Raw genomic sequence first — 144,179 nt, forward strand, 5'->3', positions numbered from 1 at the left:
GTGCACGGGCTTTCTCTAGTTGCGGCGAGCGGGGCCAACTCTTCTTGCGGTGTGTGGGCTTCTCATTGTGGTGGCTTCTCTTGCTTAAGAGTTCGGGCTCTCGGTGCGCGGGCTTCAGTAGTTGTGGCTCGCGGGTTCTAGAATGCAGGCTCAGTAGTGTGGCGCACGGGCTTAGTTGCCCCGCGGCATGTGGGATCTTCCCGGACCAGGGCTCGAACCCCTGTCCCCTGCATTAGCAGGCGGATTCTTAAACACTGGGCCACCAGAAAAGTCCCCAGACTGTAGCTTTTCTAACTGGCTACTGTGTTGTGTGTTTCTCTTTGCTAGAGGCTGCATGTTTTGTTCAGCGACTTGGTGACAAAATTAATGAGTGCCTCTTTGTGTCTCAAAGAGGAATTAGGGGTTAGCTGATGATTCTTCCTTGATCCCTTCTTCCCTCAGAGCTTGTTTTTATTACCAGCAAAGGGGCTGGTAGACTGCAAAATAGGAGATCAGAAGAGCACGTAAAATATCTTTCCTTGTTCGTTTCAAAATGGTGGAGGCGGGGGAGGGAATGCTGGGTGTAGACGAAATAGGTGAAACGGATTAGCTGCTGTGGCTGATTGTTGGAGTGGGGTGTCAGGAACATGGGGGTTCTTTACACTATCCTGTCTCCTTTTTAGGTTGGAAATTTTCCTTAAGAAATCCCTGACCTCGTGGAGCTTATATTGGCTTGTTTTACTCTCTGCTCCATCCTTTGGTGGCTGATGCCCTTCTCTGCAGGGGCTCCCTGGCAGGGGTCTGCCTGCACCTCTCTGCAGAACTCTTGCCAGTCTGAGGAGCAGCCTCTCCCAGTAGCTCTCTTCTCCCTGACATGGGGAGCGGAGGAGGAGGAGAGGGGCAGGGAAAAGGGCAGGGGGAGGGGGAGGGGGAGGGAAGACCAGGACCCCTAGGTTCTCACCTACAGGATCAGCCCTCCCCCACCCCCCGCCAGTGAGCAACTAAGACCAATTCTGAGATGAGAGCTACTACTCCTCACTAGACTAATGCCTGAGAACCAGAATCCAAAGTGAAACTTAAAAATACAGACTTGAAGGCACCACCTCCGGTCACCTTGGGGTTGGGGAGGCAGGAATATGTCATTTTAAAAGCTCCCCTGTGACTCTGCATCGCCAGATGTGGGAACCCGTGCACCAGGCCAGCACTTAGCGTCGTTGGTGAGGCTGCCAGTGTGACCCAGAAGATGATAGCTCTAAAAGTTTGATTCGACCTGCTGTTGCACTGTGGACCGCTCTGTTGCCCTACTGTTTGCCCTGATGGTACCTGGAGATCTCAGTACCCCCTTAACCACGCTGTTTGCTCATTCGTTTTCACTGTCTTTTAGCAGTCTTTTCCCAGTGGGCAGCTCTGGTTCTGCCTGGCGGCCCTTTCCTGATGTAAATAACTAACAATCCAAATTCAAGCTGGAACACCAGTGACCATCTCACGAGGTGTCCTGTAGGTTCCTCAAACTCAACATAAATGGGGACTTCCCTGGTGGCGCAGTGGTTAAGACTCTGCACTCCAAATGCAGGGGGCCCGGATTTGATCCCTGGTCAGGGAACTAGATCCCCCATGCATGCCACAACCAAGAGTTTGCATGCCACAACTAAGGAGCTGGCGAGCTGCAACTAAGGAGCCACTTGCCGCAACTAAGACCTGGCACAACCAAATAAATAAATGAATGTGTTTTTCAAAAACAATGTAAATGAATTCACTGGGTTCTCTTTTCTCAACCATCTCCCTCTCCTGGCTTCTGGTTTCTCTCTAGGCTTAGAACCATAATTCTTCTTGTCTCCCAGACTCAAAATCCACACTACGACTAACTTCTTTCCATCCCTCCCCATCCTCCATACTCTCTCTAATCAGTCACCAAGTCCCATTACTCTATTCAAAAATTTACATTCATCATCTCTTCCTTGAGGGCACATGGCCTCTGTCCCAACTCAGCCCTCTACCTCTCACTTGGAACACTGAATGCCTTACAGGTTAACTTTCCCCCTCTAGTTGGTCCCAATGCTCTCCCTCACCTCCACCACTTCCAGTCTCATGTCCTTCCTTTAAGGTGTTCACAAGAAAATCCGACCACTCTTCATAAAGACTGTGTTGCTCTCCAGATCAAAAACCTCCACCAGTTTCTTTTGCTTACTGAATAGCCTAGACATTTTTTCAGTGATTTGGCCCAACTCCACCCTTATCCGACCACATGTTTCTTATGCTCCCACAAAATGTTACCACTCATGGATCCTTCAAAATCACTCCCATTCCTAACCTCTGAGCCTCTGCCCTTGCCATTTCCTCTATCTGGGCTTCCACCCACTTCTTACTCATGTATTGAAATGTTACCCATCCTTCAAGGCCTGAACTCAGAAGTCACCTTCTCCACGAAGACTTCCATGATCACCAGCCAGATGCAACATCATGCTCCTGACTCCCAAGACGAGTACACTTTCCTTAGGACAGTTTTCATGCACTGTTCTTACTGAGCTTACTTGATTATTGCCATAGCTTTCTTAGGAGACCATGTGTTTCTTTGGGGTACGTTTCTTCACTCTTTTTAATCTCCTCCCCTGTGTCTAACCTAATACTTTGCACAAAAAAGCTGCTCAAAAACTCTAAGTATTGACAGACTGAACAAATGAAGAAATTAATAACATTACATCGGAGCAAAGAAGGCATATTCAGGTGGTACACTCATTATTACACGTGCAGTATTAAATGTTGCAATGTTTCCATTCTGGCTGGTGAGTTTAAGTGAGTTTAAGCTCTGGGCCCCTAGTTGCCCCCCAACTGCCCTGAATCCTCCTCCAAGAGTCTCTAAACCCGCTGTATGACTCAGCAACTAAAGAAGGGACACGACACAGCAGAAGGTCTCCAGAGTTAGTTGATGCCTCCACAGTAATTTTGAATATCACCCAGGGAGGTGGAGCAACAGTGTAATCTAACGGGGTTAACGAAATTGACTTTCGGACAGGATACTGTTCTCATCTGGGCACAGAAAGAACTAGAAACACAGACACGGTTTCTGCACACCTTAGAGTAGTAATGTTCTGTAGTGGATAGAGGGCATGTTAATGTGTGTGTGATGACTAGTGAAGCGCAGGTGGCTATTACTATCAGTAATAACAACCACCAGATTCAGCAAAACACTTTTACTAACCTAATTTAATTTTCACCAGAACTCCTGGAAGCAACTGGTATTACCTCATTCTACCAGTGGACAGATAGTCCCAGAGGACCAGAGAGATAGCAGCGTGCCTATGTTCCTGTAGTGAGAATACGTGCCGTCGGAGTGCACGGAGCTTCTGCACTGTTTCATGCTGCTTCAGCGTCAGGCACCAATGATCCTACGCCCTTGAGAGAGAGAAATAGAAAAAGAGAGAGAGAGGAAGGAAAGAAAGGAAGAAAGAAAGAAAGGGAGAAAGAGGGAAGGAGAGCGGAGGGAAAAAAGGAAGGAAGACAGGAGGAAGGGGGGAGAGAGATGAAGGAGAGAGGGAGAGAAGAAGAAAGAAGGAAAGAGGAAAGAAAAAGAGGGAGAGAGACAAACTGAGAAGCAGAAACATTTGGGGGCCTTCCCAGGCCTTTTGGCCCCACACCGCACCAGATTAAGCATATTAAAATATACTCAAACTCTAACTTTTTAAACTATGAAAATATCGCAATATTTTTTTATAATTTTACTTTTGAAATTTGGCCTAGCAATGATTTCTTGGCGATCACTGCACATAATCAGGAATTCTGCCAATGACGAAAAACTAGCCAGCAAGTTATTTTCAAATAGGTAAAAATCTTATGATAATAAATGTAAGGAAGAAAATGGCATCACAGCATCTTTATAGATTTAGTGAGGTGCCTAATAGCTTCATTTTCGCTGTTTTCTTTTTGTGTTGTGAAGCTGACTACATTTGTTAGATCTTCAACATTTGTTAGATCTTCAACATTTTTAGGTCTCCAGCGCTAGCATTGGGATAAACAGCCCTGACTGAAGGGGTCAGCAGAGGTCAACTGTGAACTTAACAGGGACACTTGAAGTACTACGGAAGTGCCAACAGTCGTCCTCTCCCCAAGGCATCTACATACATCTTCACAGGCTGCAGACTTTTGCTTCCATGGTGGAGTTCATTCCATTTCCCAGGGGCCTCCCCTCTTCTGGAAACTCCCTCCCCACTTTGGACCTGGCAGCGCCAACGGGACACCAGCAGGAAGCTCTGCAGCCAAAGGGCTTGAGGTTGGCGAGCTCCCTGCCTCGCCCATCCCTGGACCCAGAGAGAGAGGCACAGAGTGGTTAGCAGTGAACACTGTTTACTCGGGCCAACCTGAGTGATTTCCCAGCCCGGCCTGCAGTCAAAGATGACGCTGAACAGTCCTCCTTTACTTTGGGGGTTACTATGACAGCCAGGAATTTGCAAACCAGACCAGACCTAAAGAAGAATTCTGTCCTTGGCCCAAAGAGCTAGTGGTTCCACGTGGTTCTGCTTGTGGTTCCTGCTGTCCCCTTTGACACCTACCAGATGGAAGGATCTCTAAACCGGGAATTTGGAAATGTCCTAACGGAAAGGCTATTTCCAACCTGGCCAAAGCTGTTGTTGGAAGGAATTTAGGTCTGATTGAAGAAACTTCTTGGCAAGAAAAGTTGGAAAATATTACAATAGGTCCCAGAGAAAACCTCATTACTCTCTCAAAAAATCTTTTGTTATTTGTTTAGTGTTCTGTGGTTTGCTAAGCACGTTCACATAAATTATCTCATTGCGTCTTCACATCTACCCAGCGAAGGAGTCAAAGCTGATGTTATTATATTTGACCAAAGACAAGGAAATTGAGGCTCAGTAAGTATAAGGTCAAACAGCTAACAAGCAGCAGAATTGAGATTTGAATCTAAGTTTTCTGATTCGAGATGTAGCTCTTTGAATTAGACCACGATGACCTCCAGAAGATAAACTAGGTCACGTTTGAGCTGGACAGCTTAGGACCAGATTTATTTTTAAGTAAGTGATGTTGTAGATGAATGATTTTTTTAATTGTGGTAAAATACACACAACATGAAATTTATCAACTTAACCATTTTGAAGTGTACAGTTCAGTGGCGTTAAGTACATTCACATTGTTGTACAACCATCACCTCCATCCATCTCTAGAACTCTTTTCATCTCGCAAAACAAACTCTGTATCCATGAAACACCAACTCCTCATTCCCCCTTGCCCCCAGAAATCACCATTCTGTTACTTTTAGTCTCTGTGACTTTGACGTCTGTATATACTTCATGCAAGTGTAATCAAACCGTATTTATCCCTTTGTGATTGGTTTATGTCACTCAGCATAACGTCTTCAAGGTTTATCCATGTTGTAACACGTGTCAGAATTTCCTTCCATCTTAAGGCCAAATAATATTCCATGTAAGTGTATGTCATATTTTGTTTATTTATTCATCTGTGGATGGACATTTGTGTTGTTTCCACCTTTTGGCTATTGTAAATGATGCTGGGTGTGCAGATATCCCTTTGAGTCCCTGCCTTCAGTTCCTTTGGGTATATACCTAGAAGTGGAATTGCTGGGTCATATGGCAATTCCATGTTTAATTTTTTGAGGAGTCGTCATATTGTTTTCCATAGTGGCTGTACCATTTTACATTCTCAGCAATAGTGCACAAGGGTTTTTCTCTCTCCACGTCTTTACCAACACTTGGTATTTTCTGGGTTTTTTGATATTAGTCATCTTAATGAGTGTGTAGATGGATAATTTTTAAACATGTGGCTGTCAGGGCAGTTTATTCAGAGGAGTTAAAGAATGGTCCTAGTGAAACCAGGCTAGCTTCCACTTGACATGCCAGCCCCGAGCCCAGCCAGGGGCATTCACAGAAGCATTGATTCCACTGGACACCAGGGAAAGCGCTTGAATAACGAGCACATCCATGCTCTTAAGGGTAATGAACTGAAATACTGACCCTCCTCATAGAGATTTCCTATATCTTCACTATGAGTGAGAATTTTTTCTATGATGCACATAAGACAAAGGCACCTCCCTGCATAACTAGAGGATGTGTGTGTGCGCACATAGGCAAGGGTGTGCCTCTACATGGATGAAAGTGAAGGTGCAGAGTTCCCAGAAGGATGGGATGGCCAAAGGGATTGGCAGGCTCTCTTCCCAAACAACTCTAGAATCTTAGGATGTCACTTCATGTCTGTGAGCTTCCTTCTTTATTCTTTATCCACCCCTGCCCATGTCAGAGGGATGAGTTAGATTGTATCTTTAAAGGACTTTAGAGGAAACGCTCTGTGTATACAAGATGCAGTTATATCTGATCATGTCCAGAGTTATAATTACCTCACCTAGAAGGAACTGTTGGCTTCCCTGTAACATGGCTCAGGATGGTGGGGAAGCTCAGGGCTGGTGAGGTTGGGACTGGGGTCTATTTCTCAATGTCCCGTCCTCGTGTTGTTCAAGCCCTGCCCGCCTCAAGTGCCACCTTCTCCATGAAGCAGTCCCCGATCGCTGTATTAGGAAGGGATATTTTAAATTCAATAGCACTTCACCTGTGCCTTTCTTAGGCCAATGGCTATGCTTTATCTTAGGTTTATGGTTACTTACCATAAATGTAAGATATGTAAGAGCAAATTACATATCCCTCTTTAAACTAGATGCCCCTTAGGGGGAAAATCCAGTTCTGGGTTGCACATCGTATAAAGCAAATGTTTACCAAAAGCTCCCCAGCAAACTTCTCTTATGCCTGACTCATTGGCTAGACCTGTGTCACCTGGCCTTCCTTGGGGCAAGGGGCGCTGGGCAGGTGCTTTAATATTTTAGCCTCCTCGGTGGAGGTGTGTAGGGAATGGGCTGGGCAGCCAGTGAACGGGGGCTGCCAGCCCTGTCTTTGAGTTTAACACATCTTCTGGGAAGTCAGAGGGGAGGGCCCCACCCTGAGTCCTATGCCCGGTCTGTTTCTTCTGCATGCTGTGCTGTGTCTACCATGGGTACACACTATAAACACTCCTAGATTCATAGATTCTCTATTCCAACTGAGAAACGGGGGAACAGAAAAGAATGACCAGCTCTAATCAGGTTGTGTCAATTCCTGCAATTTATACTCCTAACAATACTTCCCTCACATTCAGAAAGAGCTTAAAAATTTACAATGTTGTAGCATCCCTATTTTCTTCAGATGAAAAACTGAGACTCAGAGACATTAAATCATTTGTTCAAGATAACTCAGGAAATGACAGTGCCAGGAAGTGCTCAGTCCTGGTCTCCTGATGTCACATTTCGTGCTCTGTCCACCACTCTCCACTGCCTCTCAGACAGTGGTTTCAGGCCATAGCTGTCTTGTACCTCACCCCGCCTCCTGGTGACAGTGTAGTCAGGGGAGATGCAAGACAACACAAGACAGTGGTCCGAGTTTGTGTCACGCAGTTGTGCAAGTATTGTGGTCGGGAAGGTGGGGGATGGTTCTTGTCCCCTGCCAGCTCCTCAGCCTGCCCACTGCAGACACCAGCCTTGTCACTGAGCAGCTGCAAGCAGCTGTTGACAGCTCCCCGTATCTCAGCCTACAAAAATATGAGCTCCTCACAGGACACCAGTGGCATGTTCAGGCTTTGGATATATTGTCTTCAGTTTTATTCAATGGCTTGACGGCCTCAACCATTAGTAGGAAAAAAAAAAAAAAATCCCAGCTCTTCCTGGGGCCCTGTCACACCTGTTTCTGCCAGCAGACACCATGTAGTTTTCTGTTCTCATTCTTAACCTTTTAGGAAGAGGGAGAGCCACTCTCTGTGATAATCGTCCACCCTGCTGGAAAGAGAATGGGCTGGCCTCTAGGCAACTGGTCTCAAGCTTGGCTCTGCCTCTAACTTGAGTGTGGCCCTGAGATAGCTCTTCCCTGGCTGGGTCTCAGTCAACAAAGTGAGGAAGTTCGACCAAAAGGAACTCTTAAGACCCATCCAGCTTGATAGTGGAGACAGCAGCTGCACAGAGGTGAAACTAATGCGGGGCTCATGGCTGGAACACTTCGTTAAGGCTGAATGAATGGAAAGCACAGGAGAACTCATGCAGCTGGGGACAGCAAGTGGCCGATCCCAAGCTGGGAAGATAGGAATGATTTCTGTCTTCTGGTTTGGCCGTTTGTGTTCTCTGCCATGTGCTTATGTGTTACAGAGGAGAACATGCTGCTGGATTCTCAGGAAAATCACTTAGGTCTGTCCGGCTGCAGAATGAAGCCAGACGTGGGTCTGCTCACCTGCCTAGCTGGTGATCAGAGCAGGCCCGTAGGAGGTGGTGGCAAGAGCACTGAACTAGGCATCAGACTAAGGCTCTGATCAGTTCTGTGCCACCAGCTGGCTGTGTGGCTTTAGGCAAGTCGTTGCTCCTCTCTGAGCTTGAGTTGTTTTCAGTGAAATAAGGATGTTAGATGCCTCTGATAGTCTTTTCAATCAAATGATCTGAAATTTAGTGCTTCATCTTCTTCCTCTCTCACAGGCTTCCTTAGGACAGCTTGTCTTGTGGGCATTCTGAGTATTATTAGCCAAGGAAAAGCCTTCTGATTTTCATCTTAACTTAGAGATGGGGAATGAGAAAGGGAGATGGCACAGGGATACTTTCGCTAGTCCTTTTGCTGTGTGTTTCTAAGGAAGTCACCAGACTTCAATTCACCCTTAGAGGAAGGAGATGCTATCTCTCCCCTTCTCTGAGAGGTGAAAGCACCCTCTGCAGACCTGGTTACAAGGTATCCTGGAGGCATGCACTGTTGCATTAGTTAAGGGGGAACAGAGGGAGCTGCTGTGTGCTGAGTAGCAGGGGGCCTGTGCTAGGTGCTTTCTCTATATAGTTTCAGGTAATCGTCTCAAAAACCCATGAGAACTCTTAGAGATGACCGGAAGTAACGGAGGCTGAGGGAGCCCAAGTTAGACACGGCAAGGAGAGCCACGCGAATTCAAAATCAGCCTGTCTTTCTCCAAAGCTTGAACTATGTCTCTGAGGGCATCACTTTAGCAGGAATTGAAAGTAGGATGTGGGGAGGAGCTGGGAAACCCCAGACCTAGCTGACCTCGGGGAAGAAGGTGGTGTGTAGAGCAGAAACTCAGACTGTAACTTAGGCTCAGCAGCTCCATAAACCTTCTCTGTTTTTCATCTCGCCTCTTGACTCTCCCACTGGCACCTGAAAAGCGGACTGGGGTCGAAGGACAGACCTATGCATCCTGCGTCCTGGCAGGCAGAGGGAAGCATAGGTCCCTTCTTCACTGACAAATGTCCTACAGGAAACCTGAGCCCCACCAAATCCCTGGCTCCTCAGCTGACCACACAGATCAAAGCTGGGGACTGTCATCTCGCAGTTTGGGGTAGAGCAGGGCCAGCCGGTCTCACCTCTGCCCCACCCACCCCCCAGGCCGTCGGTGGGGAGAACAGCTGCTTCCTCGTCCTCGGTGAGAACCCCTCATTCCTTAGCCTCCATCAACACACAGGGCTCCTCAGACACAGCCTCAGGAAGGGTTGTCCAGTCAAGACCTCGATAGCCGGCTGGAGCCTCTTACTGTCCAGCCATGCACAGAACCAGCGCGCTGAACAGCCAAGGCGAGAAGTGACGTCCTTGTGGGACATGAGAGAATATGTAAAGATAACCTTGTTTTAATAGAAAAAGGAAATGAGACAGAAGTTGGCTCTTTTTTTACTGCAGGGAAGTAGTCCTGTGGACTTAAGTTTTAGTTGGAACAAGTATTTACTGAGTCCTCCTCCTATATGTTACACGCTGTGCTAGGCACCTTCACCAGAATCTCATTTCTGCCTCATAACAGCGTCAGGAAAAGAGGAAAAGGCCCCGTGACGTCAAGTGACCTATTCAAAGCCACTCAGAACCCAGACTGTCTGCCTCGCAGCCCACAGCTCCTTCCATTATCCCACAGCTTCTTGTCCTGAATGCCCTCAGGAATGTGTCTTCCTCTGAGAATGGAGCACAGGTGGATACCGGAATGCAAAGAGATGAAAAGAAGTGGGCCGTGGTTCCCAGGTGTCCTGTAAGATGAGACATCTCCTTCCCCTCCTGCTCAGGGCAGCTTCCTTGACGTCCCCTGCGCTGAGTACAGGGTCCTGCCGTCAGCTCCGTAGCACTCTGCACTTTCCCTTACGGACTATTTCTCACTCTGCTTTGTGATTGCTTCTTTGCTGTCCATCTTCCTTAACCCACCATACGCTTCTAGAGAGCAAGGACAACTTTTGCTTTGTTCATCATTGACTTCCAGTGCTGGGCACCTCATAGGTACTTAACCAAGATTTACTGAATTATTGATTCAAACTAAAAATAAAAAAGTGAATGGATGGATGGATGGAGAATGGATAGATGTGGTTTATCATCGTCTCTGAGTTACCGTGTCTCAAATGAAATTGATCTTTCCCTTCCTGACAAGTTAACTTACTTGACTTCCTAGGAAGCATTACTGTCAAAAGACAGTGAGGGCTTTCAATCTTCTAACTTTAAATCTTGGCTCAATCACTTACTAACCATGGAATGATACGCAATTTATTTACTCTCTGGACCTTAGTGTCCTCATTGTAATGTCGTATAGTGAGGCTTGTTGATGACACTTATAATCCCTGGAATATACTAGAAGGTCTATAAATTGTAGCTTTAATCTTAGCATATATAACAATAGATTAGATCACTTATCCTTATCTTTGGTGCCGCTTGTCTTCCACTCCCTCTTCCGCTCACAATGACCACTGGATGTTTAACCTGGTTTAACTTTCTCCCAGATATCTTCTGTGTTTGATTTACCGCCCGCACCTCATCTCCCCATTTAACACAGTAGGTTCTAGCCAGTTTCTCTGCTTCAGGTTTTTCTTCCCATGCTTCACGCATACCCCGTGGTGGCTCTGGAATTCCTATAGAGAAGAGGTTTAGGGTGGCTCTCTGACTCCACACAGAGTGGGGAGGATCAGGGACTTGTCTCGAAGCTGCATATTCATATCACTTTACAAAATGTTGAGGAAATGTAATTGTTTCTATTAAAGCATGGGGCCGGGGAGCTTGATGGATAAGAAAGTGTACTAAAGCTCTCCACCCTTGGCCAGCCCTTGCAGTCACCTCTGGGCACTGCCAATTTATATCTCTTAAAGTATGGTTCTCATCAAGGTCCATTTTGCGAAAATTTTTTCAGTGGGTCTGCAGAAGGTGTGGAACAAGTTCCAGAATCCTTTGCCTCACATTCAGGACTCTCCACAATTTTGCTGCAGGCTAACTGTTACAAGGCATTTTGCACCAACACCAATTTTTCATTTCATGGATTTCATTCCATTCAACACCCCCTGTATACACCACAGCTACTGCTAACTCCATGTCTTTGTCCGGGAGTGCCCCCCTCCAGTGGTCCTCCCCAGGTCCTCCCATCTAGTGAAGTTCTCTCCATTCCCCAAAGCCTGGCTCAAGAAGTGTTCTCCCAAAGAACCTCCACAGCCGCGCCAGCCTACAGTTCTCCCTCCCCTCCTGGAATTCCCAGTGTTTCTTACTGTCAGGATAACTTATTCTGTCACTTAATTACGTAACTTTTCATGTTTGTTGTGGAAAGATTTCGAATGTTGATGTTTTCTCTCTCACTGGACTGCGAGGTCCATTTAGGGTAAAGACTGCCGGTACCTTTTTGGATCCCAGCCCAATCAGTGTGGGACACAGCGTAGGTAGGCGATGTGTTTCTGAGTTGTGAGCCATCCCCAGGGGCTCTGGGGCATTCTTCTGGCTCACAGATGCCTAGTAACAGAAAGGGGGCTTCAGATTCAGGGACAGTCATCTCCAGAGACCCAAGGACTCTCCCCAAGGAGTCTATGCCCAATATATACTGGCTATAAGACTTCAGACCTGGGGAAACTGAGTGTTTATGACCCAATCTCAGCAAAAATCATATGAAATCGGCATTTCCTATGCTGGTGACTGACTAACAACTTGGAGCTGAAGCTATCTTGTTATCTTCAGCCTGAGCAACGTGGGTTTAAACACATGTCTGTTTACACCTGCATACATCTGTCTTCATGTGCACACCAGCCCTCACTCAATACATGGTGTCACCAGGTTCATGAGAAAGGCCACCAGCGATGGAGGAGTAGAGATGGGGCTTTAAAACGTTTACAGAAATATCTCTTTTAGAAAGAAATAAAAAGTAGAAATCTGGGGTGAAGTGTATACAAGGATTTTTTGTACTATTTTTGCAACTTTTCTCTAAGTCTGAAAATATATCAATATTAAATAAAATTTTAAGACAGAAATGACAAAAAGTCACTTTCTCTGTAGTTTCCCTCCTACCTTCCTCAGCCTAAGAGAATTGACATTTTTTCAGCACATTCATATGTGAATTATAGTTATGAATATTTCTATTTCTCCTATTACACAAGAAGTATAAAATGGAAAAAAGTAGTCAGACTTTTAAAATGTTTTATTTTTAATATTAATACGAATACATTAGAATATTAATATTGGAATAGAAGAGTTTTAATATTTTGTGATCTGGGGCATGATATTTAACCTCTCTAGGTTATAGTTTCCTCATCTTTAAAATGGAATCAAAACTGCCTATCCCTTAGCATTATCATAAGAATTAATAAAACGATAAATATTAAATAATTAATACACTTCCTGGTCCATAGGTGATGCCAAGATATCCTAGTTCCAAATGTTTAAGAAATGTCAGTAACCAAGTTCTACTCACTTTGTGTCCTCAACACCTACAAAAGCATCTGGCACAGAGTAGATGCATAATAAACAGCTATTGAAAAAGGGGTGGGGGGCGAGGAGAGAGGGGAAAAATGCCCGAATTCTACTCAAGCGACTCTCACAGCTGATCCCAAAGCCCCAAGAGCAGCCCTTGCTTTTGTTACCCTTCTGAAGGACCTGGTGAGAGCGCCGTCACCTCTCCAGGCCTGTGCTTTCCTCACTTATGAGATGGGGTTGGTTTCATTCCACCGGAAAAGACTAGCTAATTAGAAAGGACCGTACAGCTCCGGCATCTAAGGCCCCTGGAGCGAGGACTGGGCAAACGGGCTTGAAAGTGTGATAGAGCAGCCTGCCCCGCCGCTGAAGGCTGGCCCCAGCTCCCCTCGCGGGCACGGGTCAGGTCGTGCCTCCGTCTGGCTGAAGCAGCAGCCCCCGCTCCAGGGACGTCCAGAGCCCGGGCACCAGAGAGTGCAGGTCCAGGCTTTCTCGGAGCCTCAGGACAGTTGAGACCTGAGCGTGGCCGTCGCTGCCCTTTCCTTCTCTAGTCCCCTCCCGCCACCGCCGAGCAGCAGGGTCCTGGTAGACACAACCCCAGGCGCCGGCCCGGGAGCTCGCGGGCAGCCCTCCGCGGGCCTCCTGGGCGGGGTCCCTCGCACGGAGGAGGGAATCCGTGCCCTCTGCCTTCTTTTCTGAAAGGAGGTGATGCCTGTTTTGTCCAGGGCCACGTGCAGGGAGGTCAGCTCCAGGGCTTCCTAACGGACTCCTTTCCACAGAGTTGTGAACCTCACTCCCCCCGGGGGGATGGCTCGCTTAGCTCGGCCGGATCCGAGCGGGGGCTGCTGTGATTACCGCCGAGGGAGAAACAGCGAGGGCGAAAGGCCTACGGAAAGGCTGTGGAGCCCAAACAGGCCGTGGAGTCAGGAGCGCCCGACCAGACCCGTTGCTTGACAGTCCACTGTCACTTTCAGGCTGGGCTGTCTGCACGGTGGGTCTGGAGTTTCACCCCGACTAAACGTGGCAGAGAGGGAGGAGGAGAGGAGAAAAGAGGAATGAGGAAGGAAAGGAGAGGAGGGAGGAGGTGAGAGAGGAGAGGCAAGGAGAATGCAAACGCGAGAGAAATGGAGAGAGGAGATGGAAGAGGAGAAAGCGCAGATTTGTGCGGAAGCAGAGTGTGTGTGAGCGAGAAAAGGATGCGAGAGAGAAGTGGAGAGAAGGACGCAGGGAGGACGGAGACCGAGGAGGCTGACAAGGCCTCATCCTCGCTCGTGGCCAAGTGTCCCCGGCTCTCTCCTACAGGGTCGACCCCACACCGAGCGCCGGGCGCGACCACCGGCCTCCGAGCGGCCGCATCCCCTCTCCTCCCTCCCGCCGCCGGCGGAGCCCCGCGGGCCCGACCCCCGCGGCTGCCCGGCCGGCGCCCTGCGCGCCCCGAGCGCTGGGAGGGAGGGAGCAGCGAGCGAGCGAGCGAGCAAGGGAGGGAGGGAGGGGCTGCCGGTGGGAGGCAACCATGTGGTTCCAGCTCACTCTATTTTCCCCCCCATCTCTTTCTTCACTCCTTTTTCTTTCCAAACAGGGAAAAGTGTTCCACGAAGCGGTAGGGTCTTTCTGCCTCGCCTTTTCCTCGCTGACCCGGGTCCCCGCTCCCGTCCGAGTGCCAGCTGGCAGGGCGAGCGCTGGAAGCCCTTCTGCGCCCGTTGCGGGGATCCCGGAGAGGGGCGCGAGGCGTGGGGCCGCTCCCGCGCCGGCACATGGCTGCAGCCGCCCCGCGCGCACCCCGAGGCGCCGCGCCCAGCTCGCCCGAGGTCCGTCGGCTGAGCCCGCCCGCCCCGGAGCCAAGCAGCGACTGAGCGGGGAGGAGCCCGCGCCGGGGCATCGGGATGATCCTCCTCGTCCTGCTCGGGCTAGGTGAGTGCCTGGGGAGGGCGGGTGGCCCCGGGCACACACTGTCCCGCACCCGGGCCGCGATACGGGCTCCGAACGGTTGTCCCCGCGGCCCCCGGAGTGAGCCGGACGCCAGTGTCCCTGCCTCCCGGCCAGGGAGGAACACATCTGGCAGCGGAGGGCCGCCCAGTCGGCCATCGAAAACGTCTCGCACATCTGGGCCCTGGAGCAGCCTTGGGCGTTGGGGTGTTTCCTGGTTAAGTTTGGCCGAGAACCGCATGGTGTGGCGGGTGCTTTTGGGGGTGGTGTTTAGTTTCAGGAGTATCTGGGGAAACTGGAGAATTGGGAGAGGGAAGGTATTATTCAGGAATTTTTGTGCCAGGTTCCTGAGGGTGGGGGGAGCTTTTTCGTTTCAAACAGGCGCCTGGAGGGCGCAGATTAGAAACAGATGTGTTGGAGGGTAAGCGAAAGGGAGTGGGAGAAGAGAGGGGGAGAGGAAAGCAGGAGAGGGGAAAGGGCAGAGCCCCAGGAGGACCAGGAAGGTGCGGACAGACTGGGAGGGACGAAGAGGGGAAGGGAAAGGGCTGGGAGGGAGAGAGGAAAGAGGAGGAGGGATGTGAGGCAGAACAGCAAGCCTGAGAGAGACTGATCAAGACAGAGAAAAATGGAGCGGAGGAGAGAATAGAGGGAAACAGGCTCTGGGGCCAAGAGAAGTGCTGCCCCGCGTGTCCCTTCTGGGGACTTCTGAGGCCTCAGAGGCCCTAAGGCATAGACTCACCCGGGCTGGAAGCAGGCAAGTTTACAGGACAGGGCAGGACAGTGCCCATCAAGGATGTGTGGGCAAGAGCTGACAGGAGGGAGATGCACCAGGTCAGGGAAGGCTGACTGGGGAGCTGAAGGAAAGTCATGATAGGAACCAGGGAAACGAGGGCTACACCTAGAGCCAGGACCAAATGTGAGCCTGAGTTCAGAAAACCAAAGAGCCAGCAGGCGTGGTAAAGTGAGCGCTGCCCTGGAGACCAGACCAGGTGAGAACTGGTCCCAGTTTCGAACTGACTCGCTGGGTGACCTTGGACCACTTACCCACTACCAGGCCTTCAGCTCCCTTCGCTCCCAAACAAGCAAAGGAGATGGTTCCTAAGTCCCTTCTGGCTCTGACAGCCTTAAACACCAGGAGTTTGTCAGGGACCTAATGGATGGAAAAGTCCCCAAACAAAAGTGAAGAGGCACTAAAAACTCCCTCTGAATTAGATGTCTAGAGCTCTCTGTCTCTTTTTGAAACCTTACAAACCAACTAGGCCGTATGCATGCCTGCCTAGGCCAGCCTCAGGCCAACAATAACTCTTCACCCAGGTTAGAGGAATAAAAGAGGTGGATTAACCTAAACTATTGCTCAGGTAGGGCAGGTGAGGAGCCACGATTTTCTAGGCTCTTGTAAATACCAGCCAAGTATGGCAGCGCCGCTCCTGAGCACATGGCGTATCTGGATGGTACTTCTGCTGGCCTTACCCCTAAGCCACCAACCACCCGATGTCAGTAGGCTCGAACGGCAGAGCAGCCTTATTAAAAGCAGCTGGAACTCACTGAGTACTTACTATGCTGAGCATGTTATGTGGGTTATCTTGTTGACTCATTTATTCTTCACGCCAACCCTATTGGCCACCCGCTATTATTACCCCGATTTTACAGGTGAAGAAAACAAGATGTAAAGAGGTCAGGTAACTCGCTCAAAGCCGTAGGCTCCTCGTTGGCAGAGATAGGATTTGAATGCACGTTGTTTGCTTGCTAAACCGCCATGTTATAGGCTTCCGGCACCACAGAAGGACTCTTAAAGATGTTCTCTGCATTGAGATCCAGTTCAGTCCTATTCACGGAGCAGGAGACATCAGCGAGATCCTGCCCCATGGGAGGAGCCTGGGAAAGGGAAAAAAGCTAAGAGTGTTTGAGCACCTGCTCTACACCAGCCCCATTTGGGCACAGTTTCTGGTGGAAAGTGACTTTGGCCCGCATGGTCAGTTGAAATCAGCTGCCTTTGATGATGGTCAACGTCTTAGTTCATGAGAAAGAGGAACAGACCAAGGCATGGATCAAAAGATGTCATTGGTTCCTTAGCCATTTTTTATTGAGCGCCTACTATGTGTATCATTCCTCTGGTGAGAGTATCATCTGTTGGGTTGATGTCTTTCTCATAGAAATTGTCTCTCATGCTATGTTTTTTGGGAGGGTTCTGTCTTTATAAACTTGTTACAAACCAAATGCCATGCAGAAGAGAAACAGTGGGCCACTGACTTAGAAATTCTTCACAACTGCATGCTCATCTACTGTTCACCTACTAATAGGGTGTTCACCTACTATTAAGCCTTTGCCACATCAGTGCCCTCGTCATGACATATGACATCCCAGCTCTGAATTGAATAAACTGTTCAAGTAAGAAGTCACAGAGGAGATGAGTTGAAGGGTCAGGACAAGGGACAGGGCAGAAAACCTGAGATGAGGTTGGAGAGCCAGAGACCAGCGTTTGAGGGGAGCAACACTGAAGGAACTGAAATCCCTGCATGGGTCAGCAGCCCCTGGGGAACCACTCTTGTGGGCTGGATTAGGCTTATTTGCAAAGTGGTTTTGAGCCCTGGGATGCCTGGACGGGCACTCTTTAGGAAAGCCAGAAAGAAAGCCCTCAGTGTTGCCTGAATCCTAAAATCATCTCCTGCTCCCTGAAAGGAACAGATCCCGCGTGGCTTCTGGCCACTGCTAGCGTGACTTCTGGCCTCTTTTTTTCTAGAGAAAGCACAGTATTGAAGGGGAGTCAGGAGGGCTAAGAGTTCTGGACCCACCAGTGAGTGAAATCAAATGTCCTGCCTTTCTGATGTGAATGAAAAGGAATGCTCTGAGCCCCACGGAGGGGAAACAAGGGGGACTTCATGGGTTCCCCCAGCAGCTCCTCTGACCACCACCTCTCCCCTTCCCCTGTTGCTCAGGTCTCATTATCCTACCTGAACTTCTTCCTGGACTTCTGTAATAGCTGCCACGTGGTCTCCTGCCCAAGCTCTCTCTTCCCTTCCTACATACTGCTACCCTAGTAACCTCGTGAAACAGCTGGTATAAGGCAAAGAATTTGGATTAGGAATCTGGCAAGCTCTCTGGGTTCCTTGACTGCAGAATGGGGGTGGAGGGATTTTGAATTCGCATTCTCTCTGATTCCATGATCTTACTCTGCTCTTCCATAAACTTTTAGTAGTCTCCATTGCCTATAATGTCAAGTATATACACTTCATTCTCATATTAAAGATTTTACACAATATCATTCACAACTCACCGCCCAACAACTCTCCAAGAAACCTGGATTACTTCCTGTACTCAAACCATGCCCCATGCTTCTTTCTGGCTCTATGTTTTTGTTTATGATAATCCCTCCACCAAAAATGCCCTCTTACTCTCCACCCTTACAGATCGTTGACCCTCCAGATCAAAATCATGTTCACTCTCCAAGTCTCACTTCAAATACCACTTCCTCCATACACCTGTCCATGATCTCACCAGCAGAATATACGTTTTTCCTTCCTTTGAATCCCAGTAGCCGTTCTATTATGCTACTTTGTATTACAGCGATCTGAATACTTACCTAACACTCCAGTTAGAGTGTAAGGTCCATGCCTCATTCATCTGGGTACCACTTTTAGTACCTAGCAGAAACTAAAAGCTTGTGAAGTATCTGTTAAAATAATTGGATATTTGAAACATTTAAGGTCAAGAGAGGTGAAAGATCTGGAGTATTATTACTCTTTGACTGTGGAACAACGCAATTGCGAGGAGCCCAGTTTTAACTGTTTGCTTTTGTGCTGCCTTGTCCATTAATGCAAACACAATGAGTACTGTTTTCAAAATAATTATACATAGAACATTACATGGACAAGGACCAGATAATACATTTGTTATACAGACTTAATATATCAAGTACGTTAGTACCAGACATTAACAATAGAATTCATGGAAACTTTTGCCAGGATGGGGAAGGAGCTTTGTTTCCAAAAAAATGAGTTTGAGGAGTGCTTGAATGCTTGGTCCACTGGCCTGTGGTTTAATGACGGGTCTCCCTCGTCTTCCCACATTAACGGTGATGGTTATAATATAGATACATTCCCGGTAGGCTCATATCTTGTCTCATTCAATTTTTATCTTTTGCTCAGCTGGGCAAAGTACACATGAGTATATTTCATAAATGTACCTAATGATGATGAACTAGACAGACATTTTTAAAAGGTAGAATCAAAGATTAGCAGACATGGGGAAAGGCTAAGACACTATCTAAATCAGTGGTTCTTAAAATTTTGAATCCCAGACCCCTCTGAGAATCCAGTGAAAACCCTGAATCCACTTCTTAGAAAAAGACACATATACATCAGATTTTCCTATAACTTCTAGGGGTTCATTGACCTCCTGATACCGTTCCTTGGAACCCAAGTAAATCCTTGACCTAAACCTACCCCTTCTTTTATGATGAAGAAAGAACCAAAGTTCAGAGAGATTTGGCTAAAGTTAAACAGGTAGCTTAGTAGAAGGGCCAAGACAAGACCCCCTAACTCCATAGTCTGTCCTGTCACACCTTCTCGAAGTGGAAAATCTCTCTCCCTCCTTTTCAGCTCATGTAGTTAAGCTCTTCAGATGCTTCAGTTAAATGTAGTCAGTGCTGAATAATTGCCATTGGTTTTATGTTGAGAAATTGTCTGAAAAATAGGGCCGATGTCATAACATTTCAGTTTAGCCATCATAACTAGAAATCCTGGAAACTTCTGCAGTGCCTTGTATAATGTCTGGTATATTCAGGAAAAAGGGATTATACGCAAAGTCCTAAAGATGCAGGTGTGCCTACAAGGAATAGAAAGGGAAATCAACAGCTCTAGCTTCTTCACAATTTTGCTGGGTTATTCTCGGCAAGTCATTACTATTCTGAGCCTCAGTTTCTTTCTCTGTGAAACGAGATTGCTAGACTCAGGTGATCTCTGTGTTTCCTTATACCATTAACATTCTCTGTTTTTTTTATAATTTTGAGAATTTTCCGGCTGGTCCTGCCTGATGTGGCTGTGATCAGAACACATGGGTGTTACCACGCTCATCTGATTTTTTTCAGGCACGGAGCCCTCATGGCAATAGGTAGCATATGATTATGAATTCAGAACGGCTGGCTGCCTAATGTGAAGAGAGCAGTAGTGACTCCATCCTGGGTCTGCACTGGGGCACTGTTAGCCAGGCAGCATCATTCAAGGTCAGGGTAGATGGCCAGAGACCTCTGCCCTAGAAGTTTAGTACCTGAAATACTCACCAAAAGGACCTCATCCTGAGCAGAGTTACCTACAGAACAACCCCAAGCATGGGCACCCAGGGTAGACTTCTGAGTAGAGGGTCTGTTGCATGAAACTGTTTGCAGGCATTAGCATTTCCTTCAGTTTTTAAAATTAAGGCATAATTTACATACAATAAAGTGCACCCACTAAGTATGTAGCTTAATGATTTCCCTGCATGGATTTGAACTTGTGGTTGGGTTTTGAAATATGAATTGTGTATTATGAGCTCACTCGTAGTACCTGAGAGAGAACGATGTGGGTAGGATTATGACGGCAGTAGAATTTATTGCTAACGTTTGTACAAAGTTTCACAGTTTACAAAATATATTAACACACCTTATCTCGTTCTCAAATCACTCTTTGAGAGTAAATGTCATCATTATGCCACTTTACAGGTAAATAAACTGAGGCCTAGAGAAATAAAGTGAGTTTCTCAAGATGACCCTCTCAGTACATAGCTGAGCCAGGACACCGACCCAACATTTTGGATTCCAAAAACTGTTTGCTTTCCAATTATCAGGAGGCACATAGTTATTCTGAAATCAAGGCTTCTGTGTTACCAAGGAGAGAGGATCAGGCTGAAGCAAGGCTTCATTTACAGGATTCCAAACGATAAATCCCACAGTGGAAAGTTCGGTTAGAACATTTATCACCCCCTCCCCCCCACTCCATTGAAATTGTTAAGAAATGGTTCGTTTGGGTTAATGTCTATTGTTTATAACCCAGAATTACTATGGATGTCGTACATGGGTTACTAGTTCCTTCTAACGAATCGGAAGACTCTCGTAGTTGTGGAGACCTCGCCTTGCTTTGGGGTTGGTTGCGTGAACTCCTTATTTGTCCTGAGGCTATGGGTGGCGAGTGTATTGGCTACAACTCACCCTATATGTTGCCTTTTGTAGTTAAATTCCTCTTTTCAGCAGTTTTGACTTCTTCCCAAAGAAGAATGCATTCGGTACCAAAAAAAAAAAAAAAAAAAAAATCTGGTTATCTGAGCTTCCTAACTGTCTAGAGTCTGGGAAAATAAGTTTATTTCCTTTGGCAACACATAGACCAGAATGGGGAAGAATGCTGAAGTCCGACAACCTTTATTTTGTTAGTGACAGTGGTTGGATCACTGTGTGTGGAGCCTCGGCCAGAGTCTGCTGGTGATAAGACTGAAGGCTACTTTGTTTCCACGGGACACAGGGGAGAAAGCCGCTGCCTTTGTGCCCACACTGAGAAGGGAACATGGGCAGCTGTCTTCCGAGATCGGTGTGGAATATGGGAGGTTTTTCTGAAGCGAGGCAGCAAGGGGATCTGGAGAGTTGAGGTCACGAAAGGCGACGGGGGAGAAGAAAGAGGAGAGGGAGGAAGAGAGGAAGACACAGAAACAGAGAGCGAGGACGCAAAAGCTGAAAGCTCGGCCCTGCTGGCATTTACAGAGCAGCTTCTCTGAGCTCTTTCTGTTTCACGGAGAGTGGCAGCAGCTTTCAGGAGCTTCCAGGGACTCTCATGTGTGTCCCATAACATTTTCGACATCATTCATGCACCCTCACTCACAAAACAACTAGAGGAGGGGGGGGCTCCTTCTGTAGTTCAGGCCCTGTGCTAGGCTCTCAGGTGCCACTGATATGGAACACAGTTTCCACCATCTAAGAACTCAGCCCAGTGGGGCGACATAGTCATAAACAGGGAATTGCAGATATATGAGAGCGCTGTCATCAAGGCAAGTACCAGGGCTTTTAGGAGTCCTGGGGGGGTAGCAACTCAATTCTGTGCCGTCTTACGGAGATGGGCTGTGTCTTCCCACGTGCGTCTTCAGGACGGTGGCTGATGTTCCCCTGTCATCCACAGCACTTGCACATTAGTGGGGCCGGTGCTAAATAAACAGCTGGTGGCTTGATGGATCCCCCCCGTCATCATCAGAAGGGACGGATGCAGTGCTGTGTGTCCTGGCGTTCAGCCAGGTGCTTTCTGGAAGGATCGGACCTCCCGACATCCTTGCCTGTTGAAAGTTATGGTTCGTTCTCCCTCACAACTTGCCAGTTACATAGCTGCCTCTGGTTCCTCGTCCCTCATGGGATGTTTAAAAAAAGAAAAGAAAAGAAAAAGAGGAAGAAATACATTAGTGAATTTGGATCTCTTAATTAAGAACGGTGGTCTGGTCACCTGAGGTTTTCGTAATATTTGTCCATGTGGAAAGTGAATAGGATCAAGCCGAAAAGGAATTTTTTGCTCCAGAAGAAATCTGGTGTATTGAACAGACTCAGCCCCTGACATAACCTTACTTCTTCTCTTGTTGGGAGGGTTGGGGGTGAGAGGGTGTCAACTCCTGGAGAGGGAAAGTGCTTTGCGACTTCACTGTTTAAATTTAGGCTTGGGTTTGTGGAGATCATTTTGACTTGGAGCAATGAGCCTTCCAACCCAGCCTCTGTCACTTCTCATTACTTCCAGTGACAGTTCCACTTATTTCCAATCACTCTTCAAGGGAAGAGTGGGGGAAGGCACATAGGCGGCCATGTGGATGTGCCGCGTAGCCACTTCTGTAAGAGCTCAGCCCCGGGCTCCTGGCTGGGCCACTTTATAACCGTGTGACCTTGGGCACTTCACCTTCCTGACCTTAGTTTTCTCACCAGTACTCACATCTATTAACAATTCACAGGTTTGTTGTGAGAATTAAATGAGGCAATGCATACAAAGAATTTTAGCATCCTGCTTGGTACATAATAAGCTAATAAATGGCTGTCCTGATTCCCGTGACTGTCCTTGCTGGGAGAGGCTCAGCCCAGAGGTATTTGGAGGGTCTGCTTGAAGCCAGCAGATACCAGGCCAGGAGGGCCAGCCTTCGGGGCTCCGGTCACCACTGCCCCTCCATCCTGCAGATGAGTTCCCATATGTCCTTCGGGGAATGTCACCCTGCTCCAGGATCCCAAGAGGTGCATAAACCCTGTCTGTGCCCCAGTTGTCTGTAACTGCTCTAGGAGAGTAACTTTTTGTGTTATTCAGCTCCAGGCAAGAGGCGCCCTTCCTTATGCTGCCCTGCATACTGTCTGCAGTTTGCTGAAGCTGAATCACAGGGGGCCAGACTTATGTTCCCCACTCTGCCCTCTCCATCACACGCTCCCCAAGGCCTGTGCCCGCTTGGGCTGTCCAGCCTGGGCAAACACAGGCTGGTTAATTTCTGCCTTCGCTGTCAGGTAATGTTTTATTGAGCACCTGTTATGTAGCAGGCGTCATCCTAGGGACTTTCATACCAGAAATTTCTGGTATCCTCACAACAATCTGTGAGGCCGGTATTATTTTTTTTTTAATATTTATTTTATTTATTTGGTTGCACTGGTCTTAGTTGCGGCTCTTTAGTTGTGGCTCGCCGGCTCCCCAGTTGTGGCATGCAAACTCTTAGTTGTGGCATGCATATGGGATCTAGTTACCTGACCAGGGATCGAACCCGGGCCCCCTGCATTGGGAACGTGGAGTCTTAACCACTGCGCCACCAGGGAAGTCCACTGCAAGGCCAGTATTATTGTCATCCCTATTTTGGGTCAGAAAAGTCAGGCTGAAGAGGTCAGGTGTTCTGTCGTAGGCTGTACAGCTGTACAGACTGGAGCTGAGTTTGCTTTCTGCTTCAGTAATGATCTGGGGAAGACAGGAGTGGAGAGACAGATGGATGACGTACCTATGGGGACACGTGGATGGGAGGCCACCATGTGGTCTTTGAGGATTTGGCCCAAGATGGAGCTGCAAGGCTCTGCATCCCCTACTTCTGTCCTGACCAAAATTAGATCCAGTGAGCCCAGTACCCACATTCGAGACATGTTGAATTGTATTTCCTGTTTCAATTTGGGAGGAAAGGCAAACCTCAAGGTGGGAAGAAAAATGTCTGATTTTTTCCACTGACCTGAACAACAAAGAGTGTGGGCTAAACTGGGTGTCCCAGATTTCCGCAGACCTAGAATTCCCACTTAGAATGGATTCCTGGCCCAGGCGGGTAGAGTCTGGGTTTCTAGCTGAGGCCTGGTCTCCATCTGCTTTCCTTGGCTGGAGGTCCATCCCCCATCCCTCCAGCCAATAGCAAAGTTCAGGCTCCCGCCTTGCGGCCTCTCCATCCTCAAAGGAGGTGAGCCGGAAATGGGGCCACCTCTCCGTAGCCACCGTCTCTGCTCCACTGCCTCTCCCTCCCTGTTCCCGGAGTCCTGTAGCTTCCCAAGCCCTGAGGAATCCAGGTGACCGTCCTCACATGCCTGGCACCTGAGCCTGACCTTCCCCTTGTTCTTCCCCTCTCTCTCTCTGGACCCAGTGTGGCTGCTCTCGGATCTGGTACTTAATGAGAGAGAGACAGAGAAGCAGAGAGAGAGAGAGAGATAAGAGAGCAAGACAGAGAGAGACAGAAAAAACAGAGAAAGAGACAGAAAGAGACAAAGACAGAGAAACAGACATGCACACACAGAGACAAAGACACACAAAGAGATAGAGACAGAGAGAGAGAGAAACAGAGAGAGAGGGACAGAGTGAGACACACACACACACACATACGTGCAGCACAGGCAAGTGTGAACTCTGTACACCTCGTCTTTCCTGTGTTGCCCGGCACGTGGAGTCAAAGGTCCTCTTCCTCCCTCTTTCTCCTTTGTCTTGGTGGATTCACCCTGCACATCACTAACTCCACTAGGGTATCCGAGGTAGGGCAAACGGAGGAAACACAAGTCAATGATTACAGGAAGTGTTGGTGGGATTCAAAAAATATTATTTCCCAGCTCAGTGCTTATGTGTATGTTAGCGCATTTAATCTTCACGACAGCTTTGTGAGACAGGTATTGTCAGCCTCCATTTTATCGAAAAGGATCAGAGAGGTTAAGACATTTTCCTGGTGTTATACAGCTAATTACTAGCAGAATCAAAAGGAGAAGTCAGGTCTCCTGGCTCCCAAACCATTGCTCATCCCCTTCCTCTACTGGACCATGAGCCTCCCTATGCATGGCAGCAACACCCCACAGCAGGACGCCTCACTGGCTCTCATCCTGCAGTGTCTCATTACCAGCTCATGGAGGGGGCAATGCATAAGCTTTGTCGCCAGATATGGCTGCCTTCAACTCTGGGAAAGCTTGAGATTTGTCTCGAGTGATCAACCATTCTGATCTGCCCAGGACTGGGAGGTTTCTCAGGACGTGGAACACAGGACTTGCAATGATAAAACAAGGACAGTCCTGAGAAAACCATCTGGTTGGTCGCCCAAGCAGTAGACCACTCAAAGTGTGATCCTCAGATGAGTGGCAGGGGTAGCTCAGGGAGCTTGCTAGAAATGTAGCATCTCGGGTCCCACCCAGACCCACTGAACCAGGATCTGCAAGCTCCCTGCAGAACATAAGAAACATCTGAGAAGCTCCAGAGCAGGACCTCGGGCACCTTTGGCAGGAGTTGGGGAAATGGAAGATGTGCACCTGAGTTCCCTGACCTGGGACCATCACCTGCTGTAACCTCAGGTGATGTCCATTGACACTCAAGACTTAGGCTTATAGGCTGAGAGGAAAAGAGTTAAAGGTCCCAGGGTTGAGCACATGGGGGTGAGAAGGCTGGAGGGTGTCTTGGTGCTGTGTGGGCATGAGTGATGCGTGGTTAAGCTTTTCTGTCTGTCCTTGGAATGATGACGTTATAAAGGTTCTGAAGTTTCCTGGATTCTCCTTTCCTTTTACTGGGGCGAGGCTGGAGCGGGCAGTGGCCGACAGCAAATTACCCAGGGTCTGCCTGGGGCCAGCAGCGGCCTATGCCCCTGGGGCCTGGAGACACGGGAAATGAGAGCACAGAGGGCAAAGCACCTAATTGAGCCGTGCTCGCCGAAGAGCAGACTCTCCAAGTTAGTTATGGAAGGAATAGTAGGCTATTCAAGCAGCGCTCCACACCTACAGGATTTCCTGTGTGACGCCTGGCTCCTCGTCACAGGATCCTAACCTAGCTTTGCAAGCAAGCCGGCAGCGGTTACCTGGCCCTTCCTTCCCCACGGCGAGCACTTCACTGGGACGTAAATAGAAGTTATCACTGAACCTGTGCTCCAGCGAGGAGGTGGTTGGCCAGCTCCTCACACGCTTCACAGGCTCCTCTAGGCCTTGGCTCATCTTAGAGTAAACCTGGGTCAAAGCAGGTGTTCGTCCTTCGAGTGATGGTGGTGGTGTGTCATCTTCTGTTAGTTTCTTTGCTCTCAAACCTGACTGTCACATGTGAAAACCACAGGTACCAGGCAAGGTAGGAAAAGACATTTGTAAGGCTGGGGTGGCGGAGCAGCCTCATACTAAATGAAGCATAACCCACATTGGTCCGCTTTCTCTCTGTTCCAAGTCACATGCTCAGTAGGGACTCTGAAAGAAGGGCAGCTCAAGGGAGGGGACGACAGGCAGGCCTGGAGATGGATGTGTTCATCTGCTCAGTTAGAGCCGTTTCAGACAAAGCCTATTTCTGCTGTGATTTTTTTTTTTTTTTTTTTTTTTGCGGTACACGGGCCTCTCACTGTTGTGGCCTCTCCCGTTGCGGAGCACAGGCTCCGGACGCGCAGGCTCAGCGGCCATGGCTCACGGGACCAGCCGCTCCGCGGCATGTGGGATCTTGCCGGACCGGGGCACGAACCCGCGTCCCCTGCATCGGCAGGCGGACTCTCAACCACTGCGTCACCAGGGAAGCCCTCTGCTGTGATTTTAATCCCACCCTGACACCGAGAAATCAAACCATCGCTTTTCTCATAATAGGGAGAGATGCCTCTGACATAGGTTGGTTTTGTAACAGTTTCGTCTGTGCATGTTGTTTTCCCTGGGAGCTCCAAGGGCTTGGCTGTGGGTGGATTTTATCAGAAGATACAGATTTCCATTGTGAAGCAACTCCTGTGTGGTGTGCTGGATACTTGCTCATCCAAGTCCTATCAGGGGACCAGACTGACAGAGGAAAAAGGAAATGGTGAACGATGTCAGACGGAATGTAGTTAAAGGCCAGAATGTTTGGTACAGACACGAAGTGAAATGCGGGATTTGGAAAAGCAGAGTCATTAAGGTGTAAGATCTTCAGCAAACAGTGGAGCAAGAGTACGTGTCATGTGAGATGAAGATATTGCGTCAGGGGGTGGGTGAGGGGTCAGGAGCCTGGAGACGCGCAGCTGGGGGCATAGAGGGGGCAGGGAGGACACGGCGGGGGGTGGGGAGTAGTTGTGAAACAGTTATTCAGCCTCACTCTGGAAATAACACACAGTCATAGTTTACAGGCCAGTTTGGGGACCTACCTCAGGCAGTGTGGAGAAGGACCTTGGGCAACTCCCTCTCTGGGTCTCAGTTGTCACCGTGCACCAGGAGAGATCGGAGGGGAGAATTTCTAGGTCCTTCCCACTCTGCAGCAGGAGGACTCAGCTGTACTCCTTAGCGGGAGGCTTCAGGCCCCAACGATCCCTCGCCATCCTCCCCATGCAGGCATTGTGAACTGATGCTTCACCTGTGCCCCCACCAGGTCTCCCTGCTCCCCCAGCTCCCTGGCTCTGCCCCCAGTGCTTTCGCTGGCACTAGAATAGACCCACATACAGTCTGACCTGCCCAGGCGTCTGCCTCTGGAAATGCTCGCATCCCAGGGCTTCTGCACATCTGTCCCTCGCCTGGAGCGCTCTCTTCCTGGTCTTTGCAAGGCTGACTCTTACCTTACAGGTTTCAGTGCAAATATTTCCTCCGTGAGACCCTCCCTGAGCTCCACTCAGCCTCCCCTCTAACCAGAGCCTTGGCCTGATCACCTCACATTACCCTGCTCTATTTTCCCCCTAACATTTATCACAGTCTGAAGTCTTCTTTTTACCTCTGCTCATGCACTTGTCTCTTGTCTCTTTCTACAAGAGTCTGGACTTTGTATCACTGACTTCTGTATCCCCACAGTGCTTGACACAGAGATAAGTAGTCAGTAAAGAGACGACAAATAAACATCTGCTTTTTTTCTCTATGGTGTGCCTAGCAACCGAGACATTTTATAAATGAAAAAAGTTATTTAATGAGGCCTTCTTTGTGCAGAGCTCTTTGTATATGTTATCTCATTTAATCCTCATAACTCTACCATGTAGGTACTATTAGGATCCCCTTTTACAGAGGAGGTGAAGTCCTTGCCAGAGTTACACAGCTAGTGAGCTGTGAAGTCTGGGTTTGAACCCAGGCAGTCTGACTGCAGAGCTGGTGCCGTAAGTTCATGTGCTATTCAGGTCACCTAAGCCAGCGCTTTTCAGACTTTAAGGTGCTTATGAATCAGCTGGGGACCTTCTTAAAATGCGAGATCTGATTTAGAAGGTCTGGGGTGGAGCCTGAGATTCCATGTTTCCAACAAGTTTCCAGCTATGGCTGCTGGTCCATGGAAAATACCTCTCAGGAGGGAAGGGAGAGACAGAGGGAGAGAAACTGGCCTCAGACAGGCCAGGTGGCTTTCCTTAGATCATGTAGCTAGTTCATGGCCAGCCTGGTGTCCTGGCTCCTAGCCTAAAGCTCTTTCAATGGCTCAGCAGCCCCAAGGATTTTAAAGCATGTACACATCTTCAGAGACCGTTTGCAGGAATACAGCCACCTGAATTGGAGATTGCAAAGGGGCCCAAGATGCTGGCCCGTGCCCCCTGCTCATCATGACCAGGATACCTGGTTGCTGCTGGGCTTCTTTCCGTCCCCGAGGCAGAGGGCATGGGAGGGGGTACGCGGAGATCACACACGTTGGCGGCTGAGTGTGTGTGCTTGGAGGAGGTCTGGAAATTCTGGGGAACCATTCATGTCTCTCAAAACAAAAGCTGTCATGCCCAGGACAGAACGTGCCATTATCTCCAGTTTACCAAGCTCCCACTGGCTGCTCTAAGGTTTGCGCATATGTCAATAGTATTTATTACAGGGAGCATCAGCTCATTTGAGCCGCCTCCACCCTTCCCCAGCCTTCCCAGTTCCTGCCTTCCTGACACAGACGATTCAATTTCTGAACACTTTTACACATCGGTCTGTTCCCCCTCCCACCCAGCAGAAGTCCCTCTGGAAGATGACCGTCCATCCTCCAGTGGAACACACTGCAGGGTACTCAGAAACTGCAGAGCCCCATCCGCTCCAGGACAGCTCTTAACCCTGGGAGGGACTTTCCGCTCTCAGTTGGAGATGCTTGAAACTGCCACCTCCCAAGGCTACAAAGATTAGGACTGCCATAATCTTACAAGTAAAGGGCCCTCCAATTTGTAAAGTGATGTTTTAAGAGCGTTTATCTGTGATGGGTACTGTGCCAGACATTTTCATATACACGTCACCTCATGTAATACTACAAGCACACCCTGAAGTATGTAGTGATCAATCCCCCTTTGACATATGGACGCTGAGGGAGGGATTCAGTGACTCGTCTCAAGACAGACGGCCGATGTCATTTCTACTGCATCATAGCTGCCCATCCTCCTTATAAATAGTTGAAGAACGTTCTTTCATGTTTGTCTCCTATCCTGCTCTCTCCTTTTACAAACTAAACCCTCCTATTTCCTTTAACCTTTCTCCCCAGTTACTACAACCATCATTAACTGAAGCCATGCTATGAGCCAGGGACCCAGTATGTAGACTGAATCTATCTCCACAAGAACCTTAAGACATCTCCATTTTGTAGATGAGCAAAGTGCTGAAACTCAGAAAAGTAATTTGTCCAATGTCACTTAATTAATAAGTGACAGACAGCGAGGATTTGAGCCTGGGCCTCGTAGGCTGTGAAAATGAGAAGAATGCTGGGTGAAGGGATGGAATGAGGACAGTGGGATTCGGGTGAGAAATGATGCAAACTTGGACATTCTCCCATCGTAACTATCTTTATTGTGTTGGCAGGCATGGCCTCCCTTACACAACAACCACGTACTAAATTGGGCCTTCAGGGGAGCCGCATCTGTGCAGGTTGAGAGTTATTGAGGGCTTTGTTATTGAGAAGGTTACTTCACACCCATTCTAAGTACTTCAAAAAAAACCCAACAGCTTTATTGAGATGTACAATAAACTGCATATATTTAAGGTATATAATTTGTTAGGTTTTGGCATATATATATATATACACCCATGAAGCCATCACCACCATCAAGATATTTTAAATATATGTCATAAATCCAGAAGGATGACATGCCTACTTATGAATTTGGGGGGTTCTGATCTTCATGGAGGGTCTAGTATAAGGACCCAGGAAGGACGCAAACCATCTCCAATCCCTGGAAAGCCTTGTGGAAGGTTTAGACCTGAGGTCAGCGGTAGTCCAGATCTGCAGGAGCCTCCAGCTCCCTTTGCTTCTAGATGTTCATACTACTTTGCAGTCTTCCAACTTATTTTGACCTTGAGGCCAGAGCCCACATCTCCAGCCCTGTTTGGCTTCTCTGGATTCCCGTGAACCTTTCAGGAATAAGTTAACTATCAAGTTCTTGGGGTTGAAAAATTGAGTAAAATGGAACCCAATGGGGCTGGTCCTCCAGTTCAGGGGCCCGTCTTTTCAGGGTTCTGGATTCAGTAATGATGAGATGGCCCATCCGAGTCTCCAGGAGATAGGAGGCACCGGGTCAATGTCCAATTCCTATCTCCCTGCTGCCCCTCTTACCTCACCCTTGCCTCCTGAAACCCCGTCCCCAAATACACACTGCATTAAAGGGAGCAAAGACACCATAAGTCCTTCCAGGGAAGGACTCTGAATGCAAAGACAGAGGCTTGCTCTGGGATAGCTCAATGGCCTAAATACCCTCTTCCCTCTAAGGCCGTCCTCATTTCCCTCAGTTGAAGTAATCTTTGTCTGCTCTGAACTCCCAAAACTATCATTGTGTCACCAATCACCTTTTACCCTTAGAATATAATTATTCACTTTCTGGACTGTACGCTTTCTCAGGCATGATCCTGGTTTGATCCGTCTTTGCATCCCCTGCAGTGTCTAACACATAGTACACATGCTACTCGTTGAACAAAGGAATGAATGACCCACCTTGTCCTAAACCTCAGGGAAGAGCCGTGTCGCTTTGCTTAGGCAGGACTCAGAGCTGAGCCTAGCATTATCCCAGTGTCTCGCACATCAGATGTCACACATGGAGTAGGGGTATATTACACCCAAAATGTGATTCTCACTCGGGTGACATAAACAGAGCCAGAAAGATGCATACACCTTTGCACACAAAATGTGATTCTCACTCGGGTGACATAAACAGAGCCAGAAAGATTCATCCACCATCTTCGCACACACTGTTAATTCTCAGCAAAGGTGAGGCTTAGCTTGCTAGGCTTGGCTCACGGAAGGAAATGGGCTGCTGATAACTGGTCAGCCTGCCGTTGCTGGTGAGGCTGTCTCCGAGGGAGACGTGGCTCCCGCCTCCAGTGCTTCCAGCTGATACTGATGAGCCAGGGGAAGGCAGGTGGTTGAAGCGGGAGAGAGTAGTTCTGAGCAAGGTGGGGTGGGGGGCTCAGCAGCTAGGGTCCCGTTTGGAAAGAAGTCTACAGCTTCCTGGTACCTGTGGGCTGCCAGTCCAATTCCCTGTCCAGAGACAGCCATTCCTTGTGGACAGACGGGGCAAGGCCCAAGTGATCAGATGCCTTAGGTCGCTGGGAAAGGAATCCATTCGTGTTTTAGACAAAATTTGATTCGAAGTATAGGTGCGCCTAGATTACCGTTTCTCAGACTTTTAGATTTCAGAGACCAGTGAAAGTTCAAAAATAAATTTGGATACGAAATCAGGTGCCCACTTTTTAAATATTGCTGACTATTGACATTAGACAAAAATGTAAACTACCATCCTGTTACAATTATTCCTAAAAAGAAATGGCATTTCAACAACAAAAACAATAATAGAAACAAAAAGGCAGTTGACAGCCGTACACAGACAGCTGTCTGTCTCCGCTAACATTTACTGAGTGCTAACAGTATGCGAGGCGCCATTCTAAATATTTTACTTTTATCATCTTACTCCATACATATTATATCATCTACATTTTTCCTTCCCTGTGAAACCATGAAAATATCATCATGGACCAATGGTACCAGTTTATACCCGAGAGTTAGGGAATCACTAGCTGAGAGAATTTTTAGAGGTAACTCACAGCCCTAGGAATCAAACTCCCATGAACCTTAAAGTTTCCGCCTGATGCAGAGGCCAGGACATGACCCTTCAGGGCGAGCGCTTGATGCGGGATCCAGATGACAAAGATCTTCCTCTGAAGTTTTCTTTGAGATGTGGGACCAGCGAGTTCCGTTCCCAGTTGCAACGGAGACTCTCAAGCTTGCAGCTTTTATCTACAAATGCAATGACCCAAGTAAATCACAATCCAGCCAAAGATAAAATGCTTCCAACTACATTTTTGGGTCATGAGAGATGGAGGAAAAGCTACCACTTTTGCAAGACAGAGCCTTTTTCCCCTTTCCTTGCCTGTACTTTGAAAAACTTAATATCCCGCTATCATGTTTCGCAGTGAATACAAACCAGATGGCTAAAGCCAAGGGAAAGAAGGCTAGGTTGAGTAACAGGGTATGAGTTAAATAACCCTTAAACAACCATGTAAAAAAAATTCCGAAGTGTTTCCTAATTTCTGGACTAAGGAAATTCATGGAGGCCTGAAATAGAAAGAGAATACAAAGGCCCTTAAGGTGCTGCCTCTAGACTTAAGGGCCTTCTTCAGAAGATGGGCAGGCCAGCAAGGTCATCCATTGCTAAGTCTCCCCGGAGACCAGACACACCTTCAAAAGGAGGAAGCAAGTGGGAGGCACTGTTATTTTTTTTTCCAGTGCTTCACAAATCAGCTCAAGGAGACCCAGTGTCAGACCTAGATGTGAAATATTACATTTCCGGAGACAGTGCTTTAATATCCAGATGGAAAGGGAGCCAGGTTCAGGATAGAAAGTGGTTTAAGTCCAGATGATCTTTGCTTGTTTCATCCCTTCCCCTTAACCATCTTGCTTCCCAATAAGAAAGAAAGACACAGTTGGAACTTCCTATTATAGATAGAACGCAACAAAAAATTTTCAAACTGCTTCTTATTCCCGAAGAACTAGATTTGGAGGGAAACGTGAGGAAGCATAATGTAGTAGAAAAAGGACATTTAAGTAAGTGTAAGAAGAACTTAATCTGAAGGGCGAGTCCTCGCCGCCATGTCACGGAAGTTTAGACTCATAGGGCTGGAATTTTTAAAATCTGGTGGGAGCTGGGGATAGCCCTGGATAGTGATAGCTCCATTTTCTATCAGCTCTGTGACCTTAGGTAAGTCACTTACCCCTGAGCCTCAGTTTCCTTATCTACAGAATGAGGATACGCATTCCCATCTCACAAAGGAGGAAGGTAAGGACCTTAGAGATTCATAAACTTGGCCAGAGTCACAGCCCAGTAGGTATCTTATTGCGAAACCTGTGCTCTTTTCCCTAACCACACCAAGATGAGATCATAGGCACTGAAATGTTTGCAGTGCGCCAGGTACTGTGCAATCATCCCTGGTGGCTATTAGGCACAGACTTCCACCTGGCATGTGCAAACAGACATGTCAGCCCACTTCTACATGTGTCCATGAAGACATTCATGTCAGACTGTACTTTACAAACAGAAGCAATTTTGTGCTCTGACCAGCATGAGTATACTTTAAGAATAAATGGACAAACCCAGGGACTGTCCCAGAAATCCAGGCTTGGCGGTGGCTCCAGCCACAGGAAAAGCAATCCTGGGTCACAGACGATTGCTCGCGCTCTAATGCCAGTTCTGATCTTCCCAGCATGAGTGACACTCCCCTTGCTCTGGGATGAGCCTCGTCCCACCTCAGAAATGAGCTCTTTCTAAGAGGTTAAAGCAAACACCGTATCTGCTCTGACTGATCGCTCTTCTGGGGAAGTCTGGGAAAAAGAGTGTGGACTTTGAGGAAATGATAAAGAGGGAGTGAACTCCTGGTCTGCACCCAAGGGTGCAATGCTCATGCATAATTAGTGGGGTGCTAATAACACAAACCATTTTAAAGAGCAGTTTAAAAGTCTGCTTCAGGAATTTTAAAGCCATTCATAGCCTTGGACCAATACTTCCATTGTTAGGAACCTATGCTAAAGAGATAATTGAATAGAATGTGCAAAAATTTATGTATTAAAATGTTTCCTGCAGTAAAAACACTGGCACAAACTAAATGTCCCAGAATAGGAAAGTGACTAAGTAAATTACAATTCATGAATCCATACAATTGAATATAATGCTGTTAGTGAAACAGGTAACAAAGAACTTTCATGACTTGTATAAATGTTCATGACATAAAAAGCAATAAAAAGACGTCAGAACTATGTATATAGTAAAATCTGTAGTGTGTGTGTGTGTGTGTGTGTGTGTGTGTGTGTGTTTGTATGTATGTACGCATAGAAAAAAGACTGGAAGGAAATTTTATAGGTGTTTGTTATTTTCTGTGTTATTTTTGTCCCTGTTTTCCAGTTTTTTTATAATAAGTACACATAACTTCTGTTTTTTTAAATGTTATTTTTAGAATTGCTGAAATCTCTAAGTGCTGTCCTTAAGTGGCTTTCTCTTTTGCTTGAATAAGTACGGCAGCCTCCCAACTGCCACCCCTTCCTCCCATCCTACCCGCTTCCCAGCCCAGCCTGTACTGTCTCCAGGGTCGTCTTCTGTGACTCCAAGCTGATCAGGTTTAATACCGTTGGTCTAATACAGACTCTGACTACCTGTTGCCTTTAGACTAGAAGGTAGGGTTCAAACTCCTTTGTATGATTTGCTGTTCAACCACACAGACCAGACTCTCAGATCTTCTGGCCTCATGCATGGTCTCCCCTCTACTTAGAACACCCTTTTCCTTCCTTCTCCACCTGGGAAAGCCTTACTTGCCACGAAGGCCAAGCTCAGAGGTGAGCCCCTCTATGAAATCTTACCCATCAGTCCCAAGCAGAGCTGGTTGCTATTGGCTCTGTCCCCAAAGACTTTGCCTATAGCTCTGTGTTATTAAATATAATTTATCATAATAAATGTATTTTAATATATTCTGCTCCCCCTCAACTTCCTCCCTACGTAAGACCATATGATTGTGAGGGTCAATTTTGAGACTCATTCATCTTGGTGTGCCCGGTGACTGGCACAGAGTCCAGGGATGGATAGGTAAGAAAACCGGTGACTGAGCTGGACCAGAGGAGGCAGCAGGGGGTTCTAAAGCCAAGGAGGTCATCTGTGTAATATGGCGGTGAACTGACCTTCATTCCACTGCAGCCAAACAGATTTAAGTTAGCCAAAAAAGTTGCACAGTTTGCCATCACTGGAATAGATGAATGTTTGGGGTAAGGAGATGCCTTCAGAAGAGGGTAGAAACCTCCCTGTGTAAGAGGGGTTGTGATTGCAAGGTGGACATGGGGACTTCAGCCAGACCCAGGCTTCAGTGAATTGTCCAAAGAAGCTGGGTGGGAGGCTCCCCGCTTCTCTCCAGCCCGCTGTGATTCTGCTCTAAGCCCCGGGCAGGTTTCCATGTCAGCTGTACTTCCAAACCCAGATCTGCAATTTGAACCTAAAGGCCCGCAGACAAAGAAGACTGCTAAGAGTGAAGCCAGTTGCTCACAGAGCCCAGCAGGGCCCTTGGCTCCACACCATTCATTAGCATCTTAAGTTCACATAAATATATATGAGGCCTGTGGATTCACCCAGGAGTCCCAGAGGCCCTCACAGCCAAAGTAACATCTCTCCTGCTTTGCACCTCCTCCTGGGCTTTCTGAGCCCAGTTGCCTCCGGGGAGCCCAGTGTTGTGCGGCTATTCCCTGGCCCAGGGGCCCAACAGCTCATTTTCGGGGTGCAAAAATAGACACTTGGCCCTTTGGGAGACCAGCTCTGTTCTGCCCCACCCCCCTCGTGGTGGTCCAAGGTCTCTGAAGACCAGGGGTTTCCCTGCTGTCCCTCTCACAGCCCAGATCCTGGACACTAGAAGGCAGAGTGAACCCACAGCATGGATGCAGCACAGCCCCGGGCAGAGCCCGGACTGGATGCTGTAAAATGCAGAGCTGAGGGAGTAAGGACACTCTGGGCTTTTTGTGCTTAAACAGCCCCCAGTCTAATGGAATATACAAAACAGAGAAGGAAAATCAAAAAGTGGAAACCTGAGGCATAGTACCAGCCGCCGGGAGATGTAAATGAGAAGGTAATCAGCAGTGTGTGACGCCTGTAAACTCCCAGGAGGGGGCAGGGCAGGAAGGAAGTCTGGCTCCATCCAACCTCAGAGCTTCTTGGAGGAGGTGAATTTTGACAGGAAAAGGATGGAGTTGGGAAGGGTACTGACTACTGGGCAGGGACAGCTGATCGGCTGCCCTTCACCCACCCAGGAGTGCGGAAGGGCAATCGGCAGAGAGACAGCAGCTCCGGAGGTTCGCAGACTCCCAAAAACAGCCCCGTCTCATTCCAAAGTAACTAGCCCAACTACCTCAAATGTTTCCAAGTCTGGAAGGAAAGAAGGGCTTGCAGAGAAAAGCCATGAAATGAAGCCAGTGGAATCCCGACATGTATGGGAGAGCCCGGAGTGGGTGCCTCGGTGTTTTCCGGCCCCAGCTGTGGGATGTGGTGTCCCAGCTCTGCCCTGGCCAGATACATGACTCTCCCTCTACAGCTTGCTCTGCAAAGAAAACACATGTATCCCTTAGAGGACTAGAAGAGGGCAGTGGATGAAGTGGAAGGAGGAAATTATGGTGGCAGATTTCCAACCTCTGACAGCATTTTTAGCTCAGATTCTTTGGACAAGGTTTCTCCAGTCCCACTTCCTTTGCTGACCTGATGTCCCTCAGTGAGGCTAAGAACAAGCATCCTGCTTTCTGAAGCATCCTTCACCCTAGTTTCCTCTCCATCTTTCTTCCTTGGGCCTAAAAGAGCCCAGGCTCTGCATCTGCTTCTCATGGACCGCAGTCATCCTTCCCATCACTGCAGCCTCTCTTGGATGGGGAAGGAGACAGACTTCTCAGCTAGGGAGGAGTTCCCCTGCCCCTGAGATCTTCAACTTGAAGTCACAGCAGGTAACACGGGAAGGATCCTTAGGGGTCATTAATTTCAACTCATACGTCCAGCCCAGAGTGAGGAGGTGACTTCTCCAGAGCTGGAGTATAATACGTGGTCGTCTTGTCCCCACGGTGAGAAGTGACACAGAACAGAGGCTACAGTACCATGTCTGGCTTTACACCCTGACGTGAATGCGATGAAACCAGGAATAAGTTATTGAACGTCTCTGAGGGTCTGTTTCCTCAGCTGCCAAAAAACAAAAGAGAAAACAAAGAAAAAAGGGTAATAATGAATAACAATACGTCTTCGTAGGATGATCTATAAGATTATTGATTATTGATAGTAAGAGCTCTCACTTACTGACTACTTACTGTATACCATATGTGCCATGCTGAGCACTGGACAGGCATCACCACAGCCCTGCCCCACCCCGCCCTGAGCCCGGCGCCGTAACTGTTACCACACGCAGACCCCAGCCATCGGCACTGGTCACGGACATGCCTCACCTTTGATTCTGAGATGATGGAGTTCCTATGGTCTCCAGTTTATACGAGTCAGAGGACCTAAAGGCAGGAGAGCAGTTCGCCTTAAAGTCTGAGCCCTGACTCGCTGACCTGCCCTCTGGTGCTGGGGGAAGGTCCCTGGTGTTCTGGTCCAGACACAGCCTGCTCTCATCTTGTTTAAATAAAGCCAGGGAGGCAGGCAGGAGGCCTGTGGCTGGGGAGGAAGAAACAAGGGCTGTTTGGGATTCCATGTAGACTCTGGGCTTTTGAAGCTGTCAGGCTGATACATAAGTTCTGTCAGGCTTGTAGCTCTTGGCATACTGGCCGCTTCCCCCTGATGACCATTTATAGTCAATCCCTCTGAAGCGAATGTGGCCCTGGGCTTGGGCGAAAATGATGAAGCTGGAGGAGAGGCACCTGGCCGTGGGGAGGCTGGGGGTCACTACAAACACCTCCCTACCTCCACATGCTACACGTTTCCCAGAACCCGTGCTCTGCTGTTCCTTCTTCAGGCCTAAGATGTAAGAGCAGGCCAGTGCCGAAGGGAGGTCGGACGGTGGAAGGGACCGAAGGAGCGTGGCCACACGAGTTTTAATGCAGGACAAGCCCGTATGGTTTTGTGGCAGGGAATCCAGTCCCTGTGCCCCTTGAAGTTTTCTTTGATTTTTCCCTTAAATGTAATTCAAGACCCTTTTACTGGAAGTAGCACACCTTTAACGAAGCTTGGGAAAGGGAAAGACGGCTTGACGGCATCCACAGTTCAGTCTGGACAGTGAGCTGTGGTTGCTATTACTGTGATTTCTGTGGCATCAGCTTCGGGGACAGCACTAGATTACATGGGTCCTAGGTAGACCCTGCGCTCTCTTCGTGCCTATGACGATGAAAGATGAAGAGGTGCGTTTAGAAACAGTCCTGCGGAGTCAGGGTTGGGTAAAAAGGACACTGTCCTCAAAGCCAGCTGGGTGAATTACTAGCAAGACGGGAAACTCCAGGTAATGGTGATAAAAGGGGAAGGCTTACTGGGGGCTGAGGCCACAGGAAAACAGTACTTTGAGGTGGTCACCACGGGCCTGCGTGCATGTGTAGGAATGCAAAATAGTAATAATGTCCTTGTTCACCATGATAGGGATATGGGGGGAGCAGGAGTGAGGGATGGGCAGAGGCAGGGGATGGACAGGAGCATTGATATTATTGTCCTAGGTACCAGATACTGGGTTGGGCGCTTTACATACACTATTTTTTAATGTTCATTATCTTGAGAGGTCAGTTTCAATCTATTTTACAGATGAAGAAACTAAGTCTCATAGAGGCCAAGTAAATTGCTCAAGGTTTCAGACTTAGCCTGTGATGGAGCTGGGATTCCAACTTCTTTCTACTCTGTCAGGCCTTTTCAGCAGCTGAAGGTTAGTTACTTGTTCAGGACACTCCCTTAGGGGGAGTGGGAGTTACACGTGCTCGGGAGGCCAGAGGACAGACCAGAAGTTGCTGTAGTGGATACGAGGATCCTTCCATCAGGCTGAAGGAGCTGAGACACTGTCTCCAGTCTGAAGAGGTGTCTGTTTTTATCAGAACAGTCTGTCCCCTGCACAGTGTGGAATGACACTGTCACAATCTCATTTTTCTGGTTCATTTTTCTAGAACTTTGTAAAGATCATGACCTTTCTCTGATGACATCCTTTCTTCCTTGGCTAAATGAAAACCTACTTGGTTATGTTACAACATTCTTTGGTTAGTTTCAAATCCGAGGATTCTGAGGTCCTGTTTTTGTTAACTTTAGGGGTTTGTTGTCACATGTTAAAAACCTTTTAGTGCAAACTACAAATTCATTCATTCATCCAAATTTATCGAGTACTTGCTATGTGCCTGACAGTGGTTCAGTACTGGGAACGGGAGAATGACTAAGTTTGTCTCTTCCTGTATGAGGCAGATGCATTATCAAGTGCAATGTAATGTGTGACTAAACATCAAGATGTTTAAAGCATCGTACACATAGCTAGTCTCACTCGACTGGTTTTTCATTCATTAAAAAACCCCAGTGAGTTCACTGTAAGGCGCTATATTAAGTACTAGAAAAACTAAGAAGAGTTGAATGGGGGAGACAGATGAATAAATAGATAAATTATATGGAGCAAAGGAGGTAAAAATCTATAACAATCAAGGGCAACATTTGGTAGACATATTACTATTGATTTGCAAAGTAGTAAATGATTTAGTATTTTCCCTGGAACAGAGCAAGCACTTAATAAATGGTAGTATATGTTGCTGTTATTATCATTACTATTATTGTTGTTAGCAAACATTTGGCGAATTAATGTGGATCTTTTCCTACATAATTTATAGAAGCTGGACGATATTGTTATTTCTCCATTTTACAGAGAAAATTTTACAAAATATGATTCAAGTGACTCCACCATACAATGATTTGGAGTAAACAAATTAAGCAAATACTCTGGCTCCCGACACATGCCTCCAGCTACAGGCCCTTGAACCCAGAGCCGGTCAGTAGTCTGGTCCTCTCAGCCTCAAGTCAAACTTACTCTGACTCGACCCCCAACCCCTTATGGTCCAGTCCTCAAAACATCTGATGGGGCTTCCCTGGTGGCGCAGTGGTTGAGAGTCCGCCTGCCGATGCAGGGGACACGGGTTCGTGCCCCGGTTCTGGAAGATCCCACATGCCACGGAGTGGCTGGGCCCGTGAGCCATGGCCGCTGAGCCTGTGCGTCCGGAGCCTGTGCTCCGCAACGGGAGAGGCCACAACAGTGAGAGGCCCGCGTACTGCAAAAAGGAAAAAAAATCTGATGATATCTTCGAATCTTCTCCTTCCCCTACTCCCTGCATTGAGAAGCTTGCCTGGTCCTGGTAACCCTTGCTTCTCTAATATTGCTATGCATACGGATCACCTGGGGCTCTTGTTAAAATGCAGATTCTGACTCAGTAGAGGTCGGGCGAGAGGCCTAAGGTCGCATTTTTAACAAGCTCCCTGGTGATGCTGGTACTGCAAGTCCCAGGAGTAGCGAGCTGTCCATTATAACTCCAAAGCCTCTCTTTCAACGACCTGCCTTTCTCTTGCTGCTGCCACCCCCAGCTCAGGCCATCCTCCCTCCTCTAGGTTAGACCCAGCCTCCTCAGTGGTCTCCCCACCTATACATTCTACTTCCACTCCATCCTACATAAGTGCCCCCAGGTTGCTCCCCTCTAAAACACCCTCCGCGACTCCCCACTAACTAGGACACGGGACACAGATTCCTCCGGCTGCAGTTAAGACCTTCTCGAATTTAGCCTCAGCCTCTGTAGTGTGAGAAATCTCATGATCCCCATTGATCTACCCTGTTCTTTCTCTCCAGCACTTCTTTGCCTCAGGGACTTCGTGGATTCTCTTCCTCCCACTGATGCCCCTTCCCGCTTCCAACTGTGGCCCTAATCTCAGCACCCAAATCCTCTCCCTCCTTCAAGGCACGGACACCCACTTCCCCAGCTCAGAATGATCTCGAAAGTGCCACAGCTCTTGGCTAAAATATGGTCATTTATGTGCACTTTCATCTTCCCTGGTGGGGTCCTTCATCTCTCTCAGCAAACCCCATAGCACCTCTCACAGGCCTTTGCTCCCAGCCAGCCCTCGATTAATACATCCTAGTGCCTGAAAGATCTGTTTCCCAGTTCCTTTTAATGGGACTCTGTTCCGTTTGCATTTATTTATGATCCTGTGTTAGATGTGTTTTAACATTGTAAACCACCTCAAATCCTGTTTGGAAATTGGCGAGCTAGAGATCGTAAATAATCAGCCGTAAGAGTAGACATTCAGGAAATGTTTGTAAAATGAATAAATGGATGCTTGCTTCAGGGCCGAGTAAAGAGCAGGTTGCTGTCTGCCCTTCCCACTCCTTCCTGCCTCGGGACCTTTTGCTCATCTGTCCCTCTAAAAGGTCCCCCTGCAGCTCTTTGGAATCCTGTTCAACTTTAACGTGCAGTGTGAGCTCCAGCTCCTCCAGGAATTCCCCCCGACCCAAGGTGGAGCTGTTCCGTGGCCTCCAGTAGCATCTAGTTTAATACCGTCCACTGAACTGTGAGCTCCTTCACATCAGGGGCCGTGCTCTCAGCATCCCTGTGTCTCTCATATCACCAGCCCAGTGGTTCCCAATCCTGGCCTCACATCAGTATCTCTGTGCAGCTTTGGAAATATTCAGGAGCCCAGAGCCCCCCACCCCACACCAAGCCTGTTGAATCAGATGGTTCTCAGATGTGTGTGTGTGTGTGTGTGTGTGTGTGTGTGTGTGTCATAAGCACCTGGAGGGCTTGTTAAAACGGCGATGGCTGGGCCCTACCCTGGAGACTGTGGGATGGGACCAAGAATTTGCATTTGTAACAAGTCCCCAGATGACTGATGCTGCTCTGAAAATGACTCTTGGACCACTGCTCTGGGGGTGAGGCCCAGCCATTCTGTATCTAAAGAAAAGAAACCACAGGGACTTCCCTGGTGGTCCAGAGGTTTAGATGCACTTCCACTGCAGGGGGTGCAGGTTCGATCCCTGGTCAGGGAGCTAAGATCCTGCAAAAGAAAAAAAAAAAAAAGAAAGAAAAGAAGCCACAGAGCTTTTCATGGGCTGACTGTGACGGGCTTACCACATGGTAGGGACTTCATAACTATTTAGTGGATCAAATTCTTCGCTCCATCTACCTTAGTCCTCCCTCCCCAAATAGATTATATAAGTAACTTGCAGTTAGAGACCAAGTCTTCAACTACTTCTCTTGCAAATTCCATCAGGCAGAGCCCAGGGCTAGGCCCCAAGTTTGCACTCAATACATACCTCTGAATGAATAGCGGCCTTTCCTGTTCCTTTTCAGTATTGCTGTCACAGGAAAGCCAAGGAAACCTCAAATTCCCCATTTCAATCAATGAATAGGAGGAGGGCAAGTTCCTTGTCAACTTCTTTGAAGCGCCCATGCCTCAGATGTTTACAGGGGAGGAGGTTTCTAAACAAGAGAACTATAGCAGGCCCACACATTCTCTGCGTCTGAGGAAATCAGCACATCAGAGACATATCTCTAACCCAAACCATCCCGACTAATTCAGCACGATTCAGCCCCTCTTCCAATGGTTGTGGTGCTGCATATCTGCTTTCTGAGTTTCCTTAAAATAAACAGTGTTCATGTGAGCCAGCATTTAGGAAATCATTAAAACACGTAGAGAAGCCACTCAGGAAAACATGCTTCTAAGGACTGTCCTTCCTAAAATGTCAGTATTTATTTACCTCCTCAGGAAAAAAATTAAGTTCATGAGGGTATACCTGGATTGTTGAGATAAATTCTTATCACCAGGGTCTGTTTTGTGGTTCTCAGAACATTTAATAACTTGTTATAAAATCACCATCATCACCATTAGGCAGGAGGTGTTAATAACAAACAAACGTGGCAAATTTAAGCAAAAAATGGATGAATTCCTCATTTTTTCCCTTTAGGGCTAGAAATTTAAAATAATTTTTTAGAACAGCAATTCGTAATCCAGAGGATTTGCGGAGAATTATGGGTACACCTCCTCGGAGACTCGGGGCAGGCCTCCCAGCCGTCCTCTGGGGTCCGCACGCTGTGACCCCCTACCTTGTGCCCCCAGCACAGCCCAGCCTCTTGCCACCATGATAGCACTTACCTCACTGCCTCGTCATGTCAGCTGACCAGCCCCTATTCTGTTATGCTTGAGACAGTTATCTCAAGATTGAAGCAGTAGAGAAGCTAATGTAGATTAAAATTGAAGCAGCCCACAGATTTTCAGCATCTGTTTCAGCATCCAGCATGCTCCACGTTCTCATGTTCTCATCCAGATGCAACACACACTCAGGTGATCCCCATATCATCTGTTGCCTGCGGAGTGGGGACCCAAAGGAGACACCAGGGACACCATTCACCCGTCTCACCACTGGGTCTTGGTGTCTCGCTGCGCCTCCCTCCCCTGCCCAGGCTCGCCCCATGGGGGGCTACGCAGCTCTGTTTGCACAGTGGCCCATGGGGAATCTGATAGGTGCACTTTCTGGAAGGTTCATAGCCTGATACTTATCTTCTCATTCAAAATAGGGGTTAAATGGTTCCCTGGAGAGACTGGGTTTTTGCTGGGCTTTCCAGACACTGTTGTAACCATTTGTTTAAATAACACACACCCATCCATATTTAAGCACATTCATTTTTTTAATGCTTCGACAGATCTTTGGGCTTTCCACATTTTCCAAATGTCTTAGAACCAGGCACGCAAGGCAGCTACTTCATGAACTTCTTGAGGGAACGACTGTCTTTTTTATTTGAATCCCCAGTGATTAGTATAATCCCTGGCACATAAAGGAGCTCAGAGAATTAGGCACAGAAGAGCAAGCGTCATAGCTAAAGCTCACTGAGCATTTTCTTCGTGCCGCACTGTGAAGACCTTTATGTGATGATCTTAGTGTGACCCTCACAACCACCCGGTGGGCTGTGGATTACTAGCCCCACACGTGGTAGAAGGAAACAGCATGGGGCTCAGAGAGGGGAAGTAACTTGCCCAAGTCCAACAGCCAGGAAGTGGTAAAGCCAATTTTGAATCCACGTCTGTCTATTTCCAAAGCCCGTGTGTTTGATACCGTACCACATGAGGACTAGAGTTGAACTGACTCTGATTTTAGGGACTGAAATATGCAACTACGCTACTGGTTTTGTGATTTATTGCAAAACTAGAATCATATACGCGACGGCATAACATGTATGAAAAAATAACGAGCAGTGCCTTTTCAAGGGGGAGACGATGAGGCCCAGCTAGGTGCCCGGGTCTGTCCAAAGCAGGCAGGCTGAGGCAGCACTGTCCCTGGGTTCCCCGAGGCTGATTTCTAGCAGCTTGCACAATGTCTGAATTCTCCACCTTTGTTCTCTCTCTTAGTCTTCTCCAGGAGAGAGGCATTTCATCAAGACTGCAGCATTCCATTATGTAGGCACACTGAGAGCTAGCTAGCTCATTAAAAAGGATGGCTGTCTCTGACTGATGGGGCGGCGGGCTATAATTGGAAGGGCACTTCAAGGCTGAGAAGCAGTACGTGACTTGCCTAAGATTCCAGGGCCGATCTTTGGTGGCCGATCGATATTGGAGCCCCAGTCCCTCACCCTGCCGTCCGGGGCACGTTCCCTTCCCCCTACCTTCCTACCTGACAAAGGCTTGCTGGCTATCAGAGTTCTAGCAAAGCAGCAGAGGGTACTTTCAGGTAGGCTGAGTGATCTATGTGTGGAAACCTGCGAGAGCAGACCTGGGGGGGTTGTGCAGAAGGGATCACGCAGGAAGGAGCAGGAAAAAAATTATCTAATGAGGAAATGGCTGCAGGGAGGGAAGTGGTCAAGATCCCCCTTAGAAGAAGCAGTGGTTTGGCGCTCTCCTCCCAACCCTGGGACAGAACAGCCTGCACTAAAATCCAAAGGCCAGAGCTCCAGGCTCTGCTCCATTATTTACACGCACATCACGTACGCTTGGGCAAGTGACTCAGCTGCTGGGCCTTCATTTCTCCTTTATCGTGAAATAGAGAGCTTATCTTGGGTGATTTTTAAGATATTTTAGCTCTGAAATTCTCAGATTCTCCTGAACTGGGATGATTTAAGGTTAGGCCTGATATCCTAAACCTTCTCAGAATATTCCGCCACTGTGACCTCCTCTCCCAGTTCCTCTGAATTTTATTTTGGAATACAGAGCCAGCTGCTAATTTGTTCCCAGGTATTTACCATCCATGATTCCAGTGTTCTCCTGGAAGTACTGTAACTGTATCCCTCAGTGTATCTGCTCCTAAAACTCTTAAACATTAATTTGGTCATAAGCTTCAGCATTCAATAGAAATATTAACCAAAATAATTTATTAGCAAAATAAAAGACAGTGTCCAGGAAAGCAAGTGTCCAAGTAGTGACATTTGGGGAGATTTTTCCCTGGAGCTGTATGCACTGCTGCTGGGTATGCTTAGCAAATATTTCTGAGAGGAAGGAAGCATCATTTGGGAGATGTTATTTGTGGGGTGGTGCATAGCTGACCATCTCTCTCCCACATCTCTCCACCGCTTTGCATAGCCACAGGAGGAAGCATCGTCTGAGACTTTGCCTGTGGGACAAAGCATAGCTGGGCTCTGTCCCACAGGTAAAGTCTCACAAATGATGCTTCCTTCCTTGGCTATGCAAAATGCCCTACGGGTACTGCCTTGCCGTCAACAGCCCTCTCCCTCACTTTTGCGTCAGTTGTCTATTGCTGCGTACAAAATTATCCTGCCCTCCAGTTAAGTGGCTTAAGACAAGAAGCATTTATTATTTCACAGTTTCTGTGGGTTAGGAATTCCGAAGCGGCTTGGCCAGGTGGTTCTGGCCTGGGATCCTGAGTTTGCAGTCATGTTGGGGCTACCGTCATCCAAAGGCTTGGCTGAGACCGAAGGATCTGTTTCTTTGGTATTAGCGTGCTCAGGCTAATGTGATAGCAAAGTGTCACAGACTGGGTGGCTTAAGAAACAGACATATATTTTTTCGCAGTTCTGGAGGCTGGAAATTCATGATCAAGGTGCCGGCAAATTGATTGCTTCTGAGGGCTCTGTTCCTGGCTTGCAGGTGGACCTCCTTACTGTGACCTCATGGGTACAGGGAGAGGGAGGGAGGGAGAGGGAGAGAGAGGGAGAGAGAGATGGTGTGAGTGCTCTGGTGCCTCTTCTATAAGGACACTGCTTGTGTCAGATCAGGGCCCTGCCTGTATGACCTCACTTAACCTTAGGTTTCATCTCCAAGTACAGCCAGCAGACCTGGAGCCGAAGTCAAAGCCCAGCTCCACCACTTGAGGGCTATGCTAACACTAAAGCTCTCTGAGCCTGTTTCTCCACCATAGGCTAATGATACCTTTCCTCGTAGGATGGTTGTCTTAAGGGAGAGAATAGATGTGCTGAGTCACAAACTGTGGTTATCAAGTAAATACTCTTTCCCTCCCCAGCCTTCTCTCGTCTCTCACCACCTTGTCTTCCCACTTCCAGCGCTTGCCCAGGCTTCACATACTTTTCCTGTACAATGGCAACACAGACAAGAATTCTAGATTGTCAGAGTTAGAAGGACTTCTGTATAATCTAGTCTAATAATCTCAATTTTTTTAACTGCCAAGGTTGTATTTTTTTTTCTCCCAGTGAGACCCATAGTTTGAAATACTTTTGATCCCCAAATTACATTAACTACCCATTTCATTTCCCATTAAATTCATCAAAGGCATATGTAACTGCCCATCAGAACTTCTGATCATTGAGAGACCGTCAGTGTTTCCACACTGAGTTGTGATAAAATTTCAGTGAAAAGCAAAGCAATTTATCATCTTAGAGGCCCAGAGAGATGAAAGGTCATTTGTATTAGTTAATGATATAACTAGGACTCAAACCTGGACCTCCTAATTCCAAACCAATGATCGTCCCCTAATTCTAAATTGTCACCTTATTTATTTGATGTGCTGTGCTATAGTTCATTATATCTGACATGATAAGAGATCTATGGTGTTTTTCAGTCTAACATAAAAATCCAGGATAAAAAATCCTTCTCGGGGCTCAGGTTGAATGAATAGCACAAATGAACAAGACCTCCAAACCTACCATTGTGGGCCCGTAAATACCCCAGAACAGGCTACTGCCTGTGTGGCCTCCATGGAAGGCTGCCTCACTAGCCAATATACCTGTAAGTTCTCAGGCTATTTAATCAGAGCTTTTGGATAGGGAGCTAGTTTTGTGTCTTCAAGTTTTCTGATACGCTCCAATCACAAAGAGAAACTAGCTTCTCCCTGACAAATAGAAGTCAAGTCAGGGGGACTCTCCTGGTGGTCCAATGGTAAAGAATCCTCCTTCCAATGCAGGGGACGCGGGTTCGATTCCCTGGTAGGGGAACTAAGATCCCACATGCTGTGGGGCACCTAAGCCTGTGCGCCTCAACTAGAAAGCCTGCGTGCTGCAAGCTATAGAGCCCACGTGCTCTGGAGCCCACGCACCACAACTAGAGAGAGAAAACCTGCCCACCACAACTAGAGAGAAGCCCACGCGCCACAGCGAAGAGCCCACGCGCCGCAACTAAGACCCCGCGCAGCCAAATATAATAAAAAATAAATAAAATATTTTTTAAAAAGAAGTCAGGATGGGGCAATGACGTCATCCCTTACAATACCTGCATGGAGGAGGTGGTGGGAGGGCGCGGTTCTGCATGCCCTCTGTCTTGCTGTGGAGAATGAGAGCTGAGAAGTGGAGGGTTCTGCATTCATCTGGGGTGGGCCTGCGACCCACTACAACACCATGCGGCTTTCAGGATCTTAATTCCCTGACCAGGGATGGAACCCGGACCCTCGGCAGTGGAAGCGTGGAGTTGTAACCACTGGACTGCCAGGGAATTCCTGCGACCCACTTTTTGACCAGCAGGTCAGTATATGACAACTGTTTAATTCCAGTACCTTCTCTGAAAGGGAAAAGAAAAGAACCAAAGGAAGAAAAGCCAAAGAATTACAGAGGAGTTTCCTCAGCCTAGAGGTGGAAAGAATAATGCCTATGAGCATGTTAAGTGGGCCAATTGTTTAAAAACAAATACTTCATAAATGTTGATGCTCATATGCACACGTATGTTGTTGCATGTATGTATTACATATAAACACATATGTTCACTCCCCTGTTAGTTCACAGTAAAGTTCCTTTTGAATGTTCCTGCCTGCCTGCGCTTTATTAGTGGACATGAAGAGAGAAGATGTTCTATTTTCCATACTTGGGCCAAAATTTTAAGCGGGAGAGGTAAATCTCTGGGGACAGATGTGGTCATGGCAATAGGACTCAAAGGAGAAAAGCTGGCAGGAGAAAAAAGGAACTTCAGAGAAAAAGATCAGATAAAAGTTTTCAGTTGTGCCTTCCTCCATAAAGAGAAAATAGCTGAAGCTCTTATTTGCTCAAACCCTGGAGGCTGCTCTGTGCCTGGGGAGAGGAGAGGAGTTCAGTGTTCCAGACGATGGGCAAGCTTGAATGTCAGTGCTTCCTGCAACACGAGCCCTGAAACCTTGGGAGCCCCATCAACAGCGGTCCAGGGAGATGCTTTAATGTCAATTACGGTTAATGTCATTGCTCTGGACTCTCTCAGCCAGATGCGTTTCAAGGCAAGAGATTTCGTTTCCTAGAGAAAACCTTTGAAAAAAGAACAAATGTCCTCAATCAACTTCCTTTGAGGGCAGTCTGTATCAGCCCAGCGGTGAAATACTTTTAACATGCTTCCCCTTCAGGCATTTCTTACAAAACCTGTGTGCTCCAAGTCCCTTATTGGGCCCTACTGAGTATGTACAATAAAAGACGTGGCCCCGCGCTTTCGGAATGTACAGTCTGGTTGGGACATACATGGTACACAACACGCAAGGATACAGAGGCAAAGATGGAGTCAAAGGAAGATGACAAGGTACTTGGCAAATGTTTCCCTAATTTGAGCTTTGGAGAAAAGCAAAAGTGGCTGCCCTTCAGGGGCTCCTTCATGGGAGTACTAGTGTGCTAGGGCTGTCGTAACAAAGTACCACAGACTGGGTGATGGAAACAACAGGAATTGATTTTCTCACAGTTCTGGATAACTAGAAGCCCAGGATTCAGGTGTCAGCAGGGTTGGTTTCTTCTGAAGCATCTCTCCTTAACTTACAGATGGCTGTCTTCTCCCTATGTCCTCACATGGTCCTCCCTCTGTGCCTGTCTAGGTCCTGACCTCCTCTTCTTGTAAAAACATCAGTCATATTGGATTAAGGCCCATCCTAATGACCTCATTTTAACTCAGTTACCTCTGTAAAGACCCTCTCTCCAAATACCTTCACATTCTGAGGTACTGAGGGTTAGGGCCTCAACATATGAATTGGGTGGGACAGAATTCAGTCCATAACAAGGGAGGTTTAGGTTAGAGGAGGAAACAACTCATAACCATGTGAAAAGTTATGTTAATCTATCAATTAGGCGGCTGTGCTACCTGCCAGGTGTGTGCTACTACGAAGGAGCTCAGGAGATGGAGGAATTGCCATGAGCCTGAGTCGTTCGAGGAGGCCTTCATTTTTATTTTTTTTAACTTTTTATTTTATACTGGAGCATAGGTGATTAACAATGTTGCATTAGTTTCAGGTGTACAGTAAAGTGATTCAGTTATACATATACATGTAGCTATTCTTTTTCAAATTCTTTTCCCATTTAGGTTGTTACATAACATTGAGCAGAGTTCCCTGTGCTATACAGTAGGTCCTTGTTGGTTATCCATTTTAAACATTTAAACATAGCAGTGTGTGCATGTCAATCCCAACCTCCCTAACTATCCCTCCCCCCAACCCGTCCCCCACCCCTGCCCCGGTAACCATAAGTTTGTTCTCTATGTGAGTCTGCTTCTGTTTTGTGAATAAGTTCATTTGTATCATTTTTTTTAGATTCCTCATATAAGCAATATCATATGGTATTTAACTTCACTCAGCATGGCAATCTCTAGGTCCATCCATGTTGCTGCAAATGGCATTATTTCATCCTTTTTAATGGCTGAGTAATATTCCATTGTGTGTGTGTGTGTATGTGTGTGTGTGTGTGTGTGTGTGTGCCACATCTTTTTTATCCATTCATGTGTCGATGGGACTGAACTAGCTAGAGAGGAAAGTAAGGCTTGGATGAGAGTGGAGGAAGGGAGTTGGATGGAGGAGAGCGCATTCCAGGTGGAATAGCATGGGAAATGGTCCAGGTGGGGCTCTAAGAAGACGTGCTCAGAGGATGTTGACTACACTGGTCCTGTAAGATTGGAGCATCCATTTTATAGGAAAGGAGAGGAGAAGAGCTTGAGGACATAAGCTGAAAGTCAAGCGTGGAGGGCTAGGCTGCAGAGAGACTGTTTCCCACTGAGGGCTTTTAAACTGGTAGTAAAACGAGAACAATAATAACACATGTGAACAGCCTCTTACAATTATTAAGATTTTTCATATACATTATCCCATTTCCTCACCACAGATATTTAACGAAATCAGCAGGGCATCTTTATAACCATCCTATAAATGAGGAGATTGAGGTGGCGGGAGTTTAAATTGCTTGACCAGCAGATGTAAGGGCTATGATCAGAACTGTGCTGTCGGCAAATTAATCTGACAGGCTGTGAAGAAGGCTTTGGGGTGTGAAGAGGCAGGGGCAGGGAGCTGTTAGAAATCAGAACAGGAGTGAAGTGATGAAAGCCTGAATTAGGGGAATTCTGGTACCAGAAGTGGGATAATTTAAACAGACATACTATGTTGGTTCTGATTAATAAACAAGCTAAGAACGAAGCTGCTACGAGATTAGCAAAAATGCCCCTGGGAAGGGTAACGCATTTGGTTTTCATCAGGCTTCTGTTTCCCAGCATGAATTAGTTGATCAGATTCCTCCCTGACTGGTGAGCAGGGGCAGGGAGGACGCCAGTGCAGCTGTGCTCCTGTGTGTCTCTTACAGGCACTTAGTATATTGCACTGTAATTATATTCATATGTCTGCTCCCTCACCGGCCCGTGAGTTCCGCTAGGAAAGTGACAGTATTTTATTCATCTTTGCATACCCAGTACCTAGTAAAACATTTCCGTAGTTAGAAGCTCAATAAACACTTTTTGAATGAATGAATGAGAGTGAGCAGGTGGACACCGACACAGAGGAGGGAAAGAGCATAAAAAGCAGAGGCAGAGGACCTTGAGGGCAAGTGTCAGTAACTTCACAGGGGTCCCCAGGACAGCCTCCTCTGCAGTCAGGTAATGGACCTAACAGACATCTCTGTTAAGACCGAGAAACTTCAAGGAAGTGGTTTTGCCCACCAGCTCACTGCAGGCAGCAGACTTTTTCACATATGGACTTTATTGTACAGAATTGCTAGGGAGATGGCACCAATGACGTGAAATAACTTATTTCAAAGAACAGATTTATGGGCAGAAGCCAGTGGTTTCCTCTCCATGGCCTCAGCCCGTCAGTGCTCCAGGGTCCTTCCCCGCAAGCTCCTGGCTGACCTCCTGTCCTCCCTGCTGCTGCCACCCCTGCTGCGTATCAGCGGGGCCCCCAAAACACCTGCTGAATGAACAAGTCCACCTGTAAAAGAAAGGTGGTGAGAGGTACAAACCTTCATTTACATAATAAATAAGCCACAGGGATGTAATATGCAGTGTAAGGAATAGGTTCAATAATATTGTAATAACGTTGTGTGGGGACAGATGGTTACTAGACTTGTGATCATTTCATAAGGCATGCAAATGTCAAATCACTATGTAGCAAACTGACACTAATAATATTGTATGTCAACTACATTTCAGTAAAAAAAAAAAAAGAAGGATAAAAAGAAAAAGGTGGGGCGATAAGAGGGAAGGAACCAAATACATCAGCGTGACTTTTTCTCCTTTCAGCGTCTATCGAGAGGTCCCAGGTGGGTTGGAATCACATGACCTTCCTTCTTATATTCCCCTGGGGTATAACTGTAATCTAAATCAAGAGTGGAATTGCTGGATCATGTGGCAGCTCTATTTTTAGTTTTTTGAGGAGCCTCCGTACTGTTTTCCACAGTGGCTGCACCAGTTTACATTCCCACCAGGTACATTGTCTTCATTTATTTCTTCAGCAGCCACTTCCTGAGCGCCATCTCTGTCCAGCTCTGCACAAGGTGTTGAAGATGCAGTGAGGAAGGATACAGCCTTGACCCTCCAGGCACTGACAGTCTAGAGGGGGAGATGTCATAACTCAGCGGGCTGGGTCAGAGGTGTGCAGACAGCACTAGGGGAACACAGAGGAGGAGCAATCAAGAGAGGAAGATGTGACCCCCTAAGTCTCAAGGGACCAGTGGAGGGTAGACCACGAGGCCACAGGCAGGATAGAAGGGTAGGGAAGGCCCTCTAGATGGAGGAAGCAGTGACAAAGGTGTAACAAAGACCAAGGTATAACAGTTCACGTGCAGAATAGGAAGCAGTTCGCTGTGGCTGGAACGTCGCATGGGGGTGGACCGGTTACAAGGGAGGATGTTGGAGAGCAAAGTCAGATCTCCAAGGGTCTTTTACTGTACTGAATTTGAGGTTGAACCTGAGAGAAAAAATAGCATTTCAGAAAACAATAATGAATGAATTGGAAAGTATAAAACTGCAAGCAAGGGGTTCATTTTGGAGGTAACTCAGTGAAGATCCTGGGCAGCTGCACTACAGCAGGGCAGCGAGGATGGAGAGGGGTCAGAGTCAAAGGTGTCAGGAGGCAGAATCCACAGGACGGGCGTGGGGTGAACGCCAAGTAAAGGAGGAGCGAGGGGTCAGCGTGACTCCCGGTTCTGGCTCTGGAAGTAAGGGGCCATTCGATCAAATAAGGAAAATGGGAGGCACAGCGCTGAGTTTGGGACCCTCCCTCTGAGTTTGGGACCCTCCCTCTGAGTTCAAGGAGCCTGTGAGACATGCAAGGAGAGCTCTTTTCCCTGCATCTGCAGGCCCTGGGGAAGAGGTCTGGGTGGTAGGGCTGGATAGGAAGTTAAGTCATCAGCACTTAGGTGCGTGGAAGCCCCTGAAGACCAGGGGAGCGCACAGGGAGAGACGAAAGAGAGCTGAAGGAGGGGCCTTGGGGCAGCGCCTGCATTCATGGGACATCCCCAAGAGGAAGACCCAATGATGGGACAAGGAAGGAGGAAACCCAGAGACGGCGTGTCACACAAGCTAAAGGCAGAGTTCTAGAAATGAGCACACGTCACCCACGAGGGGTGGGCCGACTTCTTATTTACACATCACCTACCCACCAAGGCTGTGACCTGAGGACAGGGTTGGGCCTGATTCATCTCTGTTTCCCCAAAATAGCAAGCACTTAATACACGAGGAGTAAGGAAGTGAGAAGAGCCAGCGCTTGCTGTGTACACATGTGCCAAGCACTAAACACTTTGCGTGGGTAATCTGATTTAATCCTCACATCTGTGCTGTTAGGTACATGCTCTTCTCCCTCCCTCTCTCTCTCTCTCTCTCTCTCTCTCTCTCTCTCTCTCTCACTATGGGCTATTATTCAGCCTTAAAAAAGGAAGGAAATTCTGCAATGTGAGACAACATGGACAAACCTTGAGGACATTATACTAAGTGAAATAAGCCAGTCACTGAAGGACAAACACTGCATGATTCCACTTCCATGAGGATCTCAAATGGTCGGATTCCTAGAATCCAAGAGTGCGATGGTGCTTGCCAGGGACTGGGGGTGGGGGAGATGGGAGTTGCCAATCAACAGTCATCATTTCAGTCATGCAAGATGAATAAATCCTGGTGACCTGCTGTACAACGTTGCGCCAATTGTTGAGGACTTTATTGTACGTTTTATTTTATTTTAATTGAAGCATAGTTGATTTACAACATTGTGTTAGTTTCTGGTGTACAGCAAAGTGATTCACGTATATATATGTATACATATATATAACTGAATATATATATGTAACTGAATATATTCTTTTTCATTATGATCTGTTACAGGATAACGAATATAGTTCCCTGTGCTATACAGTAGGACCTTGTTTTTTAACATTTTAAAATTTAAAAGGGTAGATCTCATGTTAAGTGTTCTTACCACAATAAAAAAAAAAGGTACATTACCTTCTTATCTGCATTTATAGGTGAGAAAAGTGAAGCACAGAGAAGTTAAGAAACATGTTCAAAGTCACACAGCTATTAAGCAGTGGGGCTTGATTTCAAGCCCAGGCAGTCTAACTCCAGTGTCCCTGCTTTTAACCACTATGTGATGCTGCCCATCGACAAAAGCTGAACCCATTACCCCTCCCAGGGGAAAAGAAATCTTTAAACCTTTAAGAATGGCTAGAATTATAAGCCTCACTATTAGAACTGAGAGGAAATAATGCTGGGGTTTTGCCCGAGAGCCTCCCCTAGGCGTGGTGAGCGTGCATTTAACAAGTGGGAGAAACTAAGGCAGCTGGGAGCTCCCTGCGCTTGGCCCAGAACCGGGCTTGCTGGGACCGTGAATCTTCTCCCCCTGGGAGGGCTATAGGTGTGAGTTGACGGGCAGGAGCGGATATGCCGAGTAACGATGGCGATGCAGTAGCTGCTGCTTCTCAGTGCATTCATCAGGCTCACTAGGGCTCGGAGGCGGAAATGCTGTGTCGTCCCTGCATTACCCGGTCAGGAGCACAGCTCATTCAGCACATTCACACCATTAGCAAAGCTGAACCCACTCCCGGAGCAGCGCGAGGTGCACAAGGGAAAGGGTGTCCTCTAACTTGGGTTTCCCTGGCCCAGACCTAAGACAGCCCTTACCTTGGGCAGCAGCTCTCCACCAGCCAGTCTAGATCAGAGCACAAAGTTAACCTTTAGTGTTACCCTAGAGCAGCGGTGCCCAACCTTTTTGGCACCAGGGACCGGTTTCGCAGAAGACAATTTTTCCATGGATGGGGCGGCAGTGGGGGGGATGGTTTGGGGATGATTCAAGCGCATTACATTTATTGTGCACTGTATTTCTATTATTATTACATTGTAATATATAATGAAATAATTGTACAACTCACCATAATACTGACAGGAGGCGGAGCTCAGGTGGTAACCTGAGGCTGTAAATACAGATGAAGCTTCCCGTGCTGGCCCGCCTCTCACCTCCTGCTGTGCAGCCCAGTTCCTAACAGGCCATGGACCACTTCTGGGCCATGGCCCTGGGGTTGGGGACCCCTGCTCTAGAGCAACGCTGCCCAATAAAAAATTCAGAAATAAAACGCAAACCCACTTGTAATTTAACATTTTCTAGTAGTCACGTCAAAAAGAAGCAATGAGAAATAGGTGAAATTAATTTTAATAATATATTCTATTTAGCCCTAAATATATAGAATATGATTATTTCAGCTTGTGATCAATATAAAAAATTACTAGCAGGATATTTTACACTCTTTTTATTTGCACTAAGTTTTCAAAATCTGTGTGTATTTTATACAAAGGTGCCTCTCAATTCCAATTAGCCACATTTCAAGCGCCCAGTGTGGTTGGGTGGCTGGCATAGCTCTAGAGCCTTTGTAAGTGTGAGGGGCTGGGGCAGCAGAGACGGTCAGGGTCCCTCCAGGCTCCAGTCAGGCAGTGGAATGGGGACAGACCCCACACAGCCAGAGAGATGGGGTCGAGGGGGACCCACCAGCTGGTAACCTCAGGGCCATGTGCAATCAGCCCATAAATCTGCAAGGTGGAGGACTCCCTGCCCTGAAAAAAACTCAGTCTGTTGCTCTGTACGCCTTCTTTTCTGTCATGATGCTCACCTTGGTTTCCATTTTAATGTCATCATGCACAAGTAGTTACTGTGAGTACAGTGTGCCTGAAACTTGCTAGATATTGGATCCAGTAAAGCCTTATGCACGTACAGTGCCCAGCAGATTACAGAGCTCTTCACACACAAACCAAAGGGAGAGGTGTATTTATTATCTATTGCTATGTAACAAATTAGCCTAAACTTAGCTGCTCACAGGAACACACATTTATTATCTCACAATTTCTGCAGGTCAGGAGGCCAGACACATCCTAGCTGGACCCTCTGCTTAGTTTCTCAAGGCTGCAGTCAAGGTGTCAACCAGGGCTAGGTTTTCATCTGAAGGCTCACCTGGGGAAGGATGTTTGTACCTGTTCACATGGTTGTTGGCAGCATGCAGTTTATTGGTGGTTGGAAGACTGAGAGTTTCCATTTTTTACTGGCTATGGGTCAGAGACCACCCCCAGGTCCCTATCATGGGCCGTTCTCCATAGGCAGCTTACGACATGGCAGCTTGTTCTTCAAGGCCAGCAGGAGTGCTTCTAACTCCAGTCCACTAGGAGGGAGTTCTTTGTAATTGAACATAATCATGAGTGACAGCCCATCATCACCTTGGCCATGTTTATTGCTTAGAAGCAAGTCACAGGTCTCACTTACACTCAAGGGCTGGTGATTACACAAAAACATGAACACCAGGAGGTGGGGGCATGCGGGCCACCTTCAGCTCTGTCACTACAGGGGAATTATCCCCATTTCACAGAGGTGGGCAGTGAGGGTTGGGGAGAATGACTAGGTTGTAGGGAACTAAGGTCCATGTGTTCTGATTCCATGGCCAGTATCCCTTCTTCCACATAGGTACAGTGTTACTGGAAGGGGGATCCCTTCCAGGATCCAAGAGTGGGCTCTTGTCTAACACTCAGAAATGAATTGTCCGAGGAGATACATACTGACAAAGCAAAAGACTTTATTGGGAAGGGATGCCCGGGTGGAGAACAGCATGGTAAGGGAACCCAGAAGAACTCCTCAGCTGTGTGGCTCTCAGTCTCAGGTTTTATGGTAATGGGGTTAGCTTTCTGGGTTGTCTCTGGCCAGTCATCTTGCCTGTGCCCATATTTGGTCTGATTCCTGGTGGCGTGCGCATCTCTCAGTCAAGATGGTTTCCATCGTAAGGGTTTCTGGGAGGTTGGCAGGGCATATTATGGGCTGGCATCTCCTGCCTCCTTTTGGCCCCTCCCGAATTCTTCCGGCTTGTCAGGGACCTCCTGTTGTGAGATAACTCATGCAAGTGGTAACTATATTATCCTGCCTGGCCATGGCAGGCAGTTTCAGTCAATGGTTCCCTAACATTTAGGCAGCTTGCAAAAAAATTGGGGAGTAGGAGCTAGAAATAAGACCACCTAGAACTCAGCCGTGCTCCCACACAGGAAATAGGTTGCCAGGAGCCTCTACTGGCTTCTTGACATGCCCCTTCCTGGATCTGTGGAGACCCCAAAGGTGAAATGTGGGACTTCAACCTGGAAAGAAGAAATCTAGAATATTCATAAAATTAGTAATATATATATATTTTTGCCTGCGCCGCATGGCATGCAGGATCTTAGTTCTTAGTTCCCCAACCAGGCCTCAAACCTGCTGTGCCCCCTGCAGTGGAAGCATGGAGCCTTAACCACGGGACCGCCAGGGAATTCCCAAAGTAATAGCTTTTATGAATTACCTGGGGGAGAGGAGGAGGATTAAAAAGAATGGGTCGGGGGAAGCCTTGAAGTGTTTCCTTTTTTTTTTTTTTTTATAGTGAGACTACAGTTATGTATTAGTCTTAGAACTTCATAAAGTTTTAAACTTTAAAAAGGTTATTGTGGGAGAGGCCACAACAGTGAGAGGCCCACACACCGCAAAAAAAAAAAAAAAGGTTATTGTGTATCTTATGCTATTTTGATAAATATGCCTCACCACCCCCTCCCACACCAACAACAGAAACAAAACTCCACCCCTCCTTGCTGGTTTCTGCCAGGGAATTGAGGTCTCCTGTAGGTAGGGAAATCTAGGAGAGTGCTTCGAGGCAGAGGCCCGTGGGCCCCTGGGGGTTTCTAGTCATTTGGGGGTGGGGAAGGGGGTGGAATTACATTACCTTCATTACATTGAAAAAAAAAAAAGAAAAAGAGGAAGCAACTTACTGCTCTTTCTGCTGGGATACTGGGGGTCTAGAGCCCTTAGAGCATCTGACTGTGGAAACAGAGAGAAGGAGGCCGCAGGCTCCCCGGCATGTGGGCCGGGGCGCGAAAACCTGCAGCCCACGTGGCTTCAATCACAGAGCAGAAGCCCGGCAGCTCCAGCTCCCGGCGCCCATCTGACTTCTTTGTTTGCTAGGAGCTGGACCCCGCGAGGGTGGCTGCCCTCAGAGCCGTCTTGGGGCTCGGCCTTCCCCCTTCTGTAAAATTCCGGAAATCGCAGGGCAGCCTCAGGCAACAGGCTGCAGGCTCGGGCAGCTGCTCAGGGAGCCGGGCTGCTAGGTTGGGGCCACTCGGGATCTCTGGGGACCACTAACCCTGAGACCTCTTGGCCGGCTCTGTCCAAAGCAAACAGCCAGCAGATGTCCCCAGCGCAGCCTCTGGTGAAACAGTTTATTCTTAGGAGATGGCCATCTCCCCTCTGGGACCCTGCGGGCTCGGCCAGCCTTCCTCCTCTCTCACTTCCTCCCCCTCCCTCCCTCTGAGATGCTTTCCTTTGAATTTGATACCACTGGGTGAACTTTAAAACAGAGGACTGCAAGGAAAATTCCAACATGGGAAGTTAATTTGGTTCTCTAGTAAAGAAGAGTGGCTGGAAATTTCTCTGGGGCTCAGGCAACTGAGCACCGGAGGTCTACTTACCCAATTTGGAATGAGGATAAACCCTGTCAGTCTGTGTTGGCAGCCTGTAACACCTAAAACCAGAGGCTGTTAGCCAGCCCATAAGTAAGATTCCACTTATGGCAAGTTATTAAAGTTACATTTCGGGCCTACATTTCAGATGTATTGTTTAAAAGTAATAAGCTAGGTTCCAGCCATGAACTGTTACACTGGAAATGAAAACCTATGGGTAATCATCTTGCTTCAAACAATTCAATACCCATCCCACATTCCTGAAAAATATCTATGACAGACACCTCATTCAGGTTTTTTTTTTTTTTTTTCACTGTTCTTCCCTCTTGGGACATTAACTTTCAGTCCTTAGCCTTGACCTTAACATGCATGTAGTTTACAGATATTATAAGTCAGGATTGCCATTTTCATAGAAATACTTTACTCTGGAGACTGTCAGTACAAGCATTACAAGGATGTTTGACAAGTTTCTCAGGTATTCTGTTGTCCTCAAGGCGGATAAGGAGAAAGGAGAATTTTCACAAGGTCAAAAGCTGTTAATTTATTTATTGCTGCTCATGGATTTATAGCACCCAGCCTCCATGAAGCAAGCCCTCCCCGTGCAGGGTCCATTTGTCACACAGGTAAACAGAGTTCTCATGCTAGAGTATAAATTTAGCATGAAACACTCCTGCTTAAAAACTCTTATGGCTTCCCATTACCTATGCATCAAGGATAAACTCCAGTCCTCTTAGTATGTCAGGCAAAGTTTTCCTGGCCTGGCCCTATCCTGCTTTTGCAGCTCATATCCAGTCATTAGGTCCTGTCAACTCTATGCTGAAGTTCCTGGAAATTTCTCATCTTACCCTGAACATATTTCCAGGTCATCCCAACAACTCTGGAATTCCTTAGTCCGCAATTATAACCTGAGAGCCCACAGAGAAATAGGAAATATTGGAGAAGCTGTTATTTAGGAAATAGCCTTCTCCACAGCAACGCTCCAAAAAGCTTTCCCTATCCCACAAATAAGTGGGATCCTGATGTATTTGTCTTCGACAGTTCCCCAGAGTAATCATTCCTTTGCTGAGTCCCTTAATAAGAGCTGCTGCCCACTCACCAGCCATGTGCCCTGGCATCAGAACAAATCAGCCCAGAGAAAGATATAAATCGTCTTTCTGCCATTTGCTCAAAAAAGGTGCTGTTTGTCCTAGCAGAGGCCCTGCCTCAGTACCTAGGGTCAATTTTGCTCCTTCCTCAGAAGTTTCTTACATATATGTCCTCCCTCTCCCTAGAATGACTACTTTCTTTCCACTTTTGTACTATTTATAATAGCAGCGAAGACGTATTTCATATTTCATATTTTAAAGCATTCATGTGCTTTAAAACAAGCGTTCCTTTGTTTAATCCTTACAAAAGCCCTGTGGAAAAGGGACTACTACTATATAATTTACAGATAATAAAATCAGGTCTAGACAAGTTTAAGGATCTTAAGGCCATAGTATTGGCCAGTGAAAGGCAGGATCAGGACTCAGCCTGACCCAAGCCCGCTTGGGTGACCACTCTCCACGCTGTGTTTAAAATTACTATTTTAAGACTTTGGAGGAAGTAAGTGGGGGCTTGTTTTATTGTTACTGTCCTTTGTTTGTTTTGTTTTGCTTCTAATCTTAAATACATAAAATTAAGAGAAGTTAAGAATTCCCTCCAAGACTCAAAATATTCTCTTCCATATTTATTTTCTAACCTCTGTGGCTACCAGGAAATATTTCTTAATGCAACTGATGGGCAAGTGAAATTTCTATCCCTTTATGTTTTTTTAAAGTGATATTTTATTTATTTATTTTATTTATTTATTTTTGGCCGTGTTGGGTCTTCATTTCTTTGTGCGGGCTTTCTCTAGTTGCGACGAGCAGGGGCTTCTCTTGTTGCGGAGTATGGGGCTCTAGGCACGTGGGCTCAGTAGTTGTGGCTCGTGGGCCCTAGAGCGCAGGCTCAGTAGTTGTGGCGCACGGACTCAGTTGCTCCACAGCATGTGGGATCTTCCCAGACCAGGGCTCGAACCCGTATCCCCTGCATTAGCAGACGGATTCTTAACCACTGCGCCACCAGGGAAGCCCCTCTTCCTTTGCATTTGAGGAAGGAGAACAAGGAACAAAAACTAAATGATCAAACCATTTTGGGGGAAGGAAGAACAATCTCGTACATCCATCCTACTTTGGAATGATGTACATTAGTTTTGAAATCCACCTGGGGAAGAATAACAAAGATTTTGCAGATCTTAGGCACACTTTTTCTGCTCTGAGTGAAGATCATATGCACATGTGTACCATGATGTGTTTAGAAACAACTTTCAACCAAGTTTTAGATTTGTGAATATTTTCTGACTCCTGAACTACTTTTTTTTTCTGCAACCATTTTCTTTTCTTTTTTTCAATATTAACAGCATTCAATACTAAAAAATCATACAATAAAGAAAATGTAATCAGAATTAATTGCGTGGGTCAGTTGTGAGTATTATTTGCACAGTCACAATAATATATATGCTGAATACACATATTGAAATGTGATATAACTCCATTGTGATCATTGCTGGAGGGGAAGTGTGTATTTGAGAGGCAAGGAGTGGGAAGGAAAAAAGAGTATAAACTTTCATCTTCCGTAGGAGAAAGTCAGCAGATAATATCTAACTTTTTTTTTTTAATAAAGGGATATGACAGAGAAATAGCTAGAATAATTCAGAGTGATTGCCCATGGGGAACAAAAATTGGGAAGTAAAGTGTGGAGATCACTGTTATATTTATGAGCATTGTAGATGCACTATTATTTTGTTAAAAAATAAAAAGTATTTTAACAAAAGTAAAAATAAAATTCCTGACGAATTCGGTGGTTGTCTCTGGATGATATAAGAAATGGGTGGTTTTTACTTCCTTCATTCTAATTTCCTCTATATTGAAAATATGCTATAATTTGGAAAGAAATCTGCAACCATTTTCAACAGCTCAGCGCTCATCATTCAAAATGCTTGCTCCACATTCCTCTATGTAGTGCAGGACACAGGAATGATGCCGGTCACGATGGGTGGTGCCAGACAGGGAAGGTGGGCTCCTTTCTGTCCAGATGAGAGCATCATTTAGGGAACTTCAGCCCATCTAAAAGGAAGGATGCTGACATTGTTCTTCTCCCTCCTGACCTGCTTCAACACCATCCAGCCCATACCATTTCTCTTCTTAATTCACATTTCTTGAATTGCAAAGAATTTTTCCTTTCTTTTTATCTTTGCCAAACCTTTCCAGAGGGCAGAGCAAAGCTCCAGAGCCTTGATGCCCTTGGGACCACTTCCCAGCACCTCTCAGATGGTTCTAAGGAGTCCTGGGGGCTGTGAGTAGGAAGATGGGAACTGATCTTTGTCACAGAAGGGCCAGTTTGAGGTCTCCTGGGGCACTTACACAGTCCGCATTCCTCTGTTCTTGGGGCAGGGGTGGGGGGCAGAGTCTCAAATCTCTGAGAGATGAAAACCATGAGCATTCTCTACCCTCACCCCTAACTTTCTTTACCTCCTTTTCCCTTTAATACATTTCCTTTCTCACCATCTGCATTCCTATGAAGGGAGGATTCCACTCGATCCTGCTTTAAGTTGCTCTTTTCTGACCGTGGGCAGAGTCTTCTATGTGGCTTAGTGGTTTTGAATGCTAAACAAAGCAGGAGATGAAATGCAATTCTTGGCTCTCTAAATTATATTTATTTCTCTAGTATTTTGGGCCTGGAGTTTCCAAGGAGGAATAACGTGTGTTTTGTTGAAAAGGAAGGAGTGGGAGGATTAGATGTGAAAGTAACACATAGTGCCCCTGGAGTCAGAAGGCCTGGGTTCTAGTCCTAAATTTGCCAGTAACCTGCATCAGTGTGACCCAACACTCAGTTGCTTAGTTTATAAGGTAAAGTGGCTAAATGAGTGCTGACCACGAATGCCAAATGACAGACCCATGGTTCAAATACTGGCTGTGCCATTTACTAGTTGCATTTCCTTAGGCACTTTATTTGATTTCTCCAAGCCTCAGTTTCATCATCTATAAAATGGGAATAAAAATTGAAACTATTTTATAGAGTGGTTTTAAGGATTAAATAAGATAATGTTCGTAGGGTTCTTAGGAAGTGATCAATAAAATGAGTTATTAGTGGGAACTCCCTGGGGGTCCAGTGGCTAGGACTCTGCGCTTTCACTCCTGAGGGTTCAATCCCTGGTCAGGGGGGAAAAAAAAAGAGCTATTAGCATAGAAGTCCCACAAGGCTCCTCTCACCTCTACATTTTATGACTCAATTTGCAAAAAAGGTCATTGATGATTAAATTTTTAAGTAATGTTCACTTTTTTACTTGTAGTTCTATTTTTTAAAAAAACAACCGAAATTTATTTCTAACAATTCTGAAGGCTGAAAGTCTGATATCAGGGTGCCAGCATGGTCAGGTGAGGACCCTCTTTCGGGCTGCAGACTTCCCACTGTAGTTCTATTTTTGTTTTGTTTTTTTGTTTTTTAAGAAGTTCCTCTTTTCCTGGTTTGCCAATAATTTCTTTTATCATAAGTGGGTGTCGAACTTGTTAAATTCTTTTTCTTCATCTACTGAAATGACATTTCTTTTCTCCTTTTCTATAAATATGGGAGATTACTATGATTGATTTTTTTTTTTTCTTTTTTGAGGTACGTGGGCCTGTCACTGTTGTAGCCTCTCCCATTGCAGAGCACAGGCTCCGGACGCGCAGGCTCAGCGGCCATGGCTCACGGGCCCAGTAAAAAAGTAAAACATTTTTTACTTTTACAGATTTTATTTAATTCTATTTAATTGATCACATTTAATATAACTTAATACTTACGATTAAGTATTTTTCTTTTATTCCTGTGAGTCTTTATCACACAAATATAAGCTTCATGAGGGAAGAGACTAATTCTGTTTTCCTTACTATTATCTTCATAAACCTGGCTCAGTTGTAGAAAGCTGGCAAGTATTTAATGAATGAATGGAGAGATGATGAATAAATTAATGCTTTCAGATGAGCTTCCCAGAGAATTTGCATGTCCCTCTGAAAAATTAGCTCCGTTTCACTGAAGGCCTATTTTGTAACAAGCATTGTATAACTACAAAGATGGGTACAAAACTGTCCCTGCCTGGGAAGCTTAATGTCTAGTGGGAGAAAAGACGAACAAATATTCAGGCACAACAAATTATAAAGACTCTAATAGGTGTCTGTTGAGTACTATGGGAAAGGGGATAAGAGAAAGCCATGTTGTTTAGGGAAAGCCACCTACCTGGGCTGTTTCCATGAGAGAGGGAGAGAGATTTTCCAGGCAGGGAAGGTGAGGCAATAGAGAGTGAGCAACTTCTTGCGGGTCATGGCAAGGGGTGGGTTTTGTCATGTTCAGACCCCCAGCTATCCTAAAAACGATATGGGCAGATGCCTGCTAGACTATTTCAGAGGCACGATCCAGAAAAGTGGGGATGGGACACTTCAGGCCTCTGCTGCCAGATAGGCCTGTGGTGCTGAATGAAATATATCTAAATTCCTTTTTATCTCAATTTACTCACCTGTGACACTACAGCCCAGCAAAAGCCTGGAGATTTAAGACGGGTTCACGGGGTGGAGAGCGGGCGAAATTAAGTCTCCATCTGCTTCTGGATTAACCTCAGAGAACAGTAAACCAGGTCAGGCGGGAAACTGTTGATAAAACCTGAGACCACTGTTAAACTAAAAACAATCAAAAGAAAAATTAGAGCTGTGCTCTGCGGGCCAGTTTAAGTAGTATTTCTCTAGAAGCTTCCGTATCCTGAATCTCGCCGCAAATGACTTGCGCCCTCCTCTTCTCTTTCCCTTGCAACCCAACTTTGAGTGATCATGTCACTCCCACCCAAACATCCAGCACTACTCTACTCCCAACTCTCTACCTGGCAAAGTTCCCCTCTACCTGTCACCCGTCCTACCTACTGAAATGCTGCGATCCTTCAGACCACAGGGGTTACTTCCTCTACTGATTGTCACCATCCCTGGGTTACGATTTCCTCTGAGCTCCTGAGACTTTACAGGATTTGCCCATTTGGGGGGTTTTGTTTGCTTGTTTGTTTCGTTTTTTGGTTTTTCTTTTTGGCCTCGCCGCACGGCTTGTGGGATCCTAGTTCCCCAACCAGGGATTGAACCTGGGCCCTCAGCAATGAGAATGTGGAGTCCTAACCACTGGACTGCCAGGGAATTCCCAGGATTTGCCCATTTTGTACTGTCTCATGGCATTCTGATTCTTGCACACCACTTACAACTATATTGGACGCTCCTTGAGAGCAGGAATCAGGAATCCTGTGTTAATCCTACTCTCGTATCTCTCACAAAATCCCTGTGCACAGTGGGGACATAATACACGCTCATGCTGTTGGTTCCCTGGTTGACACAGGAGCTAGTGGTCAAGGAAGTCTGCTTGCATGTCCCAAGCAGCTCCTTGCAGGGCTTGCCACCAATTTCTCCTGAACAAAAATCTTCAGGTCTCTGCTAGAGTTCTGTAGAGTTCATGCCCCTAGAAAGGTCACAGATGGAGACCAGTGTGATATGCCCAGAAAAGCTGATTCCGGGACTAAGAACCACAGTGGCTTTTAACCACAGAGAAAATGAGAACTTTAAACAAATATTTTTCCTAGGAGGGCCTCGGCCTCTCATAGGGTTTCTAAGCTGCAAACGCAGCAAAAGAGGTGAGGGCAGAGGAAGGAGGGTGCTGGGCAGAACAGGGCTGCTTTTATGTTGGGCAGGATGGCTTTATCCCCAGGGTTTCTGAACTGCTTCAATGCGTTCTGAAAACCTTGATTCATTTTTCCCCACTCTGAACCAAAATAGTTGAAATACAACATGCCTGGTGAACAGGAAGGAGGGAAGGAAGGTAAGAAGGGAGGAAGAGAGGGAGGGAGGGAGGAAAGAAAAAACAAGATAAGACTTGCTTTCACATTGTTCTGGTACCCTGCTCTTCAGGCAAGGTCCAACGGAGAAGACAGAAGCGTCCTTTCTCCTTTCCTATCAGGCTGAACAAAGGAGGTTGCAGCAGAAATACTTTCCAGCAGGGGTGTGACCATCCTGTCGCCAACACCAACGTGAGCGGCCTGAGGAAAAGGACACGCAGCTCTGTTCCCAAAGGACGGTCCCATCGGGCACAGGGTTAGATATCAGTGTCACAGTCGAGGGACACACCCTGCAAAGATGACCATCTGTTGAACAGGAGAAGTGGGAGGATAAAAAGCCACAGGTGTTATCAAGTTGTTAGTTGGTCTCAGACATGGAGCAGAGAAAATGTCTCGGGCAAGACAACGCTTGCTCCCCGCTCCCAATCCCCTATTGGGTTAAACACAGGTGTTTTTCTCTGTTTCCTCCCCAAATCCCATTAAGATGAAAGTAAAGGAGTAAAACGGCTGTAAATCCACCAAGGGCAAGAGAATAGGGGAAAGAGAAATGTCGGCAAACATTTGGATGAAGGGAAGAACTGACTCACCAGGTCCCCGTGGCTGAAACCTGCTGCTTGTAGAGGGCAGCCGGCTCGTGGAGCAAAAAGATGAGCTGAGGCATGTTCTTAACGCTGGGGGATCAGGTGACAGTCTGTTTAAAAAGATCTAAGTTTCTCCTTCCGCACCCTCCACAGAGAAGCCCCAACTCCTCCCCCACCCTACAGGAGAAGGGAGTTTGGAGAAACAGAGACATCAGACACAGCAAAGAGCAAAGGGCCAAACTGTAAACATGGGGCTTCCCAAAGTCAAGGTCTGGAGGCCTTTTCTTTGAGGCTGTTGGATTTGCATTCTGAACAGGACTGTCCCTCCGACCCCCTGGCCACCCAGCTCAGAGATCACTGGCAGCCATTACTCACCTCCCACTGACAGATGGGTGACTTGAGAATTCTCTGGAGAAAGAGAACAGCTTCAGAGAAAAAGCCTCCGGATGCTGACATTTGGGAATCCCGCAGTGAAAAAGCCTACAGAGAAATCCGTGGCACAAAAAGCCCTGTTGGCTCACGGCACTTCCAAAGAGCTTTTTGGTGTCTCTCTCCCTAACATGAGACATTTGAGAAAAGTAAGAGGAAAACAAATAGAAACAGAGACTGTGCAAGGAGCCCTATGATCAATATCCTAAGGGACATAAGAGAAGAAATTGTAGAATGTTATGCAAAAGGAACAGATTAATAATAATAATAACAGTATTTATTGAACATTTACTATGTACCAGGCATGTATTTAAACTAACTTAAACCTCATTACATGCTTTAATCCTCATTTTTTTAATTTAAAATTTAAAAAAATTTTTATACAATTTTAAAGGTTACTTTTCATTTACAGTTATTACAAAATAATGGCTATATTCCCCATGTGGTACAGTACATCCTTGAGCCTATCTTCTACCCAACAGTTTGTACCTCCCACTCCCCCACCTCTATAATGCCCTTCCCCCGCCACTGGTAACCACTGATTTGTTCTCCATATCTGTCAGTCTGCTTCTTTTATGTTATATTCACTAGTTTGTTGTATTTTTTAGATTCCATTTATGAGCAGTATCATATAGTATTTATCTTTCTCTGTCTGATTTATTTCACATAGCATAATGCTCTCCAAGTCCATCCATGTTGCTGCAGATGGCAAAATTTCATTCTTTTCTATGGTTTTTTTTAATAGTTAGGGAGTACTATTCCATTGTGTATATATATATACCACATCTTTTTAAAAAAAATTTATTGGAGTGTAGTTGATTTACAATGTTGTGTTACTTTCGGGTGTACAGCAAAGTGAATCAGTTATACATATACATATATCTATTCTTCTTAGATTCTTTTCCCATGTAGGCCATTACAGAATATTGAGTGGAGTTCCCTGTGCTATACAGTAGGTTCTTATTAGTTATCTATCTTATATATAGTAGTGTGTATAAATCAACAATCCTCATTAAATGCCCATGAGTTGGGTACAATTATTTCCCCCATTTTATAGATGAGAAAACTGAGGCACAGAGAAGGTAAGGAACTTGTCAGAGGTTATATAACCAGAAAGGAGTATGTACTAAATGTATTTGAGTTGCTGATTTTAATGACCTCTAAGAGATCCTTTGAAAAGAACTCTCGGAACAACTCAAACAACATGAGAAAAAGGTAAGAAAATGAGAGGATCAACCCAGGAGGTCCAACATCTAACACATATGTATACAAAGAGGAATAAGTGAAAATGGAAGGAATTATTTTTAAATAGTATAATAACATTGCCTTACATTTAAATGAGCTTTCAGATTACTAACAATAAATGAATGGGAAAAAAAAAAAAAAGACGTACAATCCAAAACCCATCTTAGCAAAATTTGACAACTCCAAGGATGAAGATAAAACCCTAAAAACTTTCAGAGAGAAAAAAGAAAGATTGGAATTAAAACTGGCATCAGACTTCTTAACAGTGACTCTGGAAGCCAGAAGTGAATGGAGCAATGCCTTCCGGAATTGAGAAAACTGTATCCAACCTAATATTCCATAGCAACCAAGCCAGGAGTCAAGTGTGAGACACTGAATGCACAGGAACTGGTAACAAGTGTCACCTGTAGGAGGGAAACTGAGGGCTAGGTGTGGGTAACAGACTTACCTTTCACTGTGGACCATTTTGTTCTGTTTGAATGTTTACCATATGCTTATCACATTATTCCAAAAAGTTTAGAATCAAGAAATCACTTTTAAGTGATGCCAATAGTTAATTAAATTTGGAAGCCACCAAAAGCCCTTGGATGATTACCAGTTCTCCACTCCTCTCCTGTAAGCATGGAGTAGGCAGGGAGAAAGGGAGGTCAGCCAGAACCTGTTTGCTGCACTGGTGAAAATGCAAAGATCTTCTGGAAGTCAATCCTCTGGCGAGCCAAAGCCAAGACTCATCATTAGGTCATTTGAATAAATACAGGAGTGAATGAAAGGATAAATGAGCATGAAGCAGCCATTTGAGTCATTTGGGTGTGGGTGAGTGAGAGGAAGGAAGTAAAGCTAGGGGAAATTGTTTGGCACTGTAAACCCTCCCCTGCTGAGACCTGACATTTTCTGCAGGGATGTATATTGGGTGTAGGGAGCCAGACTGCAATGCTAGGTCTCTTCTTGCCACCTCAACATGAGAAGCTGAAGTCTGGGTTAGCCCATTTAGCTGTATACCATCATTACGTAGCACACAGATCAAGGTCCAGATTTTTAATTGCCGTTCTCTGTCTCTGGGAGAAGAGAAGCTCTGAGATGTTTCTTGTGAAGCATGAGCTAAGCCTGATTATAGTTCTGCTCACATACTTGATGTAGGAAGCATATGAAAGCTTATTGCAGTCCTTAAGAACTTATCTAATTCAGTACTGATTTATAAGCCCTTTTAAAAGAGTCTGTGTTACACATGTAGGGAATGGACTTGAGGACACGGGGAGGGGGAAGGGTAAGCTGGGACAAAGTGAGAGAGTGGCATGGACTTATATATATACTACCAAATGTAAAATAGATAGCTAGTGGGAAGCAGCCGCATAGCACAGGGAGATCAGCTCGGTGCTTTGTGACCACCTAGAGGGGTGGGATAGGGAGGGTGGGAGGCAAACACAAGAGGGAGGAGATATGGGGATATATGTATATGTATAGCTGATTCACTTTGTTATAAAGCAGAAACTAACACACCATTGTAAAGCAATTATATGCCAATAAAGATGTTAAAAAAAAAATAACACTAAGCCACGTAAGAAAAAAAAAAGAATCTGTGTTAAATGGTAATGAATGGTCACCTTTTCATGAGCATATTAGTAAGAATATATTCCAGCACTTTAGCCAAATGATAATAGGTCAGTAGCATCAGCCTCTTGGAGAAAGACCATATCCTTTTTTTTTAAATTAATTAATTTTATTTTTGGCTGCGTTGGGTCTTTGTTGCTGCGCTCGGGTTTTTCTCTAGTTGTGGCGAGCAGAGGCTACTCTTTGTTGCGGTGCATGGGCTTCTCATTGTGGTGGCTTCTCTTGTTGTGAAGCATGGGCCTTAGGCACGTGGGCTCAGTAGTTGTGGTGCATGGGCTCAGTAGATGTGACACACGGGTTTAGTTGCTCTGCAGCACGCAGGCTTTTCCCGGTTCAGGGATCAGCCCATGTCCCCTGCATTGGCAGGAGGATTATATTCTTGAATCTTGGATACAAAGGCCATTTGGGGGAATTACTGTCTTCCACATTCTACCTGCCGTAACCTTTGAAGATGATTTCTTTTTGCCCCCATGATACTAGGATGGCACAGCTTCTGTAAACATCTCCCCATGACATAGTCCAGGAAAATGTGTTACCGGAATGACGTGAAGAGTATAGTTTATATCATGTGTAGAGCATGGGAGGTCTGAAGTCAGACTGAGTTGAAATTATTAACTTTGAGATCTTAGCAAATTACTTAACCTCTCTGAGTCTTAGGTTTTGCTTTGTAAGATGAGGTAAACTGTGCTTCATAGGGTTAAGTGATTAAATGAATTTATATATATAAAATGTATATATATGTATGTATTCCTCAGCATACGGTAACTGGCATATAGTAAGCACTCAATGAATGTTAGATATTGTTAATATTATAAAGCATTTTTATGATTGCAGAGTACTTTCAGATAAACTAACACTAAACTACAATTCCCACCTACTCTGCATAACAACACTCAAAATATATATGGGAAAGAACTGTGAAATCTAAAAAGTGCTATGCAGACATAAAAGTGGTAATATCAAGCTTATCATTACATTTTTATAAAACAGAATGAAGAATTCATGTCATAACCTACTCCTAGGGCTGTTGTGGTTACCAAAAAACTTGTGAATAGTTAAAGCATTTTTAATTCTATGAGACGGTGATTATCATTGTCAATGGGGAGGTAGAGGAAGCTAATGCATAATTTATTAAACATTTATTAAAGGATGTGGTAGACAGCCTCTAAGATTGTCTCCAGAATTCCTCCCTCCTAGTATTCCTTCTGCCTGATTGTGGGCAGGAATAATGTAATCACTTATAACAAATATCAAAAGAATATGGCAACAGGTGTCTCCTCTGTGTTTCCATCTTCGACACTTTCTTGTGCTTTCTTTTGGGTCACTTACCCTGGGAGAAGCCAGCTGCCATGGGATGAGGCAGCCCTTTGGAGAGGCCCATGTAGTGAGGGATTGAGACCTTCCAACAGCCACGTGCGTAAGCTTAGAAATGGAGTCTCCCTACCTCAGTCAAACCTTCAGATGAGACCACAGCCCCAGCCAACAGTTTTACTGCACCTCATGGGAGACCCTAAGCCAAAGCTACCCAGCCGAGCTGTGCCCAGATTCCTGACCCACAGAAACTATGAAATATGTTTGTTGTTTTAAGCTGCTAAATTTTGGAATGAGTTTGAAACTCTAACTGCTAAGTTTTGGAATAAGTTCGATTTGTTATGCAGAAAGAGGTAAAATTAGTAAAGAAGTATAAGATACATACCTAAGATGCACAATCATAAGTGTACAGTTTGATGAATTTCACAAATGAACACTCCTGAGTTAACAAGCACCCAAATCTAGAAATAGAACTTAGTCAGCCCCTTGGATGCCTCCCCATGTTCCCATCAACCCATTCCTCCTTCTTCAAAGGGTAACCACCATCTGGACTTCTAACAGAATAGATGAATTTTCTGTTCCTGTACCTTGTATAAACAGAAGCACGTAGCATGTACTCTTTTGTGTCTACCTTCTTTGGGTCAGCAGTACATTCCTCTTGTCTAGTTTTTAAAGGCCTGCTCTAAAATGCCATTGTTTAATTACAGTATTTAATCTATTCCAAATAGTAGTAAAGAAGAGTGTGAGTTGATATATATGTAAAAATGGGAGCATAATAGAGAAAGATTGAGAAGCATCTCTGTATATGACCAAGAGTAGAAAAGAAGATGATGAGAAGGTCTGCAGGAATTCACAAGAATCGCAGCAGAACTCTAGAGCAATAAAATGTTGGTTAAATATATATATACTGACAGGCAGTATAATACGCTGTTAAGAGTATGGGTGTTACAGATAACATGCCTGGATTAGAATCATGGCTCTACTCCTTACTAACTGTGTGATCTGGGCAAATTAATCTCTCTGTGCCTCAGCATCTTTGTCTATAGAATGAGAATAATACTAGTGCTTACCTCACAGGATTGTTGAGAAGTTTAAAAATGGAAATAAATATAAATTGAGGGCTTCCCTGGTGGCGCAGTGGTTAAGAATCCGCCTGCCAATGTAGGGAACATGGGTTCAAGCCCTGGTCCAGGAAGATCCCACATGCCACGGAGCAACTAAGCCCGTGCACCACAGCTACTGAGCCTGCACTCTAGAGCCCATGAGCCACAACTACCGAGCCCACGTGCCACAACTACTGAAGCCCGTGCACCTAGAGCCTGTGCTCCACAACAAGGGAAGCCACCGCAATGAGAAGCCCGTGCCGTGCACTGCAACGAAGAGAAGCCCCCGCTCACTGCAAATAGAGAAGGCCCGCGCACAGCAATGAAGACTCAACGGAGCCAAAAATTTTTTTAAATTAAAAATAAAAAAATAAATAAATATAAATAGAGTAGTGCTATGCTTTGCACAAAATGAGCATTCAAAAATTGTTAGCTATTATTGATAAATGTTTCCATAGGGAGTTTTTTGGGTTTTTTGTTTGTTTGTTTGTTTTGCGGTACGCGGGCCTCTCACTGCTGTGGCCTCTCCCGTTGCGGAGCACAGGCTCTGGACACGCAGGCTCAGCGGCCATGGCTCACGGGCCCAGCCGCTCCGCGGCACGTGGGATCCTCCCGGACCGGGGCACGAACCCGTGTCCCCTGCATTGGCAGGCGGACTTTCAACCACTGTGCCACCAGGGAAGCCCTCCATCGGGAGTTTTTAAAACATATATTGGGTGACCAATTTGTACTGTCATTTTGTTTCTTGGCTCTTCTGTCTGTCCCTAGAGTGGGTGATGGAGAGGGAAACAGATGAAGTTCAGACTGGGCATCTTCTCTTTGTAATTAGCTTTGATGGGAAGGTGGAGGAGGAAGGATAAAGTTAAAGGCTGAAATGAGGCTTTAACTTATCAATAGATTTTAATTATAAGCATAATCTCAAGTCTCCATTGCTGTGAATCCCTAAAAATTGACTACTGCTTTCTCAGTAGCCAGTCTGTGTCTATTTTTAATTTCCTCCCTCTGGTCAAATCTCTGCTGAGGTAATAAAAGATTTAGATTTAGAAAGCGACTTAGCATTTGGAATGAGATAGAGGCTATAAATAGGCATGTCAATGAAACAGGTTAGCTCTTGGAATCTCAGCATCAAAGGCATACATTCTTGTCTGATCTGCATACTGACATGGGCATGCTTGTGGGGTCTCTAGATAGGTGTGTGTGTGTGTGTGTGTGTGTGTGGTGCTGCATATGTGGACATGAATATAGGCACAGAACATGTACAATCATACTACTGCGAACAGAATTCTGAGGGGTAACTGGTATATTTTTTAGTAGCAGAGTGATCCCTGTAGACTAGATTGGTAGCCTTACCCTGACAATTAGTACTGGAGAAATCAGGGTACACCATTACTCCCAGATGGCCAACCCCCAGGTGTAGGACAGTAGTAGGTAGAGCTTACATGCTGATTTTGTAATACTGCAGACCAGTCTGTGAGACCTCACCAGGATCGAGGGTCCACAGTGATGTTCTAATCTGCCAAACCCTGAGGTCAGCTTGACAACTCATTTCCTAAGCAGTCAGGCCGCCATTCCCAGTCTTTGGAATGTCATCACCTATGAATTAGAGCTGCTAAAAGTCCAACCTATTCTTCAGGCCCAGGTTAAATACTTCCTTTTGTATGAAGCCATCCCTGATCGCCTTGGTGATCTTCCTCTTCTAAATCCTTGAGCATGTTCTGACCCTCACATTCATATTTATCACACACACTGCCTTGAACTGGATTTGTTGGGTGCCTCTTTTGTTACTCTATTATTGGGACGTCTTCATAGACAAAAGACAATGTCGTTCATCTCTGTAGCCCGGCACCATCTAGGGTGGTAACAGGAGTGCTACTCATATTGCTTGAACAACTGTGCACTCCTGGTTACCCAGCTCTGGCTGCCAACTGTTTTGTCAATGTTCCCGTTAGTTTGTGGCACCCAGAATCTGAAGCATGGTGGATAAGATGTTTAAGGAAATGCAATAGAAATCAGTATTCCTGAACATCTTATGATATACAATAATAAACAATTTGATACTAACAGACCTGTCAAGAACTTATAAAAGTTTTCCTATGATTTCAGATTCTCAGTGATAATGAGAGACTAGGAACAACTTCATATGTTTTAGCAGATTAGTTTTAAATGTGAAATTGACCTGAAGGCAGGATAATGACCAAGATGACCTTCGGGGCCTTCCCAAGTTCTAGGTTACAGAGAACCAGAGCATTCTAGGATTTTGTAATTCAGTAAATTACCAACCTAAAACAAAGGCTAAACATCAAGATGTAAAGGACCCTGAGGGTTCTTCTGCTGATTTCTCCCCTCTAAGCCACCTGGGATGGATTTTTGTTCCTTCCCTCACCAACTCTCTGAAGATGATACTTCACAGTACCTGAGTAATTGATTTGTTTCATAAAAGTTCTGCAATGCAAATAAGTTTTTTTGGTCTTAGACAAAGTAAACACCTATTTCAGTTGGAAAAAGTTAAACCAGTGACCTTAAGTTATTTTTTTAGTGTGTGTTTCTATTTCTTTAATGACGTTATTCTCAGATGCCTGATCATATTTTCTAAGATTTCCATTTTTTCCATGGCCCTTGGAAACTAAATGCATACAGTTTGAAATTTAGCATATAACCACAAATGGCAACAAAGTGCTTTTCAAGCTTAAATCCAAGGTCGTCTATAATTCTTTGTCAGTTTTAATCCTTTTTACTATTATAAAAACATAAGGTGAGGCTCGGCTAATCTCGCTAAGCAAATTCTGCCCCCTTGTGGATTAAAATATCCACAGCTGGGAAAGAAATGCTACAGTTGCATGGGGCCAGTTCCTTTTAGTTCTATCAAAGACCCCGTCAGTGATCTTGAAAAGTAATGTCACAATGGAACAAAACTAGACTATTTGTATAAATTGTGTAAGAGCTGATAGGTGATGACAAAATACATTGACAGCTAATAGTATACATCTGTATCTCACACTTTGTATGCGAGGACCATGCCTTGACTGTATCAAGCGTTGGAAAAATATTTCATAGAATGTTAGGAAGGACATGAAATATTGAGTTTAACATCCACACATAAGGATCCCTTTCACAGCCCCTGACATACCCACACTTGAGTGACTCCAGGAATGGAAAATTCACTAAATGATTCAGTGCATTCTCCGATCAGGCAGGGACTAACTGTTAGGAAGTCTATCGACATATTAAGCCCAGATGTGGATAAACAACAAGGTCCTACTGTATAGCACAGGGCACTATATTCAATATCCTGTGATAAACCATAATGGAAAAGAATTTGAAAAAGAATATATATATGTATAACTGAGTCGCTTTGCTGTACAGCAATAATTAACACAACATTGTAATTCAACTATAATTCAGTTAAAAAAGATATTAAGCCCAAATGGAATAGATCCTTTGTAAGAGAATCATATCATTTCAGAACTGGAAAGAGGTGTTGGAGATCTCCCAGTTTATCCTTTTATGATTGAATCTATTATACCATCTGGACCTAATTCTACTCTCTGGAACAACACTCAATAGGCCTATTACTTGTTTTGTAGGCTTTTAAATGTTGGAAAGGAACTACCATGTTGCCCCTTAGTCTTCCGTCTTGCTACCTTTTCACCAATAATTGTGTCAACTATTCATCGTATGACATGTTTTTAGATCCCATCATCTCCCAGTTACAACCCTGGATACCAACTTTTTTGTCAATGTCCCTCTCATGTGCAGCTTCTAGAACTGACCACAGATGTTCTGGGTGTGCTCATTTGTCTAGGATAGAGGACAATGAAGCAGTTATTCCTCAAAGCGGTTTTGCAACCCAAACTCCATGCGCTTTTTCAGCAGTTATATCATACTACTGGTCAGTGTAAATCTTGTAGCCCCCCAGGTCCTCCAGGTCTTTCCCACCCTGTACTTGTGCCTAGCTATAACTTCTAACAATTGTCTCTGTTAAATTTCATCTAGCCTTTGGCTCAGAATCCCAGCTAGCAAGATAATTATATATCTTAAATGTGTTCACTCAGATTAGCTCAGCTACCTAGCTCTGTGCCACCCATATTTAATAAACATGACCTCCGTGTTTCCAACGAATTTCAAGGCAAAGGCAATGACCTCTGGTGTGGGAAAGAGATTAGAATAAACACTGGAGGTGGGCCCATGTCCCCACAGTCCCAGCCATCAGCCGTGTGGCCTCAGCTGTGTGGTCCTCTGTTTTCTTTTCTCTGAAACAGAGGTGATAACATGAGCTCATCGTATGCTCATAGGGCCACGTGAGATGATGCATTTGAATAGGCTGAGTTAATTGTTAATTGCTAAATAAATGTATAGTATTATTAATCATTAGCTTTCAAATGGTTTGAGGAGGGAGGAGAAACTGTTATCTTGTGTGTTCCCTTTATACCTGATAGGTGAAGAGCTCCGTACAATTTTTTAATGTGGATAAATACACACAAAGTACATATTGAGACAGGTTTTCACAGAGGGGAAGGAAGGAGAGTTGATAATTTTTTAAAATTAATTTATTTATTTGTGGCTGCGTTAGGTCTTTGTTGCTGTGTGTGGGCTTTCTCTAGCTGCAGTGAGCGGAGGCTACTCTTTGTTGCAGTGCGCCGGCTTCTCATTGCAGTGGCTTCTCTTGTTGCGGAGCACGGGCTCTAGGCGCATGGGCTTCAGTAGTTGTGGCACGTGGGCTCAGTAGTTGTGGCGCACGGGCTTAGTTGCTCCGCGGCATGTGGGATCCTCCTGGATCAGGGCTCGAACCCGTGTCCCCTGCATTGGCAGGCGGATTCTTAACCACTGTGCCACCAGGGAAGCCCATGAGTTGATAATTTTTAATCAGCCTGTGTTTAGTCTGGAAACTTCTTCAACTATCTTCTATCAGCATAAGGCTCTCCCTTTTCCCCTCTCCTCTCCCCCCTACATCTAGCCCTGCTCCTTCCCTCCCTCCCTCCTCCTTTATTCCATCTTCCTCCCCACTTCCTTCTGCCTTCCTTCTCCTCCTCTGAAACCAACCCCCAGGCTGGGAAGCCAGAGGAAGCTCTATACACTCCCACCTCCCACCCCGCCACTGAAGCCCAAGGCTGCCATCTTGGTCCTTGCACCCACATTAATTTTAGGATTACAGGAACAAATGCTCACCTCCTGGGGGAAAAAAACAAGGCACCACACTGATTCCCAGATGCCTGAAATTCCACTGATAACCACAGATGCGTTCCTTCAGCTCCAGGCTTTCTCTAAATATCAATTATACGTTTGTCTCTGAGAAGACATTGAGATGAATCTAGCAGCTCAGAGTGAATTGGTTTTCCTTTTCCGAACACCTCATAAAGGCAGCTGGCTGGAGAGATGCTGGGTTTGGACTGGGAAAGCAAAATAGAGAGAAGAGAAACTTGCCTGGTTCACAGCAAGGGCGCCTGAGAGGCTGACGAGAGGAGAGAGGCTGCCTCTGCTCAAGCTGCTTCTCCACCAGGAATGTTCTCTGCCTTCCCTGGGGTCTGTGCAGGAAAAGCCTGTCGTCTCCAGAACCAGCTTAATCCCACTTACTCTTTGGCGTCTTCCTTAACCACTCTTGTCGGAAATGATTGATCTTCCATACAATATGATCACTTTTCCTAGGTGTGATCAAGATGTTGAAACATAGCAGCAAAAATATGCAGCAAAATATACATGTATACATACATATATGTATGTATATATACATATACATATGCATACATATATATACAGATACATACATATATATGGAGAGAGAGAGCAAATATGGCCAAATATTAAGAGTTATCTAGCAAAATGACTTTCAGACTCCTCACAATTCTTCTTCACTTCCTCAGCATGTTTTTCTGGTTTTCCTTGTCTTTCAAAGCATGGCGTGTACAACTATTAATAATAACAGTGAACACATGGTGAGTATGTACTATATACCATGTGCCAGTGCCAGACACTTTACATACATCAAATGTAACCCTTAAAATCACCTTTCATGGTTGATGTTTTTATGCTCATTTTACAGAGAAGGAAAAAAGAGCAGTCAGGGAATTAATTGGTCTTAGAGCCAATTAAGTCCACATCTGTCTGACTCCAAACTCATGCTCTTTCTATTGCATCCTGCTGTAACTTGAATTGCATACAGTGTTCCATACAGTCTGGAAGGTACACGCCTTCACACACACACACACACACACACCCCTACAGAATTTATATATATATATAATATATATATATTAGTCTTAGAAATCAGGAGGAATTTGGGTGAGTCACTTCTCTCTGAGCCTCGATTTCTTGATCTATAAATTAAGAGAAGTCTATTTTTAAATTTCCAAAATCTTTTAATTTTGCTAAATGACGTTCGATGATTTTGATTTTCTTGAGGCTTTCTCAAATATTCCATGTAAAGCAAAACACAAGAAAATTCTCCTCCTCTTCAGGTAAGAGAACAGGTCCATTGAAACGAGTGTAATCACCGAGTGGAAGCGGGTGCTTGCACCCCTCCATAGCCTGTTAGCAGGTGCCCTGCTGTACACTAAATAGTGTGCATGACCTGTGTTGATGAGGGCAGCATAGAGGATCCATTCTTTGGAGAGAGTAGCAAGCAGACCCTGGGCAACTGGTACCCCGTAGGCATTCAGTAAGTATTTGAGAAGTAGAAAATTTCTCTGTTAGGGAAGGAAAAGAGAAATAGATATTTTATATGCAGCATCCTGGTTTCTATTAAAATTTACCCCTGTTCATTTGTCTTTTTGCATCCGTGAAAGCAAGATGGGTCACTGGCAGCCCTAGGAGAGCCATGTGAGAAAATTCAGCCAGGGTTCTCACTCCTGCCACATCTCTCGAACCCATACAGTCTGATCCAGAAATAGGGCCTCAGTATATGAGGGAAACAATGTTTTTGTCAGGGCTTGAAGACTATAGGCTTCACTTACTTGGCCTAAGTGAGCTTCCTTGAAAGGGTTGTCCAAGGCGTCTACCTGACCACTGAAACAATGCCAGCTCTTCATATATAACATTTTTAGAAAGGCGATTTGAGAGTGAATGTTTTATGTGAGTAGGATAGTCAACTATGAGTGTTTTAATGTGAATAGTCAATTGGTTATAGAAATCGCCTTTTAAAAACTGACCCATCGGGCTTCCCTGGTGGCGCAGTGGTTGAGAGTCTGCCTGCTAATGCAGGGGACACGAGTTCGAGCCCTGGTCTGGGAGGATCCCACATGCCGCGGAGCAACTGGGCCCGTGAGCCACAAGTACTGAGCCTGCGCATCTGGAGCCTGTGCTCCCCAACAAGAGAGGCCGCAATAGTAAGAGGCCCGCGCACCGCGATGAAGACGAGCCCCCACTTGCCACAACTAGAGAAAGCCCTCGCACAGAAACGAAGACCCAACACAGCAAAAATAAATGAATTAATTAATAAAAACTGACTCATCTCCTCAGTGGATTCATCTTCAAGATATGTGGCTTATTTTCCCTCAGTTATGTACAGGTATTCATGTTGAAAAAATAAAGTTACCCCTGCCCCTTCTCTTTGAAGGAGGTCTTGAAGGTTCAAGAGAATCTTTAATAAATGTAAATGCCCTTTAGAGAATAAACCCTTAAACTAACCTTAACGAAGGTAGGCAGCCGTCATCTGAGGAGAAGCTCCTTTCTGTACTAGAGAAGAACATTTTAGGGGGAGACCCCTATGTGCCATCACCAGGTGCTTTACCTCAGCGTCCAGCTTAATTCCCATTTTGCAGATGAGAACACTAAGGCTCAGAGAGGGTAATTCTCCCAAGCTCACAGGGGTCCTTTGTTAAGTGCTGGAGCTGTAGGCAAAGGCTTCAGCTTAGGGAGCGGCCGCAGCATCCATGACTGCATTTGCACATGGAGGGGGTCCTTACCACTGCCGCCTTCCAGCACCTGTCCCCACTGTCAAACGCCACAAGTCCCAGTCACACGATAGAGAGAATTCCCTTACTTGCAGTTCTGCCACCAACCAGCTTTGTGACTTGACGCTTCAGTTCTCCAAGCTGCAGTTAACTTTTGATGATCCCTAAGGTCTTTCTCAATGAAGACAAACCGTTCAGTGTCCAGGGAACCCAAGGATGGCCCCGGGGTGTTGGGATTGCTCCTTCCTGCTCACCGGCCAGGCGGCAGACGTGCTCAGCATCCCCCATGAGCACTGCCGAGCCTGGGGGTGGTAATCAGAGCCCAGGCCCCTGTCCGTGTAGACTGCAGAACATGAGTGTGGGTTAAAAAGCACAGAAGGACCTGAGAAATCTCCAGGGGTCCTGGGGAACTGAGGTTCAGGGAAGACTGAAGGTGCGTGCACCCTGATCTTGAGGCCCCCTGCCTTGGTAAAGCCATTTGTATTCACTGAGCGGCCAGTCCCTGCGCTGCTGTGTTTAATTCTGGGTGTGGTATGAATAGAACTTGGGGCTCTGGCAAAGCACGCCGCCCACCACTACGTTCCTTTCCTTGTGGGACAGCAACCAAATCTGAGCCTTTGATTCCCTCTAGTGGCTAAAATCGGCAACTCACATAGCTGATTCTTTGCAATTTATTCAGTGTATAGAGTGCCTGCTGTATGCACCAGATTGGTACTGGGTTCTCTGGCTTTGCCAGGAGTGCTTCATTTGAACATTGTCGTGTCCAGTGGAATGATCAGGGATGGAAGCCAGAGCTCTTTCTTACAAGCTTAGCTTAGTACAGTGCAAACCGCCTCTGCTTTGTGGGGACTGAGGGAGGATGGGTTTTCTATGGGTTATTTCTGCCACTAAATGAGTTGTAGTGTTGCAGGAAGGGGGACCCCTTCCAGGTCCCGAGAGTGGGCTGTTGTCTAACACTAGGAAATGAATTGTCTGAGGAGACACACGTGCTGACTAAAGCAAGAGACTTTATGGGGAAGGGGTCCCCGGGGGGAGAGCAGCAGGGTAAGGGAACCCAGGAGAAAGGCGCTGCCACGTGGCTCACAGTCTCAGGTTTTAGTTTCCGGGTTGTCTCTGGCCAGTCATTCTGACTCAGGGTCCTTCCTGGTGACATGTGCATCGCTCAGCCAAGATGGATTCCAGCGAGGATTCTGGGAGGTTGGTAGGACATGGGAACTGGCATCTCCTCTCTCCTTTTGACCTTTCCTGAATTCTTCCGACTGGTGGTAGCTTGTCAGTTCCGAGTTCCTTACCAGGACCTCCTGTTGTAAGATAACTCATGCAAGTGGTTACTGTCGTGCCTGACCAGGAAGGGCACTTTTGGTCAGTGGTTCCCCTAACAGTAGGACCTTGGGCCGACTCCTTTATTCCCAGACCTCAGGTTGCTCATTGGTAAAATCATTGTGTGGGTTAGATTCAAATCCGTCCAACACATATTTATTGAGCACCTGCAGCGTGTGAGACCCAGGCTCAGTGCTCTGGGCATGCAGTGGTGAACAGAACTTGATCTCAAGGAGCTTAGAGGCTAACGGGAGAACCAGACATCCAGGAAGCCACATAAAACAAAGGGCACGAGATCACACTGTTGCTACAACATGGCAGAGGTAACTGAGAAACCACAGGAGCCTAACTCGGATTCAGAGATCAACTCCAGGACTATGAAAGTGAGAAGGTACGGAAGATAGTCGTGAAGGTAAGATCAGCCCTTTGGCAGAGTGTGGAAAAATGTAAGAAAGGGAAGAAGTCAATGATACTAGTCTTCTACCACCAGCAGAATAAAAAAAAAGAATGAAAATCAGACAGAGGAGGATGAAGAAGCCCTGGAGAGTTCTTTCCCCAGTTCATCAAGTACTGCCCTGTGTCTGCCAGGTAACTGAGACCTTGCTGTCTCTGTCGTCTCTCCAGAAAAAGCACTGGAGAAATGGTCATTTGTGTAGAGATCAAACACAAATGGTCACCTGTGTAGAGACCCAATAAAGCACTCAGATGTTGAAGATTAAAATACCAACAAACTGTAAAAAAAAAATAAATAAAAAGCAAGGGCATGTGCAGCATAGCATGGTTGTCAGTGTGAGCTTCGCAGTGAGACAGATCTGGGTGGAGCCAGCACTGCCACACTGCGCTAGCTGTATGATATTGGGCAAGGTGCTAACCCCCTCTTTACATTTCCACAGTGATTTTGGATAATAACCCTTTCTTTATAGAGCGGCTGCTCAGTGCAGAGCCACACCATTGGAAGTGCTCACTACATGGCGGCCACGCCCACTGCAGTGTCAAGTTCTAAACAGATAACGGAAAGCTTCTTGAGAATGTCCGTTAGACCCCACGAGGGGCTTGTCTTTTCGTTCTGAGGCCCCTCCTTATGCTCAGCAGATTTCTCTAGTCTCCTTTCTTGGCCATGGAGCTTGGGAATCCACCTGCTGCTTCTCTTGGGGTCTACCTCCGAGGGCCCCTGCATTTCAGCCCGTCAGTCCCCCGAGCGAGAACCAGTCTCCTCTGCTCCCTTCTTCCTTGTTTCACTTCCCTGCAGGCAAGAAGACAGGCCCTTCTCCTTCCTACAGATTTGCTGCTAATCAATTTGGGGAAATGAACAGGGAATAAGAGAGGTAGTTTATATGCTTCTGTTGGTCACGACTCTTGGTCTTTAGTGCTTAACACCCTTCTAAAGTGACAAAGTGAGTTCTCTGCCAGCGAGAGGGCTTCACACAAGCCCTGGCACTTGGGGCTGTTCCATCTTAGAGGCTGTGTGATTCTGTTCCATTGTGAATGGCTTGAAAGAGGTCATTTTTGACACTGAGCTTCTTTATCACTGTGTAAGGAGATAAAGGAGGATCAGAGCTAAAGCACACCTTGACTGCCAGACACATACCTAGAATCAGGTGAGGTTTCATCATATCAATTTATCGGTCATCAATACTGTAGACTTAATAGTCATGTACTAAGAGAGACATCCCTGGAGGTCCCGCGGTTAAGACTCCGAGCTTCCACTGCAGGGGGGCGCAGGTTCGATCCCTGGTTGGGGAGCTAAGATCCCACATGCCATGTGGTGCAGCCAAAAAGTTAAAGAAAAGAAAAAGAAAAACTCAGGTACTAAGAGATGAATAGGAAGGAGAGGAGGTGAACTTGGGCTGTAAAGTTGCTGACACCATACCATTCCTGGAAAAAGAGGACAGTTAAAGAAAGCAAAAGTGGAACTGAATTCCTATTGGCCAGAGGAATATTGGATGGATGAAGGGACAGGATCCAAATGTGGTAACTTGGAATTCTGCTTTGGATAGAAAATGCTGCTTGATATTTTGAAGCCCTATGATACGAAACTACAGAGAAAATAAAAGGGTAGGGGACTAAGAGGTATAAAGCATCATGTATAAAATAAACTACAAGGACATACTGTACAACGTGGGGAATATAGCCAATATTTTATAATAACTATAAATGAAGTATAACATTTAAAAATTGTGAATCACTATATTGAACACCTGTAACTTATGTAGAATATTATAACTCAATTTAAAAAAAGGAAAGAAACTACAGAGAATGAAAGAGAGAAGTTGGCGGGGGTGGCAAGGTAGGAGAATGTGTGTCCATAAAGGAAGCAGGGACTGCCTGTAAGAGCCCACTTGTTCCCAGAGGCAATGCTGCACTTACTCAGAGTTCTGTGAGGGCAGCCTGACCTTAAGAAGATTCTCAGGAGTGAACCGGTATCTGGAGCCTGTTCTGGGAGGAGGCCAACCCTGCCTTCCCTTTTAAGTTCCGTTCTTTTGGAGGCCTTTGCTAGTAGAGGAGAGAAAGGTCAAAAGACAAAGCTGTTGTTGACCTGAGTTATTTCATTGTTCCTAAAAACCCAGTAAGGTAGGAAAGGTGGGCATTAGTTGGACTGTAATTTGGGGGGTTAAGGAAGATATGATGAATTCAATTAATATGGAGGAGCCAGTGTGAGACCCGGGACTTCCATTACTTCTGGTCCAGGATTCTTCCAACACTTTGACTCGCCCCTTGCCCACAGAAACATCCAATAACTATTAGTTGTAATATTTGCTTCCTGCACGTTGCCATCCAGTTTCTGCGTGATTCATCAGAGGTTTTCCTCTTCCAGTTTCCTACTATGTTGGAACCTTGGGGACTCACACTGAGATCAAGAGAGTGGCAGAGGAAAAGGTCACTTTGCCCTGTCACCATCAACTGGGGCTCCCAGAAAAAGACACCCTGGATATCGAATGGCTGCTCACCGATCATGAAGGGAACCAAAAAGTGGTGAGTGTGCGCCGGCTAGAGCCCCGCCTCCTCTCCCCCATCCTCCCTGGCCTTTCTCCTTGTGTCAGAAAGGGCTAGAACTGCTTTTCTAGCTAGAAAAAGGCTAGAGTCTTCCAGATGCAAAACTATAAACAAGAAAGGGTACTGGGTTGTGAGGATAAGAGATTCTATGTTTCCTGGGCAAGCAAGAACTACGAGAAAGCCATCTATCATTTGCCGAAGGAGGGAATCTGCCCCAGTAGGGTCTTTCCTATGAAGGGGGCTAGGATGAAGTAGCTTGATTGCCTGGTTGATGGGCCAGAGCCACACCTGCACTGGGAATCTTGCTCCTCTTTCTCCTCTGAAACCGTCCCCACCTGCCGATGCCTAAGCTTTGCGCACTCATGCCTTCTGAACTCTAAGATTGTGTAATATGATAAACAATATAGGATACAGAGGAACAAGTACAGGACATAAATGGAAATGTTTAACACATGTATAACTGGTTAGCAAAAGAACTGATACTGGTTCTAGAGTTGGAAAACAAAGGAGCTGGCCCTGGGTCTGCAGTGCTCAGGTTCTGTAGGACCACCAGGGTGGTCCATTGGTTTCTACAAACTTCTGGTGGTGTGAACAGAACTTGTCACTCTCTGCTCCTGGTGACCCCCTGGTCTGGTCTTCATTAGAGAATGAGAAGTAGGTACCCTGTTGTTACCATCCTTTCTGCCTTGGCTGCACTCAGCCACTGTACCTTGCCTCAACCTAGGTTTTCTAGCATAACTATTCTTACTCCCTTTACCCATTGACTTATTTTTAAAAATCTTTTTGTTGAAAGTCTTGTGATTTTAAAAAAACAAACAGGCGAACAAAAAACTATAACCTAGGAAGCTGACTTTAGACTTTGCTTCGTTTTCAGAACTTTACTTCTTTCCCTACAAAAAGTGCAAAGTTGTCCTTTCCTCTCCTCTGTCTATACTACTAATTTCATAAGGTGGTTTATGCAGGGAGAAGCAAAGGTTTTCGCTGAAAAGAAAATCCAGGATCACGGTTGGAGTTTAACTTGCTTACAGAGCTGCCTACATCACCTTGTTATTTTGATACTGCTTGTCATTTTGTTCTCACAGTACATCATCCCAAGACTCACTCTGTTCTCTCGAGAGCAAGGTCACCTTAACCTGTGCATGTTTATTCCAACAATTTCATAATCAACCCTAGACATGATACTCTCAGTTCTGAAGGAAGTAAATAAGAGGCCATGTTCCTCTAATAAAAATCCAAGAATGACACCACTCATCTAACTTTCACCCAAGGGGTTTCATTTAAACTAAAGAAAAAAAGAGTTGCTTGGTTATGTAGCCAAGTGAACATAAGGGTTGATTAAGGAAGGCCACTGATACGGCTTCTGTTATCACTCTGATAAGCAGGCACAGTTCCCTACTTATCTTCAGTGAATGCTCTGAAGTAAGGATTGCCATTTATTCAGTCATTCACATGGCATGAATTTATTTTGCACTTACTGTGTGCTACGGTAGGCACTGGGGTACAATAGTGAAGAAGATAGCAGCATCCCTGCCTTCTTGGAGCTTAAAGCGAAATGTCATTCAATAATTTAAAAAAAAAATTTTTTATTTTATTTTTTTATACAGCAGGTTCTTATTAGTTATCTATTTTATACATATTAGTGCATATATGTCAATCCCAATCTCCCCCAAGAAATTTTTTTAAAGACCGAGCAATAAATATTAGCTACATGCCAGGCACAGATCTGTTTAGCACATACTATCTCACTTAACTTAATCCTCATAACCAGGATTATTGGTGCCATTTCACAAATGAGGAGCTAAGGCATGTGCATATACACATACAAGGTGAGAAAATTGCTTAAAGTCACCATTTTTGAAATTGGGCACGCTGACATCGGTGGTACCTGGGCTATTAACCACTAGCTATGTCACCTTCATAAATAATTTGAAATTAGAAAATGTGCTGCTATATAGGAAATAAGGAGAATATGGGGAGAAAATTATTCCAGACAGAATTAATTATGCAGAGACTCTGTTGCTGGAAAAAGCTGAGCACTACTGGAAGTTCTGAAATATCAAAAATCAGTTTAGTTAAATATAAATATTGGATTCCCACTAAACACACATACCCTCTCTCATAAAGGAGCTACTTCAAGAGATACATATCATGATAGAGATAAGCAGAGTGTTCTAGAGGAAAACAAAGGAGGAGCCGCTGGCTGAGAGCCTTTGAAGGAGGGGAGAGGTCAAGGTGTGCTTCTCAAGGAGTGCAAGTGTGAGCCTGTGGGGTTGCAGGACCAGAAACTGAAAGGTCTTGTCTCTCATACCAGGGAGCTGAGAATTTTCCCTACAAGGTCATGGCGTTCTTGAAGGCTTTTAAGAGTGAAAAGGGCATCTTTGCATTTTAGAGTATGCATTCTGGCTCTGTGAGGCTGATCTAAGCGGGACTCCAGTAGAAACAAGGTCAGTTGAACAGTTTCCAGCTATACGATAAGGGCTTAAACTACAGTCATGGGGAGTTGGGATACCAAGCAGTGGGTGCCGTTGCCAGAGCTGGTTAATTGCCAGGGGGTTGGGAGTAAGAGTAAGGGGGACCAAGGAAGAAAATAAAATACAGGAAGGGTTGGAACAGACGCAGTGCTTCTTTTTCTTTTTCTTTTTTTTTTTCTTTGACCGCGCTGCACGGCTTGCAGGATCTTAGTTCCCAAACCAGGGATTGAACCGGTGCTCCCTGCAGTGGAAGTTCAGAGACCTAACCACTGGACCACCAGGGAATTCCCGGATGTGAGGCTAACCAATGACCTGTATCCCAAGCTTAGCTTTGCCTTTCAATCTGAGCAGAAACACTTTCATCCCTCTTGTCTAGGATGCTCAGATGTGCAGGGAACATTTAGGAATATTTGAATTTCAACCTAGAGAGCGTGGCCACTAGAAACCTGGAGCTTTCCTCCTGGTTCTAGGATGGAAACACGGTAGAATTTCCAAAGTAAGAGTGCTCACCTCCCCCAAGGTCAGTCAGGAACTCACAACATTTCCCCTCTATTTTTCAGTTGGAGAAATCAGGACAGAAGTGTTCCAATTCCCATGCCAACCCTCTTGGCCACTCTTTCACCCTTTCCCCTTTCTCTTTGGCTTTAAGCAAGAAAAATCCTGATCTAAAACATAGAGAGAGGTCTACGTCCATCTCCTTCAAGGCAGTTTCACAACTACTACATAGGGCCTGGCACAGCAGAGCAACTGCCAGAAAGTTGCGCTGTTCCACTCGAGTCCTAACAAATTGTCCTGCCTTCTTTCCCTAAAAATGCATCCAGAGCAGGTCCATCAGGAATGTCATAAGACAAACAGCCCTACAGCAGCTGCGATTCATATATTTAATTTGTTTGTTTGCAGAAGGATTAAATTTATTCACTGTTCCCCCATCACACCCCTATTGATCCATGGCTTAGTCTCAGCATTACATTCCCTAGAATTAAAAAACAAAATAAAACGGAGAGGCACACAAGCATCTGAGATTCAGTGTGTGTCTGAACAAAAAAAAAGAGTCAAATTGCAAGGCTGTAACTGAGCCCCAACCCATGTCAGAAGTGTTGTGAAATTCTCATATTAAATAAGGGTTATTTAATTATATTAAGATTATTTTTTTATAAATTTATTTATTTTTGGCTGCGTTGGGTCTTCCTTGCTGCACGTGGGCTTTCTCTGGCTGCAGCGAGTGGGCGCTACGCTTCGTTGCGGTGCGTGGGCTTCTCATTGCTGTGGCTTCTCTTATTGCAGAGCACGGGCTCTAGGCACGCGGGCTTCCGTAGTTGTGGCACACGGGCTTGGCACACGGGCTTACTAGTTGTGACTCGCGGGCTTTAGAACACAGGCTCAGTAGTTGTGGCTCATGGGTTTAGTTGCTCTGTGGCATGTGGGATCTTCCCGGACCAGGCAGGCATTGGCAGGCAGATTCTTAACCACTGAGCCACCGGGGATGTCCCTATTAATATTATTTTGGGGGAATTCCCTGGCTGTCCAGTGGTTAAGACTCCGCGCTTTCACTGCTGAGGAAACGGTTTGATCCCTGATCTGGGAACTAAGAGCCTGCAAGCTGGGTGGCGTGGCCAAAAAAAAAAAATTATTTTGAAGTTGCATAATCTCTGCTTCCCAAAGATGTTAAAAACTTACCTGTAGTTATTTCTTTTTTCTTCATTTAATATTAGGACAGGATTTGGGGGAAAGGGAGGGAAAAGCAATATACTGGGAAAGCCTGTATACAAGAAGGTGACCCTCAGCTTGATCCTGAGACCTGTGTAGGTGTTGTTTAGGTAAAAATAAAAGGAGAGGCATTTCAGAAGGAGAAGACTGTATGCTTCAAGACAAAGACACAACAGAGGACGTTGTTCGGAATCAAGGGACTCAAGTTTGGGGACTAGGCTATTCAGAGATGTGAGGGCAGGAATCAAAGCTGAGGTGTGGTCCAGGCTGCACTAGCCTTAGGGGCCACATTCAGAGGGTCAAACCGTAGACCACAGCATGCACAGGTGATGGGAAACAATGGAGGCTTTTAGCCAGGAGAGCTTCACTATAGAAATGAATGGAATGAATGGGCTGAACAGTTTGGAAACCTTAGGGGCTTCCTTGAACCCAGAATCTGCCTCATAAAAGTGATCATGAACGCTTACTATCTCATCCCACAAAAGTCCTATGAAGTAGCTTGTCCCTGTGTGACAGTTGAGGACCTTAAGGTTTAGAGAAGTTCATTAGTTGAGCCCAGGCACACAGCTGTAGGTGGAGGAACTCTCATTTGAATAGAGGACTACCGACTTCCCAGCCAGTAGCGTTTCTCAAAATTAGGACTCAGTAGTGGATCCTAAGCAACAAGACATTCTGTTTTAACACAGACTAGAAAGTATCAGGACATGTGGCACGTACACTGTTTCATGAAACTTATGTTTCAGGTATATGTGTGTACGCTCTGTGTGTGCTGGGTCAGGAAGAAACATGTATTTCTTAGTGTGCGCCTGTTCAGAACGTTACAAAGCTCCTACGGTAGTGAACTTCTGACAGTCCAAAGCAGTCAAATTCAACTCTGGACCACACCTCCTAAGGCTCTCCGAAGTCAAAAGTACCTTTTGAGACAAATGTATCTCCTGATATTAGTCCAGATACTAAAATGAACAAGGAAGAAATTCCCTAGACCACAAAGGGGTCACCAACCTCCCACAGCCCACAAAACCCAAAAGTCCCTAAAAATCACCCAGCTCTGTACTAATTTCTAGGTTTAGAGTCTCTTTGTTCTTCTTAGGAAGCACATAGGTGATGTGCACCTACATAAATGTACACAAATATGAAAAAGTCAAAAAGAGAGAAAATAACATCGCGTGCCTAGTAAGTGTTCCACGCTTACTTGTTCTATCTCCAAACATCAGCCCCCGCTACTCCCTCTTAGAGAAGAGGTGAGCGCTAAAGCTTCCACTTTTTTCCTGTTGCTAATGTGTTTCATCCTCTCCCCATTGTCCCACTGGTTTGGCATGTCTATGGCAGCTCCTCTACCCTGTAAGAAACCTATTCTTCCCATGGAGTGCAACAGGAGGTGGGGCAAGAAAACCCTGCAAACATTTAAAACGAACAAGTACAATATCGGGAGGATTGGTCCTAGCTCCTCCTGGCCTGGGTCTAAGGCACAGGGCTTTAAGTTGAACACCAGGAACCCTAAGGAATTATCTGCAAAATAAGATGTCATGTACATTTTTCTGGGTCAGAGTTCATAGGTTTTATCTGATTGGGAGAAAAACAAAAAGTAGTGAGGTGGGATGAAGAAATTATTCAGAAATGTTGCTGGCCACCTCCTGGCACATGAGGCTGGTTGCCTTTTAAGGGATAAGAATAGGAGAGAAACCTCTCCTGGGTCCTAAGAACTCCTCCCTGGGATGCCCAGCCTCAGTGGGAAATGCAGCTATTAATTAGCAACTACAGGAGGGCCCAAAAGAACTACCCCATTCTAGCAGGATTCAACTGCAGGGCCCCAGTTTCGGGTTAAAGATATATGTACCCACCCCATGGAAGGCACTCTACAGATATTTATTAAACAAAAGAAAGGCGTTAAATCTAAGCAGTGTACGGGAGCGCCTACTTCCTTAATCTCCTTCATCTTGTCTTAAACTTTTCACTGTATCATGCTGCCTTTTTTTTTTTTTTCTTGAATGCAAGGAGTTAATATTTGTTAAGTGTTTAGAACAGTGCCCAGCACAAAATAAATACCACATACGTGTTTGTTAAATAAAAACAAAGAACCCTGAGTGGGTGTATTGTATTGTGTTGGTGGATGTTCATGTCTACATCTAATTCACATGCTTGATCTCAGAGCCAAGCACTGTGCTGGCAGAGGAGTTGCTAAATGGTTATCAAGGGAAGGAATTGTGCCCATTCTCAAACGTCATCTCTTAAACTTTTTTTTTTTTTTTTTTGTCCACACCACATGGCTTGCGGGATCTCAGTTCCCCGACTAGGGATTGAACCTGGGCCATGGCAGTGAAAGCCCAGAATCCTAACCACTCGGCCACCAGGGAACTCCCATCTTAAATTTAATTCTTCCTATAAGCCTGTGAAGTCGGTAGGGTAAGGATTGTTACAGTAGTTTTCTTTTAATATGTGAGGAACATGAGACCTTACTTCATCTCCAGAAAACTTGGACTCTAAACCTTTCGGACTTGCAAACATGAAGGACTTGCCCGATAGATTTCAGGGCTCGGATCTGAACCCAAGATTCCTAGAGTTAAAGCCCTCTGCCCCTCCCCATGCATTTCCTGTACTTTCTGGAATGTTCCTCAGCTTGAAGACGGTGTTCAGGAGGCACCTCCCTAGAGGGTAAGTTGTGCAGGTGGCAGTTTTCAGGCTGGAGTAGGGAGAGAGCCTCTACTGGTATGACAATGAGGAGAATTAGCTCTCCAGTTGGCTGTTTCCCCGCCCCCATGCCTCCAAGGCCTCCTCCTGGTCTGTGGTCTCACTGAGACTTCACCAGTGACTCAGAGAGCCTCTAGGAAGAGAGGGTGGGAGGAAGATGAGCTGTCATCCAGAGGTGAGGCGGGACTTGTATATTAAGCAATCCAAGATGACAGTCATTTGTTTTACTCTGAGGTTGTTGGTATTTTACTGGAGTTCTCGTTCTTGTGTTTCCATATCCACTATATGAATAGCCTCATTCTCCCTTCTGTGTTCCTGGTCTCTTATTCATGCTTTCAGCGATCCTACCCAGTCTCCTGGCTTTAAACACCAACCACATGCTTGTCATTCCTAAATGCCTATTTCCAGTCCAGGCCTCACCCCGGCACAGAAGACTCACAAGTATGCAGCTGCTTCCTCCACACCTCCTTTGGGTGTCCAGCAGGTACCTCAAATGGAGTAAGTCCAAAACTAAACTCCTGACCCCTCCCCAGTCCTCATGCTCTGACCCCAGACCTGCTCTGTGCAGTCTTCCCTCTCTTGGTCGAGGGCAGTTCTCTCCCTGCATGGACTCATGCCAAAAACCTGGGAGTAGTCCTGGACTCCTCTTTCTCTTGTCGATGAAAAATTAATCAGTCAATCTAAGAAAGAATTGGAAAAGTTTATTTGAGCCCAGTTTGAGGATTGTAACCCGGGAAGAGCATCTCAGAAAGCTCTGAGAACTGTTCTGCCCCTTAGAAGTCAAGACACATTTTATAATGTTTTTTATGTATTTATTTATTTTATTTTTATTTATTTTTTGTCTGCTTTGGGTCTTCGTTGCTGCACACGGGATTCCTCTAGTCGCGGCGAGCGGAGGCTACTCTTCCTTGTGGTGCACGGGCTTCTCATTGCGCTGGCTTCTCTTGTTGTGGAGCACGGGCTCTAGACACGCGGGCTTCAGTAGTTGTGGCACACGGGCTCAGTAGTTGTGGCTCGCGGGCTCTAGAGCACAGGCTCAGTAGTTGTGGTGCACGGGCTTAGTTGCTCCGCAGCATGTGGGATCCTCCCGGACCAGGGCTCGAACCCGCGTCCCCTGCATTGGCAGGCGGATTCTTAACCACTATGCCACCAGGGAAGCCCTATATACGTTTTTTGAGCCAGAGGGCTGTACATTAAATGACATATGATCGACAGGTTACATAATTCAGATTTAAGCACCATCGTGGTGGGTCATGTGACCCTTTATAAGATCAAGAAGGAATATTATCTCTAAGGAGCTGTCTTGCTGAGGCTAGGAGAATTGCTCTTTACAGCTGAGCAGGCATTCCTGCTGATGGGGGGTGTGGTCAATGCAAAATGCAGACACACGATGCGGAGCGGGGTGTGGGGTGGGGGCAAAGGGCAAAGAAGAATCTTTATGTTTAAATCGTTCTTGTCTTGCCATAAATACGAATTTTAGTTCACACTCTCATGCCACAAACATTTCAATAAGTTGCTCAGTCAGTCTATTGGGAAATCTAGTAGGTTCTATCTCAAAGTCCATTCAGAATCTGATGACTTATCACTTCCATTGCTTCCCTTCCAGGCAGCGTATCTCTTGCCTGGATCTTCACTACAATAGCCTCCTGACTGGTTTTCCTGTATCCACCCTTGGCCTCCTACAGCCTATTCTCAAAACATTAATCGGTCTTGATACTGCTCTGCTCAGAGCCCTCTAGTGGCCCCCCATTTCCCTCAGAGTAAAAGCCATCTTTACAGTGGCCCATGAGGCCCTACATGATGAGGCCCCAGTGCCTGACTCCATCTACTGTCCTCCAGCTACCTGGCCTCCCTGCTGTTCCTCAAACATGCCAGGCACCCTCCCACCTGAGGGCCTTTGCACTGGCTCTTTCCTCTGCCTAGGCCTCTCTGCCCCGAGATAACTCCAAGGCTAAGTCTGTGTCTTCTTCAACTGTGTGCTCTAATTTCACCTTCCAGTGAGGTCTACCTTGATGACCTTATTTAAATTGCAGTCTGTCTTCCTGGCCCACAACCCCCCTCCCCTGCTCTGTATTTTCATAGTATTTCACGCTGTCGGGTCTCCCATGTAATGTTCTTCTATGTCTGTTTTCCATCACTAGAATATATGCTTCTCAAGGGCTGGATTTTTACATGTTGAGTTCCCTGATATTTCCCCAGTGCCTAAAAAGGTGCTGGCACAGTGGAGGCTCAAAATGTGTTGAATGAATGACTGTCATCTTGGATCTCTTCAGCTTAAGATTCAAGTCCAGCCTTTGGTCACATGTCCAGCCTTACCTATGGATGACTCTCCCTCCTACCCTCTCTTCGCTCTCCTAAATATTCTCTAACTGGCCATGCTTGCCAATTTGTTTTATTTTTTTGGCCGTGCCACGTGGCACGTGGGATCTTAGTTCCCTGTCCAGGGATCAAACCCGTGCCCCCTGCAGTGAAGCACAGAGTCCTAACCACTGGACCACGTGGTTAGGGGACTCCCCCAATTTGCTTTAAGATGTCTTTGAAGAGTTCAACTTAGTCTTAGGGAGCAGCCTGATGGTGCTGTCCTAGCGAAGCTGCCCCAATTCCCCCTCCACCCTCATCCCAGTAAGAAGGAGACACCCCCATAGTGCTGTTCCCAGTAACCTTTCAGGTTCTCTAATGTAAAGACTCAGCGAGTTGAACCTGGAGACCACACCCTAAGGGAGGCAGCTGTAGGGGAGCGGGAACGCAGGGGAAACAGCCTTCAAGGGATCTAATTCCCCTCATTGTCATACCAAAGTGGCTTTCTCCATACCCGAGCCTGAAGACTTGGCCCTTCCCTGCAATACACCATAGGGAGGTGCCGCCTGAACATCAGCTTTATGCTTAGAGTCCAAGTTTTCTGGAGATGAATTAGGGTCTAATTTTCCTCACGTATTAACTTCTGCAGAAATGGAAGTTAACTTGGGGAATGCTGATGGTGATGCCAAGCTTCCTATCCATAGGATGGAAATGGTTCCTGTTCATAGAGATGCAAATGAATTTTTGTCCAAAGGAGAATATAAACTCTTTAGTCCAATTCTCCTGTGAACCTGTTGTAACAGCTTTCTGGTTCCATCATTAATTAACGAGTTAAGTAAAATCTTTGATACGTGTTTATTTTCTACGTATATGAGAGTCGCGATTTCACCTTTTTTTTAAAAAAAGTTGTTCTTTAAAACTGTAAGGGAGGAAAAAAATATATTTTTTTCCTCTACCCTCCTAGGTGTTCAGGCTGGGGCACTGTCAGTTAGATTGACAAAAGACAGGTTAATAAGAAAAAAAGCAAACATTTTATTAACCCATGCATTGTGTAAGTAACACCTGGGAGTACCCAGCAATGAGTAACTCAAAGAGGTGGTTAGAGTATACCTAATTTAGTGTGGGAAGGGAGGGGTGGAAAGGGCACCTATGGTAAAGCAAATGACCTTTTGGAAAGATAAATGGGCCCTTAGAAGGATAGATGGGAGATGTGGTAGTTTGTGACAATGTCTGGGTGTGATGCCCACCTCTGATCTCCCAGAAGGGAAGGTTAGAGTTGCCCTGGGAAAGGGGATTTATGGACACAAATTCTTTGGGGAGGCTCTGCTTTTGGGCAGAGAAGGGATTTCAGGAGCTCAAGGGACTTCCGCTGAAATTTATCCTTATGCATATGCAAAGTGGCATGTTTGGGGGTGGCATGTCCTGGTCCCTGACAACACTTATAAAATTCATTTCCCTGTATTGTTATCATCTCTAGAACAGTGCCAAGTGTAAAGTATGTTTTCAATTAGTGTTTATTAAATAAACGATTGCCGGGTTGCAAAATTGCCTAGCCAAAGACAGTCGAGGGCAACAGACATACATAAAATCACAGTGGCCTGAAGGATCTCCCAGACAATGCCCAGAATTATAGAAAGAGGATCCAGCAACCTGTTTGCCCAATGTCTTGTCTTTCACACTTTCTCCTCACATAAAAATGCTGCCAAGGGGGCTTCCCTGGTGGCGCAGTGGTTGAGAGTCCGCCTGCCGATGCAGGGGACGCGCGTTCGTGCCCCGGTCCGGGAGGATCCCACATGCCGCGGAGCGGCTGGGCCCCTGAGCCATGGCCGCTGGGCCTGCGCATCCGGAGCCTGTGCTCCGCAACGGGAGAGGCCACAACAGTGAGAGGTCCGCATACCGCAAAAAAAAAAAAAAAAAAAAAAAAAAGTGCCAAGACATGCTATGGATGACAGCATTCTTAGTCTGAGTGTCCTATCAGGGAAGGTTTCATAAGGAATTAACATTGATTTGGGGTTTAAAAGAATGAATAGGGATTCTTTATGTGGAGAGATGGAGAAAGGGGAGTTTCTAAGTGGAAAAATGCAGTGGGCAAAGGCATGTGAGCATAAAGAAAGCGCACCTCACATGAAAGCAAGGGAAATGTACCGTGACTACACTCAAGAATGTGAGGGGGACTAAATAGGAAACGAGGTTGGGAAGGTAATGCAGAGATCATTTTGATGGCCCTGGTCTGAATCTGGTCATCATTCAGAGGTGGCGCGGAGCCATGAAAGGCTTTTGATCTGGGAAAGAGCTAGCATGAGTTTTACATTCATATTAACTTGGCATTAACTTACATTATTATGTAAGGTAGACTGGAGAAGACAGACATCTGTAGGGTCCAGGTAGCTGGAAATATAAAACTGGAGCTCAAAAATATGTTGGCGATAGTGACAAAGATGTCAGAATTATCACAACTGTGGTGTTGGTTGAAGTGAGGGGACAAAATTGCATACTGAAAACGTTTTAAGTGTATTATCGATTACAGTGTTTACCTTAATTTTCTTACTTGCTGCTCCCCCATTTTTTTCCCCCACAAAACTGTGAGGCCCCAGGGTAGGAACTGTGTCTTATTCCTGCTTGTTTTCCAGTGCCCAGCAAAGCACCTGGCAGATGCGTTCAATAAACATTTGCTGAAGAAAAAGAACATGCAGAAAAAGGAGAAAGCACTTTTTTTCAGAGAGGTGTAAGGGCAAAATGGATGATACTGAAAAGTTTTGATACAATGGTGAGAGCATTTATGGCCATTTTATTGGATGGCTTCGTATCTTTTCAGGAAAGCATTTCCTGTGCTGCACAGCATCACGTGATTGACAGTAGGGTTAAGGGCTTAAAGTAGAGTGAAACAATTTGGAACAGCTGCAGCCAGAAATGTGCTTGGGGGATTCCCATATGCTTGCGGCCTTTTTTTAGTGCTGGTCTGTGTATCTGGCATGCCCCCTCCAGCAGGCTTCTCCCTGCCTCTCTAATCTCTTATTTAGTCTACTCATCTTTCAAAGCCTAACTCAAATGCCACCAACTCTTCTGGGACATTGTCTCTTGATACTCTTTCAAGTTGGTCATTCCTTTTTCTATGTTTACATTTCTCTCCTTGTTAATCCTGCTAGATTATAAATTACTTGATGATAAGAAAGGGGTTTTACTTCATCTGTATAGCCTCCTCCTGACCTGATGGGGAGCAGTCATTCCATAAATGTTTGCTGATGTTTAAATCAAGTAATTTTAGGAATATGATTGCTAAGTGGCGGGGAGGACAGAACTGAAGTTATATGGCTTGAGGTCTTGGTAGACAAGATCAGCATGGTTTTCGTGATTACCAGGAGGTGATGGACTAAGAGAACCAGGAAAAGGTTCAAGAACTAGAGGTGGTGTTGCAGGCAGATGAAAATCCAGCAAAAATCATGATTGTTTTTTCCTGTTGGGGAAATCTGAAGTGTGGTCTCCCTACCAGGGAGAACGAAGACATGAAGCTCACGTGTATTTTATGGAAGGAAAGGACACAATGTTTGCCCACCTAACTTACTACTTCACAGCGAAGCCAGACAAAGAAGGAAAGCCAACGATGAATCCCTCAGTATCAAACCTAGATTTTACCCATAAACTTCTACTCCTTAACTTCAGCTGGGCTCGAAACTTTTGTAAAAACAAAACACATTTTTTCATTTCACATTTTCTCCTTCATTTCCAAACTTTCTGGAACAGCAGTTTCTGAGCAGCGAAATGAGTGCAGGTGGGACAAGGAGAGGTAACTGTGGTAAGCAAAACAATGAACTGGATGGCTTTAGACTGCCGTGTTCAAATCCTGGTTCTGCTATGTGCCTGTGAAATGGGGATAGATAACGCCTACTTGGAAAAACTGTGAGAAATAAACTAGATGTAAAAGCACTTAACACAAGGAGTGTATGTCCTCTGACCAGATCATGTGCAAGTGGTAGGAAATGCAAAAGTGAGGAAGGTATGCAGGGGAAAGGTAAGTCTTCTCCCCTCCTTAGCCTCCATTCTCTCAATTCCCCTCAGAGTCAACTCTGGGGACCGTTCTGTGCATTTACTTCTTTCCTGGACTCAGCTGTGAGAACTTGAGTCTGTAACTCAAATTTAAAATTCCTTATAACACAGGGAACTATACTCTATTTTGTAATAACCTATAAGGCAAGAGAATCTGAAAAAGATTTTATATATATATGTATATATATATGGATGTATATGTGTGTATATATGTGTATGTATATGTGTGTATGTGTATATATGTATGTGTATGTATGTGTGTATATATGTGTATGTATATATGTATTATGTATATATCTATATGTGTATATATGCGTATATGTATATATGCATATATGTATATGTGCATGTATGTATGTATTATGTATGTGTGTATATATGTGTATATGTATATATGCATATGTGTATATATGTATATGTGTATGTATACACACATATATGTATGTATGTGTATATATATGTGTATATATATGTGTATATACACACACACACACACACACACAAATATATATATATCACTGAATTGCTGTGCTGTGCACCTGAAACTAACATGATATTCTAAATCAACTATACTTCAATTAAAAAATACACATATAAAAAATTTTTAAATAAAAATAAAATTCCTTACCTGTAAAATAGAAAAGTTCTGAGCATTTAATGCAACAATTACTACTTTATGGTTAAAATGCTACACAAATATGAGGTGTTCGTATTCTTAGAAAAAGGAAGGCCTAGACAAACATAGTGTATTTAGGTTTGTTTAGAACAGAGATCTCTTGGACTCTTAGAATCACCCCCAGGCTTGACTGCTTTGTTCCATTTCCTTTCCTCGTCTTTTTTTTTTTTTTTGGCCGCACCGCGTGCCTGCATGCAGGATCTTAGTTCCCCAATGAACCCGGGCCCCCTGCAGTGGAAGCACAGAGCCCCAACCACTGGACCACCAGGAATTCCCATCCTTTCTTCACCTTGACCTCAGCTAGAGGGCAAGGCTGAGAGCCACACAACTTGAGTCTGCCTCCGTCTGTCCCACAGGTGATCACTTACTCCAGTCGTCATGTTTACAATAACTTGACTGAGGAGCAGAAGGGCCGAGTGGCCTTTGCTTCCAATTTCCTGGCAGGAGATGCTTCCCTGCAGATTGAGCCTCTGAAGCCCAGCGATGAGGGCCGGTACACCTGCAAGGTGAAGAATTCAGGGCGCTATGTGTGGAGCCACGTCATCTTAAAAGTCTTAGGTAAGACAGAGTGCCCTCGTAAATGCCTACATCTTATTAATAAGGTCTTGGTGACGGATAGGCAAATGTGTCACACTGGTACAAAACTTCTTGTTCAATCCTTCGTATTATACAGACGTCACCTAGTCCAGTTCCCTGGGAAGAAGTGTATATGTTTTGTATTTTAGTCGTAATGAAGAAGAAAAAATAATCACAGTTTTCCACGGTAGCCCATTACAAAATTTAAATATCCTCTAATGTTTAAGTAGTATCCTCATACTTAACAAATCTCTTAGATCTGCTTCAAGTCCATTTCTCTGTTTTGTGATAGCAAGAACTACTAAGTTCTTAATTGCTTACAAGTTAATGAACTTCTGTCCCTGTTTCAGTATTAGTAAAATCACACTCAACTTTCCTAAAATTTCCAATTATAAAAGTTTCTCTTCTTTGAGAAGTGATGAGAGAGTTTCTGAGGCAGCCTCTAAAAGTTACAACAGCACCACTGGAAACAGCTGGAGTTGGGTGTATACGTGTGCAGGGGATGCAAGTGGGTGTATTTTGGAGAGTGGTGTAAAGCATGGCGAGGTAACAAAGTACTATTGAATCCACACTCAGAAGTTGACCATGTGGGTGGAAAAACAAGTCAACAGGATGTAGTTCTTCCACTGAATCGGGTGTTTGGGGATCTTTTTTTTTTTTTTTGCCAGTGAGACCATCAAAACCCAAGTGTGAATTGGAAGGAGAGCTGACAGAAGGAAGTGACCTGACTTTACAGTGTGAGTCATCCTCTGGCACAAAGCCCATTGTGTATTACTGGCAGCGAATCCGGGAGAAGGAGGGAGAGGATGAACGTTTGCCTCCCAAATCTAGGATTGGTAAGTCATCTTTCTACCGGTCTATTGAGATAGCAGCACAGTACTCTCTCCATGAATTCTAAATCTGGTTTTGTCAGCAACTCACAAGGTGACTTTGAACACACTGCTGGACCTCTTTGAACTTCCATTTTTCATCCCTAAACGGGGACAGAAAAATCTGTCTTTTCTTTCCTCAAATGGCAAAAATAAAAGTGGTAAGGAGATTAGGAATAAATGTACTCTATAAATTCATTATATCTAATTATTGTGTTTAGTATCCCTTAAATGTTCAGAATTTTTTGTAACTTTTGAGGATGCACTGCAGTTTAAAGGAATGTTCACCTTTCTTCCCACATTCCAAAAAGGGATCGATTCTCTCACCTCATCCTTACCAAACCGTATTATATTGATAGAATCTTAGGTCAGTGACACAATAAACGATAAATATAGACCTTGTCACTAGGGGATTACAGTCACCTTTCTGCTTGTGTAGACTACAACCACCCTGGACGCGTCCTGCTGCAGAATCTCACCATGTCCTCCTCTGGGCTCTACCAGTGCACAGCGGGCAATGAGGCCGGGAAGGAGAGCTGTGTGGTGCGAGTGACTGTTCAGTGTAAGTACGCAAAGGGTTGGTTTGGTTTTGTCTCTGCAGTGGTTCAGCGTAAAATGTTTTTAATCACAAGTAAGAGTAAGGTCAACATCTTTATCTGCAGAAGAACATGGCTATCACTGAAATAAATTCAGTAGTTACCAAGGACTGTTCAACAGTTGTAGCTAACTCTGTATTTACAGTATGTGTGAATTTTCCAGCCCCCTAAAGAAATTTATTATATCCAGGAGGGGACCAAAACCAAATGGAGGTTTCCTTTATAGATATACCCTTACAAAGGGTAACTTCTACTCTGTTTTCAGAGCTTCTCTTGTGTCTGCTGTTTCTCAAAAATAATCAGCTAAAAATAATCCTAATGTCAACGAGGCATATTTTGGGGTGTCGTATTCTGCTCCCCTTCAATATCAAGAGGGACAGTCATACACCAAGAAAGGGTATATGGGGAACTCAGGAAGATAGATACAAAGATCTGGAAATACTCATCTTGTCCAGAGCTTATGTTTTTTAAGTCTATGTGTTGCTTAGCTTATGTTTGGTTTTACTTTTGCTTTTGTTTCTGAGAAAACAGATGTACAAAGCATCGGCATGATTGCAGGAGCGGTGACAGGTATGGTGGCTGGAGCCCTGCTGATTTTCCTCCTGGTGTGGCTGCTAATCCGACGGAAAGACAAAGAGAGATACGAGGAGGAAGAGAGACCGAATGAAATCCGGTAAACCTCCCGCAAAATCCCCTTCCTCACCTAGGCTGCCTTTCTACCGCCAGCTCCCCAGCTCCCTAGTGACAACAAAAATGTCCCATTTCCTCTTAACCTTAAATCTGTTAAAAGGATTATTCTGGTGGGTAAGGAGCTCCAGCCTAGGGGCAGGAGGACTGGTTTACCTTGGCTTTCTTGTGAAACTATCCGCAACAGGGATGCAACAGGGACGTAATAGCTACACTCTGCGTTCCTTCTCATTGCCTTCCACTTGTAAAGGCCATGCAATAGAGAATGGGCCTAGCCTACGGGCCATGAAAGGGCTTCTGCAGACAAACTCCCAGTCAAGGGGACTGCTGTCTAGACATCCAGTAGGGAGTGCCCATTCCCCCAGAGTAACAGGGTGGACCTCCCGGCCAAGGGGCCGCACACCCGCCCAAGCCCGCCGGAAGGGCGCAGGACGCAGGGGGAGTCCCTGTTTCCCTACGTGGTAGCTCGAGGTTTCCGCCTTGAGGAGCTGATCGGGCAACCTCAGAAAGCAGCAGCGCAGCGGAAGCTTTCGCAGTCCTGTGGCCCTAAAATCTATCTTTGCTCTTTTTCCTCTTCAGAGAAGATGCCGAAGCCCCGAAAGCCCGCCTCGTGAAACCCAGCTCCTCCTCCTCGGGCTCTCGGAGCTCACGCTCGGGCTCCTCCTCCACGCGCTCCACGGCTAACAGCGGCTCCCGCAGCCAGCGGACACCGTCCTCGGAAGCGGCGCCCCGGCCAGGGCTGGCTACCCACACCTACGGTCCCGTGGGGCCGGAGGCAAGAGGGTCTGAACCAAAGAAAGTCCACCACGCTACCCTGACCAAAGCAGAGAGCACTCCTGGCACGATCCCCAGCCAGAGCAGAGCCTTCCAAACTGTCTGAGTTCGAGCGGACTTGACTCCCATCCTTTCGCAGGAGTCAGGACTCTTCTCGTCATTGACGCCCAGTCACCAGCCACACAACCGCCTCGGACCAAACGAGAGGTCATTTAAGTAGCAGTGACCATTGCATGGGAGAGATTCAAATGAACACTTTCCTCATATGACAGCAAACAAGGAAAAGGATGTAAGCTGATGGTCTCCAAAAAGGCATCTCACTGTGCCTTTAGACCAGAGCGGGGGCCAAATCTGTGCATTTGGGGACCAGGACCTGTGGTGAGAAAGGCTGGGGAGAGGGGAAGTGAACACACTTAGAATTCCTCACTTGGGCTGTTTTGTGTCAACACTTTGACTCACCACTGTTAAGAAATGAGGTGTTGTTCATAAATTTTCTATGCATTTCTGCAAACCTACTGGATTGCTATGATTATTCAGAGTCAAGCAGAACCCACAGCCTTATATCACACCTATCTGCACCATGAAAAACTCCAAAAAAGGAAACAAGTCTCTTCCATCCTGACCTGACTTTATTTACCAGAAAGTTTGGATATTAATTTCAAGAGGAGTTGAGAAATAGTGGGAGATGGAGAATGACTGAGATTTTCCCACTCTGTTCACTACTAATCTTCCTACTTATATTGAACTAAAAAAAAAGGGAGTCCAAAATGTGTAACAAGGGACTGTGAAAAGCTTTCCATCTTGATGTTGAGGGCCACTGACAAATATCAGAAATATAATGCTGGAATAATTGTGGATTTTCCCTCAAATTGGATGTCTCTAAGGACTTCTCTGCTGGATATCTCTGGAGCAAGAAAACAATCATTAGGTGTCGTTTAACAATCTCCTTAGAAAGAAGTCTTCTAGAGAAAGAGATCTTTTCAGAATGCTGGAATATCATCCAACCACAGTCTCTTCTTTCAGTGAACATATGAAATCAGGATTTCAAGACTGACTAGACTAAAAAGGGAGATTAGGTCAGCTTTCTCTTAATATGTCAAGGAGTGTCATCAGAAGTTCAGCATTGCACCAAACTTGGAGCTTCCTCCATTGCTTTCATTTTCGGAGAAAGATGTGAACCTGGGACTTTTGTTGATTCTAGGCCTTAAATTATCGAAAAGTTCAGGGACTGACCGCCTTTCCTGATGGCACTGCATGGACATCATACCATTCCCTCCTGAGAGGTGGAGACAGAGAGAAATTCAGTATTTTCCCAGTTTAGCCTCTCAGGAAGCCTAGCTCTGGGCTGGAAGGATAGGATATTAACATTTAGGGAAGAGATGGTGAGGATAACTAGTGGGTGGCAGGAGGGATCTAGGTTAGTGCCTGTTAAATACTGTTGGCATCTTGGAAAGAATTAGCAGAAATGATTTACCAGGATAGCTCTCAGAAGAGCTGACACATGGGAGAAGACAGGTGTCTGAGAAATTAAAAGAAAGCAGCCTCCAATACAACTTGCCTTTTTAATAGTTTTCATGACTCTGCTAGTCAAATTCATCCTATGGCAAGAATGCTAAACCTGAAATAGCCCTTCAAAGACTCTGAAGCAAGTGTCAACAGATCACCAGTGGTAGAGCAAAATATTTTTTATTATTAAAAGGACATGGAATTCCCTGGCAGGCCAGTGGTTAGGACTCTGCGCTTTCACTGCCGAGGGTGAGGGTTCAAGCCCTGGTCAGGGAACTAAGGCCCTGCAAAAGTAAAAATAAACAAATAAATAGACAAATAAAAATAAAATAAAGTCTTTAAAAAAAAAGGCAGCAGGCTATAGGAAAGAAAAAGTAGTGCTGAATGTGGTGATAAAAGCCCTGTTCCTAAAATGGGAATCAGGCGCTTAAAGGGAAAAAGTTGATCTGGGATTTTGTCCTATTTCTGATTTTCATTTTTACATCTAATTCTCACATAGTACAAATGCATTTCCTTCCAAAATCCTTTAAGAAATAGGGTTTTATCCTTGAGTGAAAGTTTCATCTTGAGTTTTGTCTTCCTCTAAAAAAAATTGGGGGTAATTCCCTGTTAGTCCAGTGGTTAGGACATCATGCTTTCCCTGCTGAGGGCATGGGTTCAATCTCTGGTCATGAAACTAAGATCCCGCAAGCCACGCGGCATGGCCCCCGGCCCCCCACCCCCCCCCCCAAAAAAAAGTTGGGACATAAGAGACATTGAGGAAGTAATGTAAAAAATGCCTGCCATTAGTTTAAGAGGGCTAGCACATTTGGAATGCTTCTTATACTAACACTGCCTCATTGTAAGACATAAACTCCTTACTCCACTTCCTTATTCTTCTGGTAGTGTGGTGTCCAGGCAACATAACACATCTGCTCTGTAATTCTGAGAATTCTCATTCCTAGAGTACTTAAGCCAAATGAGTATGCTGTGGCAGCTGCAGCTCTACCATCACTAGGAATTTGCTCTTATCATTATTTATTACCTTTGAACCTAAGGTCTCCTGTCTATGCCTCTGCAAGCAGGAATCAGTCCCCTTTGCGTGAAAAGGTTTTGATTATTTAAACAGGTTAGTTATTAGAAGACTAAAATACCAGTTGAATATCCATATTATTTTGGAAGTCCATTCATACTGGATATCTACAAAAAATGTCACAAAACAAATTATTACCTGAAATCTGAGAAAGTCCAAGAATTGAAGATTCTGAGAGATAAGGTGCTGAAGTCTTAGTGATAGTGTGCTTCTCTTTCAGTCAGGCTTTTGGGTTCAGATATGACAGGCTCTGGGTTTAAGATAAAGTTTGAGCCACTACTGGTTTCAAACCATATTCCATTAACCTTGCAAGTCAAACAAATTTGATTCTTTAATATGAAACAAAAAAGGATAAAATAGATGGTGGAAGAAAAAGTGTAGGAAGAAGATACAGATGGAATGATGTGGATGTTTAGAAAATAACCATTTCAATAAAATGCACACACTAAACTTAGAACTGTAAAAGAATGAAGTGATGCCTTTGTTGTTACCCTGTATAAGAACAATTTCAAAACTGCCGTTGCGAAAAAGACATATATAATTCTGCTTCATTTCTCGTGTTAAGCTGTTTATATTTCAATTTTAACTTCTAAGTTGCCTTGTAAATGGGACTGTGTTTGATCACAAAAAACAAGTATTTATTACAGGTGCATCTGTGTCGGCAATTTAAAAATAAATAAGTAAAGGTGATACTGTAGGAGAGGCTGAAGCTCATATAACCTGCATTGGAAATTTATTTATTAGCTTGCAGCCAACTGAAGAACAGAAGAACTCAGACTGAATATGATCTATTATTTATTGATTCCAGTCACAAATATACCAAGCACTTTTTTCTCACAAGGCGAGATACTAAGTAGTCCTGGACAAACCAAGTGACGACAAAGTTCATGACCGTTTCCGACCTTAAGGACTTTATCAAAATAACAAATATTTACTAAGCCAGTATTTTATATCAAGGTGAAGTGCCAGTAAAAAAGTACACACTAAGGGGTTCAAAGAAATCTGAAAAGTAAACACTATGAGATTTAAATAAATCTGAAAAAAATTTCACAGAATTAAATGAGGTAATAATATGCAAAGCACTTAGAACAGTGCTTGGCCTGTGACAAGCACTCAAAAAATGTTAATCATGACCCTCTTCCCTAGTCAGAAACTCTAGGCCTCAGACTGGAGCCCCAGGCACCCAAACTTTAACTTTAGATCCTGAGTGGGTTTGAAACCCTGTGCATTTAAAGAGGTGGAGACAGGACATTTATCATTATCTGAACTTTATACATAACACATAAACTCTCATTCTAGTCGATAAGAAGATAGTTCAAATCCTAGAACACGTTTTGAAAATGACCAGAAGGGAAGGTTATCTGTTCAGCTTTCTGTAATCACTGCTACTAGGTGGGATACCCCAAACCCGTGGATTTAGGCACCCGTTCTATTTTCCACCGGTTCAAATCTTGTAGGTAGTTCAGAGGTTAGTTTAAAAAGCTGCAAAATGTAGGGTGTGGTTCAGAGATTGTACTCGATAAATTGGGTGGGGAGAGAAGTCTGCAGATGCTAAAGAAAACTGCAAGAAGTATACATCTTTCTCGGCAGTTCGAGTTACACGTGTTTTCAGGAAGGAAATTACTAATAAAAAAAGACCAAAGATTCTGGAATCAAGAGCTAGGTTCTACTGTAGCTCAGCCAGATGTTTAACTTCCCACAAATAACATCTCTGAACCTCATTTCTCTCCTAACACAGGAATGAATGGTCTCTCTCAGAGAATCGTTTTGATGATTAAATGAAATAACAAATGAAAGCACTTTGTACCCTGTGAAAGCATCATATAAAACGAACTCCTTGGGAAGTGGGGAGAAGTTAGGTACATACCTCCAAGGACTCAAGCTCACATTTTCCCCCAGAAGGCAAATACAGAAAGGACATCCTTTGATCCAATATTCGAATCTGTCTCTAGGCTTTACTGGCTTGGTCTGGAGACCTTTCTAATTCCAGCCACGCCACTAAAAGTTCTGCTAGGTGGTCTTAAAAAAAATCTTTTCACCTATTTGTGCCCACTCATCTACTCAATAGGAATACTACCTGCCCAGCCTGTTTGAAAGCGCTCACTAGAAAGCATTCAACGTGCTGAGAAAGGCTTAGAATGACAAGGCCCCAAACACCGCATCATGCGCCGCAATTTGAAAGTCTAGGTACTGTTTCGTGCACTCCACTCGTTCAGTAATATTCTCAAGGCGCTTCTGCCTGGTTTCTCGCTTAGTTTTTGCCGAAAGTCAAGGCAGTAAAGATATCCTCAAATTACTGAAAGTAAGAGGTTCAGGAAGTCTCAATCAAGGACACAGGGCTACCGGAACCCAGGTTCCTTACGCCTGGTTCACTTACAAGGAAAGAACTCCCTAGCTTTTCTTTTTTTTTAAACAAATAACTGAGAAGTGAGGGGGCCCGGGCGGGTGGAGAAGGGGCCGAGCCAAGAAGCCGAGTCTGTTCTCGGTGGGCGCTGGGGGGGGTGGGTGACGGAGGCATCCGGGCTCCAAGAAGCGAGTTTAGCCATCTATTTCGCTAAGGATACAGACACAGCATCGGGACCCTGGAGGTTGAGAAGTTGGGCCTCTCCGCACTCTGCGTCGGGGTCAGCCGGCCTCCAGCTACCACAATGAACGGAGGGTCCCGGGGGCCTGCCCGGCTAACCTGTCGTATCCCGCGCAGAGGCGAGACGCCGCGGCGGCCGGCCGGCTCCTTCCATCCCCAGATCTGGGTGCCACTGGGCAAGTTACCCTCGCAGCGCCCTGGGGTCGGAAACTTCGGCCCCGTCGCTCGGGGTCAGTCCTAGGACAGAGCCACGCTGGCTATGTGGGTGTGTGGAATCCCGGAGGGCCTAGAAGACCATCTACAAGGCCGGGGTGGGAGTAGGGGAAAGAGGATGGTGGGGGAGGGGCGCAACCACCTTCGCGGCCATCTTGTCCTCGCTCCACTTCCGCCTTCTCTCCAGGGCTGCAGGCGCCGGACCCCTCCCTGCAGGCCCTGCGCTCTCGCTCTGGGGGTTCCGCAGGAGCCAGATCGCCGATCGCGCTGCTGTCATTGGTTGGTTCCAAGTTGGCCCGCCCCTCTTCCTCCCCCTCCTTCGTCCCTCCCGCCTGCGATTTCTGGGGCGCATGCGCAGAGGCAGACGAGCCCTTCCCCCGCGCCCAGGGTGACTGAGGACTCCCGCGCGCGGGCTCCGTCGGCCCCACCCTCCCTTTCCCCTGGGCCTTTCGGACAGCGGGGGCGAGAATGAAAGTTCCAGAACGCTGCGGTGAGTACGTCATCGCTAGGCGGGGCGGGCTGGGGCGGGAGAGGGGAGGCCCGAAAGGTAGAGCCGGGTTCGTCATTGGGGCTTGCGGAGGTGGCCGCGCGCCCATTGGCCGAGAGAGCCGTGATGGGCTCTGACAGGGGCGGGCCCCTTCTGGAAGGTTCTGAGGCAGGGTATAAGAGACGGGGCGGAGGACGGAAACCGGTCTCGTTGAACGCGGCGGCAGCTCCGTAGGTTGCTGTATACTGCTCCAGTGGACCCGGGCCTGCGCTCCAGGTAAGTTAAGATTTCTGTTTTCCGAGGCTTTTGGCGGCCCTTCGGGAGCCTACCGCCCTCCTCAGGCTGCATGGGTTTGCAGCGGCCGGGGGCCTTCTGAGTGTGTCAGGCAGGGTGCGTGCGGCGATTCCTTTGCCCGGCTGGGGACCTTTGTTTCCGAGGGGAGGCAGCCTCCTTGGGGGTGCAGTCGGGACGGAGGAGTGGGCTGCGGAGGTCGGGCCGCCCGGAGGGAGAAGAGGCCGCGCCTGTTTGCGGGGCGTGGAACCGGCGCCTTAGAGCTTGTCGTGCCCTATTTCCTTGTTTCAGGACCCATTCTTCTTAAAGGAGGAAGTCATAATTGGCACGCGCCCAAAGTGGGGGAGGGGGCTTCGGACCCTTGCAGGCCTTGCTGTGTTGAGCACGGCGCGGGGGGGGAGGGGAGGGCTATGGTTCAGCCCGGGGCATGGGACCATGTGCTCAGGTGTGGCGCAGACCCTCTTGGTAGGTGCGTGCTTCCGTCTGCGGCGGGCTCTGCGGTTCGGACGGCAACCTTACTGCAGCACGCCATGCCTGCTCTGACCTTCCCGCGTGGTTATTTCCGACGAGAGCAGTTTCTGGGGCGAGGTTCTAAGCATAATTTGCGGAGTGGTCGTATCTGGTAGCGTTGATTTGGTAAACGTTTTGTAAGTGCTTGAGCCGCCTTTCAAACCATGGACTTTTTTTTTTTTCTCTTCCCAGCAACTATGTCTAAGGGACCTGCAGTTGGCATTGATCTTGGCACCACCTATTCTTGTGTGGGTGTCTTCCAGCACGGAAAGGTGGAAATAATTGCCAATGATCAGGGGAACCGAACTACCCCAAGCTATGTCGCCTTTACTGATACCGAACGATTGATCGGTGATGCTGCAAAGAACCAAGTTGCGATGAATCCCACCAACACGGTTTTTGGTAAGCCAGCAAATCTTCATGGTATGAATTTAAGTGATTTCGGCAGTGTGTAATCTGAGAAGTTGTCTCAGAAGGTTGTTAAATGTGAGGCGGCCACGAAAGCCCTAAGGATAGGAAAAGTTTTCTGTAGGGAACTTCAGTGGTTATCCTTTTAAGGCTTAAGGTTTGCGGCATCTTGGTCATTCAGAATTTGAATCCATAGGCATCTGGTCTTGGAACAGGTGTAGTGTAATGAAATTCAAGGTAACGTTTGTATTGATACTTTTTGCAGATGCCAAACGCCTCATTGGACGAAGATTTGATGATGCTGTTGTCCAGTCTGATATGAAGCATTGGCCTTTCATGGTGGTGAATGATGCAGGCAGGCCTAAGGTTCAAGTAGAATACAAGGGAGAGACAAAAAGTTTTTATCCAGAGGAGGTGTCATCCATGGTTTTGACAAAGATGAAGGAAATAGCAGAAGCCTATCTTGGGAAGGTGAGTAGTGCACAGTACTGCAGGGGAGGATATAGATGGGGATTACCAGGTGTCCTGATAATGGTGGTGTAAGAGTGAGTAGTAGATAAATGTATCAAAATGAGTGGTAAAACCAGAACGTTGTTTGAGGATGTATCTGTGTGTGTCCAAGTAGATGATGTAGTGGTTAAATTTTATATTTTTTTTTCCTAGACTGTTACCAATGCTGTTGTCACAGTACCCGCTTACTTTAATGATTCTCAGCGTCAGGCTACCAAAGATGCTGGAACTATTGCTGGGCTCAATGTACTTAGAATTATCAATGAGCCAACTGCTGCTGCTATTGCCTATGGCTTAGACAAAAAGGTAAGTACCATGTTTTACGTATGCGTCACTCGAGATTAGTTTGAGTCACCACAATAGATACGAGAATAATTTGTGTTGTAATTGCAGGTTGGAGCAGAAAGAAATGTGCTGATCTTTGATTTAGGTGGTGGCACTTTTGATGTGTCAATCCTCACTATTGAGGATGGAATCTTTGAGGTCAAATCTACAGCTGGAGATACCCACTTAGGTGGAGAAGACTTTGACAACCGGATGGTCAACCATTTTATTGCAGAATTCAAGCGCAAGCACAAGAAGGACATCAGTGAGAACAAGAGGGCTGTCCGTCGCCTTCGTACTGCTTGTGAGCGTGCTAAGCGCACTCTCTCTTCCAGCACCCAGGCCAGTATTGAGATTGATTCCCTCTATGAAGGAATCGACTTCTATACCTCAATTACCCGTGCCCGATTTGAAGAACTGAATGCTGACCTGTTCCGTGGCACACTAGACCCTGTGGAGAAAGCCCTTCGGGATGCCAAGCTAGACAAGTCTCAGATCCATGATATTGTCCTGGTGGGTGGTTCAACCCGCATCCCCAAGATTCAGAAACTTCTACAAGACTTTTTCAACGGGAAAGAACTGAATAAGAGCATCAACCCTGATGAGGCTGTTGCTTATGGTGCAGGTAATTTTTCTATTCTAGTTAAACAGTTTAACAGGCAGCCTGTTAGGCCTTAGCTAACTGATGAATGATTTTTAAACATTTGTGGTTTCCACCAAAAGCTGTAGCTAATGATGGCAAAACTGTTGGATGTCTGAGTGATTGAGAATGGTTAGTTACATAATGAGTTATTGTAGTACTGTGCTTCATTTAAATTTTTTTTTAATCATATAGCTGTCCAGGCAGCCATTTTATCTGGAGACAAATCTGAAAATGTTCAAGACTTGCTGCTGTTGGATGTCACTCCTCTTTCCCTTGGAATTGAAACTGCTGGTGGAGTCATGACTGTCCTCATCAAGCGCAACACCACCATTCCCACCAAGCAGACGCAGACCTTCACAACCTACTCGGACAACCAGCCTGGTGTACTCATTCAGGTATGTTTCTCTGTGGCCTAGATTACTTGAGGTCCTGTAAAACTGGGGAAGACTTGTTCCGCTGTGATGATGGATTCCAAAACCATTCGTAGTTTCCACCAGAAATCCTGTGTTGGCCAATTCCTTCCTTGGATGTCTGAGCGATCAGTCTTTCCTAATCAAGCTAATACAAATTTGAAGTAGCACAGATATTTGTGATTTTTCTTTCTTGTCTTTGTGTTTTTATTGTAATTTTGAATTTATTGTTGTTTCATAACAAGGTTTATGAAGGTGAGCGTGCCATGACCAAGGATAACAACCTGCTTGGCAAGTTTGAACTCACAGGCATACCTCCTGCTCCCCGTGGTGTTCCTCAGATTGAAGTCACTTTTGATATTGATGCCAATGGCATCCTCAATGTCTCTGCTGTGGATAAGAGCACAGGAAAAGAGAACAAGATTACCATCACTAATGACAAGGGTAAGTTTGGGCAGTATTTTGTGAGTGTGCTAAGTGCGCACTCTTGAGCACCCAGGCCAGTATTGAGATTGACTCCTTCGTAGAGGGAATCAATTTCTGTATCTGTCATCCATACCTGATTTGAAGAATCAAATGCTGACTTGTTCTGTGGCACCCTGTACCCTGTGGCACTCTTACCTGCTTTTTAGAGGCAGAATTTGGTTTATAATGGTTTTATTTTCCAAGTGTTTCTACTCCTACTCCAAGGGCATTTAGCGGAGATCATACTTAGCTGCTAAATGGAGTTGCAGGATGATGGTGCAGAACTGCAGGTGATTGTCTTGCCTAAAAGGTTGGTTAATTTTACAGGCCGTTTGAGCAAGGAAGACATTGAGCGCATGGTTCAGGAAGCAGAGAAGTATAAAGCTGAAGATGAGAAGCAGCGGGATAAGGTGTCTTCGAAGAATTCTCTTGAATCCTATGCTTTCAACATGAAAGCTACTGTTGAGGATGAGAAACTTCAAGGCAAGATTAATGATGAGGACAAACAGAAGATTCTTGATAAGTGTAATGAAATAATCAACTGGCTTGATAAGAACCAGGTTTGTAATTTCTGTTGCCAAAGATTTAAGGGTGCAGGGTTGGGTGTAAAGGGCTTTAGCAAAAGCTTAGGTGGGTGGGTGGGTTTTACAAATTTGTAGGGTCACGATGATGAGAATGGTTCAAAACATTCGCGGTTTCCACCAGAACTACAGATGTTGGCAACTTCCTTCCTTGGATGTCTGAGTGACCCAAGATCTTAAACGTAACTTCATGTGCTGTTGTGTGTCTAGTGTGTCAGATTGATCACATCAGGCTAGTCTTCTATTTGAAGAACTTGTAATAAAATATTTTTATTTTCCTCAGACTGCAGAGAAGGAAGAATTTGAACATCAGCAGAAGGAGCTGGAAAAAGTCTGCAACCCCATCATTACCAAGCTGTACCAGAGCGCAGGAGGCATGCCAGGAGGAATGCCAGGAGGAATGCCCGGGGGCTTCCCTGGTGGTGGAGCTCCTCCATCTGGTGGTGCCTCCTCTGGGCCCACCATTGAAGAGGTTGATTAAGCCAGCTTAGCATAGGTTTAGCATTGTTCCACACAACATTGAAGGACCTAAATTTGTAGCAAATTCCATGGCAGTTTTAAAGTTGAGCTGCTGTAGTAAACTGGGCATTCTTGATACTTGAACATGGAACGTGTGCACAGGGAAAGCAAATAACATTGCACTTTACAAGCACTGTATTGTAAGTGGAAAATGCAATGTCTTAAATAAAACTGTATTTAAAATTGGCACCATAAAATTGTTTTGATTCTGTTTACAAGGGCAGTAAGGTAGTGTTCGGGTTTGGGGGTTGAACAACTTTCTGGCCTAATAAGTATTACAACAGCATCTGGGTTGTCAATGACAAATTGTTACGTCTAGGCAACTGCCTGAACCTTTTAAATTAAGGTATAAAAAAGGGAAAATGTGTAGACCTTTTGCTAGCTAGGCTCATTTAGTACTAAGTCTACATAAGTGTTAGTGTAGTTTGAACTGCAGGTCATCGTGCTTTCCAGTGTTTGTTAGACTGGAAAGGGGCATCCCAGATATTTTTGAGTATTCCATGTGGTATACCTGAAACCATCTGAGGGTTCAAAAGGATAAATTTGAGGCCAAAATTAGGACACGGAAATATCCTGTCAGAAGTAACAACATGTGGTATACACAGGTGACTTCAGGTAGTGTCCATTTGAAATCCTTTAATCCGTGGGCAGAGGCTTTTCTGTTTTCTCACCTGAGTATTAAGGGCTGGGAATTAATGGAGCTAGCTGTAAGGTTGGCATAGTTATGTCCCTTGACCCCTTTGAAACAGACTTTAAGGAAATTGTCTAATTCTGATCTCATCTTAAATCATAGCCAACCGTAACTCAGCAACTTCAGGCAGAACAATTGTGTTTACCAAGCCTAATTACGCTGGACTGTCTTTAGGTAAGCTTGCTTAGGAGCAAAGGCCTTCTCATTGGTTCTTTGTTCATTGGGCCATTGGTATGTTAGCTTGAGTTGACAGGCCAGAAGGTATTGCACCTGAGTGAATCCTGTAAAGTCATGTTTGTGTGAGATGGGCCTGCTTAGTGCCAACCAGCCACCTAGTGGTCACTTGGGAAGATTCTCAGTTTTGGTATGGTGGGATGTCTTGGGTCACAGTTCATTCTCAGCAGAATGACCCAATCTTAGTTTCTGCTTTAGCTTTCCTTCACCTTTCTGTAGCAGTTCTTGGATGACCCAACTAGCATAATGCAGATGACAGTTGAGCTTCATAAGAGTTTCCCCAATAACTACCTAGCGTTGACCCTCCCTTGTTCAGGTTAGTGGGTATAGCTAAAGGCTATAATTCGTAAAACAGCTGTTGTTTCTTCTAAAAATACATCAAATTGACTAAGTTTAGTGCCTTAGGTGTGTGTTAATGTTTGGCAGCTCTCCAGGAGTTTATAGCACTGCACCCAATTTTTCTCCAAGGGTTACAAATGAAAGCATAGTTGATATACCTTTTTTTGCACCTGTTTTCAAGTGAGTGGGAATCTGACCTGTGTTTTAGTATTTACTGCATTGTTTGTGAACCTGGAGCAAACCATGTGTGGTGGTTTTTTGAGACCACTCAAGGAAGTAACATGTCTCGTGCATGAACCATGGGATCTTGGTAAGAAAATTGAAGATCAAGTGTGATAGTGAAAATTAGCACAAGGCCTAGTGGAAGGTTATCAGTAGTAGCCATTACTGGAAGTTGTTGAATTTCAACAGTTACATAAGTTGTAAGTTTCATCAGTGAAATAAAACTATTTCCTTTACACAGGTGGGAGAAACAATGCATTGCTGGGCCTGTGTAGTAGAAAATAAGTGGGGTCAGGGAGGAGCTACGGATTAGGTTAACAATTTGCTAGGTTTAATTATACAGTGGAGGGGGGGGGCCAGCCAGGCATTCGAATTTGGGGTAGACTTATTCCAAAACCTGTATGTTCCCTCCTGCATCCCAATGTAGTGAATTATGAAGTACTGGTTCATCTCAATGTAGAGCCTGGGGTTCATGTGTACTGGAAGGGATTTCTTTAAACCAAGGGAATTTGTAATCTTGCTCCTGAAAACACTTGCAATTACGTGCTTAAGAACTTGGTCCCAGTGTCCTTCAGATAATTCCGTTTGTCTTTCTTTCCCCCCATCAGTCCTTTGGGTGTTCAAACTTGGAGACTTACCTTTTGCGAGAAGTCTAAGCAGTCTGGGGATTTGAACCCAATGACTCAAGTCAATTTTTGTCTTTCACTTTGCCTTATTTTTTAGTTTCCTGCTGTGGGCTAAGCCCTGACTGCAGGAGTAGATACAGAAGCTGGGGAAGATGTGTTCCAGCCTTATAGGAGAGACTGACATTCACAAGATGAAGACAGTTACAAAATGGCACTCTTTTTGCGGGGAAACAATGGCAGTAAGTGTAAGTTAGATTGTTTATTACAGCCTAGAAGATGATGTGGAGAAGGTGGCCATAAGAACAGCATTTACAGTTCTCCATTCAGTCTAGATAGTTTAATGGTTTTGGCTTGTCTTACTCTATTTGATTATCCTAACAACCTTAAGAGTGATGGTTGGATCGTCTGGCTGTGCATGCGTAAGTCTGTATAGGATGATGACAAAAGCAATTTCACTTTTGTGTGGATTATTATAATGAATTGTTATAAATCTAAGGTCATGGCCCTGGGATGCCTGGCATTTAAATTTTGCACAGGGCACCATTGGATCAGAAAGTGAGAGCAAAAAAGTTCAGTGGCCCTCAATCTCCATGTCCAATTTTAAGAGTTACGTGCTGGTTTCAGCTGGACTTAGCAATAACATGGTTATGTTTAAAAATGTATTTTTATGGAGTAACAGTAATTGTAATTTTTAAACTACTAAGGGAATAATTTTCGTCTTAGAAGCCACAGCAGTACATTTACTCCCAGTAACATTACTGCAGTTATTTATGTACTTAAAATGTACTGTAAAGAAAACGATGCCTGCAAACAATTCTTTGCTGAAACAATATTGAGTACCTACAATATACTTTCTTAGGAAAAATAGCCTTTTGGGTTCTGTTAAGGTGAAATGGGTGATTGGTGGGACATAAATAGGAAAGGCTGAGGATTTTCTTTTCTTTGGTGTATATGGCTGTAAGGACATCTTTATCCACTAGATGGCAGTAAGCTATTTAGAAAACTACTTGGGTCGCTGAGAGAGGCTGCTGGAACATTTTCACTAAGGTTTGTGCTTTTTGTTTCACAAGTTGCCTAACTAGAAGCACAGTAAATGCTGAGGAAAGAAAGCTCCGAATGTTCACGTTCCAGGCAAATCATTCCCGGCTGAATAAGTTGAGCAAGTGTCTTGACTGTGGGGTATGGGTTTGAGGAGAGATTTTTAGGGTACTTGGGACAGACAGGTTAAATACAGACAGAGCTTTGAAATACGCAGGAAAAAAAGATGAGTCTCCCCGGGAAGAGAAAACAGTCTTTCCTGATCCGCTCTTTCTAGTTTAAAACGCTGTGTTATTTCCCTCATCACCCTTGACTCCGACTCCTGAGACTCATGACTTGTATGAAATGTTTGAATTCCTCACCAAACTGAAATTCATGAGTGCAAGAATATCCACGCACTCCTACAGTTCCAGCCAGTGTCTGGCCCATTGTACACATAATGTCAAGTGAATGAATGAGAAGGGATGGAGCAGGCGCCCCAGAAGTTAGTGATAGAATGTGTTCCCTTTGGGCTTTATGATGCTATGGTCATGGCTCTTGGAGTGGTGAGAGGCTGGCTGGCTGGCTGAGTTCAGGCTCCCTGCAGATCTCCACTACAGTTCCTCCTCGCAGGGTGGGGGAGCCAACATTAGAGCGGCATGAGATGAGGAAACGATCAAGCCCAGAGCAGCTCTAGCCAAATGAAAGTTGGCAGTAACAGAACTGTCCAAGTCTTTGACCTAAAGCACCACCTGCAGTCTTCAGATTGCCCCTGCGATCTGGGCAGTGTGTGGCGTGAGTGGGATGAGCAGAAGTAGTGTACATAGTCTCTGCAATATGAAAGGACAGTCAGGGCCTGCCAGGAGAACTGAAGCCTAAAGCTGGGCCACAGAACACTCAGGATGCAGCCAGCCCCAGGACCCTAAGAAAAAGGCTGCCAATCTTGACCTCGCATTAGACACCAAAAACACAAGCAGCAAAAGAAAACATTGGGCTTCATAAAAATTAAAAATGTGCTTCAAAGGATACCATCAAGAAAGTGAAGAAAGACAGCCTACAGAATTGGGGAAGATATTTGCATGTCATAGATCTAACAAAGTAGTACTATCCAGCATGTATTACAAAAACTCTTAAAACTCAAAAAAGAGAAACCAATGTTTATAATGGACAAAAGAAGATACAGAAATAACTAATAATCATATGGAAAGAAGCTCAACATCAGTAGCCATCAGAGAAATGCAAATCAAATCCACAGTGAGGCAGAACTTGATATCCACTAGAATGCCTAGACAAGAACAAGTTGGCAAGGATGTGCAGGAATTGGAACCCTCATACACCGCTGGTGCACATGTAAAATGGTGCAGCGGGTCTGGAAAACAATCTGCAGTTCCTCAAAAGTTAGAATTAACATATGACCCAGGCATTCTACTCATAGTTATGTACCCAAGAGAAATTAAAACATAAATCCACACAAACATTTATACACAAATGTTCACAGCAGGATTATAATAACCGGAAAGTGGCAATAACCCAAATGTCCATCAGCAAATGTATGAGTGAAACATGGCATGTCCATACAATGGAATAGTATTCAGCAGTAAAGGGGAATGAAGTACTGATACATGCTACAACATGGATGATCCTTGAAAACAGGGCAGTGACAAAAGCCCAAATACTGTATGATTATGTGGAATGTTCAGAGTAGGCACATCCTTTGAGATAGAGGTGGTTTCCTAGGGCTGGGGGAAAGGACAGTTGGGGGAAAATGCAGAGTTATTGCAAACAGGTATGGGGTTTTGGGATGGTGAAATCATTCTAAATTGGTTGTGGCAATGGTTGCATAGTTCTGTGGATATACTAAAAATATTGAATTGCATACTTTAAATAGATGAATTAATGAATAGTGTGGTATATGAATAGTATTTCAACAAAGCACTTAAAAAATTTTTTTGAGTTAGAAAAGGAGGAGGCTGCAGAGCTGGCTTCCCCAAAGTGGGGGGGAGAGAGAATGTATGTGAATATGAAACCATATTCTTACTCTCAAGGAAGTAAGTAATAACATTGGCTGTGCGGTGGTTTTCCGTTTTATCCCCCAGCTTTATTGACATAATTGTCATATAACATGGTATAAGTTTAAGGTGTACAAAGTGTTGATTTGATACATGTTGTGAAGTGATTACAACAATAAGGTTAGTTTTTCTGACTTAACAAATACCGTATATTAACGCATATATATGGAATCTAGAAAAAATGGTGCAGATGAACCTATTTCCAGGGCAGGAATAAAGATGCAGACATAGAGAACGGACATGTGGACACAGTGAGGGAAGGGGAGGGTGGGATGAATTGGGAGATTAGGATTGACATATATACACTACCATATAAAAAATAGGTAGCTAGTGGGAACCTGCTGTATAGCACAGGGAGCTCAGCTCGGTGCTCTGTGATGATCTAGATGGGTGGGATGGGGGAGGGGGAGTGGGAGGGAGATCCAGAAGGGAGGGGATATATGTATACATATAGCTGATTCACTTCCCGGTGCACAGCAGAAAGTAACAGCATTGTAAAGCAATTATACTCCAATTAAAAAAACAATGAGGTTAATTAGTATCTCCATCATCTCACATAATTACTGTTTCATTTTTGTGGTGAGAACATTTAAAATCTACTCTCAGCAACTTCCAAGTATATAATGCAGTGTTGTTAAATATAGTCACCAGGCTGTACATTATTAGATCCCCCAAACTTACTCATCTTGTGACTGGAAGTGTGTACCCTTTCACCAAATCCTCCCATTTCTCCACTGCCCTATGCTGTTGCCTTCTAATGTCTACACATCCCTTTGAGACTGTGGACTCTCAAACCAAGCTGATACAGCTTCCAAACCCAAGAGTTGAAAAAATTAGATTGGGCTGAAAAGAAAGCAGGCTGCAGGCAAGTAACCACTTGAAAATACATTTGAACGGACTTCCCTGGTGGCACAGTGATTAAGAATCCACCAGCCAACACAAGGGACACGGGTTCAAGCCCTGGTCCGGGAAGATCCCACATGCCGCAGAGCAACTAAGCCCGTGCGCCACAACTACTGAGCCTGCGTACCACAACTACTGAAGCCTGTGCACCTAGAGCCTGTGTTCTGCAACAAGAGAAGCCACCGCAATGAGAATAAGGCGCACCGAAACGAAGAGTAGGCCCCACTCACCACAACTAGAGAAAGCCCGCGCACAGCAATGAAGACCCAACGCAAACAAAATTAACTAAATTTAAAAAAAAATTAGATCAAGCCACATTAAAAAAACCAAAACAGACATTGCAGATATTCATCAGAAACCTTATTTATTTGTTGATTTAGTGTTTCTCGTGTGTCTGGGACCTGCTGTGTTGTTTACTACCTGTGTGACTTTCAGTGAATTATTCTTTCTGAAGCTGATTATCTTCACCTATGAAATGGGGATTATAATAATCAGCCATTAGGTGTGTTATGAGGATTAAGTGAGCCAGGGTATGTGGAGAGTTTAGCTCTGTGCCTGACGCACAGAGTACGTGCTAGTAAGGGTTATTAACTATTAATTAAATGAATTAAGTGATAATATTAACATTTCCTAAGGCTGCCATAACAAGGTACCAAAAACTTAGACAACAGAAGTGTATCGTGCTGTGGTTCTGGAGGCCAGCAGCCGGAAATCACGGTGTTGGCAGAGCCATGCTCCCTGCATGCTCAGGGAGGGAGCTGTCCTGTGCCTCCCTTCTGGCTTCGGGTGGCCTCCTGTGTCCTTGGGCTTAAGGATGCAGCACTCCAGTCACATGACTGTCTTCTCCCTGTGTGTCTTCACATTGTCTTCCCTCTGTGCACGTCTGTGTCCAAATTTCCTTTTTTTATGAGAACACCAGTTGTACTAGGTTAGGGCCCACGCTAGTGACCTCATTTTAACTAGATTACCCTGTAAAGACTGTTTGCAAATAAGGTTACATTCTGAGGTTGTGGGGATGAAGACTTTAACTTTTTTTTTTTTAATGGGCGGGGTGGGGGGGGTACATAGTTCAACCCATAACAATCACATTCCCTGTTATCAAGAAGAGGAATCTCCTCCCCAGCTTTTGCACAAGAATAGAAAGTAAACGAGACGAAATCGAAATACCTGTTCTTTTGTGGGACCAATAAAAAGGGTTTTTCATTGCAGTCTCTTTCCCTGAACCGCAGGTCACCAGCTGTGGGCAGTGTTCCTCTCTATCCCTTTACCAGCCCTTGGTCCCTCTGGATTTTCCAACAATGCCTAATTCTGTTATTTCCAGTGATTTCCCTCTGGGCAGCAGTTTATTTCTGTCATCAAGTCTCTGATGAAATCTTTAGCCATGAAATATTTAGTCCAATCCCAACAAATCGTGTATGGTGTTAATATGTCACAAGCTGCCCGCGGCCTGCATTATGTGGTAATTTGGAAGCAAGAGAAGTGATAATATGGGGCCGGGCTTCTTTTGTGAGCTCGCATTAATGCTGGAGCTGGTGTTGTCAATTGACAGCCCATCGATTTGGGCTAATAGTGTGTGGAGGGGGCAGAATTGGGGCGAGGTAGGGAATAAAGGATATTGACGGCCAGTCGCCAGGATCTTGGCAGCTTTTAATCTATTATTGCCCTCTTTTAATGCAACTTCCGTGTCAACTGCATTTGCTTCCACCAGCTCTGCCTGCTGTGCTGAACTGTGAAGCCAGTGGGATGCCACCCCCAGAGTGGCCCAAAGTTCCCCGGTATTGATTTTTTGATGCTCTGGGGTGTGAATTATAATTATTTAATTAAGCCCTTTAATGGGTATCAACTATGAACCTTCGCCAGCCCAGGCTGGGGTGGGTGGCCAGGGCGAGGTCCTCGTCATTAATCTGTGTTCATCTCGTTGCCACCAATTGTCCTAACCTCGACCCTCTTTTTTTCCTCCTATTATCGCATCTATGGTTTTAGTGGGAAGCAGGTCGATCTACTCTCAGAGAGGAGCTGGGAAGGGGAGTTGCTGATTTGGGGAGGCTGGAGGGGAGGCCATGGTTGAGCAGATTGCAGTGTCAGCTGTTCACACTGAGGGAGCTAGTCACTCTTGTCAGATCTGCTCTGCCCAGTTCTAGTTTGCCTATGCAGGGAGGTGATGCAAGAGATCTCGCAGCCACTTCCTTGTGTAGCTTTGAGTCCTATTTTAGATCAGGAATATTCCACACCCTCACGTAAGTCATTCATCAGCCTTCCCAGAGTACAAAGTACTGCCTTGTGCCCTCAGGGAACTTCAACTCTAGTAAGCGGTAGAGGGACCAATAAGTAAATAAGTAGCCACAAGACACTAATGAGCCTTGAGAAGGGGCAAAGTATAGGAAATTATGGCACCCCATGGGAGGGGCCTTGACCCAGGCTTGGGGGTCAAGGAGGGCTTCCTGGAGGGACAAATTCCTAAACTGAACCTGAAGAATGAGTAGGAGGTAGTCATAGGAAAGAGGAGGGGCATGCTAGTCAGTGGAACAGCATGTTGGAAAGGCCTGGCAATGAAAGAGAAGGCCCAAGAAATTTGGAGGCCTCATCTAGTTGAGGCCAATACTTTGTATGAGGTGGGGACACGTCCCTCTCCCAACCTGGGTTCTTGTCTTCTACCTGCCTGTCATGCTGATAAAGCTCATCAGGAGCTTCAGGAAGCTCAAAAAGTCCCGGATGGCATTTCCCATCATTTTGTCAGATGCTTTTGTGTTTCTACCATACTTTCTTCTAGGCCAGGAGTGATTTTTACTTCACTTGTTTAGTTCATGTGGTGGTTTTAAAACATGTCTGCAATTTTTTTGAGCACTCCTGTCATCAAGGAATGGAGTCTAATTCCTCTCCCCATGAATATGGGCTGGCCTCGGGGACTGACTTCTAATGGATAGAAGGTGGAGCAGGCAACTCTGGGTAACTTCCAAGTCTAGATTATTAAATTCCTACTGCTGCCACCTGGTTCTCTGGACATTCACTGTAGAGTCTTCAGCTGCCCTGTAGGAAGTCTACATGGGTCCCCTGAGTCCCCCATGTGGAAAGACCACATAGAAAGAGATGCTTGAGGAACCTCATTGTTGAGTGGTCCTAGTCTGGGTACCAGACACATGAGTGAAGCAACCTTGGAGTTGACTCCAGCCCCAGCCGTCAACTGACTACATCTTCATTCAGAGAGCCCCTGAGTGAGAATTGGTCAGCTGAGCCTAGTCAACCTCCAGATTTATGGGCAAAATAAATGATTGTTATTGTTTTAAGCTACTGTTTTAGGGTGATCTGTTACACAGTGACAGGTAATTGGAACAGTTAAGTTTGGTAAAGTTTGTGTTTGATTAAGTTTGATTACCATAGCTTGAAAGTAAGTCTTCAAATCAGGCAGTCATAGTCCCCCAATTTTGTTTTTCTTTTTCAAATTTGTTTTGACTCTTAGATCTTTTTCTTTTCCATGTAAATTAAAAAAATCAACTCATTTCTTTGAGTTTTTTTTTTAATTTTTAAATTAATTTATTTATTTATGGCTGTGTTGGGTCTTCGTTTCTGTGTGAGGGCTTTCTCTAGTTGTGGCAAGCGGGGGCCACTCTTCATCGCGGTGCGCGGGCCTCTCACTCTCATGGCCTCTCTTGTTGCGGAGCACAGGCTCCAGACGCACAGGCTCAGTAATTGTGGCTCACGGGCCCAGTTGCTCCGCGGCATGTGGGATCTTCCCAGACCAGGGCTCGAACCCATGTCCCCTGCATTGGCAGGCAGATTCTCAACCACTGTGCCACCAGGGAAGCCCAAAAAATCAACTCATTTCTTTTAAAAAAATTTCCTTCTTGAATTATAATTGGAATTTTAATGACTATAGATTAAATTGGGTAAAGCTGATACCTTAACAATATTGAATACCAACCCATGAACGTAGCATAGCTTGCCGTTTTTTTAGGTCTTCTTTAATTTCTGTCAGCAATGTTTTGTAGTTTAGAATGAAGAAAGCTTCTGCCTTTTTTTAAATCGTTTTTCATTTACATTTTTTAATGCTATTGTAAATAGAACTGTTTTCAAATTTTCATTTTCCAATTACTTGCTCTTACTTTGTGAGAATACAGCAGAACTTAAATGTTGACCATGTATTGTGTGATCTTGCTAAATTCACTTATTAATTCCAGTACTGGTTTTGAAGAGTTTCTTAAGATTTTTTCCATAAGCAATCATGTTATCTGCAAGGAAAGATGATTTATTTCTTCCTTTCCAATATGTACATATTTTACTTATTTTTCTTTCCTTATTGCTTTGGCTGAGACCATCAGTAAAATGTGGAATAGAATGGTGAGAGTGGACATCCTTTGCCTTGTTTCTGATCTTAGGAGGAGAGCATTTAATATTTCACCATTAAGTATGATATTAACTTTGGGTTTTTCATAGATATTCTTTAACAAATTGGGTTTTGGTATCATGCTTGTATTAAAGGTAAATATGAGCATGGCAGCCTGTCCGTGATAAAACTGCCAGCAAAGACCAGGATGGAGGAAGGAGAGTAACGCAAGAAATGTAGGTGCTCACAATTTTAAGAAAATGACTGAAACTGAAAACAGGAAGTGTTGCAAAATGTGGTTTTCAGAGACAGCCTGGGAAGAATGGACATAGGTAGGGCCAAGAGAGAATAAAATCCTCAAGATGGGACTTGTGGGCTTAGAATGGCTTCCTTCTTCCTCTCCACCTGCTGATCTATTCTTTTTTTTTTTTAATAAATTTATTTTATTTTATTTATTTTTGGCTGCATTGGGTCTTTGTTGCTGCATGCGGGCTTTCTCTAGTTGTGGCAAGTGGGGGCTACTCTTCGTTGCCATGGATGGGCTTCTCATTGCGGTGGCTTCTCCTGTTGTGGAGCATGGGCACTAGGTGCATGGGCTTCAGCAGTTGTGGCACACGGGCTCTAGCACACAGGCTCAATAGTTGTGGCACACGGGCTTAATTGCTCCGCGGCATGTGGGATCTTCCTGGACAAGGGCTCGAACCTGTGTCCCCTGCATTGGCAGGTGGATTCTTACCACTGCGCCACCAGGGAAGTCCCAATCTATTCATTTTTCAAAAGCTGAAATAGTCCCTCTCGGGATTTTCCTGGGCAACGTGGGTGACGCCCCCATTCATTTCTCCCTATACATTTGATACCTTTAGTAGAGCACTTTTCACACATTTTGGAGCTGTCTGTGTGGCTGGCTCTCTCCCCCTGGACAGTGAGATCCTTTGAGGTAGGGACTGAGGCTTCTCCATTTTCACATTCCCCCTACCCCTTTGAGGCCTTGCCTCCCTGGGAATCACGGAGCAGAATCAGAGCTCTGGGGTCTGCGTAGCATGTTCCTCCAGCTGTGCAAACCTCAACAAGTTTTCCCTCTGAAAATGCTTTTCTTTAAAATATGATTTCCTTCTAAGAAGTTGTACCTAAGTTGTTTCTTACTTGTGGGAGATTCCGTTTTCTCATTTATAAAGAAAGGAATAATAATACCTATCTTAGAGGTAGTTGCTACCTGCTCTTTTTTGGGTGTAGGCACTTAGTGCATATGTGTTGAATCAAGGGACACAGTTTCTTTTACTGGAACAGAGGTGTGGCTTAGAGATGAACAAATGGATAATCTTGCATGGTCCCAGACACAGGGTGAGTGGAAAATTAATTAGTTAAATCCTACCAGGCTTTAGAAAGTGTATACTGTAATGCAGTGGAGTTCCCAATCCAATTAGAACTTGAATTTCTTTTTTATAACAAATATTTTATAATATCTGTTTACTATTCTGGAATGAAATTCATAGGTAATCAAAATATTGCATTTAATGTTCTAATTATAAATCTGAAAAAGAGTGAAAGAAAAAGTTTGCAATAAAATGACGTGTGTTTCAATAGACGCTCAAGTTCAGTTAAACTGGAAGACATAACTAGTGGGATGCTCACCCCTTCTGCAGAATCCTTGTGAAAGCAGAATTCAGGCCATTGTTTTGGTGGCTTAGACATCAGTGGCACTGCTGTCAATCAAGATACACTCTTCTGAAATGCTGACCAAATCTTTGTATTGTCCCAAATGAAGCAAGGACATTCATTTCTTATTTTACATGGTATTCACCTTCTGGAAAAATTCAGTGTATTTTTCAGTTGTGCAAAAAAGACTTCATGTTATTTTTATACAACATTATTTATAGAAAGCTTTTTGTTTTTTTTTTTTGTGGTACGCGGGCCTCTCACTGCTGTGGCCTCTCCCGTTGCGGAGCACAGGCTCCGGACGCGCAGGCTCAGCGGCCATGGCTCACAGGCCCAGCCGCTCCGCAGCATGTGGGATCTTCCCGGACCGGGGCACGAACCTGTATCCCCTGCATTGGCAGGCGGACTCTCAACCACTGCGCCACCACGGAAGCCCTAGAAAGCTTTTTCATCTACATGAATATCTGGAAGACATTCAGAAATCACTCTGGGTTCAAAAACCCTGGCACTGCCTCTTTCTGTCTATGTGGCCACTTCACATTCAGTGTCTTCATCTGTAAAAGGTGGGTGATATACCCAGTCACAAGGCACGCAAAGGTTTAAATGACAGGGTAGCAAAGGACACTCTGTACAGTATCAAGTATCCAGTGCTCAGAAGTAGCTAATATATATTGAGCATTTATTATATGTCATGAATAGTAACAACGCTCTGAGTTCAGTGCCATTATTGACTCTAATTTTCAGTTGAGTAAGTGAGGCCCAAGTTACTTGCCCAAGTTCACATAAGAAGGAACACAGCAGAAATGTGAACACAGGTGACTCCCAAGCCTGTTTGGTTCCCCTCCACGCTGTACTGAGCCTACCATGAGCAGTGCCAGGCAAGACTATCCCTCAAATTGGCCAAAATTGATCCCTCCTGAAAGCCCACCACTCTTACAAAGAATCTCCACTGGCTAATGCTCTAGAGTGCTTGCATGATCTGAGGAGGAGAAGGCAGCTAGGCCAAGTGACAGAGGAAGGTGCAAAGGGCACGCAGAGAGTTCTCATCTGGGGAGTCCTGAACTGTAATCATGCCAGGGTCTTAAGTGGGTGAGGTGGTGTCCTGAATTGAATAGGCCACTTGCTTTAAGGACAGGCTGATTTGGGCTGAGTATAAAGACTAATTTCCCAACATTTAGAGCCATCTGACAATTCACATCAACGCTGAGAAAGCACCTGGTGTGTTCGTAGTGTTATGCTGACTCCAGAGGGGCACAGAAATGAGTCCCAGAGACTCTGTCTTAGGAGCCCACAGTGGAGAAATCAGCATAAGTCTCTGTTAGGCTGGAAAAGGAAAGCCTGGGGCAGCTGAGCTACCTACTCTTTTTTTTTTAATTAAATTTATTTTTAATTTTTATTTAATTAATTTATTTTTTTTTTAGTTTTTGGTCATGCCATGCGGCATGTGGGATCTTAGTTCCCCAACCAGGGATCAAACCTGTGCCTCCTGCAGTGGAAGCGTGGAGTCCTAACCACTGGGCTGCCAGGGAAGTCCCAAAATTTTTATTTTTAAAAAATTTTTATTTTATATTGGACTATAGTTGATTTACAGTGCTGTGTTAGTTTCAGGTGTACAGCAGAGTGAATCAGTTATACATATATCTATTCTTTTTCAGATTCTTTTCCCATTTAGGGAAAAGAATAACAGAATATTATTACAGAATATTGAGCAGAGTTCCCTGTGCTATACAATAGGTCCTTTTTGTTTATCTGTTTTAAATATAGTAGTGTGTATATGTCAATCCCAAACTCCCAATTTATCCCTCTCCACCCTTTCCCCTTTAGGTAACCATAAGTTTGTTTTCTAAGTCTCTGAGTCTATTTCTATTTTGTAAATAAGTTCATTTGTATCACTTTTTTTAGATTCCACATATAAGTGATGTCATATGATATTTGTCTTTCTCTTTCTGACTTCACTTAGTATGACAATCTCCAGGTCCATCCATGTTGCTGCAAATGGCATTATTTCATTCCTTTTTATGGCTGAGTAATAGTCCATTGTATATATGTACCACATCTTCTTTATCCATTCATCTGTCAATGGACATTTAGATTGCTTCCATATCTTGGCTTCAGGAAACAACGCTGCAATGGACATTGGAGTGCATGTATCCTTTCGAACCATGTTATTCACCAGATATATGCCCAACAGTGGGATTGCTGGATCATATGGTAGCTCTATTTTTAGTTTTTTAAGGAACCTCCATACTGTCCTCCATAATGGCTATACCAGTTTACATTCTCACCAACAGTGTAAGAGGGTTCCCTTTTCTCCACACCCTCTCCAGCATTTATTATTTGTAGACTTTTTGATGATGGCCATTCTGACTGGTGTGAGGTGATACCTCATTGCAGTTTTGATTTGCATTTCTCTAATAATTAGCCATGTCGAGCATCTTTTCATGTGCCTCTTGGCTATCTGTATGTCTTCTTTGGAGAAATATCTAGGTCTTCTGCACGTTTTTTTAAATTTTTTTTTTTTTTTAGTGGCATGCAGGCCTCTCTGTGTTGTGGTCTCTCCCGTTGCGGAGCACAGGCTCCGGACGCGCAGGCTAAGCGGCCATGGCTCACGGGCCCAGCCACTCTGCGGCATGTGGGATCTTCCCGGACCGGGGCACAAACCCCCGTCCCCTGCATCGGCAGGCGGACTCTCAACCACTGCGCCACCAGGGAAGCCCTAAACTTTTTATTTTATATTGGAGTATAGCTGATTGACAATGTTGTGATAGTTTCAGGTGCACAACAAAGTGACTCAACCATACATGTACATGTATCCATTCTCCCCCAGACGCCCCTCCCATCCATTCTGCCCATTTTTTGGTTGTTTTTTTTTGTTTTTTTTGATATTGAGCTGTATGAGCTATTTGTAAATTTTGGAGATTAATCCCTTCTTGGTCACATTGTTTGCAAATATTTTCTCCCATTCTGTGTGTTGCCTTTTTGTTTTGTTTATGGTTTCTTTTGCTGTGCAAAGCTTTTGAGTTTAATTAGGTCCCATTTGATTATTTTGGGTTTTATTTCCATTACTCTAAGAGACGGATTGAAAAAGATATTGCTGCTGCGATTTATGTCTAAGAGTGTTCTGCCTATGTTTTCCTCTAAGAGTTTTATAATATCTGGTCTTACATTAAGGTCTTTAATCCATTTTGAATTTATTTTTGTGTATGGTGTTAGGGAGCCTTCTAGTTTCATTCTTTTTTTTTTTTTACATCTTTATTGCAGTATAATTGCTTTACAATGGTGTGGTAGTTTCTGCTTTATAACAAAGTGAATCAGTTATACATATACATATGTTCCCATATCTCTTCTCTCTTGCGTCTCCCTCCCTCCCACCCTCCCTATCTCACCCCTCCAGGTGATCACAAAGCACCAAGCTGATATCCCTGTGCTATGCGGCTGCTTCCCACTAGCTATCTGTTTTACGTTTGGTAGTGTATATATGTCCATGCCTCTCTCTCGCTTTGTCACAGCTTACCCTTCCCCCTCCCCACATCCTCAAGTCCATTCTCTAGTAAGTTTGTGTCTTTATTCCTGTCTTACCCCTAGGTTCTTCATGACATTTTTTTTCTTAAATTCCATATATATGTGTTAGCATACGGTATTTGTCTTTCTCTTTCTGACTTACTTCACTCTGTATGACAGACTCTAGGTCCATCCACCTCATTACAAATAGCTCAATTTCGTTTCTTTTTATGGCTGAGTAATATTCCATTGTATATATGTGCCACATTTTCTTTATCCATTCATCCAATGATGGACACTTAGGTTGTTTCCATCTCCGGGCTATTATAAATAGAGCTGCAATGAACATTTTAGTACATGACTCTTTTTGAATTATGGTTTTCTCAGGGTGTATGCCCAGTAGTGAGATTGCTGGGTCATATGGTAGTTCTAGTTGTAGTTTTTAAAGGAACCTCCATACTGTTCTCCATGGTGGCTGTACCAATTCACATTCCCACCAGCAGTGCAAGAGTGTTCCCTTTTCTCCACACCCTCTCCAGCATTTATTGTTTCTAGATTTTTTGATGATGGCCATTCTGACTGGTGTGAGATGATATCTCATTGTAGTTTTGATTTGCATTTCTCTAATGATTAATGATGTTGATTATTCTTTCATGTGTTTGTTGGCAGTCTGTATATCTTCTTTGGAGAAATGTCTATTTAGGTCTTCTGCCCATTTTTGGATTGGGTTGTTTGGTTTTTTTGTTATTGAGCTGCTTATAAATTTTGGAGATTAATCCTTTGTCAGTTGCTTCATTTGCAAATATTTTCTCCCATTCTGAGGGTTGTCTTTTGGTCTTGTTTATGGTTTCCTTTGCTATGCAAAAGCTTTGAAGTTTCATTAGGTCCCATTTATTTATTTTTATTTTTATTTCCATTTCTCTAGGAGGTGAGTCAAAAAGGATCTGGCTGTGATTTATGTGAAAGAGTGTTCTGTCTATGTTTTCCTCTAAGAATTTGATAGTTTCTGGCCTTACATTTAGGTCTTTAATCCATTTTGAGCTTATTTTTGTGTATGGTGTTAGGGAGTGATCTAATCTCATATTTTTATATGTACCTGTCCAGTTTTCCCAGCACCACTTATTGAAGAGGCTGTCCTTTCTCCACTGTCCATTCCTGCCTCCTTTATCAAAGATAAGGTGACCATATGTGCGTGGGTTTATCTCTGGGCTTTCTTTTTCTTTAATATAAATTTATTTATTTATTTATTTATTTATTTATGCTGGCTGTGTTGGGTCTTAATTTCTGTGCGAGGGCTTTCTCTAGTTGCGGCGAGCGGGGGCCACTCTTCATCGTGGTGTGCGGGCCTCTCACTGTCGCGGCCTCTCGTTGCGGAGCACAGGCTCCAGACGCGCAGGCTCAGTAGCCGTGGCTCACGGGCCCAGTCGCTCCGCAGCATGTGGGATCTTCCCAGACCAGGGCTCGAACCCGTATTCCCTGCATTGGCAGGCAGATTCTCAACCACTGCGCCACCGGGGAAGCCCCTGTTAATATGGCGTATCACATTGATTGATTTGCGTATACTGAAGAATCCTTGCATTCCTGGAATAAACCCCACTTGATCATGGTGTATGATCCTTTTAATGTGCTGTTGGATTCTGTTTGCTAGTATTTTGTTCAGGATTTTTGCATCTATGTTCATCAGTGATATTGGCCTGTAGTTTTCTTTCTTTGTGACATCCTTGTCTGGTTTTGGTATCAGGGTGATGGTGGCCTCGTAGAATGAGTTTGGGAGTGTTCCTCCCTCTGCTATATTTTGGAAGAGTTTGAGAAGGATAGGTGTTAGCTCTTCTCTAAATGTTTGATAGAATTTGCCTGTGAAGCCATCTGGTCCTGGGCTTTTGTTTGTTGGAAGATTTTTAATCACAGTCTCAATTTCAGTGCTTGTGATTGGTCTGTTCATATTTTCTATTTCTTCCTGATTCAGTCTTGGCAGGTTGTGCCTTTCTAAGAATTTGTCCATTTTTTCCAGGTTGTCCATTTTATTGGCATAGAGTTGCTTGTAGCAATCTCTCATGATCTTTTGTATTTCTGCCGTGTCAGTTGTTACTTCTCCTTTTTCATTTCTAATTCTATTGATTTGAGTCTTCTCCCTTTTTTTCTTGATGAGTCTGGCTAATGGTTTATCAATTTTGTTTATCTTCTCAAAGAACCAGCTTTTAGTTTTATTGATCTTTGCTATCATTTCCTTCATTTCTTTTTCATTTATTTCTGATCTGATTTTTATGATTTCTTTCCTTCTGCTAACTTTGGGGTTTCTTTGTTCTTCTTTCTCTAATTGCTTTAGGTGCAAGGTTAGGTTGTTTATTCGAGATGTTTCCTGTTTCTTAAGGTAGGATTGTATTGCTATAAACTTCCCTCTTAGAACTGCTTTTGCTGCATCCCATAGGTTTTGGGTCGTCATGTCTCCATTGTCATTTGTTTCTAGGTATTTTTTAATTTCCTCTTTGATTTCTTCAGTGATCACTTCATTATTAAGTAGTATATTGTTTAGCCTCCATGTGTTTTTATTTTTTACAGATCTTTTCCTGTAATTGATATCTAGTCTCATAGCATTGTGGTCGGAAAAGATACTTGATACAATTTCAATTTTCTTAAATTTACCAAGGCTTGATTTGTGACCCAAGATATGATCTATCCTGGAGAATGTTCCATGAGCACTTGAGAAGAAAGTGTATTCTGTTGTTTTTGGATGGAATGTCCTATAAATATCAATTAAGTCCATCTTGTTTAATGTATCATTTAAAGCTTGTGTTTCCTTATTTATTTTCATTTTGGATGATCTGTCCATTGGTGAAACTGGGGTGTTAAAGTCCCCTACTGTGATTGTGTTACTGTCAATTTCCCCTTTTATGGCTGTTAGTATTTGCCTTATGTATTGAGGTGCTCCTATGTTGGGTGCATAAATATTTACAATTGTTATATCTTCTTCTTGGATCGATCCCTTGATCATTATGTAGTGTCCTTCTTTGTCTCTTCTAAGAGTCTTTATTTTAAAGTCTATTTGTTTGATATGAGAATTGCTACTCCAGCTTTCTTTTGATTTCCATTTGCATGGAATATCTTTTTCCATCCCCTCACTTTCAGTCTGTATGTGTCCCTAGGTCTGAAGTGGGTCTCTTGTAGACAGCATATATACGGGTCTTGTTTTTGTATCCATTCAGCCAGTCTGTGTCTTTTTGTGGGAGCATTTAATCCATTTACATTTAAGGTAATTATTGATATGTATGTTCCTATTCCCATTTTCTTAATTGTTTTGGGTTTGTTATTGTAGGTCTTTTCCTCCTCTTGTGTTTCTTGCCTAGAGAAGTTCCTTTAGCATTTGTTGTAAAGCTGGTTTGGTGGTGCTGAACTCTCTCAGCTTTTGCTTGTCTGTAAAGGTTTTAATTTCTCCATCAAATCTGAATGAGATCCTTGCTGGGTAGAGTAATCTTGGTTGTAGCTTTTTCTCCTTCATCACTTTAACTATGTCCTGCCAGTCCCTTCTGGCTTGCAGAGTTTCTGCTGAAAGATCAGCTGTTAACATTATGAGGATTCCCTTGTTATTTGTTGTTTTTCCCTTGCTGCTTTTAATATGTTTTCTTTGTATTTAATTTTTGACAGTTTGATTAATATGTGTCTTGGCGTATTTCTCCTTGGATTTATCCTGTATGGGACTCTCTGTGCTTCCTGGACTTGATTAACTATTTCCTTTCCCGCATTAGGGAAGTTTTCAACTATAATCTCTTCAAATATTTTCTCAGTCCCTTTCTTTTTCTCTTCTTCTTCTGGAACCCCTATAATTTGAATGTTGATGTATTTAATGTTGTCCCAGAGGTCTCTGAGACTGTCCTCAGTTCTTTTCATTCTTTATTCTGCTCTGCAGTAGTTATTTCCACTATTTTATCTTCCAGGTCACTTATCCGTTCTTCTGCCTCAGTTATTCTGCTATTGATCCCATCTAGAGTATTTTTAATTTCATTTATTGTGTTGTTCATTGTTGCTTGTTTCATCTTTAGTTCTTCTAGGTCCTTGTTAAATTTTTCTTTCATTTTCTCTATTCTATTTCCAAGGTTTTGGATCATCTTTACTATCATTATTCTGAATTCTTTTTCAGGTAGACTGCCTATTTCCTCTTCATTTGTTAGGTCTGGTGGGTTTTTATCTTGCTCCTTCATCTGCTGTGTGTTTTTCTGTCTTCTCATTTTGCTTATCTCACTGTGTTTGGGGTCTCGTTTTTGCAGGCTGCAGGTTCATAGTTCCCATTGTTTTTGGTGTTTGTCCCCAGTGGCTAAGGTTGGTTCAGTGGGTTGTGTAGGCTTCCTAGTGGAGGGGACTAGTGCCTGTGTTCTTGTGGATGAGGATGGATGTCTTTCTGGTGGGAAGGTCCATGTCTGGTGGTGTGTTTTGGGGTGTCTGTGAACTTATTATGATTTTAGGCAGCCTCTCTACTAATGGGTGGGGTTGTGTTCCTGTCTTGCTAGTTGTTTGGCATAGGGTGTCCAGCACGGTAGCTTGCTGGTCATTGAGTGAAGCTGGGTGCTGGTGTTGAGATGGAGATCTCTGGGAGATTTTCACCATTTGACATTATGTGGAGCTGGGAGGTCTCTTGTGGACCAGTGTCCTGAAGTTGGTTCTCCCACCTCAGAGACACAGCACTGACTCCTGGCTGCAGCAACAAGAGCCTTTCATCCACATGGCTCAGAATAAAATGGAGAAAAAGTAGAAAGAATTTGTAGAAGAAAGAAAGAAAGAAAGGAGGGAGGGAGGGAGGGAGGAAGGAGGGAAGGAAGGAAAAAAGAAAGAAAGAAAGAAGATAAAGTAAAATAAAATAAAGTAAGATAAAATATAAAGTTATTAAAACAAAAAATAATTATTAAGAGAAAAAAAAAAAAAAAAAACAGACGGATAGAACCCTAGGACAAATGGTGGAAGCAAAGCTATACAGACAAAATCTCACACAGAAGCATACACATACACACTCACAAAAAGAGGAAAAGGGGAAAAAATCATAAATCTTGCTCTCAAAGTCCACCTCCTCAATTTGGGATGATCCGTTGTCTATTCATGTATTCCACAGATGCAGGGTACATCAAGTTGATTGTGGAGCTTTAATCCGCTGCTTCTGAGGCTGCTGGGAGAGATTTCCCTTTCTCTTCTTTGTTCTCACAGCTCCCAGGGGCTCAGCTTTGGATTTGGCCCCGCCTCTGCGTGTAGGTCGCCAGAGGGCGACTGTTCTTCGCTCAGACAGGTCAGGGTTAAAGGAGCCGCTGATTCGGGCGCTCTGGCTCACTCAGGCCGGGGGGAGGGGGGGGCACGGAGTGCGGGGCAAGCCTGCAGCGGCAGAGGCCAGCGGGACGTTGCACCAGCCTGAGGCGCGCCGTGCGTTCTCCCAGGGAAGTTGTCCTTGGATCCCGGGACCCTGGCAGTGGCGGGCTGCACAGACTCCCCAGAAGGGGGTTGTGGATAGTGACCTGTGCTCGCACACAGGCTTCTTAGTGGTGGCAGCAGCAGCCTTAGCGTCTCATACCCGTCTTTGGGGTCCGTGCTTTTAGCCGCGGCTCGCGCCCGTCTCTGGAGCTCCTTTAAGCAGCGCTCTCAATCCCCTCTCCTCGCGCACCAGGAAACAAAGAGGGAAGAAGTCTCTTGCCTCTTTGGCAGCTCCAGACCTTTTCCTGGACTCCCTCCCGGCCAGCCGTGGTGCACTAACTCCCTGCAGGCTGTGTTCACACCGCCAACCCCAGTCCTCTCCCTGTGCTCCGACCGAAGCCCCGAGCCTTAGCTCCCAGCCCCGCCCGCCCCGGCGGGTGAGCAGACAAGCCTCTCGGGCTGGTGAGTGCCGGTCGGCACCGATCCTCTGTTAGAGAATCTCTCCGCTTTGCCCTCCGCACCTCTGTTGCTGTGCTCTCCTCTACGGCTCCGAAGCTTTCCCCCTCCGCCACCCGCAGTCTCCGCCCGCGAAGGGGCTTCCTGGTGTGTGGAAACCTTTCCTCCTTAACAGCTCCCTCTCACTGGTGCAGGTCCCATCCCTATCCTTTTGTCTCTGTTTATTCTTATTTCTTTTGTCCTACCCAGGTACCTGGGGAGTTTCTTGCCTTTTGGGAGGTCTGAGGTCTTCTGCCAGCGTTCAGTAGGTGTTCTGTAGGAGTTGTTCCATGTGTAGATGTATTTCTGGTGTATCTGTGGGGAGGAAGGTGATCTCCGTGTCTTACTCTTCCACCATCTTCCCCTCGTCCCCCTAGTTTCATTCTTTTACGTGTAACTGTCCAGTTTTCCCAGCACCACTTATTGAAGAGACTGTCCTTTCTCTATTGTATATTCTTGCCTCCTTTTTCATAGATTAATTGACCAAAGGTGCGTGGGTTTATTTCTGGGCATTCTATCCTGTTCCACTGATCTATATTTCTGTTTTTGTGCCAATACCATACTGTTTTGATGACTGTAGGTTTGTAGTATAGTCTGAAATCAGGGAGCCTCAGTCCTCCAGCTCCATTTTTCTTTCTCAAGATTGCTTTGTCTGTTTAGAGTCTTTTGTGTTTCCATACAAATTAAAAAAAATTTTTGTTCTAGTTCTGTGGAAAATGCATTGGTAATTTGATAGGGATTGCATTGAATCTGTGGGCTACCTACTCTTCATAGTTGAAGAGTGTGAATATATCAGGGTTACTCTGGAGGTCAGAACCGGCATCTGTGGCTGAGTTGAAGTAACAGGAAGCAATTTGGGGGCTGTCAGTTATGAAGTTATTTTCTCTAGTGCCAAACCAATTCTTTTAGACTCTGCTTTTTTTTTTTTTTTTTGCGGTACACGGACCTCTCACTGTTGTGGCCTCTCCCATTGCGGAGCACAGGCTCCAGATGCGCAGGCCCAGCGGCCATGGCTCACGGGCCCAGCCGCTCCGCAGCATGTGGGATCTTCCCGGACCGGGGCACGAACCCGTGTCCCCTGCATCGGCAGGCGGACTCCCAACCACTGTGCCACCAGGGAAGCCCCCAAGACTCTGCTTTTTGATGTAGGGCCTGGGACTCTGAAAATCATATTTCTCCTTTCCAGCTGGATCATCGTTAAGTTCGCCAGTTAGGGGGCATCAAAGGGAGCCTGGAGAGCAGGAGGAAGGATAAGGGACGTCCATGTTCTGGTTTGCTGCTACTGATAGCGTTACTCAGCAGTGGCCCTCCGCCATGACAGTGGCAATTTGTTCTAGTGTTCAGCTGTTTTTCAGCACACCCGGAGCAAATATCATTGTGGCCCTTCAGAGGTTATCAGCACTGGGTAAAACTGCCCCCTCAGAGGTCTCAGTCACAGCTCCACTGGGCTCCCCTCCAACCTCCTGAGGTCCCAGCAGTAACGAGGCAGTGCCCTTCCTCAGAGGTCTGGGTCCAGCTTTATTGGGGACTCATCTAAGCTTCTAGGCTCCAGTAGCCTCTCCCCGTCCCTTTGTGCCCCAGCCTTGGATGAGGTGACTGAAGTTATTATCTCTGTATTACCTCAGTGTCCCCTTTTAGCTTTGTCAGTTATCCAGTACCTAGTTTCTTACAGGAAATTCTCTCCATTGAAATCACTAGTATGGTTTCTGGTTTCTTCACTGGACCCTGACTTAACTACTGTCAAGAAAGTTTCATTTAATACTTATATATAGCACTTACTATATAGAAGACACTGTTCTAAACACTTTGATAAATAGCTCATTTAAACCATAATCACATTCTCCTGTAGGTACTGTTATAAATCCCCCTTTCCTAGGGTGGGAAACCAAAATACAGCCTGGGTAAGTAACTTGCCCAAGATCACACAGATAATAAATTGCAAAGCCGAGGTTTGGACCAAAGATTTCTGGCTTGAGTTCCTACTTTTACCCATTTTCTCTCTGTTGCTGTTAACTAGCAGTAGTGCCCAGATTAGAGTCTAGGACAAGTGACTTCATTCTAGCATTCTCCTGCTGCCATGCTGATGGTAGGGCAGGTTGCCACTCTAGGCTGGAATTCCGTTTGGTGAGCCTTCCAACACTCAGATACTAATTTATATTACCTTTTTATAAACTTCCTGTCACGTATCTCAAGAAGTTCTATGTTATATTGGTTCACCACCTATAGTTAAAAGTTCCCTAGGGCCTTGCATGGTGTCCGGCACTGTGCAGAGTAGATACACAAAGATGTATTTAAAGAGAGGCTGGGTATATAATTACTGTTAGTATTCATATTATCAGCAACACCTAATATTTATATTAAATGTTAAAAAAGTTTTTTTTTTAAGATTTAAAATATTTTTAATTGGGGTAAAATACATATAACAAATGTTACCATCTTAACCATTTTTAAGTGTACAGTGCAGTAGTGTTGAGTATATTCACAGTGTTGTACACCCAATCTCCAGAACTTTTCCATCTTATAAAACTGAATCTCTGCACCCGTGAAGCAACAACTCCCCGTTTCCCACTCCCCCCAGCCCCTGGGAAAGTAGAAGTACCATTATATTTTCTAACGGTGACTATTCTAGAAATCTCATATAATATGTAAGACCTTTTTATAGCCAACTAGTTTTTACCGTCTTAATCTTATTTGATTACAACAATCTCTTTTTAAAATAAATTTATTTATTTATTTTTGGCAGCATTGCGTCTTCGTTGCTGCACGCAGGCTTTCTCTAGTTTCGGCGAGCAGGGGCTACTCTTCCTTGCGGTGTGCGGGCTTCTTATTGTGGTGGCTTCTCTTGTTTCAGAGTTCAGGCTCTAGGTGCATGGGCTCAGTAGTTGTGGCTCGTGGGTTCTAGAATGCAGGCTCAGTAGTGTGGCTTACGGGCTTAGTTGCTCCATGGCATGTGGGATCTTCCCGGACCAGGGATCGAACCCCTGTCCCCTGCATTGGCAGGCAGATTCTTAACCACTGCGCCACCAGGGAAGTCCTACAACAATAATCTTATAAGCAGGTAGGACAGAGCCTTTTAGAGTCCTGGACCATTTCCATTTTTCTTTTTTAGACTCTGAAGATATTAAGAAACCTGAAACTGAGATTTAAAAAATTGTGATATATTAACATTTTTATTACATGGAATAAATGAATACTTTAAAAAATACAATGCCATATGCTTGTCCCAGACAAAATTGTTTTAAAAAATCCTTTAGAATGTGCCACAGAAGGTGTGGTGAAGCTGTGTGACACATCAGCTTGAAAGTGGAGGATGAACATCTTTCGCTCTCATCAGTATTTCTCTGCAGTTGAATGTACACTCATTTTGAGATAATGTCAAAATGTAAATTTAGGGAGCTTCATTAATGTGAGACTCAGGTGAAATGACTCTTTCTCTCCATCAACACTTCCCATTGGGAAAGTCCATGGGGTAGATGTCATCCCCATTTTTACAAACCAGAAGGGTCTCAGCAAGCATTGTTCCTAGTTGAAGATAGGACAGCAGATTTGGTGGTGGTGTCAAGATCTGAACTCAGGTTTTTGGCTGGAAGTGTAAACACTCCAAGCACCAAGCCCTACTCACCGGGCTGTCCACCTTTGGGTTCACTGCCAACACAAGCAGAATGTTAATAAGGCTGCTGTAAAGGACACTGGTGGGTTCTGCTGAACGTGCTGATTGAAGTGGGCTGCCTCGGAGGTAGTGAGAACCCAGACTCTGGGAGCAGTCAAGAAGAGGTTTGCCGAACATGATTTGGGTTTGCTGCAGAGGAGAATCAAGAGTAGGGGGTAGGAGTGAGGAGGAGGGCGTTGCGTGAGTTTATTTCTACTTTCCCTTCAGAGCCCCCAGCATGGAGCTAAGCCCAAACCATCAGCATGTCTGCTCTCTGGGGGGAGGCCGTCTGGGCTGCACGCTCATTCCCCCACCTTTTCATTTGCAGCAACCTGCCGCTGGTTGTTGGGCAGCCGCAGCTTAATTTGCGCAATTGGGCCCTGGTTTCCCTAGGAAAACAGTCCGGGTGCCTGGGCCATCCATCAGTATTCTCTTCAGTCCCCCGACAGCTGCTCACTGCGGGCTGGCTCAACCTGTGCTGACCTCATCTTCTCACACAGAGCACAGGAGGGTTTGGAAAAAATTAGTTATATTAGTGACTCCCCGAAACACTCCGTTTACTTGTGATATGACAAATATTTCAGCCATTAGGATCTGTCTCTTATCATCTTAAATGCACTCACTTACATTCCAAATCACTACTTAATTTAAAAGCCTATTTGTCAAGATTGTCGCAGGCCCAGGGAAAAGGAGAGACAGACACTCAGCTCTGGCTGGAATAGAATCAGACTTGGAACCTTGATTGAATCTTTCTCCCCAAGACTTATGCTCAGTCAGGTACGATCTAAACACGCCGGAAGCAAGAGACTTAAAGAGAAACCCACACTGGAGAGATTTATAAACTCTGCTCTGAAGTGGCAGAGTGGCAAATGTCTTTATTGCTGGGTGTCCTTGTGCTCCCCAACCCCTAGACATAGTGACTCATTCAGTGAACATTTATTGTACCCCTAGGATATGCTGAGGGTATCTGAGGGTACAAAGATGAAGGGGCAAGTCCCTGTGCTCAAAGCTGTTTTCAGTTTATTATTAACAGTAAGCATTTATTGAGCACTGTTGGCCAGCTATGCTGTAAGAGCCAACCCTCCCTTGCCGGGGGTTCTGCATCCGCAGGTGTGGAGGGCCAGCTGTACTATGCCATTTTATATAAGGGGCCTGAGCATCTGTGAATTTTGGTATCTGGGGGGGTCTTGGAACAAATCCCCCGCAGATGCCGAGGGATGCCTGTACATGCTTTTTTCTTTTAGTCTGCCCCATAATCTTAGGTAATACATTTTATTCCCATTTTACAAATGAGAAGACTAGTCTAATTCTTTAAAATCCATAATGTTAAACACTGTGCAATACTGTCTCCCCCCAAAAAACTTCCCCTAGTGGAATTTGTAAATGAAAAGTTTCTGGAATAGACCCACGTTCTACAGACGTATATTGCATGGTCAAGATATTGATATGCTGTCCGATCTGCAACAGGGACAGAACTGTTCTCAGCATGTGAGATGTAAGGACCGATAGAATTCATCGTGACAGCCATGTGTAGTCTGTACACATCAGACACCTTGTTATTTACATTATTAGATACTTCTCATTTTCCTTTATTTTGGTCTCTTTGGTTCCTCTTGAAGTTTGGGCAATTTTTTTTTTCTTTTTTTAAGTTTCAGCATTTTTCAGTTGTGCTAAAGTGAAGCGAGGAAGGACACTCATCCTACCTGGGCTTGGGTTTGAAGGTTAAAAGCAGAGATAGCAGCCTCCTTGGGATACAGCATGGAGGTGATGGGAGATTTTCAACTTGGGTGACTCCTGGGCACCCGTCTGTGCCAGGAGACTTGGCCCCTCACCTCCCAGCTGGTTGATTCAGAGGTAGACTCTTGACTCAAACTTGGAGCCAAGAGACCTGGACACCAGGTTTTGGAGCAGTCACATAATGACAACTCAGACTTTGCACAACTCCTGCTGTGGAGAGCCCCTGTAGCAGTTACCTATTGCTGCATAACAAATACTCCAAAGTGTAGTGGCTTCAAATAGACATTTATGGTTTCCCGTAACTCTGTGAATTGGCTGGGAAGCTCTTCTTCTGGGCCCACTCATGCAGCTGCATTCAGGTGGCAGATTGACTGGGAACTGAGCCTGGGGTGGCTTTCTTTTCATGTGGTCTTGTATCCTCATGAAGTCTAGACCAGGCTTCTTCACATGCTGAGACAGTGTTCCAAGAGGGAAAAGGCAAGACACTGCAGCCCAAGTCTTCCCCGATGTTTTACCATTCAGAACCTGCTGCAAGCTAGTCTGGAGTGAAGGGGTGGAGACATAGACTCCATTTCTTTTTTTCTTTTTTTAAAATATTTATTTATTTTGGCTGTGCCGGGTCTTACTCACGGCACACGAGATCTTAGTTGTGGCATGCATGTGGGATCTAGTTCCCTGACCAGGGATCAAACCCAGGCCCCTGCATTGGGAGTGTGGAGTCTTACCCACTGGGCCACGAGGGAAGTCCCTGAGCTCCATTTCTTTTTTTTTTTTTTTGTGGATGCGCAGGCTCAGCGGCCATGGCTCATGGGCCCAGCCGCTCTGCGGTATGTGGGATCTTCCCGTACCGGGGCATGAACCCGTGTCCCCTGCATCAGCAGGCGGACTCTCAACCACAGTGCCACCAGGGAAGCCCTGAACTCCATTTCTTGATGGGAGGAGCTGCAAACAATTGTGGCCCAAGGATGGACTGTGGCAGATTAAAAATGGACACAAATTATTTTGTGGTCTTTCCCATTAAGGGGTGGAGTCTGTTTCCTCAACCCTGGAATCTGGGCTATTCTGGTGAGGTTCTTTGACCAACAGAACATAAGAGAAGTTACAGGCCTTACAGCTCCACTCTCACCCCCTTGAAGCATTTCCCATCACCATGTGAAGAGGCTGGTTTAGCCTCCTTGAAGATAAAAGATCAGTGGAAAGAGAGGGCCAGTCTTCACAGCCTTCCCAGCTGAGCCCAGCCCCAGTCTGTCCACCAGCTAAATGTTGTCACATGAGTGAGTCCAGGAGAAACCAACCGAAGTTATTTCCAGCCAACACATAAGGGGAATGAGAAGTAATATGCTATTATTTTAAGTCACTAAGTTTTGTGCTGGTTTGCTCTGCTGCAATAGAAAAATAAAACAGCTCCCAGCCTGTCCTACTCGAAGGGCTCTCCCCAAAGTGTGACTGGTCAGCACTTCGTTTGATCCTGTGACTATCCTGCTAATAGGTCTTTTTTCCCCTCAAGGCAGTCAGAGGCTATTTCTGTTGCTTGTAATGAATACTCAGTATAAGAGAATCCCAGGCAAAGGGAAGAAACTCCCTGTATTCTGGACCCTTTGGTCCATACCCAATCCAGGTGGAAGGTCTCTTTGCAAAATTAAAAAAAAAAAAAGAAGAAGAAGAAGAAGAAATTAGGATTTTTTGCATAATCTCTATTTGCCAAGATCTTTACTAGCTTTTAAAAATTTACCCTTTACATCTTTTTTCTTACATTAAAAATCTTGGTTTCTGACAATGTTAGTATAATTACTTATTAGCATTGTTCTACAATACATAAAATAGTTTTAAAATAATTGCATTAATATTATTACTAACAATTGAACTACCAAATGAAGTTTAAAGTTTCTCTCCAGCTTTATTTGCCTTTAGAATACATTTCTCTATTACTGTGGTCTAACGTCACTTGGACTAATTCTTCTCTCTGAGTGTTTATTCATCAAATTGATTTATAGTTAATTTTGCTCATTTTAACTTTTAGAAATTACTTTTTAACATACATACTGTCATTTTTAAATATATAAACCATTTATATGTTTCCAAAGTCAAATTGATATGTTATATTTAAAGAAATCTTGCTTCCAACTATCATCCTGCCAATTCTCCCTCACTTTTATTAGCTTTTGATCTATTTTTCAGTGTTTCTTTTTGCAAATATAAGCAAATACACATGCATATTTGCACTTGGTTCCTCCTCCCCCTTTTTACACAAAAGGTGACATTCTATATACATATATGTTCCACATCTTGCTTTTTTCACTTAGTATATCCTAGAGATCACTGTACATCAGCATATACGGGTCTATCTCATTACTTTTTACAGCTTCACTGTATCCATTGCATGCATGTACCATACATTCAACTAGACATCCATGGACGTTTGAATTGTGAATTGTTTCCGATTATTTGCAATTACACATAATGCTGCAAAGATTAACTTTATATAAGTTGTTTTGAATGTTTGCTAGTGTATCTTTGGGGTAGATTCCTAGTAGTGAGATTTCTGGATCAAAGGGTTAATGCACATGTTTTTCTAGATATTCACAAATCCCCTTCTAATAGAATGATGCCTTTTTGAGTCCCCAACATCGAATGAGTGCCTATTTCCCCACCACTTCATCAATAGAATATACTCTTGAACTTTGGGATTTTTGCCAATCTGATAGATGTAAAGCAGTATCTCAATATAGTTTTATTTTGCATTGCCCTTATTATGAGTGAGGTAGTGAGTCTTCCCATGTATTGGATGACTATGTTCATTTTTCTGCCTGTTCAGATCTTCGCATGGACTTTTAAGTATTATATTGACATACAGTAATAATGTCAGAACAACCAATGAGGTAGGGGGCTGGTATCATTACTTCCCCTTATAAAGATGAGAAAATGGCCGGTTAGAGAGGTTAAGTCATTTACCCAAGGTTACACAGCTAATATGCGGCTGAAGTCACACTCCTGACACTTAGGCCCTGTGGATTCTCTATGGATCTATTTCCAGGAGAGAAACTTGGAGCTTCAGTGTTTTGCTTTCAATAAAGGATCAGCATGTGGATGTCACATCCCTGACACAGGACTGCTTTAGGAGATTCTGCCATGACTGGGCCTAGTGGAGGGCAGGGGAACCTGTGCTTATAAACAGGAGGATGGTACCCGATGTGCCACCTAGCAGCACCCAGCACCCTGGGGCCTTTTGAGTCTCATTGGTGGAGGACAGTGGTGAGACCTGCAACCTATTTAATTCTGTTAGAGAATCAGTGAGGTGCTTGATGAAGCCATTAACTGGGGTTCGTGTCTCCATTCTACTTATAAGACTCCAGGAGGGCAAATGCTGATGGAAATTTATTGATTTCTTTTTCTGCCTTTACCGAATGGGTCAAATCCATGGTATAACACTGCTGGTTCCAATTAAAATCACCTGTTAGCTTACAAAGGTTGGCCCTTTCCACCCTCCCCCTCCTCCCCCATTTAAAAAGGGTTTAAAAGATTTTCATTTAATTGATTTGCTGTAAAATGCCCTTTACAATTACCCAGATAAACTAGGCATCACCTGTGGAGTAAGAGCCAATTTGAGCTGTTTATCAAGACTTCACCTCTGGCCACTTCTCACCCTGGGGTCTTGATTCTCTGTATTGATAGTTTGCATCTGTCAACATTGGATATTTTTAGTGGGCTGCAGAAAGCTTTTAGGGAGATGGGGATGGTGGGGCTGCATCTTTGAGCAGGTGAAGAAAGCATGATGGTTTTGTGGTTTTTTTTGTATGAAGTGAGAATGCCCTATTGTGCTGAAAACAAGTTCAGAAAATCAGTCCTGGCCCCATATGCCTAAAAATAATCAGAGTGGGCCCCATTTAAAAACCAGGCAGTAGGGCTCAAGGAAATGGGAAGGCAGGCAGTGGATAAAACGGAGTAACAAAATTTGCCCAGTTTCTCTTGGTCTGGGTTTAATGTCAAGCTGTATTTTAATGTTAGGAGAAAGCTGGGGAGCTTTTATAAGAGCTGTCTGTGAAGTGACATTTGTGTTCTTTGAGCTGATGGGGGGCAGGTTAGAAGTGATGGAGGATGGGAAGCAAAGAAAGCAGGACATAAGGCTATTTATTCTAGGTCTTGTGTATTTCTGAAGCTATGTTCTTGAATCCACTTAATCACAGAAACAATATCAGTCCTGGCTACAGAATTATGAAAAAAATTGATATCAGAAAGCAAAAAAATAGATAAATGTGGCAGAGGAAAGATATATTCTGCCAACTATAGACCAATAATGAAATTGATCATGGCAAAGTTATAGAATAAATCATGAAAAAGAAATGTTTTCTGCCATTTTTGAAGGAGACGTACCTTTGAAAGAAGAATGAGGTATAATTTCCATTCTGACAAGGCCATGCTCTAGACGTAGGGAGTCTTGATGTAATAGGGTGGTTGAAGAGAATAAATGACAGAAATTTATGGAAGTTCTTGGCACATAGTAGATGCATGATAAATACTAGTTGTTCTACTTCAGGCTTTCAATCCATCCTTGTCAAACGACTTCAGAGACTTGTCTCCTTCTGCCATCTCTCCTTCCTCCCCGCCTTCATTCTCGACTCTGCTGTGAACCCCACCTTCCACCAACACTGCTCTCTCCTTATTTCCAGTGACCAACTGGTCACTAAAGTCAATGGATATTCTCAGTTCTTATTTTGCTTGAACTCTTTGAGAATTTTGACATTGTTAATGTCTCTCTTTTCTACGAACTTTTTTCTGCCCTTGGGTTCTCTGACATCACGCTCTCCTGGGTTTTCTCTAGTCTATCTATAGAATAACAGAAATGCCAGCATTTCTCTGCTGTTCCTTAACCAATAGTGTTACTCGAGGAACGCTCCTAGATTCCATTCCCCACTCTTCTTTTTTTTTTTTTTGGCCGCACTGTGCAGCTTGTGGGATCTTTGTTCCCCGACCAGGGATCGAACCTGAGCCCTCAGCGGTGAAAGCGCAGAGTCCTGACCACTGGACCGCTAGGGAATTCCCTCCCCACTCTTCTTGGAAGTGATTTCAAAACAATGCCTATCAAAATCTCATCAAGGTGGACAACTGAATAGCCATACAAAATAAAGAATTTAGACCCCTACTTCACACCATATACAAAAATTAACTCAAAATTGATCAAAGTTCTAAATGCAACTGCTAAAACTATAAAACTCTTAGAAGAAAACATAGGTGTAAATCTTTGTGAACTTGGATTTGGTCAATGGTTTCTTAGATATAACACCAAAAACAAAAGCAGCAAGAGAAATATAGACAAACAGGACATCATCAAAATTAAAAGCTTTTGCATGTTAAAATATATCATCAAGAAAGTGAAGGGGCTTCCCTGGTGGCACAGTGGTTGAGAGTCTGCCTGCCGATGCAGGGGACACGGGTTCGTGCCCCGGTCCGGGAAGATCCCACATGCCGTGGAGTGGCTGGGCGCATGAGCCATGGCCGCTGAGCGTGCGCGTCCGGAGCCTGTGCTCCGCAACGGGAGAGGCCACAACAGTGAGAGGCCCGCATACCGCAAAAAATAAATAAATAAATAAAGGACTTTATACTGATACCT

At 45.1% G+C, this 144,179-nt stretch overlaps 2 protein-coding genes across 2 annotated transcripts; both read left to right on the top strand.

The window, feature by feature from the left end:
- Positions 1-14,305: 14,305 nt before the first annotated feature.
- On the top strand, positions 14,306-101,832 carry CLMP (CXADR like cell adhesion molecule). The gene is made up of 7 exons (XM_082661072.1): positions 14,306-14,606; positions 83,636-83,793; positions 98,055-98,256; positions 98,943-99,110; positions 99,583-99,705; positions 100,271-100,412; positions 101,006-101,832. The coding sequence occupies exons 1-7, from the start codon at positions 14,579-14,581 to the stop codon at positions 101,304-101,306; spliced, it is 1,122 nt and encodes a 373-aa protein (XP_082517198.1). The 5' UTR covers positions 14,306-14,578; the 3' UTR covers positions 101,307-101,832.
- Positions 101,833-107,222: 5,390 nt separating this feature from the next.
- HSPA8 (heat shock protein family A (Hsp70) member 8) lies at positions 107,223-111,920 on the top strand. Its single transcript, XM_082659427.1, has 9 exons — positions 107,223-107,338; positions 108,056-108,265; positions 108,537-108,742; positions 108,935-109,087; positions 109,175-109,730; positions 109,941-110,143; positions 110,404-110,602; positions 110,951-111,183; positions 111,488-111,920. The coding sequence occupies exons 2-9, from the start codon at positions 108,061-108,063 to the stop codon at positions 111,683-111,685; spliced, it is 1,953 nt and encodes a 650-aa protein (XP_082515553.1). The 5' UTR covers positions 107,223-107,338; positions 108,056-108,060; the 3' UTR covers positions 111,686-111,920.
- The last annotated feature ends 32,259 nt before the right edge of the window (positions 111,921-144,179 follow it).

This window comes from Grampus griseus (genome assembly GCF_964374135.1).
Source record: "Grampus griseus genome assembly, chromosome: 8".
In the NCBI taxonomy this organism is placed as follows: domain Eukaryota; kingdom Metazoa; phylum Chordata; class Mammalia; order Artiodactyla; family Delphinidae; genus Grampus; species Grampus griseus.

Coding starts and splice junctions, on each gene's coding strand:
- CLMP (XM_082661072.1), top strand. CDS start 14,579: ATGATCCTCCTCGTCCTGCTCGGGCTAG. Junction 98,257..98,942: donor CGTCATCTTAAAAGTCTTAG/GTAAGACAGAGT, acceptor TTTTTTTGCCAG/TGAGACCATCAAAACCCAAG. Junction 99,111..99,582: donor GCCTCCCAAATCTAGGATTG/GTAAGTCATCTT, acceptor CTGCTTGTGTAG/ACTACAACCACCCTGGACGC.
- HSPA8 (XM_082659427.1), top strand. CDS start 108,061: ATGTCTAAGGGACCTGCAGTTGGCATTGATCTTGGCACCACCTATTCT. Junction 108,266..108,536: donor TCCCACCAACACGGTTTTTG/GTAAGCCAGCAA, acceptor TACTTTTTGCAG/ATGCCAAACGCCTCATTGGA. Junction 109,088..109,174: donor CCTATGGCTTAGACAAAAAG/GTAAGTACCATG, acceptor TTGTAATTGCAG/GTTGGAGCAGAAAGAAATGT.